The sequence below is a fragment of the Calypte anna genome, chromosome Z (genome assembly GCF_003957555.1).
Source record: "Calypte anna isolate BGI_N300 chromosome Z, bCalAnn1_v1.p, whole genome shotgun sequence".
In the NCBI taxonomy this organism is placed as follows: Eukaryota; Metazoa; Chordata; class Aves; order Apodiformes; family Trochilidae; genus Calypte; species Calypte anna.
This window is the reverse complement of record NC_044274.1, coordinates 16,230,433-16,374,611: the sequence shown is the minus strand read 5'-3', so window position 1 is coordinate 16,374,611 and position 144,179 is coordinate 16,230,433. Positions and strand designations below refer to the sequence as shown.

The 144,179-nt window shown below is 36.4% G+C and overlaps 1 protein-coding gene across 1 annotated transcript; it reads left to right on the top strand.

Annotated features, from left to right (window-relative positions):
• The first annotated feature begins 55,523 nt into the window (after positions 1-55,523).
• FGF10 (fibroblast growth factor 10) lies at positions 55,524-112,253 on the top strand. The gene is made up of 3 exons (XM_008502938.1): positions 55,524-56,098; positions 109,605-109,708; positions 111,985-112,253. Exons 1-3 carry the CDS (start codon positions 55,762-55,764, stop codon positions 112,180-112,182), a joined length of 639 nt encoding a protein of 212 aa, XP_008501160.1. The 5' UTR covers positions 55,524-55,761; the 3' UTR covers positions 112,183-112,253.
• Positions 112,254-144,179: the final 31,926 nt, after the last annotated feature.

Genomic DNA, 144,179 nt, shown 5'->3' with positions numbered 1-144,179 from the left:
CTACCCAAGCCAGCATAAATATATGTCTGTTTACTTAGTATCAAGAATTACATAACACAGCCATATCCTTTTTGCAAGGTAATAAGCCTTGCAAAAAAAAGCCCTGTGTAAGTTAGTGGACTTCATCAGTACTTTCATTAATTGAAATTAATATCAGTAATCTGGTGCAATGATATTGATGTAGAGTAGATAGCTAAATTAATGTTTTACTAATTCAACACAAAGTATTGGTTTCTGGACAATATTAGGTGGGGTACCAGGAAGGCTGGCTGAGAAAAGGTTTCATCAATCAGACCAGAATGAGTTCTGGGCATAGCCATATCTGTATTGCACAGATTTAATGGCATAAAATTAGTCCTGGCTCTGTAAAGACTTAGTCCATGTTTCTGAATCGCAGCTGGGGTCTAGTTATTGGTAGAATATTGGCATTTTGATGGGTAACCAGCTGGGCATAGCAGGGAGCCAAGCGCAGCTTGATTCCCTATACATTAACATCATCCCACATAGGATGTAATTTTGATTCCTCTTCCTCCTGTGTACATGTCTGAGCCAAATGCATTCAGAAAGAAAACTTTACAAATTAGAAAAATTGCACATCCATATGAAGGCCAACATTTGAAACAGAAGAGAATGTGACTGTAATTTACAGTAAATCCACTATGGAGCAAAGTAGTTAATGTCTTTTGCATTAACTTATACAAAAAACATTACCTTATGTTAAACCTGTCTCTCCTTATGTCTGTTCATTACATCTTCCAACAGAAATGAGAACCTCCTGTTCCATCATGAGTGCTGCAAACATATGCAATTACTTTTGCCATTCTAGACAGCTGACCATTTTTACAGATACTGCATCAGCTCCTGAGCATGTGAAAGAGTAAAAGATATCTTGGATTTTAAACCTCTGAAAGGAGCTTAGGGTAAATTAAGCAACAGATCCGATATCCCACAAGGCAAACCTAGAATTTCTAATTATTTTCCAATTACATTTATAATTTCCTTCTGGAATGTGAAATGGAATCAAGTGGAATAGGTCAACAGTCAAACTATTATTTCTTGAGAAAGACCAATTCCTTGTCATCCAACCCAGGCATTAGAGAGAGTAGTTGAATGTGGTTTTAAATTTATTTCAGTACCTTTCTGGTTAGATTTATTTCATTTTTCATTGCTTCATTTGTGAAACTGAGGCTCCTAGGACCTCAGTTTCCTCTTCTGTATTCCTTTAAAGCTCTGTGTGTTTCCAGAGTAATGCATACATCTGGCAGAAAACAGATGTAGTTATAACTTTCTACAAACAAGATTATAGAGCGAACCTTCTTACAGAAAGTCAGCTTGTGCTTGGAGAGATGTCTAATTACTAATAATAAATTCTTCAGTGAAACACTAAATACTTCACAGTCACTTCCTAAATTACTGCTTTACATTGTAAATTAATTATTAAGCTGAAACCTAGGGTCTTAGGTCACATAATTTCTGTATCTTGTATTAGTCAAAAAAATCTAGTGCCAAGAAACTTATATCCTCATTAAACTTTCCGTATTACTGAAGATGTAATGTGATTACAACACTGTAGAAAGTCTTGTGGATAATTTTTTTTTTAGTTTAATTCAAACTGAAAAAACTGAAAAAAATGAAAAAAAAAAGAAAAAAAAAAAAGAAAAATAAAAAAAGAAACCAAAACCAACCAACCAAACAAAGAAATTAATAAGCCATTCTTAAACCAAGCTATTCACAGAGGTTTGGATTTATACAAATTTGAGAGTAGAGAGGAAAAGCTGGGAAAAGTATTACATGTTCTCTTAGAATGCAATCCCTAAGAAACCTTTATTTATTTGGGTTATAACATATGGTACACAATTGCTCACTGTTTATATTACATGGAGGAGACAGCCACTTAATATGTTGCAACGTGTGAGTAGTGGAAACAATTAAGACTAGGAAATATTTAAAAGTAGGTTAAACAAAGGCTAGGTGGAAGAGAAGCAAGCTCCTCTGCTGGTCCCTCGTTTAGACTTTGTCATGAGTGATGTAGTGTCTCTGATGGATAGAATAGCTCCTTTTGAGACTCTTCACAGACTTTTTACTCCACTAGAAGTACTTTTGATATGAAGAGAACTGCAATTCTCGCTCATATATCTTTGGAAAAGCAATCAACAAATATTTAGATACCAAATCCTGTATCATTTTAGTGTGTATTTTATGTGTGTAAGCGTGTGTACACATACACAGACACACATATTTATATAGATTTAAGAGACATTATTAGTTACTAGGTCTAATCCAGTCCTGGTACACAGCCAAATAAATATTTTCAATCAGACATGGGCTTAGACCTCCAGGTTGACTAGATTTAATATTATAATCAGAGACTGTTCTAAGTTTAGAATTTCTTTGCTTGCCATGGCTACTGCATCGAAATAAGTGAGGACACTGTTGGAAACAGGAGGAGAATGCTCTTTGCAGCCTTGCTAACCTAGGCCTGTGGGCAAGTTTCTTTGGGAAGATGAACACAGTTAACTGTCATTGTCAACTTGATGTGAGTTAGCTTTTCCAGAAGATAAGTGCCAGAAGAATCATACGATATAAATCTTTGACTGCTTTCCTCTTTTTCCCACATAGTTTACAAGCAGGCACAACAAAGAATCAAGACATCACAGTACAGTGCAACAGTAGGTATTAGTTTAGTGAACAATTCAGAAGCCACACAAAACTTGAGGATCATTTTATTAGTAGTGATATATGAACTGGAAAACACAAAGCTATTGTCTAAAAAAGGACTCTTTAGAAATATAGGGTAAATCAATTAAATTTAGTAATTCAATGTGCAAGCTCTTTTTCCCTTTTCAGACTATAACAGTTAGGGGCACAGTTTTATTTCACTTTAACTTAATTGTATCCAAAAATAATGAAATCATCTTTATCTCTTAATTAAAAGGTTCATATCTCACAAGTGATGGATAAACATCTTTATATTTAGTGCATTAGCTTTGGTTGATTCCTCCCACCTTTCCCTGTATAAACTTTTCCTGCACAGCCAGAGCATAAGTTTCAGCCCCCTAATAAGGCATGTGATTGCTATGTTGATTTTCTGTAATACTTATAAGGTATGCAGGTTAGAATAGTCCCAGAAAAAAAGAGAAGTTTATAGGAATTCTGAGTATATAGAGCTGTCCTCCACAAGATCTCTTTTCCATTCCTACAACACTGGCATAAAATGTAACTATGTGAACTGTAGGGCGATACTGCTTAAAGTAACAACAAAATAGGTATTTGTCAGCAATATGTTTTGCATTACACTGGGCAGAACATAAAACCAGAAAAACAACATAAATCACTATATAAGAAGTATTGTAAGAGCACTATAATTCATGTCTGGTTTTCACAGTTATTTATTTTATTACTGTTAGCCTTCATTTTCTCTTCACTGTGGTCAATATTCTGGATTGGAATCAGCTTGCTAATTTTAATATCAGTTTAGCAATTAATGCCAAAAAGAGAAATGGCAGCTATATGCATAAGAGAGTAGATGAGGGATGGCAACAACAAGGTAAGAGAAGAAAAAACCAAATACTCATGGATACAGATAGGAAAGGTTTCTTTGTTTTTTTCTTTGTTTCTCCCCTGGTGAAGGAGAGAAAACAAGGAGAATGGTAGGGAAAGAAGCAGGAATAGAATTATGGAGAAGGCAAAACAAACAGATTTTCTTAAATCTGATTGTTAGAACAATGCTAAACTGGGTTTATCAAGAGAGTGAAGCACAAAAAGAAATTCTATCAAAACAAAACACCCAATCTAGGTTTAAAAGAAGGTAAGTTTTTTTCAGGGACGATTTTTCTTGTATCTTCTATCCCAGTTGTCTTTGAGTTTTCTGTTTGTCTCTTGTATTAGTGTCTTGAGATAGGAAGGCAATAGAATCATAAAATGGGAGATGTTATCTGATAAATAATAGGGCCTGTTGTTTTGGAGCTATACATGTAGCAGGAAAAATACAGGAATGAATTAATTAAATGACTAAATATTTAAAGCAGACATTTCACTTGCAGTTTAGTCACACAAAAGTCAATTCCAATAATTGACACTAAAGATATGATTCTTTTCTGACACTCTCCAAGATGCACTTCATAACTGCTAGCACTGCTAGTGCTTCTTTTAGTAACTGGAAATCAGTATTTCCCTACACATTGTAGTTTCCTTCTGACAGGTAACGTTTCACCCTTTATTTAAGTTTAACATGCAGCTAAATTTAAACTTTCCTTCTTTTTTTTTTTTTTTCTTTTTTTTTAAAGATGCAGCTTGATGTTACAACTGAATGAATCTAACCATAAACTACTGTCAGAAGATATTTTTCTTCCTCTATTCTGCCATCAGATGTTTCTTCCTGCTCTTCCACCCCTTGTTACACTAGAGACAAAGAATATTTTTTCTCTCCCTTCCCCTTCCTGTTCTTTTTCTTTCTCTTCTTTCCCATCTCTTCTCTTTCTCTTTATTCTTTTTTTTTAGGCATTTTTGTCCTTTGCTTCTTCTTCTGTTCCCCCTCTTCTCTTTCTTCCTCTTTCATTCTCCTTTTCTCCTTTCTGCCCAAGTCCCTTTAGCAGGGCTGGACAAAGAACCAGTGCTGGTGTTGGAAGAGAAGAGGGAGAAAAGTGGAAGGAAAGATGGGGGTCCCAATATGGTTGTGTCCCAATATGGTTGTTCCCCAGGTGGAGAAGAACTTCCCAAGCATGGCTGCCAGCAGAGTGTGCACACAGGTGGCATTGCTGGGAAGCCTGGCACTGAAACTTCCTTCTCCAAGTTCAGTGACAAAGTAATGTGTGTAGCAAGAGCAGGACTACACATAAAAATTCTTTCCTGTATATTACAACATCAAAATGGAGATATAAAGCAAGCATTGGCTTAGGCTGAGTAGAAGCTTTCCCCTTATCCTTATTTCAGGTTTCATACCAGTCACTTAGAATATTCACTGGTTATCTAACATTTGGTTGGAATCCAAATCTGAGATGTGCCATAAACACGCATGAAATCACTTCTAAAGAGTAAGGAGGTAATGGAGTAACTGCTCTGGGAGACCCAAAAATGGCCCTGCAGCCTTTATAGTTTCCATAAAGCAAGTAAATTTATGTAAGAAAATACTAGCTAGCTGACATGGATAATGCAACATGCACTCAAAAGTCAGGAAAGCCAAAACTAAGCTCTAACTTCCTCAGTTTTAACTCTTCACATTGTATATCCTGTAGTTTTTATGGTAGACCATAAATAACAAAATGATAAATTAAGGTTTCCATTTAATAAGGAAATCAGGAATAGAAAATAACACGTGTACAACTTGGCCAAGTAAACACCGTGGAAACAGTCTTAAATTTTAGTGTTTCCTGAATCTGGATCAAGGATGTTTTAGAAAAACATCTGGATCAAATGATGTGACTTGAGCCTTTCTCAGATATGAAACCATGGCATAAGATATATTCTTATACTAATTTATCTCACCTCCAGTGATTTTGGGCTTTTTTGGTTTGGTTTGGTTTGGTTTTCTTGCATTCAGATTTTACTGTATTTAGATTGAAAAGCAATTATAATTTTACCACCAAAGTAAAGCATTTGGAAAAGTTGAAATACACTAGAAATGGACTGTTGTTTTTTCTTAACAACCTATACTGAGAGAAATTTTGTTTCTTGAGAACTGACCCTTAAAAAAAAAAGAGAATGTGCTGTTAATTTCAGCTGATAATGATCCATTTTGCATGAAATTATACAGAACTACTACATCAGTTGCAAGTGAATTGTTCCTGATTTACACATTACAAGTGAAATTAAAAAAGGCTTTTGATTACATTTAAAATAAAAGATCATACTTTCAGGGAGTTTAACTTTTTGGCATAATTGCTTCCTCTGTCTTTTTGGTGCTTGTAGCAGAAAATTCCCATAGTGAAGTCCAGTTCTCTCTTTATTTGTATAAAATAACATAATCCTATTTAGGGCTCTGCTCAAGTGTCAGGAATGTGGTTGGTGTAGATCTCTAAATTTTAAAGTGGCTATAGTCAATTTAAAGAAAGGGCAATATCACAGCAGAAGAGCTAAGTACAGAATAGTAATTGTATATATTTTTGAGACCTATGATAACATAAGAAAAATCAGGATGCATCTGATGTACTGTAAATACACTGTAAAGTATCTTACACAGGTAGCAGTCCTCAGAAGCTTCAGAAAAAAACCCTTGAAACAAAGTCAGACTCAGTTTTGAACAGTGAGGCACTCAGTAGGCATGGTTATATTGATGGCCTTAGATGTGCTACCATACCAACCTTGGCACGTGATCTTTTAAAGATTAGGACTGAAGGGGATTAGAAAGTATTGTGTCTTTCAGCTTTCCAGTCCTTTTAGTCCTGAAGCCTAGATGGCCCTGCAGGTTTTTAAAGTTACACAAGCTTCACTTATAACACAAGTATATCACCAGTACATTATGTAGGGAACCAAGCATCCAGCTTCAGCCATTCCAGACATTAGTTGATTTTTCTCTAACACATTGGACAAACGAAAGGTGTCTTTCACAGCACCTGCAGGTCTTCTGTAGGTCTTCTAAAATATGGGGATCGATTCATGACAGCCTGAGAATTCTCCCAGTTCCAGAGTATGTATCTTTAATTTGTGGTATTTGCTCTAACATTCAGTTCTCAGACCTGTGCTGAGATGTTCTGCCTGAAAGCCCAGGGGCATTCCTAAATATACACAGACCACATTTGAAAACAAGTGCTTTACTCCTGCTAACACAGAACTGAAGAGGACTAGGCAGTTCCAGTTTTCTAATATACTGGGAGTTTGGATATGTTGATTCTACTGCCTCCGAGCGTCTTCAGTTAAAGACTTCTTCTGACTACTTACTTTTCTAAAATTAATTTCTTTGAGGTAGCTGTGAACATACAGAGTATGTATGAAGTTACAAAATATTCACCACTAAAGTTCTCTGGAAAATTTAGCCAGTTCATTGTTGGCGCTCAGAGAACCTAGAGACATGACAAGAAAAAGGATGGGACATGCCCAAAGGTACTTTTCTGAGAGGACCCCCTAGTACTCACAGCCTTTCCAGACCAAAAGCAGACAAGGTTACAAATACCAGGATGTCTTAATATAACTCAACATGTGCTCTGAAGATGGTCTGCTGAACACAGGACTAATGCACAGCAGAGTGTTCAGCATTGACATACATTCATCCAGCTGCCACAAGAAAAAAATCTACCCTCAAAATGTGCCTGCACAAGAACACAGCAATGCAACTGTGTACACAGGCACATGAGACACACAACAATTGCCCTGCTGCAGGAACGGGACCCTGAAGACCTTTCAGAAAATACTACATAAAAAACAGGAATATCTTACATTCTTACTCTTTTGCTACTCATTTCTGTTCTAAACTATATTCTCAGTAATGAGTTCATTCTCTGATCCCCACAAAAGACAGCAGGCTCCTGGAAAACCTTTCAGCATGGGGAGCTGAGATCTCTCTGCTCCTGCCAGGACTGCTTTCTCTGGCAGGAGGTGAGTCTCTACAGAGAGTTCCCAACAGACCTATTACTACCCAGCCCTGTTTCTCAGGTTATCCTAGTAGTTGTAGCATTAATTCTATTTTTATGATGTCTTTCCTATTATTTTTAGTATACACTTACAATGTATTCTGCAGTATTAGCACAGCAGGGGGAGCAATCTACATTAAATTGACATGCCCAACTCCATTGTCTCAACTATTTAGCTGTGGTAGGAGTCCTTGTCTAGCTGCTCGGTATGGCCTTACCGGCCTTGATTCTCCAGTGGGTTAAGGCTATTCAGAATAGATTGGTAGGAAGAATCTATATTTTATTGTCCATCGAAAACTGATTAGGAACCATTAACACCTACTTACAGTGACTTTTCTGTACAATATTAATAAGGCTGCATTTGTTGTAATGCTTTATGAGAAGTCTTGAAAATTTATAACTGTCTTGTTCAGCAAAACTGCAAGTGGAAGGAAGAAGGAAAGGCAGTATTTTAGATAGAATAATTGCTTCAGAGCTCCCTAGTGCCCATGTTTTGGAAACATATCTAGCATTAGTCTTGCTCTCCAATAAAAATTGGTGGGAGTTCAAAACTTCACTCTTTTGCTGGTGAAAAGTATGCCCTGTTAGACCATAAATATAATAAAAAGCTTATTCATTTATTAATAAATAAATTACTCTTTTTTATTATTTTTCTAAAATAAGATGGGATATTAAAGCCCCATTTTCACACTCAGTTTTTCATCTACGCTAGGAATAAAAATAATAATAGAAAGAGAAAAACATTACAGGAACAGACTCTTGCAGAGAACCTGCCAGGGAAAAAGAACAACTTTTGGTAGGCTTCAGATAGGACACAAATAACATACGTAGCATAACTAGAATACCAAACATGAAATGCAGGGCAATGTTCAGCCAGGAAATTAAAAGGATGCTTCCGGCAATCTGTGCTGCAGATACAGACTTACTGATGGTTTTGGAATTGGTTCATATATGTAAGGTAGAAGAAGGAATATGCAACAGGGGACAGAAAGAAAAGGAGGAAAGTGTTAAATTATTTCAACCACAGCATTAAAGTTCTGAATTTCAGGAGTCAGAGGACTGGGTAGGGTCTAAAACATAAAAAAGTCCTTTCTCTAAGGTCAGTCTAGCAAACTCTTACTGGCACTGCTGTAGATAGATGTCACAGTTAGGAAAAGACAGGTTAGTAAGACCCCCTTATAAGATTAGTGATGATGGTGTTTTTAATTTTCAGTTTTAACCTGCCTTGGATGTCCATGAGATTCACAATGATTTCTCCATGACTTGGAGCAGCCCAGAAGATTCAGAGATGCACAGCAGTGTCAAGAAAGGTGAGATGAAGGGGAAATTTTCCATTCCCGTAATCACACAGGAGCTAAGATCAGGTATTCAAACAGGTTAATAACCTTTCGGTTCTCCGTATTTCAGTTGGTCTAGCAAAGGATTAGTAACCCCACTAAAAGTACAATTTGTCTCCTCCCCTTTATATCTGAAAAGAAAAGTGATAAATGTCCTTTAGATTTTCTTTGGTTGAGATGCTAACATGGGATGTTTCATTGCATTTTAAGTGATGAACACGTGCAAACGAAGAAAGAGCAGTTCCTTGTTTGAATCACCAAGAAAACATGCTTTTTTCACTGAGCAAGATAAAATAATATAATATAAAGTAATGCAATTAGTTATCCTGGACATACTATGAGTATTCATAATACAATTTTCTCTGCAAGAATTCTTTCTCAAGTTGTTACTTTGACAAAAAAAATAACGTTTTTCCTTTAAATCTCCTTCTATAGCCTTCTATATGAGGCTCTTAGCATCATATCATAGTCCATTTTTAAAACAGAAATCTCTAGAGAAAGAAGAGGAAATTTCAAAAGCCTTTTATTTCAACAGAGTTGGCTCATCACAGGCAATTGTCTCAATTACAATTTTTTGACTTATCTGAAAACCAGAAAAAAGATTTAAAAAAAAACCCAAACAAAAAAAAACCCCAAAGCTTATATTAGAGTAACTTGTTTGAAGAATTATGTCGCATTGCTAAACTTGGCATATCTTTTAACTGCTGGATGATTACCAAAGAGAACTTGGTCATTAGCTTGAATTTTTCTGCACTCAGTTTTTTTAGTCACTTATACCAAAGACCTGAATCTGAATCTAAGTAAACAAGTAGGAATGCCTGTTGAGGAAAAGATGAATCCTTTTTAACTCCGTCTTAAGTGTCCTAACCTGTTATGAATGTGAAGGCAAAGAAAATTCCCAAATCAGTATCAGATTCACCGTAGGGTTCATCCTTCCTGTCCGGTGACCCAGAGTAGCTGTCAGCAAAATAGTCAGTCATTTGCCCAACCCCTTAATTAGACTGGAGTTCTCAGTCCATATTTTCCCATTATGTTTGGCTTGAAAGACAAAGACACATATTGCTGTGCTGGCAAGCCCTGACAGATGAGCAATATGAATTTAGATCAGGAGTCCTTGCTCTTTAGAGCAGAAACAGGACCAACAGCAATTAGGAAAGGTATCATTTAGCTTTTTCAGATTAGATTTTACAAATTAATTTTAAATGGAGTTGCAGGAGCACGCAATTTTTTCGACAAATGGCCTCTCCATGTGCAGCTCCTCAGGGACTGAATGCAGCCAGTGATGGATGAGCTGCAATTCCAGCATAAGCTGTTCTTCAGAAAAAGCTTCAGGAAGTCCTGCCCCCCTCAGAAAGTGTGGACAAGGACACCCATGCCATCTCCAGCATTCTGCTAGAAATTTTTGGCTAATCATTGCCAGTCACCACTTCAGTGGTCATGCTGCTGAAGAGGAGTCACTCTTCCTCTTTTCTTCATGAGGAAGCATCAGGTGAGCAATTGTAATCCTTCTTTTCTGATCTCTCTTGCCAAATCTGTGACCTACATGCTGGATGCAACCAATGCAGCTGAAGCTATCTGCCCAGTTTCAAAGACAAACTTAAGGAGATAGAAGTGGCAGCATGGTGTTTTTTATAAGAGGAAATCTTCACTGGCACTCCACATCCATGAGAAGTTTCTGAGGAAATGAAAACTAATATATAATGGTGTAGGCAAATCTTTTACATTTGGTCCATTCACTGATATATTTTGTGGCTTTTTTCTATATGTGTCTACAAGAACAGTATATTCACAGAATTATGGGAAATTAATATATTTCAATTTCACTGTTCCATATTATGTATTTTTAATATAATAATACTTTTAAAAGTACAATTGTGTTCATAAATATCTTATTTATTTATACCAAAATATATTTTTATGTGCTTGTTACATAAGCATATAATAAAATCTCAAATTTTAATTATGAAAACTATATGTAATATAAAATTATTCATTTGGTGATTATTTATTTAGAAGATTTACGAATTTATGCTATTTCATATGTAGATATTTACTTAATGTCCTTCCAATGCCACTAGAAATTCCTACTTATAATATAGTCCTTCCTGGAAAAGTTTGTTCTAATTTTTTATTCTTGGTTACATTTATTCAGTGTCATTAAAAGCACAGATGTTAAAAGATGTGTAATTTAATATATTAAAATAACATCTGTGAAAAAATATGTACACATTAAAATATGAATTAATTATATCTATTATAATTAAGAGGAGACATTGTTTTCCACGTTTTCTAACCAAAAATCCATCTAACTTTTTGACATTAAAAGCATTCTACTAATTTTTTTTCATCACAGTATTGTTTGGCAATTAAAGATAGGATCATAACATTGGGATATAGGTAAATATCATGGTAACATTTTAAGCTATTTTAATTGTATTTATTACAATGAATATTTTAATTATTGATATAATTTTAATTATGAAACTGCTATTAAACCACTTATGTGGCCTTTAAATCTCTAGAGAGATATTTCCAGTGTTCAGGATTTCACAGTCATTTTGTTAACAATAATAATTTTTTTGCACAGCTAGATAATGGTGATTCAGGTATTAGATGATCCAAGGAACTTAGCTTTATAGCAGCTGCAGTCGGTTGCATCTGTAAGTGAGTACCTCAAAGAGAGACTTTCCATCAAGGGGAAACACTTTCAGACCTTGTCACAGTTAAAGCTGTCAATGGATGCAAGTTGTATAGTCCTTATTTCCCAAGCTATGGCCCAAAGTGATAGTTTTCAACAGCCTCCAAACCCAGTGTAGGTTTAAGACTTCCAGTGGAAGAGGGATTTTTGTGTGGGGTATTTTTATTACAGCTGTTTTGGAAATTTCTCCTTCTTCTTCTTCTTCTTCTTCTTTTTTTTTTTTTTTTTTTTTTTTTTTTTTTTTTTTTTTTTTCCCTTAAGCAGACATTTTTATTTTCCTTTTTAAAAATCATGGTTATTATATATATAATAAATATAATAAAAATATAATAAAAATATAATAAATATAATAAAAATATTAGATTCTGGCCTTGGTCTAGAGAGGATGTAGGAAGTGCTCAGAAATCAAGATTTCTATCATTGTTATTCTGGGGAGCCTTGGAGGCTTCCAGCTTTAGAGCAAGGCAAGGTGCTTGAGATGTTCCTTCCTTAAGAGCAGAGCTTCATGGCTTTGCTTGCTGTTGCTGAGCTGAAATTTCCAGGAAGTAGAGCAGACAGAAAATATACACCAGTAATTATACTCAGCTTGTTAAAAAGATAACAGCATAATTTCAGTTTCAGACATAAGAAAAATTTTGGAAATTTTTTGTGACTTGGGACAAGAATTTGTTTCAAAACCCATCTTCAATTTGGTTATTGTTAAAAGGAATTATCCTGTTTTATTTCAATAAAAATGTTGATTAATACTTGAATTTTATTCCTACTTCAATCATTGTCATAGACCTGACTATATTCCTAAAATGTTATTTGATTTTTTGTTATGCTTGCTGAGCAAAAAATAAAAGCATATGCTCTGCTGGTATTTGGAGACAGGGACAGAAAACCTGTTTCTATTAAAAATTAAACTAGAAGCCAAGTCTGTGTACAACAAACGTGAATGGGATACTTGGTCTTAGAAAATTTTAGGCATGATTCATAAAACACAACTGAAGCCTTTACTGTATGAACACAAGGAACCTGGTAGAAAAATGGATGAAGAGCTGATAGTCCAGGATATGAAATCAGAGGAAGTAGAAGTGAAAAACAGGTACCATAACTGTAGCATAGGCACCTGATTTAGAGCAACTGACAAACATAAGGATGAGGCCACCAGACTGAACACTAGTGATGACAGGCACTATGAATAAGAACTAATGTAAGTGAAAATAAATCTAATTAAGTAAAAAAAAAAATAATTAATGAAGAACGATCATATTAGTTTAATTGTAGTAAGAACGATCATATTAGTTTAATTGTAGTAATGTTGGAATTCTGTATCCATAGATTTTAATATAAACAAATCTATTAGAGACAAATACTACTGCAAATTTATGCCATTTTGGGAGAATATAACATTGGATATTCAATCTATTAATAACTTAGGGATAGTTAGCCCTGGATTGGGCAGTTCTCACCTGACCACTTAAACCATAGAAGGTCAGAGTCTTTCAGGCTTTCTTTCAACAAATAATGAACCCTGTAATAAAATAGCTGGCCATGAGATGCTTTATTTAACTTTACTTTACTTTAAATAGCAGGACAAACAAAAGCGTATCTGCAATGCAAGCTATCAATTTCAGACAGGAGAACTAAGAAACTCTTGAAGTTTCTCAGCTCTAATGAGGGTACATGGACTAAAAAGATAAGGAGCTATATAGAAGACCCCAAATTTTTTAGAACAAAAATGCAAAGAATATTCATGGTTTGCATTACAAATCATTAGAATAATAAGCCTAAAGAAAGTGATGTTCTGATATGTATTCCAGTGAATAATATGCAATAAAGGGCATATGCTTATGGGGAAGAGAAGGGAAAAAAGGCTGTCTAAAAACAACCTCAAAATTCAAAAATTAATTATAAGGGTAAGCAAAGAAATATGGAAAGTCTACAGAAGACTGATACAAAGCATAGGAAGTTTTCTAGTCGATTCATTAAAATAGGCTGGAAGTTGGCGTTGTTCATCCTGGAGAAGAGAGGGCTCTGAGGTGACCTTATAGTGGCTTTCCAGGACCTGAAGGGGGCCTACAAGAAAGCTGGGGTAGGGCTTTTTGTACATGTGTATAGAGAGAGTACAAGGGGCAATGGTTTAAAACTTGAAGAGAGGAGACTTAGATTAGATATTAGGAGGAAATTCTTTACTTAGGAGGGTGACAAGATACTGGCACTGGTTGCCCAGGGAAGTAGTGGAAGCCCTGTCCCTGGCAGTATTCAAAGGCAGACTGGATGGGGTTCTAAGCAACCTGATCTGGTGGGAGGCGTCCTTGTCCATGGCAGGACGGCTTGATCTAGATGATATTTAAGGTCCTTTCCAGCCCTAACCATTTTATGATTCTCTGAAAAGGAAATAAAACCAGAGGGCTAGAACTGCTATGACACAATATAGAAAATTAGTAAAATAAAATAAAATATAAAATAAAATAAATTCTGCTCAAAACCTAAACATTTTGCTTCAGTTTCTAGTAAGAGTTTTGATGCTGAATTCCAGAAAAAATGCACAACCAAAACAGAAAGATGAGAATGAAAGGGATCACAAGCCAGATAAAGTCATGGGATTTCATTTGGTTTAATATCGCATTTAATGGAAACAGAATGCTCTACCTCACAGAATTATAAAACTAAGAAAACTAAAACTGTTTCAATTAAAAGGTCACTAAGGTATGATATGTACTCAGTCCTCCAGGCATTAAACTCTTTCCAAAATATGTAATACTTTGATTTATGTCCCTAATTTGTATGAGCAAATTTGAACTTGAATATGTGAGTTCATTAGATGGCATTCTCTGATCCCTGAATTATGAGGTACTTTGGCTTGGTGATAAAGGATAGTCCTAGTACCTAGCCCTTTGGAGTCAATAAGTGGCTTTGGAATGAATTTTGTTCTCAGTTTGGAGCACTTAGTAGAACTTGCTGAATGATGAACTTTTTAACAGTGAATGGTTGCAAGTGTAAGTGTTAAAACATCAAATACTGAATGCCTTTCCACTTTCACTTGGCTAACAATGTTGTACTTACAAAATTTGGATTAATATTGAAAATCTCTGTTAATCCTTTAGGTTTGATGAGAGGTACTTACAAAATTCATTTGTTAATCTACAAATACATAATCATCACATGACACTTGAGCATGTAATGGGCACTTGAAGGCACAGTTTTGGTTGCCATTGTATGATACAACAAAATTCAGTTTGAAGCCTCCTATTCTGACTGAAGACACTACAGTCATGAGTCACAAAGTGGTTTTGCATTATAAAAATCTCCCAGTACCACAGGTGCAATTCAAAAGTGACACTTAATTGGCTTGTTACCTATGAGACTTATGACAAACACTCTGTCCTTACACAGCTCAGAAAAACACAAGGCCAGCATATGTTCGCGCTCTGTGGTTTGCCTGATTTCACAGCAAATTCTTCTGCCTGATCCAGATCCTCTCTTTATGTCTAGGAATTGGACTGTAAAAGTCTAGTATGCCAAAAAGACACACACACAATGATCTGAACAAGACATGATATAGGCAATATAAAAAAAAATTAAAAAAAAAAAAAAAGCAAAACTCTGATAAAAAAATCTTTATGTTTATGGTTGTCAGCTCTAAGATACCACAGCCAAGCCTCACTTTCTCATTTTATCAGATTCAGAGACATTTGATGTTTATTCAGAATATGAAGATACAACAGTAGGTGTTTTGATTCTCATTATTTCTTTGCAGCACTTAGCTGACAAGGAACACAAGAGATGAGAAATGCAAATTGTTAAATATCCAGAAAAATCATGGACCTGGATAAAAAAGCTGCTGTAGTTATTAGTTCCATGTATTGCATTTACAGCTGAATTGGAAAGGCATTTCAGTGTTATGCATCTCTGAAAATGTGACTGGGAATTGAAACAGAACATTTTATAGGTTTCTAATTTTTGGAAAAGGAATTAAATCAGAACTGGCAGAATGAAATCCTTATTGGGATTTTAATTTAAACTCAAAGTTTATTTCTGTCAGATTTAAAGGACATCTGGCTCCTCAAGAAGTTCAAGGAACACTGATTGTAGAAAAATAAAATGCTTTTCTACCTCAAGTTTAAGAAAATGCTATATTTAGTTTTCTACTTTCTAATATTTCAGTTTATTTTATATCTGGAGCCTAGGGAGATGAATCAATAGTACCAAATCTTCTCTCTGTGGGAACCCAGAGAGAACATACAGTACCAGATGAACCAGCTGCAGAAGCAGGGAAAATGCCTAGTTTGTTATGATTCACTTGAGAAGAAGCTTTCAGCAGCTTATTTAACCTAGTAGGATTTGTCAAGCCATACTTCTCAAAGAGTTGCTTATGAGTAGCACCAAGTTGTTCATCTTAGTATTGTTAAACCAAGTTTGTATTAACATCAATCTGATGACTTAATGCAGGGAAGAACTGCTACCAATGGATAAAATGGCTTCACAGCTATCTCAATGCAATCACGTATATATGCTTTTATCTCCTACGCTCATCAGTCTGTCTATAAATACAAGTAAGATAGTTTTAAGCCTTAATATTTATTATTTATTTATTATTTATTATTTATTTAATATTTATTTAATATCTGGTTATTTAATTTAATATTTATTTTCCAGTTGGATTTAGTATCTCTGACCTTGGTGACAGCTTCTACTTAACAGAATAAGGTGAGGTCTGAACTGTCTTCTTATACCTATGTTAAGATCCGAGTTATTATTTATATTTTGATTGTGAGGAAAATTTAGCCACTACTTACATACCTCACCATATCACGTCAACCTGAAATAAAGTACTTCCACTACAATAAAGCAGATGTTAGAGGAAGAAGAGAAAAGTAGCTCCTGCAATAAGTCTGTAAAAAAATTTCATTTGCATCAAATATCTCTTGAGCAGATGACAGCAAATCCCTGTCCCCAACTCACATTCAAATGTTACAGTGCCTGTTATGAGAAATTCTGTTAGGAAAAATATTAATGAAATTAGATTTGTTGCTGCTTCTCATGGTATTCAAAATGGAACTGGAAAAACTGAGCTGCAAAAAGTTAAACTAGCTACTGCTCAGAGATTGTTTGTTCTGTTCTGCTTATTATCCGTGATGGCAGCAAACAAATTTGTCTCTACATTAATTCTGATGATGAGTTCTTGATGATGAGTTCTCTTATACTTATGGAATTCAAGAAATATTTTCACCGCACAATTGTTTAAGAAAGTGTAGTTACTTCTTAAAACAAAACAAAACAAAAAAACCCAAAAACTTTTCTTCAGCTAGCTGAACCATGGTTGCTTAAATCATCTTTTGCGATTTTTTTGTTGTTAGGACAATCATGAGCACATAAATGAGTGGACTTTTCACAATTTTAGGATTATCTCTAGAAAATCCTTATAGCCCTTATACACCTTTTAACTCCCAAAAAAGAGTGTTTACTACATTTAAATGTCTTATGTAATGGACTGCTTCCACATATTAAGATCACATGGCCAGCCATTTCAAATGTACATTTGAGAAATCCCTAATGTATTTGTTCTTAGTAGGACTTCAATGTCTTCCATCTCCTACCACCAAGGAATTTTCCTGGTCTTTGAGGCAATTTAAGTGAGATTTTCTTAATATGTCTGTGTAACAACACACTGGACATGTTACAACATTGTCTTGCAGGACTTAAGTTTTGTTCTAAATTTAATGCCTCCTCTCTTCACAGCCCCATCCAGAGCCTTCTAAAACCCCTCAAAGCCTTTGCTTATCTGTGTTTATTTCATCATTTGCAGCCTACAAATGCTGTTTCTTAGTGAATGACTTCATCCAGTGCAGACAACAAGAGGCTAATGGTGATGCTAGCTGACACCAACAAGAGGTGGTTGATAGATGTTTTACATCTTTATTAAAAGAAGAGTAGGAACAAAGATAACTCAGGTCCTATAGACCTTGCACCTATCAATAACTTTTTTTTTCCAAGAGTGTGTTAGAATCACCTTTATTATTGTTATGTGGAACCAGTGGCTCAGAAAAGGAGGAACCTAATGCTGAGCTTATGAGAGAGCTTTCTTAGTAAAACAAGAAAGGACTTCAGAGACACATGATTTTGTCAAGGATCCTGAGCTGAAAAATCCTCCTGGCAATGGGGACTAGGTGAAGACACAATTAATTCCTCATTTGGGAAAATAGAGTGGATAAATAAAAGGCAATTCATAACATAGGAAAAACAGATAAGATAAAGGAAAATAGATAAATCAAAATTACCCTTCTTAAATACTTATGACTTGGATTGATAAGATTCTTATTCCTGATGGGCAACTTGCAGACTAATAAGCTTTTAATTGTCTTTAAGGGTGATGGTCTCCTGCTAAATCCTGAGTTTCAGCCATAGTTTATGTAAGTCATTCACATTACTCAACCTATAATGATGTACTTGGATTCATTGTTTGTGGTCTGGTTTTCATTTATATGGCATTACATTCTAGGATTGCAATGACTCAGATTTCCTTTAGTTTTACAAATAAAAAAGCACTAGAATGTATTGTATGAAGCATCCTTTACTTATTCACTTGTTTTTTGTCTTCTTGTGTAGATTTCTGAAGCAGGTATATCCAGACACAAACCTCCGCATTCAGAAGATAAACAGGAATTACACACTGCAGTGTCACAGTAGTTACTCTTTCACTGTATAAAGACTGACTTGTATTTTCTATGTATTTTTTCATGGCTTTTATGAAATTTGAAAAAATTCAGTCTATGATGTTCTTGGAAACTGGTTTAAGCATAACCTTCTTAATAGAGATTGAGAATTGTGCCTTTTTTCTTAGAAGTTTCTTAGAAGGTGTGGAGGAGAAAGCTCTGTTCAAACTATACTAGGTGAGTGAAAACAAAAATTTCATGAGTGTATTTGGCAGTGCTTCTAGTAAACCTTTCTTAACCTTTATTCAGACAAAACATTTCTGAAGTTGATAAGTCTTTTACCTGGAGAAGGAAAGTAGGACTTGGCCATTTTGGTGTTACAATATGTTTTCATTTATAAAAAAAAGAACTACTATGTGTTTTAATTGGCTTTAAATCAATTAGTATTTTTGCTGTAAACAATAAAAAGGGCTATCCAAATGTTCATGCTGATAAAATGAAATGGATTCAAGAATTTTAATAGACTTTGGGATATGAGTTTTACGTACATTTAGACTGCAAAAACAATGGTATAAACTTCAGTACATGCTAACCAAAACATCTACTCAGATTCGTTTCACAGTCTACAACTGTTTCTGCATGTCCATGCCTTCATTGTTCCTGGGTCCAGCGTATACCACAGAACCACGGAATCACAGAATGTTAGGGACCTAAAAAATGTGAGTCCAACTCCACAATATTAATGTTAATATTAAAATTATTAAAATTGAATCAGAGAGTCCGAGTGTGATATTGTCTTACCTTCACTGTGTCATCCACGTACACATCCACAATACAATATGTCCAGTAAGAAAAAACCTAAAAAAAGAAAGAATTTACTATAGGCAGGTACAGAGATTTTGGAATAACATAACTATCAGTTCCTCTGCTGGGCCTGCAAATAAGATAGAATTCATAAGGAACATTGAATTTAATTCCTAGGCTCTAGATTACTATGGGTATTCCTCAGGGCAAATAATTTCAAATTGGTAGGTCTTGAGAAAGAAAGTGGAAGAGGACACTAAAAAGGCCTGGCAGAGACAGGTGATTTTTGAGAGGAGAAGGAATGTTCTGCTTTGGATGTATAATATTCTTCCTAGGACTTCAGTAATGAGTAGAACCTATCCAGTAGGCTGAATTCAGAGGCATGGTGTGATTACAGAGGACTCTGGATTTGATTGACACTGTGAGAAAGCAGCTCAGTGAACCCTGACAAGTCATTCTCTTTTATGTTTAGCTACAGCATCTAAATTTAAAAAAAAGAAAAAAAAAAAAAAAAGAAAAAAAAAAAGTACCTAAACAGCTTAAAATTAAAAAGTGAAATCTGGAGCTACAGGCTGCAGAAGCTGGATGCAGAGAGACAATATTTTGTGGTCAAGATCTGCAACAGCTACAAAAGTCTACTTTCCTAGCTTAAATGAGTAGGTTCACAAGAATAAATGAACCAAAAGAGGAATAATATTTTTTATTATTATTAATTTTATGCAGAACTTACAGAGAAGAGAAAAATCTCCTATGTATATAGTCATTCTTCTTCCATAGAGCAGACATAAAACCTACCATTCCAACAGCAATTATTTAGAATCCCACCTTAGCCTGCCTTCTTGAGCTGACTAATTTGCAATAGCAGCAGCCAAGAATAGAGGAAATTGAATGAAATGACTATCAGTCATCTCAAACAGGATTATGAAACTAAGTCATCTTCATTTTAGAAGATGGAGAGTGGCTAAAGGAGAGAAGTTTGTGCAAAAAAAATGTCCCAAAGGCAATGTCACTACATTGCCATAAAATCTGCAGCTCTTTATTTAACTACATGCAAAGTCAAGAATGAAAATGAACCAACACATTGCTGCTGGTTTACAGGTAATATTACACCCATGAGTGATTCAAGGTTCCAGGGAGTCTCTTCCTGATAATATAGGGTTTGCAGCATAAATACTTATACCAAAATATTCTGATGCCCGCAATCTTTCAGTAGGCATGCTGGTCTTCTTCCCCTTCATTTTTCTCAAGAGATGGAGATTCTTAGTGATAAAAAGCAGTGCATCATGAAAAATAAAACTAACTTGAGGTCTGACTAAAATAAAGTAACTGTACAAATCTAAGTAATCATAGGCATGAATGCTCAAAAGGCAGCTCAACCTTTCTGAAACTAACATATAAAAGCCTGACTTTAGAAAAAGAACACAACAACAAACAAAATCCAACAGAAAAGTAATGTAGAGCCCAAATCTCTAAGCTTTGGCCCAGAAGAGAGAACACTGCAGCACTTTGCTTCTACAGTCTGATCAGAGTTTAATTTGTAGGATCCAAACACAGCTCAGCAACATTTGATTATGATTATTTTATTTGATTTTCTGACTTTTTTAAACAATTTTTTGTTACTTTGAAGATACCTCATTTCAAGCTGTTCAGCTGTTATTCAACAAAGCCAAACACAGTTTCTTTCTTTTTATGAAATATTGTAAATATAGGAAGCTGTAAATTAAGTTGCTGTTGAACAGAGAAAACAATTGTAAGAAATGTCAAGTCATACATCTGGCTTTGAAATCACTCTCCAAGCCTGAAGGAGGGAAGACTACAGGGATGTTTTTAATGTTTCTAAATATCCACCGGGATGGTTTCAGGAGTATGGGGACAGACTCTTTGCAGTGGTGCCCAGTGACAGGACAAGAGTAATGGGCATGAATTTGAACACAGGAAGTTCTATCTGAAAAGGAGGACAAAATTCTTTACTGTGATGGTGACAGAGCACTGAAACAGGCTGCCCAGAGAAATTATGGTGTGTCTTTCCCTGAAGACATTCAAAACCTGCCTGGATGCAATATTGTGAAATCTGTTCTGGATGAATCTTCTCTGGAAGTGGGCTTAAGCTAGATGATCTCCAGGGTTCCCTTCCAACCTGTATTATTTTGTGATACTGTGTTTTTGTAGTATGCTTAACTACTCCTTTTACATAAAATAATCACAAGCTATACTATTAGTTACAAAGCACAGTGATTTTGGAACCTTCTTTAAAAATTAAGTAATTAAATAATTCAAAAAAGCAAGTATACTACAGTAGTGATATGAACTGGTCTTTTAATGATATGACTTATCCGTGCTCTTAAAATGTCTTCTATGCTCTAAACCTAACCATTTCACTCTAGACAGACATGAAAGGTATTATACTGTATAGGCTGGTAACTATTAAAACCTTACCACAAGCAAAGATTTTGGAGCAGACATTTCCAAAGCTGCTGGCTGAGCAGAGCTTGAAGAGTTCCCCAAAAAAGGGTGATGGGTTACCTGAGTTGAAGCCCTTCTACATAAGTGTGTTGCAGAGGTCACCTCTTGGTAGCCTGTGTGGTTTGCAGCTTTTGCTGCAAGAATGCAAGCAACACTAGAATGCAATCTTCCAGCACTACACAGAGAAGCAAGGAGGGAGTTGAGGCTTAAAGATCTCAGGCAGCTGAGTCTGAATGGGAACTCATTATGAGAAGGCATGAATTTTGGAGTGATGTCCTGGCTTTAGGGCTTTGCAGGGGAAGAAGAGAGATGACAGACTTTCATTTGACACACAACTTGCAAAAAACCAGAAACAACCAGACTTTTAAAAAGACATCTAGTAAAGAAATAACAAAAGATGAGTTTGCAGATATGTGTAAAACTTATTAGTTCAAACTAATACAGTCATAAGTCATAAGTCATAAACTAAAACAGTCACAAGAAGGTCATATAGTGTACTGGTCAAGGAAACTGCTGAAAGGTCAGAGCCCCAGAAAACCTCTAGTGTTATTCCTAAAAAAATTCCAAATAAAATTTTGTTCTAAGTTTGTCATTACAAGCTATGTAAGTGTAGGTACTTGCACAGCAATTTAGAAAAAATTCAGTAAGAAATTTTGCCCCAGAATTGAAACTGATTTCTTAAAATGCAACTCTACATGCCCTAATGTGTATAATTCTACCATCTACTTAGTGGAAAAGTTCCTGTTGGGTTACCCTCAGCTCCAGTTATCACCCGTATTCTTCACTGTGTTTTCAGTTCTTCTCAGATGGATTCTGGGGGGCAACATAAAAGTGCTAGTCCTGCTTTGTAGATTAATACCATATTTGAAAAATGTATACATATGCCTCCATTAAGCCAGTGCTTAAACCAGTATTGATGTTCAATTTAAACAGCTGTTTAGTGCCAATAAGTGGATAAAACTAGAATATTATGCTGCTCTAGAAGTATATATCTATAATCTCAGAAGTTGCTTCCTGATATGTTCATGGGTCCTGATGATCAAGAGATCTACATAATCACTCCTGAAACCTGTAACATCTCTACTATTACAGTACCATAAAATAGTGTTTACTTGTTGAGAAGAAAGTATTCATTAGGACACCACAAGTAATGTTTCAAAAGCATCAACAGATTTTAATTTCCTTCTACACAATCTGAACAGCAAAAAGACAGATTATGGAATGACAGCATGAAAACTAGTTAATTTTGAGACCATAACTTCTGATTACAGCCTATTTTCTACCACCCTTAGCTTTCATTTAAAGAAAAATATATACATAAGTTTTGTTTCTGTCCAAACTCCTGCAATCCAAACAGCATGTCTCCTGACTAGGTTCTATTAGCTCTCTGCTAAACTTCTGGCAGAGTGCTTTGCTCCTTCTTTGATTGAGATTATCAGCCAGATCTTTCAGCTGCAAAGAGATCTCTCAAGTTCTGAGCAATTTCTCCTCCACGAGTCATCTCCTGTTAGGCATAAAAGTTCCTGGGATAGATCCAAATTGCCTCTTCATCCATCTGGGATTCTTCTTAAATCTCTGCACCAGGTCTTCAACAAAGGACTGAGCTCTTGGTTTTGGAATCAACAAGAATAAACTGTTTAGTTTCTTAATTATTGGGCTAGGCTCTCTCCAAAAGGGACTAAGTTTGGAATTCTTTTCCTGGCTACTTTTTCTAATCAAGAGCCAAGCATTTTCTGCTCCCTGGATGGGCACATAATTCTTTTAATTTCTTTTGGACTTTTACTGTCTTTACTTGAAGCTCAGAATGGCCTTATATTTAGGAATACTGCACTGAAGAAAGAGAAATAACACTGTGATGACAGCTACCTAGAGAGGTTTCTGATAACTATCAGTACCTTTTTGTTAAGTCACAGGAGAGAAAAAGAGAAAAAATAAGCTCTGGGAAATAAATGGGTAATAGAACACTAGCAAAGACAACAAATGTTATTTTTATATTGTAGCATTTATAGTCTTCACCAAGAATTTAAATGCTTAATTTTCAGTCTCCAAACTCTACACCAACCAAGCTCAATTTATTCAAGTGCAAATCCCACAGCAACTTTTAACATTGCATGAAGGTAATTTCCAATGCAGAAGCTGCAAGTGACTAGGATCAATTTGGAGATTTAAATATAAACTAGTTCATAAAAATCTTCTCTTCACCAATTCAGATTCTTTTTGCTCTGTCTTCTGCCAAAAGTTATTAAATTATTTGGGATTACCAACTCAACCAAACTGTATATAAGTCTTCTGTACTTTCTGTACTGGTGATTTTCTTCCAGTCTTGAAGAAATTCCTGAGCCCTTTGTAATGGTTAGTTCTGTGACAGGATGTGCAGCTGAACAAATTACTTAAAACTTGCTTTCTCTTCCTGTGTGTTAAAGTGTGAGCAGTAAACTGGGAACATCCATTGGATAGCTTTAAAATCCTTACAGTTCTTACAAAATAGATCAACTTAATTCTGTATAAATTATCTAAGTCCTTGAGAAAATCTTCTATTCCCCAAAACTTTGGTTAGTTCATTTACTACTCATAAGCAAATCAAAATTATGTTCCACAGTGAGTTTTTCCTCATATTATTTATAGCCAGAAAAAAATATGTCACATATTTTGCTCCCAATGTTTTACTTTTTCTGCTACAGATGAAAGCTTTTTACTACCTTGAATTACCTGTGTATTAGAGACCAGGGTTTGCAAATGTTTCTTTCATATGTTTGAAATTATTACCATATAGGTCATCTAACCAGCTCATTAATTAGTTTCTTTTATCTTTAGGTGATAGGCCATAAAATCCTACAAACTGACATTTGCCAAAAACACACTCTGGTTTAAGCTTCTACTAAGTAATGCACTGATCTCCAAGTTTTCCGTTATTTTGAAAAATATAACAAAATATATTGAGAGCTCTGTTTAAAATTGCTGCTCCCTACTTTTTTGGTTATCTCTTCCAAGGCATCTTTTAGATCTCTGACTGATGACAGTTTCACAGCTCTTGTTCTCCTGCGACTGATTCTGCAGAGTAAGCTGCAATGAACTCAATGTCCTTCATCTGTTTTCTGAATTACTGATTATGGGTCAGCCTTAGTATTCTCAACTAAACCTCCCTCAAGGGTACAGATCTTTTCCACAGAACAAAGATTTTAACTTCCAAAATCCAGTGTATTCACTGTCAGAGTCCAGTGCCAGTTTTATGCACTTGCATTTCTACTTCCTTTGCTGATTTGAGAAACCTTTCATACAGAGCTCGCTTTTTTTATGTGTTGCAACATGGACCTTAGATAGTCATTTTGCATTGATTAAGCAGTAATCTGTATGTGTATTTGCTGGAATTTACCCCTGCCATGTTCAGCACATCCTTCCTTTCCACCTCATGTATTCTTCACACACCCTGTAAACTACAGAGCCACCAAACAGGGAAGAAAAAGCACAAGTATTTCACCTACACTTAGAGCTTCTAAAAGGCAAAAAAAATCATGAGGCTATCCCAAATGATAAGTAAGATCTATAGAAACTATTGATATAACTATACAACTTAGAACAGGACAGGACAGGCAGACTGCAAATGCATGAAAGCAACCTCTAGATAAATCTAAAGCTAAGTGCCTCAACTAGGTAATTTCACATAATTTATTTTATTTGGTTTAATCAAATCTGAAACAATAACAGCCAAGTGTGGGAAGAAAATAATAAACTTAGGTTCCATTCTTAAACCTAAAATTTTTGCTAATTTCTCTTCCAGAAGGGCTTCATGCTTAGAAAAATCTAATTCTTAGACATGGAAATAAAAATCTTGTTCCAAGATTCCATTGGTGTACTGTTTTCAAAAGATCTTGGAGAACAGCATGTCAAGTACTTGGTTTAGGTAGGCTAGAGCCATTGAGATTGTTCTCTGTCAACAATAGCCAATTAACCGTCAGAAATGAAAGTATTTCCAAAGTCCTAATAGATCTGCAGGAAGTCAATATTTTATGCCTAGAAAATTAAATACTTTTGCAAAAACATCCTGGTTTTGAAAGGCTCATTTTATACACACAAATATGACCAAAACCGGTTGATCACTTGTGGCTGGACACATGGCTTCTGACTTACATTGTTGCTCCCTTGATAATCAAAACTTTGCAGATATCCATTAGCTAATAAAACTCGGCAACATTTTAAAATACATTCCTTCTAAAAAAACATTTAAATATGTAGAAATATAAATGAGACAATACTGAATTTGTGAGCATGAAGAAAGAGACTTTTTACTAGGCATTGCCTTGCAAGAAGAAAAACCTCAAATATTCTCTAAAGCAATTAGTAGGATCATCAAAACTATACTCTCACTCTGGTTTATATATGAAGATACCACTTATTCAGAAACAGAAACAAAGTAACCCCATGTCAGCAAGTTTAATCTTTTGATAATTCACTATCACTGCCCATCTTTGAGGCACCAGAAGGTATTTTTTCACACTTACAAGATGTGTTACAGATGCACACAATACCACAACTGCAACTTAAGTTCTAGTGTGCTTGGTCCTGCAAAAACTTCAACAAAAATACAGTTCCCTTCACAGTCCTACGGCTTCATAATTTGGATAAGATCCTAAGAATACAATTCCCATTTAATTCAATGGTAAGCACATAACTAAAACCCTGTGCAAGGCATTGAACATTTAGCACAGTATTCACTAAGTAGATCCAGATGATGGGCCAAATCCAGCTCTGATGTAGGTGGGCAAAATGCCATTGAAATCATTTGAGTTGCAACACTAGAGTTGAATTTGACCTTATATTTTTTGAACATGATGCCAAATGACTGCAAAAAACAATGTAGTTTCTACTCAAGTGCAAATAAATGCGGTGGTTTCATCCTAGCCCCTGGAGGACATGTATTGAGAGCACAAAAGAATCACACAATTTGGCACTGCTTGTAACTGCTTTTCTGCAAAGATCCAGGACTAGAGTGTTCAGGGCGTTGCAGGTCACGAGCTGAGGAGACAAAGCAGGATAGCCACATGGACATGGCTGCACACTGCTTGCCTCTTGCTAACCTCTTGCCAGCACTCATTTCCACATTTTCATCATTCACTTTAATGTTTCAAGAAAAACAGCAGCAATGTGAATTATTTTGAAGCCTCAGTTGATGTGCATTGTTCCTCCCCAGGGCCTACTGAAAGGCAACTCTGTAACTTCATATTGATGCTGATAGAACTACAACCTGAACTTGTCTTTGTGTGGCTATTAACACTTGGCCTGTGTAATGTTTTACCTTCAAAGGGGTCTTTCTGAAAGTGAATTTAAAGAAGGCAATGATAAATGGGGCCAGAATTTATAACAGACTTATAATACTTATTAGGAATTCATAGTCTCATATTTAAAATTTATCATCCAGAATTGGGAAGCATAAGGAAATTTTATTAGCTTCCTTGAGAGCTGTATTCATCCTCTGTCTCCAGGAAACTCATTCAGGATATAAATTCAAGCTTTAATATACTTCTTCAAGTCAGTGGCAACATCTCTAATTAATACAAATAAATGCGATAACAACCGAAAAAAAAATTAAAATTTAGATAGCCTGCAAAAAGCCTGCATAGACCGTGAGATGTGTCCTGGTTTGGACCAGGATAATAACTGAATAATAACTGAATAATAGGTATGCAGTCAATAAAGGCAGAAATTCTGATTTGTCATAACTTTATGAGAATGTTGAGTAAACTTAACACCAATGTTCCCTGCCTACTGCTTTTGTTATTTACCTTTTCTGTCATGAGGTTAATAAGAAAATGTAGAAAATTTTCTACCAAAAAACAAAAATAAAAAAACCTAACTAAAACCAAACACATCAAAAAAAAAAAAAACAAAAAAACACAAAACCAAACAAAACAAAAACAACAAAAAAAAAAAAACAAAAAACACCACAAAAAACCAAAAACATAGAAGGGCATAAAAATAAAAATATAGTCCAGGGAGAAATTCTTCATTTTTAATGTAAGAAGGAGATTGCTGTCTAACAAGTTCAGCATTCAACAGAGGAAGAAGACTCAAGACTCCTGTTTTTGATGGTATTTCTTAACAAAAACTGTTATTCCCCTCTTTGTTAAGCTTATTTGTACTCTTCCAAACTGTACTGTCACCGAAGAAACTTCCCTGAAAAAAATCGCCAGGATCACATGGTCACAGAATAGCTGAAGAAACAATCTATAGTAGATTTGCTCTCTTCTCACATAGAAAATATGAAAGATAATAAATTCCTCACAACCTTCTTCTCCACTTTCTTAGCAGTTTTACCACCAATTTAATTTTTCACTACAGCATACTCTGATCTGTCCAAATAAGCTACTATAGTAGTGTTTGGTCTGCAGCTGCTTGAATCCAATACTACCTCAACCTGAATATGAAGTCTACAAAGCAATTTAAAAAACTAAAATAAATCCAAGGGAGGTGATACCAATGTAAAGAGAGCAGAAGGAACCTTTTGGTTTTCTATCAAGTATTACGAAGCAGTTGTGAAAAACAAAAGCAGAGACTCAAGATTTAATAGGAACTTTCCCAAAACAAGTAAAATTAAAAGTCATTAACCCAGTTTTGTCCATCTTGACTTACTGCTCTTCAAGATTCTGATTTTGGTTATTTTTAATTTTGAGTACATGCCATTCAATGTTTTCCAAGATATTCTACAAGACAGAGGTTCAGCTCTCTCAATTATTTACACATCATTCAAAGAATCCACTCACCAAAAAGCAAATAATGTTGTTATATTTACATAAACTTGTTTAATCTGATTACAATGACATCATAATTAGATTCTCCACAAAAACTTTTAAACTGCTGCTGAAAAAATGTTTTAGATTTATCTTGTGGTAGGTGGTAGAAATTTTTTTTGCCCTTTTCACTCCAGCAGGTATAAGGAAACAAAAACCAAAAAACAAACAAAAAATACCAACCCCATAATGGTATTACTCTGTAATACGCTAAAAAAGCATAGTAGTATTACTGTATAATTACTCAAAAACTAGACTTTCAAAATAAAAATATGTATAACACAATCCTTTGCAATCTTTTTTTCTTCTGTCTAACTAATTTTTCTTACAGCTGGGATGTCTGGAAAACTGTAGTAAACTGGCTTCTAATTCCAGTAAGCCCCCCTAGGAAAGTAGATTTCAGTTCCAGGAGAAAATTTAGTGGCTAAAAGACTTCCAAATTCATGATCCAGAACAGGCCAAGAACACTTAAAAGTCAACAACCTCATAAATTAAGTAAAAATAAAGTACTGAAGTATCTGAAGTTGATTTTGGGGATATCAAATCAGAACTTAACTGAGACTTCCAAACCTATTGAAATTTCTTACAGAAATTCTGTCTCAAAAACTGTATATACCAAAATACTACATCCCCCACACAAAACCCACCGCTGAAACCTTGAACAAGCTGTTGCATTACAAAAGCCAATGTTTTTTTCTCATTGACCATCCTTTTGCTAAATCAGACCTCAAATACAGGGCTTTTCTGGGAGGAATTAAAAAACACTCACGAACTAGCCCCAGTTTAGATTGACTTTGACATTTCATAAGGATGTTAGACCTAAGTCTAGCCAGCTCTTGGGTGGAAGACTTCCAACCCACATTTTGCAGCATGTAGGGCTGGTGGATAGGCCACATTCTTTCCTCCAGCCATATAAATTGATGTCCTAATATGGTGCTAGGAAGAACTATTCTGTAAACACACTCTTTTTCAAATGAAATGTAACTCTTCATCACTAAATACCACTGTACTGTTTGACAACAGTGTGGTGTTAACCCATTCTTTGACAAATCCAGATGATTATCTGCCCTAGTCCCACAGCCATTTCCACCAGCTTGTTTTGATTCAGTTCATTCATCAAACATCATGTACTACTGCTGCTAGAGAGGATATAGGTCTTCATGTGTATTTTATGGATGCTTTTGTTTTCTAAATAGGAATCCATTAAAGTTAAGGGAAACTTTGTAAACATTCAATAAAGTATTCACTTGTAAGAGCGATCCTTGAGAAGAAAGGCTACAGATACATATGAAAAACTATTTAATAAGATGAAGTTTAAAATCTTTGCTCTCTGCTGTAGTAAATTCAGAGTCCTGCTGTTTTGCTTCCTAACCTGCTGATTGTTGAATGAACATCTAAATGAGTCTTTCATTATAGTGTACCCTTCACACCCTTCATCCTGCCATGCAAGGAACCATGAACAGGAACAAGACATCTAGAGAGCATGGGAAGCTATCAAGCTGGACTGCAGTATACCAAATGCAGCAATAACAACATGTGATAGTTTCAATCTGTTAAACTCAGTTCCACCTGGAGGAAAATATATGGCAACATGTTTCCCTGTTTAAGACACGCCTTAACACAACTAAACTGTGTCATCCAAGTGTTTCTTATTATCCTTTCAATATTTCACAAAGAGTGTGTATACAGTCAAGCAGATTTGCTTTCCAAAAAATATAATGCAGTGATGAGAGGAAAAAGAATGCCACCTCCTTGCCTTGTGATGTTCCAAATTGTGTCTTGGTGTTACAGTCACTTAATATAGTATCGTTTTCAGATGACACTTCCATCTGTAGTCACTTGCAAGTCCTCTGTCTCCCCAGAATACCCTTGGGGTTACCAATCTCTTGTATTTAGCTCAACTTCTTGTTATAGTCCAATTTAAAAAAAAAACAAAAAACAACAGCGCTGGGGACCTCTAATAAAAAAGGAGCTATTTCACATTTATTACTTTCCATCCATTCCTACTGGCAATTTGATGATATTCTGAAAACATCTGACATTAGGCAAGTGATGTGAATGGTCTACGTAGCAATGATGTTCTTTAATACATTATTGAAAAAATTCTCTAATAGACACCGAATACATAGCACTCTGTAGGTTTTAAAGCTATGTTTTCCCAAGCATTTCAGGTTCAGTTTATTATAATAGGATATCTATTGAAACTGCATTCCCAGGTTAGGCTGTCTTTATAAATAGAATAATACACTACAATAGAAAGGTATCAGATTTATGGAGAACACACCTAATGGAAACGAATGCTCTCTTCATAAAGCACCAAATGAAACAGAAAAATAATTCCAAATCCCAGGGAGGGGACAGGAAGAGAATGAGTTTTGTTTTGACATTTTCTCACCTCCTGTCTTTCTTGCTTGGATGTTTCCTTATATATTCTCTTCTGTGGAAGCACATTTTTCATTCCTCTTACCTGGTCCCCGATTTGTGCATCTTACAAGAAAGATAACAAGAATAGGCCAGGAAGCAAAGGCAGAATGTTCTATGTGTAAGACAGAAGAAGAATTAGCAGGCAGTCAAGAGCAGAGCTATGCCTCTGTTCCATAGCAGTATTGCCTGCATGATTTCACCTCTCTTTCAGAGGGGTATGTTATGAGTGGGAGGAGGGGCAGCTTCCAAGGGATATACTTTCACATTCCACTTAATTTGCAGACATCAAGCATCTCCATGGGGTTTTTATGCTAACACTGTCCCATTTGTTGTCATCCTAGGCTCTGGAGAAAAGTTCTGACTAATATTGAGTTTACTTAGCTGCAAAAAGTTTGTGAATTTCAGTTCATTCCAAGGCCTGTTAGCAGCAGAAAAAGCCCAGCCTACAGCTACAGAAGATTCACTTCTTGATGACATTATTATGATCCAGATCCAAGAGGTAGAGACAGCTGCAATCTCCCATATCCTCTGCCTTGAAGGGTGAGTATGCTATTTCATCCCCTTTCCAGTGTTTCCTCTCCACACTCAAGTGGTCAGGGTGAGGAGAAAACTGGATAAATTAGTGCCCTAATTTTGCACTAGCTGGCATTTGTAAACCTCTGCTGAACAGATAATGAGTAAAGAGAATGTTGTAAAAGTACTCCCACTAACCATATTTTGAAATGTATACACACATTAAGACCAGAGAATCAGAATCTTTTTACAAATACCAAAAACAGAAGATAAACATATCCATGAAGTGGCTTATACAAGGGTTTCTTTGAGAAAGTCAAGATTCTTGAAATATAAACCACAGCAAAAAAGCTGAGGATGCATTTAGCTCTGAATATACTTCATAGAAGTGTTTGCTACATTGTGTATTACATTAAAAATGTGTTTCTCATGGACAGACACAGATATTACCATGATGTTTAATAAAATACTTTTGTATTTTTACATAATATTAGCATCACAACTGAAAAATATAACAAAAATATCTGAGGTAGCAGATATGCTTTTTTAGCTTTCTCTTTTCAAAATATTCTTCCTTTTCTAATAAAAGCAATTACATTAGGGGCAACAGTTTTCTTAGTGTCAAGTATCATTTACATATGAATTATATACAAAGCAACTGCATGCCACAAGCTATTCAGACTAAACAATTTCTCTATTCAGAAAACAGAGACAGTCCTATTCTGAAATCTGTGGTTTGTGGGTAGCCACTGATCACTGGTGCTATTTCTTTGAGCAGAAGTTAGCACGCATAAATCCTAATCTGTGTACCTGACATCAAACCAGCAAGCAAAATCCACACAATTAGTAGATGTTTATCCTAAAGTTTGACAGTGACACACACACCACATAAGAGAAAAGACGACATTGCTATGGTTAAAAGCAATATCAACAGAGGTGCAAAAGCCAATATTTTAAAAATTTTAAGAGACTGAAATCTACATTTGTTACAGCTTTAGACCTGATGTTTCCAGCAAAATGCTTCTTTGTTTACTGGCAGATGAAAAACTATTGTCACTGTGACCTCTCTTGTCACAGATTGTTTTACTATCCTTACAAACATGATTAATTATCATCAATAATCAATCATGATTAATTATGATTAATTTTGTGGAATAAACCGATTATACTGTGTAAAACTTAAGTTCAAAAGGAACCATTATCTCTAAATCAGAATACGGTCTGTGTGATGTTTGTCTCTCTTCTGCAGTACTTGCATTTCACAACTGCATATGACCAACAAGGAACTTTAGTAATTGTTTAATTTAAAGTTGCTATCCATGCTTGGCCTTGACTTCAGTCGTATGAGTTGTGTTTTGTATCATGCAGTAGAGCTGGAATTTCATTTGCTTGTCAGATTGTTAAGACTGGTAAAAAAAGTATTGCTTTTGCTCATTAATTTGAATAAGCCTGAAGTTCAAATGTTGCAGATGGTTTCTATCAAAAGACTGGTATCTAGATATAGCTTTATTGGAAAACTATATATTTATAAAATAATTTGGGCTTGGATTTAAAGGTCCTCTAATTAAACAGATAAATAATATTAAATTAGTTACAAGTGTTCTTAAAATATTATTTTTTGCCATTTACAATTAGCCAGTAGAAAGCTGGTTCATACTTCCCACATCTGAAAAAAGTATTACTTGTGATTTTTAAAGTAATAAAAAGTTTAAGCTTTATCAGGTTAATATTTAAATGGGAACTGAGAACGGGGCTTGAGACATATTTGGCAAGATCTCTTACTTTTCCTTCTGGCAGTAAAAATTATTGCTAAATTTCACATTAACTTTCACAGCAATATTCTTTGCATACAACTAAACAAATTTTACCCAGATTTACACTCAGAATTGCAAGCAGAGCCAGTAGGGATGCAAACTGCAGCCCAGCAGCTATCTGCCAAAGGTGACATGCTGTGATGTGTCTGTTTGCCATCAGGATACTGCTGTGGTAAAAACTAATATTACAGTTATCCCAAACACCTTTTCAAAGCCACTGCTCTTACTTTGAACATTGAGACAGTGTTTACTTCAGAGAAACACTAATCTGAATGTATGGAGAGTTAATTAGGTCCCTGAAATTTAGCACCTTTGTAGTATAAGATTTGTAAAAGAAGAGAAAACAAAGTGGTTTCAGAGGAAGGATTTTAATTAGACAGTGAGTAAATTATAATTTAATAATATTAAAAGCATGGCACCAGTTTTATCTAATCATTGTGGTATCCACTATTCTTCTGGTGGTGCTGACAAAGGCTGTTTCAGCCTTCTTAAATACCTTCTTAACTCTTGCTACAAGAGGGGTGATTACACACCATCATGTAATAAAATGTTTGGCTGTTGACCAAATTATGTGAAATTAATTAAAAATATATACCAACGAAGTGTTCCTTTCATTATAACAAAGCCAACAAGGTATAAGAAATTCTTAGCCCTGTACAGCAACCTTTCACAACGCACTGGTAGCATTGCCATGGAAGGATCTTAAACACCAGTTTCACTTGCTATAGAATTACTTTCACTTTAAGTTTATACCCAGAGCACATTTCTTTTGAGTCTCCAATGCTCAGATCTACAATATACAATAGGTTTTGTTTTGATCTAAACTGGCTTCAGTTTCGTGGGCATTTTGTTAGCATAAAACAGAATCAATGAATTCTCAGTTTTCCGTGTCCTTTTTTCCATTTTGGATATGGCTCTGTTCCTTGGAGGGAAAAAACCAAACCAAACCAAACCACACACATAAAAAAAAAAAACAAGCCATAAAAAAACAACAAAAAACCAAAAAACAAACAAACAAGAAAAAAAGCAAAAAAACAGAAAAACCCAAAAAACCCCACAAAAAGCAAAAACAAAAAAACCCAACCAACCAAACAAAAAAAACCCAACAACAAGCCCCACCCATGGGATTACCAACATATGCCCAAAACTTTTTCTGTAATGTGAGCCAAATACATGGGTTCCAGTTACTGCTTCAGTGGTACTCTGTAACAGAATTCCCATGGGTACAAAACTACATGGTACAGTATGTCCTTGACACAATATATAACAATATCCAGCAAGCTTAATGCTCTAGGTAACATAATTCAACATCAGAACCACAATTATTTTTAAATATCCAATTCTCTAAGCTTTTCTATATTATTTTAAGGTTCTTTGGTCATCACATTTGCTCTCTATTCCTCCAAAGATGGAATAGTATCTGTCAAGACCTCACAACTTGCTGCAGATCAGACTGGAAGATTGCCAGCAGCTCCAACAGAGTTCCTCCCACTAGTGTGGAATGTCACATGGTTTAGATTTGTATTAAATAGGTGAATTACAATAGCATTATTTGCTGTCATGAGACAGCAAATACACGTCTATTAATGTCATGTCCTTCTTTCAAGGACTTCAGTTCTCCCCTAACCAAAGGAAAACATATAACTCCTACCAATTTCACTAGGAAAAGAATCATATCCCTTCACATCTTTACTTTGGACTACACCGTATGTATATTTTTACATAAGAATCATCCATATCCAGAAGTATTTTTTTACTGGGAATTAACACAGAAAATGCAGTCTGTAGCACAAAATCCAGAGTACTGATTTCTCAACTTCTAGCATTTGGCTGTCTAATTTAGTCCCAACAGGCTAGTTACAGGCCATTTCACAGGCTTCAGGCTGTAGAAATGATCCACCAGTCAACAACATTTAGATGAAAAAATAATAAATGTGCAAGTGAAACAGGAGTCCCACTTGTTTCATTAACAAGCCTTAAGCATACACATGCTCAACTGAGTGTCATGTTTAATCACACTGTAGGACATCATAGTAACCAAAGCAGCTCTCAGTGCATCTGCTTTGTGCCCTTATCAGGCTGTGCTGTTCCTTCTTCTCAGTAAAAATGGTCAAATTCTCCACTTGGGCACACCTTACAAATAACTAAAGACTTGGTGTACAACCTTTTTTAACACTTCCATAATTAGCTCAAGCTCCAGCTTGAAGGAGGTTGGGGAAGGAGCAAGGGAAGAGAAAAAATCTGTGTTAAATATTGTAAGACTTCTGCTGTTTTATATGTAACATCAGAAAGAGAGAACTTCTGCATAAGGTCATTTTCATGGTTTTCATTATCGCATATAGTTAATCAGAAACACTTCAACCCCAGGCAACCAACACATTGCAAAGAGAATATTAAGAGGTTATAATAGCATCCTACTTCTTGGAAACTAATTAACTTGGTTAAAAATGAAACATTTTTTTTAAAAGTACTGTAGTGGAAGGGCTTGTTGATACCTCAGATTTACTATGTGTGCACAAAAATGAAAGCCAGTTCTGCTTCTGTTGAAGGTAGTGGCAAAAGCCCCATCTCCACTGCAGACAGATCACACCTTCAGCATTTTACTGAAATAAATAGGATAGCTATGGAGTTTGCTTTGTTTTTTAAAAGTTCTTAGGTGTCTGACGCTAGTTTAAGTGTAATGTCGGCACTTAACTCCAACATACTAGCCCTTAAAATCTTTCTTCAACAAATTCCTAAACTTTGCAGTGCCTCTGTTGTTGTCAATATCTATTTCCAGTTTGGGGCAGACTAAACAGCTTCTTTCTTTAGTGTTATACTGCTTCCTACTTAGCTTATCTCTTACCTATAAGCAAATATATGTCCAGCACTCTGAGGCCAAGACATTTTTATTTAACTGCAGGAGTTTACAGTGTTAGTACCCTATTCTGACATTGTCAGCAGAATTTTTCTATGATCAAGGGAGTCTGGGACACAACTCACCTTTTCCCAAGATTTGCTCAGAAGATCTATGGTATAGAACTCCCTCACTCTATATTCAATAGGAGCAGTTCCTCAGACACTAATACTGAGAAGTAGGTAAGATGAGCTCTGCATTTAGGGCCACTTATTCTATTTCTCTTAGCAAGCACTCATTCTCTGAATATTCTACTGAACACCAGCTGGAGAAGGATCTGTGTAAAAGGCAGCAACCCCTCCTTTAATTTAGAAGTTGACTGGATTGAGCTGCTTTCCCTTTTACACCAAAAGATGAGAGCACAGATGCAGATTGTCAAGGAATGATTGCCTATCTGAGGACATTTCAATTCATGCTCCCAGATGTGTCAAAGCCCTGCTGATCCTGGCTTGTCTGATGACTATGTCAGATAAGGATTTGATGGATTCAGACTCTCTTAATGAAGATGTTTCATTAAAAAACAAAGCAAAACAAAAATCAACAACAAAAGAACAAAACAAAAAAAACAAAAACAAAACAAAGGGGAAGCAAAGAAGTTCTCAGTCAGTGCCTTAATATGTTAGGGGAGTTTCTGAAGAATGGAGGACCTAACTTGAAATTCTCCCTTGATGATATGGATTAAAAAAAGAATAGGCAAAATTAGTAATTATTTAATTAAAAAGAAAAATCACATCACAATTACAATACATTCTTTTTAGACACAGAATCACAGCAATTTAAACAAGGATCTTGAAAACTCAGTACAGAATAGAACACTAGTCTTTAAAATTTTTTCAATGCCTACTGTGTATTTTAAGAGTTATTTCATTGCACTGGTTAATAATAGATTAAGTGTATTAGAGTGGTTTTATTTACTCACCTTTCTCTCACATGAAACTAATCCATGAATACATTATTGATAAATAATGCACACCTCTCCAGTTCACAGCATTTTAAATTATGCAGAATTAGGAACAGCTGACAAACTACTACACACACTTGTTGATCTGAGTAGAAAGAACTGCAGTTTTGAGTAAAACCTCCATTTTCCAAGATAGATGGAGTTTTTTCCATAGATGCCACAACGTTTGGCATTCAGATAGGTATCACTCTCATTTCTCTGTAGCTCAGATATAATCTATTAGTATAAATTTAAACATATATAGAAGCACCACTTGAAAGCAGAAATACATCCTTATAGCTATAAAGAAGTTTTGCAACATTTTAGACTATAAATATTTGCAAATGTTTCAGTATTGCATTGCAGTATAATTTGTCCATAAGCAACAAATAACTCCCTATCAATACACACTCCTGCCTTGTTTTTGCAAAGCAGTGGTTATTTTAATCTAGGAATTAAGTACAATATTATCCAGCAACATCACTCAGCAGTCATGAAGTATTTAGTACAATATTCATCTGAGAGCATTACCTAGCACAAATTTTCAAAACAATAATCTTAGGTTACATTTGCATTGGGTTGCCAAGAGGAAATATGAATTTTCCAGTGCAGATATACAAGGCCAAATTCACCTCACCAGCTCACTTAATTCATGCCTGGAATGAATTTGGGCTATTCTCTATTCAACTATATTGAATTAGGCTTTGCATCTTCAGCTCTGTTTAAATGGAAGTAATTACCTGAGAAAAGCCCCACAGAATATGTATTGTTTAGTATTAAAGTATTACAGAAAAACATGGAAAAATTTTCATAAAGTTCATTATATACTATATGTTCTGCAAATTATGACTATACAACTTAGGTGAAAAATTCATAGGGAAAATGACACATATTTTGGGGTTCCAGCCCTTTTTTTTTTTTTTTTTTTTTTTTTTTTTTGATCTCTCGGGCAATACAAGTATGAGAGGAAAGCTTCAAATCCTAAAAGCAAGCCATTCTTCAAAAACTGAAATCTAAATCCCATTTTATTATGCTGTCAATGAACTGTCGAGATTCTCCTTTGCTTTTTAACATGATAGCAGAGAGATGAGAAGAAATAAAAAGTACTGGGCTGTGAAAGACAAACCAAAAGGGGAGATTGAAGGGATTTCTCGAGTTACTCAGGTGAGTCTTTACACCCCAGCCAATGACCCAGCCAGTGGTCAGAACTGTGCAGGTTCCATTTGGTTGCTCTGAACACTTAGACATGGTATCCAACTGTCTGCTCAAAAGGCTGAGAATTTGCAGTTTCTTTGTAAGCTTACTGCACAATAAACAAAAGAAGGGAATTTGATACTAACTAAACAGAGAATGAATAGTCAATAACATTGTATAAACTTTTTCAAGCCACAAATCTTTATGCACCAGGAGAAGCTCTGGATGTTACTGGAGTCTTTTACAGAATAGATTGCTTTTTTTTGTTCTGCCCCTCTCATTTTTTATCTGCAAAATGTATTTTTTCTAAAATGAAGCCTTCACCTGTTGACAGATAATGACATCAAGTCCCTAACTTCCATAAAAGAAAGTAATTTATAGATTAAATAGCAGTTGAAATTAATAAAGAAAATGGAGAGCACTGTGGTCATGGAGGCAACTAAATTCTCTGTAGCACTACAAAATAATTATTTTATTACTTTAAACAGGGGTGGCATAATGTTTATGAAATATATTATTACAGGAAAAAAATGCATACTTTTCCTACTGTTGGTTCTTTAATTCCTAAATTTCAAAAAGCATTTAAACCATACAACTAACATTTTGAACAAAACAGAAATTAAAACATACAGCAAATTCCATGTTGGCATAACTCAACCTCAAATGAGGTCACACATGAAGAAGAAACACAGTGGACATATGAAGGATATTTGTACCACGGTTTCAAGCACAGCTAACTGGAGGTTATAGACCTGAAGGTGAATACTCTTACAGTGGAAACATTAATTTATGCATCATGGTGTATATCTCTCAGAATGCATTAACTGTTAAGTTTGAGTAATACCTTACATGCCCTTTTTGTAACTTGCAGAATTAGTTTTATGAAACCCAGCTGTTAAAAAAAGTCTGGGCTAGCAGTGCCATCTAGCATCTTTTAAAAAAAAACAACCAACAACAAAATCTCTATGCACTTAAAGAATTGGTAGGTTAGCATTTATTAAGACTATCAATCTTTGTAATAGATCTATGCATCAAGTTGTAACCATCCAGTGAGCAACAGGAAATGTTTTGGTAATCGATGTATTACCGAACATAACATCTGTACACATCACAAACCATCTGGACAATAAAAGTGTCAGACAAAACTCTTCAGGCATTGAGAGATCTGAAATGACACTGGGGAGAAGAGGGTTGCATTTCCTCATTAAATGTTGGGTTATAATACAGGGAGAGTATGAATATGTGATAAAAATGGGAAAACAGCAAGAGGTTTTCTTCTTGTCAGCAATATAAAATAAATAGAATGCTTTAGATGACCAAAGAAAATATTTGCTTATGCCAGTAAAGAGAAACATCTGCTTTGAATGGCTTAATAGATTAATACCCCTTTCTGATTTGCACAGGTATTTATTGTTGTGTAACAATGCATACAAACTATATTCTTTTGCTCCTTTCTATATGGAGTTAAAAGGCTTAAGATTTGCGGAAGTGTAACAGTGAGCAAAATTTCACCCACTTTTGTTGTTTGTTGAACAGAATGAATTGCTTGGCATTGCATAAGACAAACCATGAAAACAAATAGTGCCTCTCAGAGCCTACAGTATAGAAGACAGGCTCTGAAATGACAGGATGTACTGGGAAGCCTTGAAACACAGTCATTAATTATCGTCATTGTTAAAAGCAGCCCTTTAGAAAGAACTTGAGTGCAAACAAGGATGGGAAGACACTGTAGCACAAGGACCCCAGAGGAAGAGAAGCAAGAGGAGTTATTACAAGCTCAGACACAGCAGACCCTGGGCAAAAACAACGTATAGTTGCAGATATGGGAACACATTTGCCCCATAGCTAAGAATTATTTCTATGTTGCATAAAATAGAGGAATTAATTATATAACAAGCATGATAATTACATTATGAATCTTTCAGTTGAAAGCTTCCAAAGAACCATTACATTGTAAAAATATTGTTAATGCCTTAATGACTTCTAGATAGATTTAATCTCCACTTTTTTTCCGTTTCTGTGCATTTTTAGATGGACATTCCTTGAGAAAAAAGTCTTTGATTTAGAACTCTAAACTTAAGATACAGCTTACAATACCCTAGATTATGCTCTTGAAGCAAAATCCTTCCTTCATCGCAGCTAAATTTTCTTGGGATAGAAACACAGAGTGCAAAGATTTAGACAAATACCTCTGGAGCAAAACTAATGCCACAGAGTCTAGATGCCCAGTTACCCAGCTCAGATTACCAGTGTACCCAGTCTGTGACACACCACGAGTGAACTTTATTTCCACAGAAACATATATAAACCAAAGAAATCAAGATACATTTTAATATAACATCCTGCATCTGGTTTTCATGTTAAAATTAATTATCTCAATGTGACTGTTAGGCAGTCACTATAAAGTCATCTGTAACTATCTCTTAGAAGCCCCAGTAGAGAGGTGCTATATCCAGGTATTTATTTTGGTAATTCTCTTTCAGAGAACAAGTGCCTTTTATCAGTGAAAAGCCTCACATTTTTTCTACTTACTACAGCTGGTTGTACATAAGACTTTGTGAGCTTTCGCTATCGCAGTGCATGCAGTTGAGTTAGAGACAAACACTGAATACATATTCACAATATTCTCATTTTCCACGGGAATGTTTGAACTCTTTAATTGTTTGTATTTCAACAACAACTTTTCTTTTTTCTTTTTTTTCTTTTCATTCCAGAGAGAAATGCACTCTGTAAGAAGAGATATTTTTAAAATATAGCATGCCTACAGTACTTTCAAAAACCCCAGCATATTTTACATGGAGAAGTGCAAAAGCAAATTTTCAACACTATAGACTGATAAAATATATTTATTTAAAAAAAAAAAAAAGCTATGCAAATAATATTTTCCCATACAACCATCCTAACTTTAGACATACCAACAGAAATGACAACATGCCCTTTGAAGGACAGTCTAAAGGAAACATGGGAATGGACACATGGCAGATATTTTACAGAACTCCTTTTTGCCCTCAGTTTCTTGTTTCAGGCTTTCTAGAAAGGAAATGTTACGAGGTGGTAAACCAGAGAATGTTTACTTTCACACTCTTTTCATTTTGTCTAAATGCAAGCTAGCATGTTACTTTTTGCTGTGTTCTAATTAGCAAACTTTTCTTCTCCTTTCTTATTTTATTTCCGTTACAGCAGGCTGGTGTGATTGGGCATTCATCCCCATGGGGAGAGTCTGCTCAATAGGGAAGGAAGGTGACTGTTGTGGATCAAGCCCAGCTGACAAATGAGCAGCACATTCGCTCTTATCATTCAGCTCAACATTCTATCATCCATTCCCCTGATGGGATGAGGGAGAGAATCAGAAGTGTAAAAATGAGAAAACTCACGGCTTAAGGTAGAGACAGTTTAATGAGTAAAGTAAAAACTTTTTATGCAGATCACATTGGTTTATTTAGAAGATACATCATGTCCCTGTAGAGCTCAAGACTTCTTATGAGAACTCTCCCATTTGGTAGGCATCATGCCTTTAATGCTTAAAAAGTAAGAAAGCTTCCAAAGGAAATCAGCAGCAGAGAATAAAATACAGAGAGTGGGGGAGAAGTACATTCAAACTAGGCACACACACAACTAACAGACTGCCGCAAAACTGATTAGCTGCCTAAGGCCACTGAGAGCATAGGCACAGGATGTTTTCCTAAAGGGACGAGGGGCTAGCTTGACCTTTTAATTTATAAGGGGAAAGCACACACCCAGGTGTTGCAGCTCTGCTCAGAAGGAGCAATTAGGACATAATCTGGGTTGTTTATTTTGTTGGGTTCAGAGGCACATGCTGAAAGATCAAAAAAGTCTTACAGTCACTCAGAATGCTCCATGCATGTGATGTTTTTCAACTGGCTTTTCTGTTGGTGCAGCCTGGCTATTTGTTTAGAAATAAAAAAGACTCTTTGAATAGGAAATCCCACTTGGGCTATGATAAGGTAAATTGCCACTTCATGCTAAAGCTGAGTTTTAAAGGAAAAGCAACTTGAAAGGAAATCTGTGCCTATACAGTGAGCAGCTGCCATTCAGTTAAAGGTATATTCTTAAAACTGATATAAACAAACCTTTCTAGACAAATCCACTTTTACTGAAAACTTTGTGAGTTAAAATACATTGTTATAAAAAAAAATAGTAAAGAAATTGATTTAGTATATTGTAAATGAGTAACAGGCTTCAGAGGCTAAAACAATTCTGCTTGTTATCTGTAAAGATGTATAAAGAAAAACATACAGACCTTAATTACAAGAGATCTATAAGGGACTCTTGTGGGTAACAGCGACAACAATGTCACAACCAAAGTTGCATAACTACCTCTCTGAACTTCCTAGAATGAAAAAATTAAGTTTGCACAGATTTTCTGATTCAAAATGTGCCAGCATGGTAAAGTATGGTTGGGTAGTAATTCAAACTATTAGTGAAAAATAGATGTTTCTCAGGCTGTCATTTCAGAATCAATAGTGAGAAATACTATATGCTGTTTCGTTTCCAACATCTGTTATCTTAAATATCTCCAAAGTTTTATAGGTGCTGTCCCAAAAGTGTTGCCCATTAGTGCATTCTCAAGTTTCTTTAAAAAATTCCTTCATCAAAGATGTGCACAGTAGACTGTTTGGCTGTGTTAATTGGCTCAAGGATAAATCTGACTGCAGAAGTTTAACTCATGCAGTGAGTTAATGAAGGTCGCCCTATGGGACAAGATCTGTCATTTATTGATATGCATTTATGGATATGCAACTTCAGGCATACTTGGACAATCATCAAGCAACAAAGACATTCTTCCCTTCCACTGAAGTGCTTGGTAGTTGTTCTGTCATCAGCTACCCACAAGAAAGAAGCAGGGTAAAAATATTACCATTCTTCACAACAAATTCTTTTCCAAATCTTTCAGATTCACTGTCAATGCCTTTTCAGTGACTACTGTACTTGCAGCTACAGGGGACTTTAACCAATAGGATGGCAGGCCAGCCATACAGTGGAAACTCTCTGAAATCTTGAGATTGACACAGAAATGTGTCAAAACTTGCCAACAGAATTATATTACTGCGATGACTAACAACAGGCTGGGACACCACAATCTGGTCGCTACTCTTGTAAAGTCTTGAACACAACCTCAAACTAACACATTGTAAGCATGATCCAAAAAACATTTATATTAACAGAGACCTTTTCCAGCTGATGTGACAGACCTTTGTATCAGGAATTGTAAGCAGCTCTGTTTCTGTCCATAGGGTTTCTTTCAGTGTGTAAACTTAAAACATGAAGGTTATGACAGCAGCACCTACCTGGTACATGCTGGGATATGGCAGCCAAAAATATTGGAAAGTAATTAATACAGGGTGCTATTTTTCTAAAAATATTCTGTTTATTTCTAGTGTTTGCTGACAATTAATCTTACATCAACAAGAAACCTCAAATAAAGACAAACTTTTGGTGTTGCCCTCACTATCTAGGTCTTTTCTATCCAAGGTTTTAATGGAAAGAAAATAAAGATCTAACATTTCAAACTTCCAGAACAACTCAGAAGCCTAGACATGTCCCCCATTTTTTTCTTTTTTTCTCTCCTTTTCTTTTCTTTTTTTTCTCTTTTCTTTCTTTTTCCCCATGAAAATGAAGCAAGCATGTTTTTCTAAAAGAAAGGGTACATGAAAAATTTAGTAGTGTTAGGGCTGATTCACTGCAACATTTTCTTCTACGACTGCATTCTGAGTAACATAAAAACTGGTGATGTAAGAATGTCAGCCCTCATTTTATATGATATTAATATTTTCCACAGCTTTGACAGTGTAAGAAAATCACAACAGAATCAGTTCTGCTATCCTAAGCATCAATGAGGAAAAACTACAGCGTTCTATAAGATTCACAAAACTCATTTTTCTTTCATCAGAGCTAAAAGCCAATTTGTCATGGAACAAACAGGAAAGAGGTGAAATCTATTTCTGAAAGCATCTGCTGCTTACAAGCAAAAATTAAGCTGATTTTTTTTTTTTGGGGGGGGAGGGGGATTTAACGGATGTGAAAGTTTAAAAATCTCAAAAATACAAGAAGAGAAGAAAATAAAATGTAAAATTTTCAACATCCCATCTGAAAAGAAATGTCATGAACACAGGCATTAATTTTGCTTCACTTGTATGTAAATGAAACATATTTTCACTGGTTTTATTTTTATTTTGTTATGGTCAAGACTATTGTAAAAATTTGAGAATTTCTAGTCCATAAACCAGTGGATATCATACTCAGAACTTGCTCCTCCTCACAGTGTTACTGGAATCCACCACTGGAGGCTTCTCCAAAGTTACTTTTAACCACAAGTGACTGTACTAGCCACAGGAATTGTGTGGAACATAAATACAGGAAAGGGGAACTTTCTGTAGCATATGTAGCAATGTAAGTTGGACCTGGTAGACATAATAGATATTTCTGTCTCTAATGTTTATGAAAAAATATAATCCTTATTAATAATTGGTGTAAATTTCCTTCCACATCTTAAAGAAAGCCTGACGTGTACAAAGCTACAGAACGACAAAGATGGAAGTAATTTAAAAACAAAAGCAAGATGTAAATGAGAAATAGAGAAGCAAATTCAGTGGTTTATTTCTTACATTTTTAAACTAGATCTGATGAGCAAAATAGTAAATGAACGAATATGCAGATAAGCAAAATCTTATTTTGCAAGCTATTTTACTATCCAAAGTAAGTTTACAGTACATGGGAAGAAAGAATTTGATGCACACAGGGAGCAGACTTGGATTCTGGAAATTTGGCTCTTTCCTCTGCTACTAGCCTTCAGGGTTGCCTTCAGGAAGTCACTTCCATAGCTTACACCTCAATTTCATAGTACCTAAGATGAATTTTCTTTGAAAAACATTTTGAGACCTCTTAGTAATGTTGTGATATTTAAATTGAATTTCTTTCATATTTTACTGCGATCTTATCCTTTTTGAAGAAAAATACGGTTTGGCCATGTGGGATATGATTTATCCCAGATAACTACCCTTAGATAAATAATGTTAACCCAGGGCTATTTGCAGTACTGAAAATGGGATTTGAGGCAGACTTATGTATCTAATCCACTGAACTTTTGAAGATCTTTGTTTAGACATTGTTTTGAGTCCACTGGGGCCTTAGGCTTCAAAGAAGGTGCACTGGCACCTACAGGTCAACTTCGAGTATATAAAAAAGCATCTAAGGACCTAAAACTGGACAAAACCAAGAGACTTAGTATACTGGTGCATATATTTTATCATGGTGTAAGCACATGCTGCGATCAAGTGTACTCTGATGATGTTTGCATATGATACCAAGTTGAGTAGGGAATTATATGCTCCAAAAGAGAGACCACCTTCCAAGAAGACCTAGACAGGCTGGAAGAATGGGCTAACAAGAACCTCATGAGGTTCAATGTGGATAAGTGAAAGGTCTTGCATTTGGGGAAACACAATCTAGGAGAGCAGCACAGACTGCAATCCAGCTCACTCTATGGAAAGACACCTCAGAATCCTGGCATTCAACAAACCCAACATAAGTGAAGACTGTGCTGCTGTGGCAAAAAGAGCCAACAGGATGCTGGGATGTATTAAGAAGGGCATCATCAGTAGAGATAATGACGCCATTATACCATTCTACACAGTGCTTGTCAAGCCACACCTGAAACACTGTGTTCACTTCTGGTTTCCACTATATAAAAAAGATGTGGGCAGGCTGGAGAGGGTCCAGAGAAGGGTCAAAAATATGACCAGAGGTCTAGAAAACCTGCAGAATAAGAAAAGGCTGAGAGAGTAGGGTTTCATTCTCAAGAAAAGATAGCTTACATGTTTTGGTATTAAAAGGTGGCTACCAAGAAGATGGAGACCCCCTCTTTATAAAGAATCACATGGAAAAGACCAAGGGTAAGGGATGAAAATTACTGGGGAGATCCTGGTTTGATTTAAAAAGAAAAATTTTCACTAAGGGAATAATAGATCATTGGAATATTGTGCCCAGAGAACTGATGGATTCCTCAACACTAGGCTCTTTCAAGATTCAGCTTGACAAGGTGCTGAGCTGTCTAGCCCATGTTTGTACCTGGGAAGTCTGGACCAGGTGGTCCTTGAGTTCCCTTCTAACCTGTCATTCTATGATTCTGTTTCTTTCTGGAATTCTGAAACTAAATCTGCTTATTTCCATTGGGATTCAATCCAGTGAGTGACAGCAACTATACCTGTGAGAAGAGAGACACGAATTTCAGTGCCCACTTTATGTTAGGAGAAAGTTTTAACTGTTAAGGCACAGTTGTTGTTTTTTCTGGACAAAAGTGTAAACAGTGGAAAAACAACATTAGAAAATACTGAGAAGAGAGATTATTTCATCTGCAAATTGGTTTCAGACCATTCACAGTACCTAGGTTATTAATATGGCCTTGAGTAAGAGTGATGAAGTTTGATTATATCACCAGCAAAGCATTCCTTCTTCTAAGTCAGGACCAGGACAATAAAAGAAACTAATTCTACTTGTTCTCTGTTACCTCAACCCCCAGCTAAATATCTTGGTGCACCAACCACATGCACACATAGTTTCTACTTAACACTCTCATAAAAGACCAATGGTCAAGACAGCACTACAATGGCAGCTGAAGAGGTCCTCATTTTCTCATCTGTAAGGATGAGACTTCAGACTAATTGGTTACAAATGTTCACTTAACAAGCAAAGTTATTCATATGTTATAGTAATGCAATTGTGTGTCTTGAATACTTTAAATGTTGTTCACTTGTCTTTCTAAATCAAAATCACCCAGCAATTATTATGGAAAAAAGAACCAGTACTTAAAGCAGACGTCATTTTTAATCTAGGGAAAAATTGTAACCTAGAATGTAACAGATTGTTAGCATTCATTCTGGGTTTGTTTTGTTTTGTTTTGTTTTTATCAGAAAGCGAACCCTCTATATGAATGCATAGCATAGCTAGAAAAAACGTGATCAAGTACTTACAACGTCTGACAAGTATTCAGCACACTGTGTAAAACGTGCTGCTAAATCAAACTCTAGTGGATATGCACACATAAAACAAATATACTACACTGGAGAAAATATAGGGAGAATAAAAACTGAATGCATATTAGCTACTGTCTTCCTTAGTCCACACTGGGAATTTCCAGGAAGTTTCTAAAACTGCCACACCCTGATGTATTTTCTGCAATTCAGTCAGGAAGGGAAAACCACATAGTATCTGTTGAAGTTAGCTACCAAGGAGCAACTGAAATTCTCTAAGTTTTGCAGAGTTAGTGTTTGGGAGAGAGAGCATCCTCATAAAGAGAAATGAAAAATAAATTATTGTGAAAGGATGGAAGAGCTTGTTTGTTCTTGCTTATGCTGTAATTTCATGGGAGATTTCCCTTAGTGATGTGATGCCTTTTTGCATCTGCCTGACATAAGCAGCAATGATGGAAGCTGACTTGGGACAGGCTGAAGCAAGGGTCACCATTTTGTACCAAATGATTCAGTTAAATCATTTGTACAACAGACTCACACAAGTTTAGAAGACATGGAAAACACTGATGTTAAATGTCTCAGAAATTAAGCTACTATTTTTGCCCCTGCATCCTCTGTGGCTATTGTAGGTTGGCCCATCTATTCAGCTCTTCTATTTGTTCTCCTCTGATTAGACAGCATTTTGTATTAAATAGTGCTTTTCCACAGACAGCAGTCAACATTTGCTGCAAGTAACTTCCTCTTTGTTTTTTATATTTCTATCATTCCGATACACAAAAAAGGTTCTTTGTTTTTTATATTTCTATCATTCAGATACACAAAAAAGGTTCCAAGATTATATTCTTTTCCCGGTGATAACGTAGATGAGATAACTTGGTGATCCAGGGCTGGAAGGAGTACCAGAGACAAGATATCATTACAAGAACAGTAGAAGAGAAAGGAATTGAGGAGTCCTTCCTTCTTCAGCTTCCTCCCTCCATTTTCAAGGTGCAAAGAGCCTTTGTATGCTTCTGAGAAGTGCTCAGAATGAATGTGTATTATAAACACTGGCTTCTACTTGTTGTCATGATCAGTAATGTCTCTGGTTCAGCAAATTCCAGCCTGGCTTAGAGGGTACAGATCTCTGAGATGCAGTGAGAAAAAGTGAAGCAGGTTTTCTTCGTTTAGTTTGCTTTTGGGGCTTTTTTGTTTCGTTTTGTTTGTTTGTTAGTTTTAATTTGTTTTATTTAGAAATATCCAAGGAAGGTATTTAACCAACTATTAGCATTCAAAAACCAGTGAGTGTCATTTTCAAAGTTCTTTCCTTCTGATTGTATATAGAATAGTTGAAATGTGAGGTCAGGTTTACTGAATCTGGAATTTAGGAGCCAATCATTATCATCAGTAACTAGCAACAAGATTAAAATCTGCAGCAATTTGGATCTGTGTGGCCAGCTTACCCATATGCTGAAAAGAAAAATAATCTCTTTAAGCCTCACAGAATGGATGACTGCTCTTCAGAGAGTTGCTTAAATCTTTAACATGCTGTAAACATTTTAAATAACGCTGGAAAGAAGATACCATATTTTTATCCTTTGTCTCTGTGTTTTGATCTTCATAAAAAGCTAAGTAGTTTGCTAATAAATACAGAACTAATTAAGCTGCGTTTCCAAAACCATAATCAGCATCTGGAAAGAACCCTATAAGAGAAGAAAATTCTATTTTAAAAGAACACAACTCAGCAACCATCTGACTATGAGAGACTTGTTCTTTGATAAAGAGCACAACAGCAGAAATTCAGGACTAAATAATATGAAGGGTCTCTTGAGGTGGGCAATTATATCAGTCATAGGGTTCTTACGAATAACATTAAGAGTACTGAATCCCATATACTCGATCTGGCTCAACATTTTTTTTTATCTTCACAGTTGCTTCAAGGAAACATGTTTGGCACATCTATGTGAAAAGTTATAGTCTTAAAAAATGTGGTGTGCAACCCTGCACAACACTCCCATGGAAACACAGGTGGAATGCATCCTGTAAGATGTACTGTGCTACGTATCTCCTGGGTGATGCCACACTTAGGAAGGCTGACAAGTGCCCAACCTGGATTGCAGCAGCTTCAGTACTGGCCACCAAGTGGGAGCCATGAGGGGCTGTCTCTCCCTTCCAAGTCCTGCCCCATACTGCTCTGCTTGCAAAGGGTTCACTTCCATTTCCCTTCCTCACTCTGAGAGGTGCTTGCTCACGGAAGTAATTCCGGTGACTGCTACAAATTAACTGACAAAGAAGAGGCAATGTGTGAGCTATTAACTAGCTCAGAGGAAGCCCAGCTGGCTACCCTGGTTGCCTGTGGTGAGGCAAGCATGTTCAGCTGTTCAGCTGATGTTCCTGGCTGTCAGCTCTCTTTCAAATAGCTCTACAAGCAATGCCTACACTGACTTCTTTGCTCCCTCCCAGAAGCACTCAAGAAGGATGCAGCCTTGCAGAGATGCAAAGATTTTCGATTTTAGCTTTTTTGCTCTTCTAAAAGAGATCTTGGTTGGTTCCAAGTAGAATATTAGATAATTATCACCTTTCATGGTAACACAACCGTCCATAAAAAAAAGGCTTGTAAAACTTTTTTGGTTTTGTCTCAGTTTCATGCCACACAAAGACCTTTTCCAGTAAATTGACAGGGACAATTCAAAGACTCTATGATGACATTTATGTACCAAACTAACCCTCTTTCTTGAAATTTCCTCCAAAACACTGGATCCTTAGTGTCATAAGCCCACACCTTTTTTCAGCTGAAGATTTGGAACCTGGAAATTATTAATGGAAATGTTTATAGTGTCTCTTCCGAAGAAGTTGTATTAGGAGTTTGAGTAGCCAATATAGGAAAAAAAAAAAAAAAAAAAAAAAAAAAAAAAAAAAAAGAACTACCTCAGCATTATTAAACACAAGGAAAACTCAGGGATGTATTGTTTATGTGGTGGGAGTCTATATCAGAATGCACAGAATTCCTCAGAATTCCTCAGAAATCTGGTAGGCTTTCCCATGGAAAATGTAGGCCTAGATAAGACTGAGTGGTTGAAAAAATAAAGATTCTGCAAAGACCTGATTGATATTTGCTTCTTCATGGCAGTTTCTGACAGTTTTGTTCTCAATGACCTATAGTTATAGGTGTATTTAAGAGTCTTGCATTCATGGTGGTTCTATATGAAATGAGAAAGAAAAACAAATCCAGCAAGATTAAAGCAACTCTTTGAAAATATTGCTATTTTAATTGTTTGTGCTGCAGAGTATGCAAAACCAGCTGCCAGCAGACCATTACTAAACACGGTCAGTGTCCAACCCACAGACATAGCTATTTATGGTACTGTAGCTCAGTTTCTAAGGGTCTGTATTCTCCTCTAATTGACCTCTACATAATGCATTTTTTTACTTATTTTTTAACAGCTTGATTTATAAAAAAAAAAAAAATCCCATGCACTATACATACATTTTCAAATATTATACAGCTTTTTGTAATTTCTTTGTCAGATACAGCATAACTGAAAACACATTCTAAGACAATAGACATAATTAGTATTTCAAGAAGAATAAACAATTTTCTTAATTGTCTGCTTGAAGCACAGCAGACTGTTTTGGCAATGCATCCATGTGGGAGAAACACATACAACTAATTTAAGCAATGGAGTAAAGCCTGATCCCACAATTCATATGTCTGGTTACAAGATGACCTGTGTGGTCCTAATATATTTTGATCTTGTTTCTTAAAAGAAGGTATATTCCAGATAATAATTTGTTATGCCAGTCTCAGTCATAGCTCAGCCAGCTCTCCATCCTTCCACCAAATCTCACAGAGTTCTATACCACTCCTCCTGAGTTCTAGCCTCAGCCTGGGCAGGTCATTCTCATCACCAACCCTGCAGACTGGAACCAGGTCTGGCTGAACACATTTCAGTGGCCTCAGACTCACGTTAAGTTTGATGTAGAAATGAAAGTCCTTTTGAAATAAAAAAGAAATGCTGAAACAAGCATTTTATTAACTTCAACTGAACTTCACTTCAGTTCTCCCATGTGTATACTTAGTTGGAATTAAGTGTTCACAGGGGAGCCAAGGAGCTTGCCCCACACACTACCAAATCCCACTACAGGCATCTAAAATAGTACTGATGGTATGTCGTATTCCAGCTTCATAAACACAAATGAGTTACACCACCTTCAGTCTTGACATTTGACAACTTAAGGAATTATTTTACACCTTGTTCTATATACAAAATTAGAAAAACATTAATATTTTGACACTTTTTAAATTGTATGGAGGTGAGCGAAATGGTTAAAAAATAGAGATAAATATAATGATGGTCATTTTGCAGATTTCTTAGAAGAAAATAGTTGCAAGTAGCTCTGCATGTCAAATCAAACAACCTGGCTCATCATTGGTTGTAGATTGTGGACACTGGATGCCGTTGCTTTCTCTTTCTATCTGAGAGTAGAGTTTTACAACACTGTCAAGTTCTGCAGTTAGGAACTGACTGGTAGATGGAGACATCTGAGTTGTCACTGGCATTTGGCGTTCCTCACCTCATGTCTGACATTCCTGGCCTAAATTTCTCTCAGTGAAATCAAAGGCATGTTTCCCATATTTTGAATATGAACAAAATTGGGTACCATGACCAGAAGGTGCATAAGCATCTCATACTGTAAGCAGGAAATATTCATGATTGCTATCTAGCAATCAAGACTGAGGGACTAGTGACATCTTAAGAATGAGATGGTTATATCAGCACTCAAAGGCATGGACAGAACTTATTTACAACCGAGAAAACCTAATGTCCTATTTTCCTAATGGAAATTGTGCAAGGCAAAATGTATTCCAACTACCTTAAAATATTCCTCAAAACATCTCTCCTTGCTGATCAAAAGTCAAAAACATGACATTTGCTACATTGGGTATTGCTACAAGTATCAAAAATATACTTTGTTTAGACTATTTTTCATTAAAATTAATCTGTACAATTCCTTTCCCTGAACATTCTTTGGAAAGGAAAGAGATTGAAAAGAAAATTCTTAAAATACACTTTACACTATTTGCACTTTCTAGAAAGGATTTTCTTCATTTCATTCTGCATGGGCCAAAGTAATTCAGCATTTATAAAACTGCAGATGAGAAAACTTCACTGAATCTTAGAGCAGTTAAAGGCATAACAGAAGCACTGCTTTAGAAGCAGCAGGTACCATTTCTAGTCTAAGAACCATACTGAAGGTAGCTGCTTTTCAAGCTTAGCAATAGAACAATTAATAAAGGAACCCATTAAGGTCTGATTGTTGCTGCTAAAAAGGAGGGTTGAATTTCAGCCCTTTGAAGTAACTGAGAATGATTCAGGCCTCATTACAGAGATATAATCTACATTCATACATTTATGTTAGTGATTCAAATCTATTGGGACAGATTGAATTCCGTTAAATAGCGCATCTTTCCTGTGGAACTTTTCTCAGGCTTTCTCAGGCTAACCTAAGAGGTGACCTAACAATACAAAGTAGTGAGGTATTTAGGGATTCAGCTGTGCTATAAAAGAAATGCTATACAGAGAGCAGAAAAAAAGAATGAGATACAATCTAAAAAGCTATGTCAGCTTTTCATTTGGACTCTGTTTTGTAAATGCCCCCCCTGTCATCACACAGGATAGAAAAGGATTCTAGGCGTTGTAGGATTTAAGTACTGCACTCAATATTGCACCTGCCAGAAGCAGATTTAAAATGAAATGCAGAGTATGTGGTTTTTGTTTTTAACCACAAGATCGTACAGCAAATCACATGCTAGGAACAGGTCTAAGCAGAACTCTCCTGGAGTAAATTCAAGTAGGCATTAAATATAACTGTTCAACCCTCAAATTATTATTTTCTCCTGCCACCAGACATCCTAAAAAGTTGATTAATTGTACTTTCTGGCATATGGCAGGAAAAAGAGAAAAAAATAAATGTTTCTTCAAATGTATAATTTTATGACATTATAGTAATTATATATGACATAAGTCACTGGAACAAAAAATAACTTCAATTTTAGAAATAATGTATTGTACCTTCTCTGATCCAGACAGCAAGCAAACACTGACATCAGCTTTGTAGATGTGCATGTAAAGGAAAGCCTAAATCAGATTCACAAAAACAAACAAACAAAAAATATTAAATGTTTTGCACAGTCTAAATACAAGTAGAATAAATACTCTGAAGTACCATAAACAACATCATAAATCATACTTACTCTAACATTAAATTGTTTCTGAACACATAATTTAGGAGGCAACTCTCTCCAGAATAAACACTATAATTGGAGAAAATAATTACTAATTTCTCTTTTGAAGTTAGCAATATATTTAACATTCTAATCAATTGGTTTTATTTTAGAACTATTTGTTCTTTTCTGCATTTTCTGTTGCTTAATTTTTTACTCCAAATACCAAATCTAATTGCACAGGCAGTTTTCCACTGCATTCCACTGATTTGCATTATTAAGTTGCCCTATTTCAAAAAAGGGCTGGGCTTACATATTTAGCTACTCACTGTTTCTGTACAGCTTCACAGCTCTGCTACTCACTTCTCTTATGTTCCACCCACTTGTGTTGCAAAACAGTTATTTTACAATACTAGATACTGAACAAAAAAAATTAATGTCTTGCATGCTGCCCATACCCTTTCAGTCCCCAACCCCTTATTCTGGTAGTAAAAGCACATTATGTGGAAGATACCTGTTAATCACTGGGGAAGTTGGAAGTGGGGGAAGAAAAACATCTGTCATAACATTCAGTATGTGAAATGACAAATCCATTTAGAGATTGAATCAAAGGAAAAGCATTATTTGACTTTCCAGGAAAATAATAGCTTGAAAAAGATCTTTAAAATAGCCTTGAAAATGGAAAATTTGTTTCTCTCTGGGAATGAAAAATGCATTAGTTAAGAAAAAAAATTTTTAAAATACTCAGTTTTTATGAGGAAACCTTTGCAGTCCCAATAAAGACCCTTTTACTTTGAAGTCAGATGTGTGATTCAGTAAATGACTCATGTTAGCAATTAGAAAATGGTCAGTTAGGGCCCTGATTTCTTTAGAGACAAGGAGGGTGAGGGTGGAGAAAGAGACACAATAAATCTTGAGAGGCTTAAAAGGAAGAGAAGGCTAAAGTGTGAACTTTTTATTTCAGCAACGGAAGCGAGAAATCAGTGATTCATTAGAGAAGGGAGAAAGACCTCCATGGAAGCTGGCAAAGACGAAGGAAAAGGAGCTAATTATGTCTCTTCCCTTTTCACTCTCTCTGACCAGCATATAATCTGCTTTTCCAGGGTCTGCCTGTAGTATATACTTCTTTCCAACCCTTCCACCCAACCCCTCCTCCAGCGGGGGGAGGGGGACTTCTAGCAGGCAACAAGCTCCAGGTGGCTTTCTCAAGCACTTCTCTGCCAAAAGAATAAAATAAAATCCTCCGCTTACAAAACAAGTTTCTTTGGGGGTAGTGTGAGTGTGAGTGTGAGAGTGTGTGTGAGTGAGTGAGTGAGTGAGTGAGTGAGAGTGTGTGAGTGTGTGGAGGATGAGGGGGGGGAGGAGGGGGCTAAGGAGGAGGAAAGCCTCCCAAGAGGGGATTGGTTCAGCCTGGAAGACAGGGAAATTAGTAAAGCATGAGTCTCTAAGCCATGCTGGTGGCCCGCACTCCAAGGAGAGGAACGCTTTAGGGGCAATTAGCAGCGAGCCGAAGGCGGCGGCTGCTGCTGCCGCTGCATCCCGGGAGGAAGCGAGAGCAGCTCCCGGGGCTCCCTCCGCAGCAGGCGCCGCTCCCTCCGACTGCCAAAGGGTTTCAGATGTCCCACCGCTGCTTGACCCCCTGCAAATAAGGGTTGACCACCAGAGGCACATCCCATCTCTGACTTGTAATCGCTGACATTTAGGCTACAGCTTCCAACCTGTTTACAGCTAATGGGGGAGGAAAAGAAAGGCAACGGGTGGGAGACAAGTTAGGATCTTTTCCCTCTCTCTTTCTTTCTTTCTGGATTTTTTTTTTTTTTTTTTTTTTTTTTTTTTAAATTCTGTTCAGGAGAATTCAAAGCAAAACAAAGAAACTGCCTCCTCTGGGGTTGTCAGTGAGAAAGGACGAGTTGTGCAACTGGTTTGGGATTTGCAGAAGGCAAAGGGGTGGGGATCAGAAGAAGGTGCAAAGCCACAAAGTGTGAGTGTGTGTGAGTAAAGGGGTATGTGTGAAAAATCCCTTCCAGCACCCCTTTCTGCTGGTTATTATTTTTTGTTGTTGTTGCTGTTGTTCACTTTACTGTCATCTATTTTTCAGACCTTTCTGCATCTAAGATGGTGAAGAAAGGAGTGAGGAAGAGAACAAAATAACTACTGGGAAGTCTCAAACCAGGTTGGGGAGTGTGTTTGTATGTGGGGGAGGGTGGGGTTGGGCAGAGGAAAATGAAAGAGGATTAACCACAGCAACCCCCCCAAAAAACCCAACAGCTCTTTTTTCTGAGGGAGGACTCGAAGGATTAAAAGGCAGCAACTTCTGAGGTGATTTGTCCCCTGAGTTATGGATGTTGGTGCATTTACTTCAGGCCAGATCACAGCTCAGAGGGATCTAACTAGAAGCAGCAACCACCGGCTCTCCACTTGCCTTTTACCAGGTTTTACCCTTCCAGTATGTTTCATTTGATAAGACATTTTCCAGCGCCCAGAGTTTCAGTACAATGTGCAAATGGATACTGACAAATGGTGGCTCAGCCTTTTCCCACCTGCCTTGTTGCTGCTTGCTGCTGCTCTTCTTGGTGTCTTCTGTGCCTGTCACCTGCCATGACCTCGGCCAGGACATGCTGTCCCCGGAGGCCACCAACTCTTCTTCTTCATCATCATCGTCCTTCCCCTCGTCCTTCTCCTCTCCTTCCAGTGCTGGGAGACACGTGCGGAGCTACAATCACCTCCAAGGAGACGTGCGCAAGAGGAAGCTCTACTCTTACAACAAATACTTTCTCAAGATCGAGAAGAACGGCAAGGTCAGCGGCACCAAGAAGGAGAATTGCCCCTTCAGTAAGTACAGCTCTGCCGTCGGGATGCCGGGCAGCGGGCCACCGTCGCCCGAGCGCCCCGGCTGCGGCAGCCCCGCGGCTCCCGGTCCCCTGCCTGGGGAGGGAAGGGGAAGGTGACGCCTGGGCGGGGAAGGGGCAAGGGGCAAAGGTAGAGTGAGCTCCTCCGGGACGCCTCTCCCCGCCGGTCCTTATCTACACACCTCTCCCTTTACGTTTGTTTTGCAAATGGCTTCGCTGAGCACATTTTGGGGTTTTTTCCTGGCAGAAGGGCAAATAAGAAAGATTTATAAGGATGTGGCGCGGAGAATGTGTGTGGGGCCGGGGGGCATTGTCTCCTGAATCTGAAAATCATTATCCCCTATCGTTAAAGTGCCTTGACGAGAACGCTATATTGAAACAATGCATCCATTTCCCCCGCGCTCTCACAGACTCCGCTCCCCGATCCGCTAAACAGCTGTCTGCTCCTCGCTTTTTCTTCCCCGAGCCCAGCACAAGGGTTTGCTTTGTTTTGATTGGGGTTGGTTTGTTTGTTTGTTTGTTTTGTTGTTTGATTGTGTTTGTTGCCTTTTCCTTCGTGCTGGGGTTTTGCCTAAGTTTGCTTTCCGCTGCGGGGGGTGTCCGGCGGGCGCTGGGAACCGGTGCGCGGCCGCGCAGCCTCCCGCGGTGGGGCCATGCTCTGTCCTGCGCCCCGCCGCTCCCGGGCGGCCGCGCCGCGCACCGCTACTCTCCCCATTGTAAACATCTGGGGCTGGGTACGCACAGACCTCACACGCGTTTCATTGTCTTTTTTTTTTTTTTTTTTTTTTTTTTAGAAATTATTTCAAAGTAAAAGTCATATGGCTGTTTCCATAGCTGTAGTTTAAAGCCTTTTTTTTTTTTTTTTTTTTTGGTACTTATTAAGCTTTTGGTAAGATGGTAACAGTTTGCTTCTGGTAACATATTTTTGTCTGACAGTGATAGAAATGTAACCTGTGCAGTCTCAAATTGAAGCTAACCGTAGTAAATCACAAATATTCAATTGTAACTCTTAAGTGACCGTGTCCTGCTACAGTAACATGTTGAGAAAGTAAGCTCTGTTACGCAAGTGTTAGAGGAAACAGTCTGAACAGTCTGACTTGCTTCACTGGTGGAGAACACATTTTGGTTGTTGTTTTCTTTACATAAATCCAGATAAACCTGGAGATAAATCTTCTGTTAAATTGAAACAACCTAAAATGACTAAATTATATCCTTTGCTAGCTAATGTGCAAAGTACTGAGTACTTCAGCAGGTTGCCATGCTATATGATAGCACTGTTAATTCAACTGTATTTCTGTTAAATACTTGTAGTATAGACTTACAGGCAGAAGAGGGCTGTTATCATATGTCACTACTACACTTGTTCCACCTTCCAATTTCATACTCTATCATGCATTCAAAATTTGTAAAAGCTTTGGATGCCATCATATTACCACCTCTATATTTCTATAGAAAATATATTTCATAGAAAGCCTTTCTATATTTCATAGCCAAATTCTTGAAAAACAGAGCTATGATGAAGCTTGAAGCTTTCATTCTGATGCATTTGTGTGAAATTGGGTGTAGCAATGTATTTCTTAGAATACTTTTGTTTGTAGAGGAAGACAGTGTCATTCCCCCAAAACAGGAATCAGAAAGCTTTCTGTGCATTCCTGAGAACACCATCCATTCTATGTCAAACATTGCTGCAGAAAAGGCTATAAGGGTTAAACCCAGAGATAGTGTACTTGGAGAAGTAACCACTCACCTGAGCAGACCCCCTTAGCCAGGAGAGCTGTTCAGTGAGTGAAGCTGCACACACGCATGTGCTTTTGCAAGATCTTCCCAAGAGAAGGTAGAATACACTGAAATGCATGTATCCATCTTTTTATTCTTTCCATCTACATGAAAGAACAACCCCATGCAGCAATAGGGTGTGACTCTTTTTCCTAGTTTTCCAGTCATCGCATCAGAAAGAGAACTAGCATTCTTAGTGATGCCATTGTTATTGTCACATTTGCAGAGTATCTACTGAGAGAGGAGAATGTGATTTTTTTTCCTATAAATAGCAAACTGTATTTTTATTATACATAGTTGTATCCTCTCCCTCAAAGTTAAGAGCAGTGGAATCCCATCATCTTAAAACTTGTAACTTGTTAACCACACTTATGCCACAAAGTCAGACCTGTGTACAACATCTTTAGATACAAAACAATTAGGATCTTGTTAACAGAAGATAAATCAAGCTGGTTTGCATTATTCTATGTATTCATTAATATTTGAAGTGTGAAATTGTGTTTTCTACGAAAGTACAATGTTGGAGACTATTTAGGAGTCAGTACATTAACAATGTATTTAATGTTCTTTTATTTCAAGGGTAGACAAATGTTGCAAGTGATTCACAAAAATCTGTGCTGTGTGTAACTTCCTGTATAGCTGTACCATCATAATGCTGACATAATCCCCGGCTGGGCTGATTCCATGCAAATATGTGGTATCTTTAAGATAGTCTAAAATATTTAATCACACATGAATAGATTTCTGCCATGCACAGGGTTAGCCAGCCAGCCCACTGAATTGTAGCCTGTTTAGCATTAAAGGTTATTTAATGTAAATTCCTCTTTCAAAACCATTCTTGGATAAATAAGTGACTATTGACACATAAGATTTTGAAATATGCTAATTTGTAGGCTAATTTTCTTTTTCTCATATGCTGATGTTTAAAATCCATTTATGCTGTAGTAAAGCCTTATCTGTAGGGCTGTAAGATCGTTATATGTTCTGTAATTAGGCAACAGTTTTCATGGCTGGCTGCCAATTAAGCACTATCAAGTCAGAAGAGCACTTGGACAAAGTCAGAATAAACATTCAGAAAATTCAATTTCCAGCCTTTAAATGGCTCAAGCAGCATCCATAAATTTGCTCTATTAATATTGTGTAGAGTTTGCTAAATTAAATTTTACTCTGGCAGATGCTTTTCAACCTGATTGCTTGGAACTGTTCCATCAGCCTTTCCCTACTTATAAAGTAATGGGAGCAGAGGTAGCTTCTGAATGTTCTGTCAAGATTCTGGAGGAACTTGCAGAGTTTGGCATATCTAGAGCATGTCTCTGGGTAGGTAAAAAGAAGACATTTTTCAGTTTTTTTTTTTTTTTATTGTTCCTTACATTTAGTAGTTTATCCTGAGAATGCAACCACAGCTCTTAAGTTCCTTGACCATGGTCTTGACAGATGTCTATGTATGTGTACACAGAGCTGTATTGCTTTCCGGTGACTTAAGTACGTGTTTGGGGAAAAGTAAAATGAAAAAGCCTCCAAAGAGCAATTACAAAAGCTTCCACTATAATTTCAGGTCTAGGATGACCAAGAGAAACTTGAGCCATACATTAAAATGGAGAGAGGATGACACGTGCAGATTCTGACTTCATTTGCACCCAGAAAGCTTTCTTGAAGATAGTGAAACTCTTTGGGTATTCTTTCATTATGTGGTCAGCTGGTTCAGGAAAATTTGAACATATTTTTGAGTGTTATGCTGCTTTCAATTGACTTTTAAGGCAACTGTTAATAGCACTATGAAACACACAGACTTCAGATTTACAGGACAGAACTTAGTAGGTGAAGAACAGTGACACAACTTGTGTTTCTTAATTCGCAGCAGCTGACCTACAGGCTGTTGAGGAGGACTGAAAGATCAGGCCGCTATTTAGGTACGTGTTTAGGGAGAGGAGTTTGTGTCGTTTAGCTTGGGTATTAGTAGGAGGAATTGCTGGAGTGATTCTTGTGGGCTCCTGACCAAGCAGCGCTATGCAGAACCTACGGTAGATGGCGGCACAGCCACTGTCTGGTGACACTTCTCGAATTAGGTGGACAGGAAGAGGCTGGCTACAAAGCTGTATCAGCCAGTTTACTTGAAGCAAAGCTAAAAGGGCTCACGCCATTTAAGGGGCTATGAGTTTGCCTTCTGAGCATCCAGTCAATTAATCCAAACAGTTCAAAGGCACAACAATTGCCAAGTAAAAGTGTTCACTGGGGGAGCTAGCACAGCATAATTAGCTACTACTCACTAGTTAATCTATTCCAGGCTTTCCCCCTGAGTATGGTATGATCTTTTACACATAGCTTCAGGGTCCCTGATATTCTTTCTTTTAGCCTTAGTTATTGTGGGATCAGATTAGTGCCCTAGTGACTAATAGCAAGAAAGTCTGCAGTATCAATCTGCAGATCAAGATTCTAAAAAACCACTGTACTGGAGATGCTGAACATGAGTGTTCTCAGAGTGTGCATGTATACATGCATATATACAGATTTGTGCTATATGCTGAGTTATATACACAAAGCCAGTGTTAAATATGTTTTGATTAAGTATACTTTGATACTCAGCTTTTTGATTGCATGTTATCTGTGGTAAAATTACAAAGCTTGGTAGGTACCTTAATCTCAGCTCTAAAGCTCAGACCAGATTAGAATATGGTTTCTTTTTTTACTGAACATTAAAAAGCTGTTTAGGGTTGTTGACTCCTTATGAGCTGTTGTTTGTAAATTAATGTGAGAACCTTTCTCTGTTTTTCTGAAGATTGATTAGTAAGCATATGTGTTTTGTTTACTTTTCATATAAATCTGTATTAATATTTTTATCAGTTGAAATGACTTAAAATAGGAAATAATACTGTTTTAGTGAAGTAATTTGAAACTTATGTTCTTTAATCTGAAAAGCATAAACTCTTAGGGAGAAGATTTCTCACTTTACATCTTTTTTCTTCTTTTTTTTTTTTTTTTTTTTTCCACTGCAGAACTCAGTTACATAATTTATAACTAGCAATATACAACCTCAGGCACTTAGGATTCATGAATGTGGAAAGAATTGTACTATTTAAGATCTACATGACACTCTCCTGTTACTGCATTCCTGCCTTGGGGACCCTCCATGCTTATACTGTAGTCCGGTCATAAATCTGTTCAAAATATACAGTTGTAAGAGGTCTCTTTGTCTTCATAAATCTAACTTATAGCCAACTGGGGGGAAAAAAGAAAAAAGAATTGGAAGTTTATTCTTCTTAAAACCTCAGAAAAAAAGAAGAAGGAAGGGTTATGTAGGCTTATAGGTACATGTTGATGATTTAGTGAGAGGGTTCTCCATTAGTGGCTAGGTCAAAGCTTCCTTTTTAGATGGCATTAGCTGAGTGAGCACTATAGAATGTGCTTACACTTCTGAAACATCTTGGATGCATTCACTCATAGGATAAGATACTCTGTTTTGAAATAAGGCATTTTAAGATGACTTTCAGATGTCTTTGAGCTGTGTGTGAATAGGGGCCTTTTCACTTCAAATGGGAGTAGTATCAGATCCTGCAATAGGGGAGTTTTCATTTATTCCACAGATCCTTTCATTTTGAAAAATGCAAAACCCTTCTGTGAGTAAATCTTGTTAACTTGTGAGGTGTAGGTTAAAAATAGCAGGTACCTGTCTGAATATAGGCTAACATCTCCTGTCATGGTAGATTTCTGACTTTACCTCTAAGTAAGATCCTAAATAAAAAAAGGGTAGTTCTAAAGAGGAAAACATAATCTTTGTAAACAATACTGTATTTCTATACCTAAGTTAATATTATGATAGATGATAGATATAATGTGGGCAAAGCAAAGAAATTATTTCATCAGCTTGGGATTTGTTATAGTACAATGATTTGGTTTTATTTCTTTGTTTTCTTAATTTTCTGAAGAGTTTTCTGAGTCTAGCCCTTAACCTTTTCTTCTCTAAAATAACACTGTGTTGAGTTTTAGTTTCCACATTTTGTACACCCACTACCATTTCTTGTAGTTGCCATAAGGCACTGCATTATTTTATCATAATATTCTGGAATTAATCCTCTAATAATCTAATCTTTGCCACTTTGAACAGCACAGAGAGTTTGAATTTTTACAAGGATTTACAACCAACATCAGCTGGATGAGACTACATGGAAAAGTGACCTTTGCTTGCTTTGGGCTGTGAAAACCAAATTATCAGGTCAGAAATAGAGGCTGCATTTAGTTAAAGTTAGTACACATGCCTTTCTCAGTTAGTAGGTATGCAAGTGTCACTAGTCCTATTGTAGGTACTTACCAAAAAAATTCTCTTACTTTTGCTTCAATCATTTATTTTGATGCAGTATTTATAGTATCTTGCACCCTTCCATTGCTCAGATGCTTTGAACACAACAACAACAAAAAAGACACTGGTACTTGCACCAATTAGTTCTGCTAAATAGGAAGATACTTTCCTGGCTATATTATTTGCTTCTTTTCCTAGTGACAACTTGTTGTAAAACAGAGATGTTAGTTACAACATAGTAAAAAAGAGACAGGAAACACCATTGTATGAAGTTTTGAAAAGTCAGTCTGGGAAAACTCTGAGTTTATGAAGAAAATTAAATCTTCGAGGGTAAGAGGGAGGAGGAAGTGGCTTAATCTTTAATCACTGAATGGATATTAAAACGGAATTCATTAGCTGAGTGGATTAGTAAAACTGATTATGCTACTTCATGAGTACAGTGCAACAAATGGAGGTTGCAAAGGCAAGAAATAGTTATAAGTGAGCCAGGTCACATGCAAAATAAGGCCTATAAAGGCACTCTTTGCTTTTAAATTAGGTCACTTGTGTTCCGTCTTTGAACATTCAGTTCTAATTGCAGCAGTAAATCAAATAATACATTCAAAGTAGATTCCCATGTAAGGTGGACAACTGGACAGTGCATTTTTACTGCTTCTAACACGTGCATCCAATTACTGGGTTGATATACTCAAAGTGTCAGCTGTAAAACATTCACCTATTTTATAGTTAGCCTAGAGAATTATTAGCCTGTCCCCTTTCACATTTACCTCTAAATAATCTGTCAGTACTGTATATCTTCTACAGTTAAACAGGAATTTTCACACACATTGTAGCTAACTTTGGAAAAAAATATATTAAAAAGGAAATGTTAAAACTATACCAAAATGTTTCATTCTTTTTCTCTCTCCCTCCCTTCCATAATTTCTGGTGTTGTGCAAGAGATGGAAAGGCTATGGATACAAAGAACATTAAAACTCATTAATTTTATATAAAAACAAAGATCATATCTTTTATAAACTTTGGTTTAGCAAAGTAATATGATGCCTACCCCTTTCATGGTGGAAAACATGTGAAGGACAATAAACTTAGTTGTTTCTTACAGTTCCTGACTCATCCTACATGGGAGCAGAGATGAAAATGTGGGGCCTGAGGAGTCTAGTTGCTCTCCCTTTTCCTGCCACTGATATTAGAGGATCAAACACTGCATGGAAATAAAGGAAAGCTAAGTTCTCCTTCAGATTCCTAATGCACATCTGTGAAACTGTATTCAGTGTGTGTGGGAGTTGTGGAGGGAACACTGAAGCATTTTGGAAGCATTCAGGATGTTGTTTAATTGGAATTAAGGCATGGTGCTAAGCAAAGGCTGAGTATAAATCAATGATATTGTGCCCGCATTAGAGGAAGGGGATGGGAAGTGTGATGAGTGCCAGAGCAACAGTAGAAAGAACGACAAGAAAGAAATAGAGGCAGCATGTGTTGTAAGTGGGAGAGAAGCAGGGAGCGGGGAAGCATGGCTTACTTTTCTTGGCAGCTGCAAACCACCAGTGATGTTTAATTGTCCTGTCTCATAGCACAGCATCACCCGTCTGCTCACAGCTGGAACCTATGAAGCCCTTAAGGTACCTCCTGAATTTGTCTGAAAGCACGTAATCAGTGTGGGGATATAAACTCTTCCTATACCCGATTTCATTGTGTCTGACCCTATTCTATAGATACTACATAGTATCCAGTAAATGCTCAGGGATTCTCTTCTTCAGGTTAGCCTCTTAAAGAGGATAATTAATGACCTCCTTTATTCCTAATGTCAGAGTCAGCGTGAACTACTTGCACGCAGAGAAGTGGACAAATATGCCCTTGAAAGTAATAAGCCATTTAAAGGAGCCACAAGCAAACCTGTGTTAAAGAAGAAGTTGACATTTTGGTTGGTTGTTTTATCTTTCATTTATCACTATGCAAGTGTTATCCACTCTATTTGTTATGAGAAACATGTACCTGAAGGATATCAAGATATCCTAAACTTCCAAGCGTTCTAATCTTTTGACAGTGGAATAGGGTATTTTTATGACTGATATGTTAATGTCATCAGGTCATATATTCTAAGTCTATCTTTAAGATTTGAGACAGTTTCAGAGTTAAAAATTCACATACTGCATGCCTGTTCCTTCAGTGAGCTTTAAGGTCAAGTATGGGGTGACTATTTAATATGAATTGGATTTTATAAGAGAGGTTTTAGTGCTTTCTTTTTCTATATTTTTATTTTTTTTTAGGAGATATTTAAAACTCCTGATGTTCACTGAAAGAGTCTTTTGTCTTCAGCAGAACGAAGTTCTGTCTTAGTGGTTTTGCCAGGTACTTATTTTTTCATTCTCATTTTCCTGGAGTAAAACATTAAAAGTGTTAGCTACGTCAGTCTGGAAATACCTCTTTCATCCACGTGAAGTATCTTAGTACCTGTGGCACCTGTCCTTGGCAAGCAGGGAAGCTAATGAAAATCCAAACCTGAACTGTGACCTTAGCTGAATTCACTGTGTCCTCCTCAGAGCAGAGGAAGCAGAGAAATGCACATGGCCCATGTTCTCATAAGAAGCCACCTTTCCTGTGTCTAAACACTAGTGCTAATAACTGCAATACAGAAACTGTGTGCTTGCTGAGTGTCTGCAACTGCAAAACTAATGGTGACATGAAAAGAAGCAGCAGAAAATCTTTAGAACTTACTTCATGAGCTAAGCTGTGGTCATTTTTTTTGTGGTCTGCTTAAAAGTGCAGGTGTGGTTACTCATCTGGCTCTTTAGGTGCTAAAAAGATAAACTCCTTCCATGAATGATACATACATGGTTTTGGTGCCACAGTTAACTGGGTAGATGAGTCAGCAATAGGAAGTTAGGCCAAAGGGATAAGGCACCACCATCTGTAAACTGGAGCAGAAAGTTAAGGCCAGCTGACTTTCACCAAGTGGTGCAAGGTACTGCCAGACATCCAAATCATTGCAAGCTCTTTAAGTTACCATTTTATGTGATTCTGACAGAAATAGCTTGGATATTGAGTATCATGTAAGAAAGGGAAGGAAACTATGACTGTTTCAGATTCTTGTAGGTAAAGATGTAAAGGTACAAATGCAGGCACAAAGTACTGATATTTTTTACAAACAGTAGCATTTACTGTCATATCTGTTAGCTTTTATTCACAGGCTAGAATCACCCCTGCTTTCAGACACCCATGAGCCTACCCAAGCAATAACTTACTTCTCAGGGCAACGCCTAGTTTAAACCAAGTAAGCAGCTAGCAGAATTTACTGGGTTTGGCACTGGGAGATGCCCCTTTCAGAGGCCCAGAACTGGGTACAATTCAAGCAGTTTTTCTACTTTCCTTGAGTTTTGTGTTGTGGGCCACCGTAGTCCGATGCAAAGAAGGATGGAGGGTGATGCTGAGATCATGCAGACTAAGAGTTGCCAGCATATGGTGGGACATACTATAGGATGGGTGTGAGGTGGGGTGGTGGTGGTGGTACAATACTGACAAAAATCTCTTCTCAAAGTACTATGTAGAAAAATCAGCTATTTCTCTAACAGCTTCAACATGCCTAAATAACCTGAGAGTGATAAATGGAACCCAGCCTTTGCATGCCGTTGCATTTATACTATATAACTGCTATATATTTCTTAGTTATTCCTTGGTGTTTCCTTTTCTCATATGGTGTAAGTCAGTCAAGAACAGTGACTATCAATTGCTGCAAATATCGTGATAATTGTATATTAAACAGCTACAAGACTGAACCCATAGACATTGATAAAAACGTTTTAAAAATACTGTTTGGAATGCATAGGATTGTTCTTACTAAATGCAGTGTGTAAAATACCTTGCTATAGAGCTTTGGATGAGGAAATGTTTTTTAGCTGGATGGTATACCTCACAGAACAGCTACTCCATCAAGGTTGTAACTAAATTGATTGGGAAAGAAAAGCTCCTACACCAGCTTCCTTTTTAGAGGAGTTTGTGGGTTTTCTTGAACTTTAGGATTCTTAATGACAATGCTGGATTTTTTTATTCAAGACAAGACTGAAACACATAAAAGCTGGAAGGATTGTGGGAAAATAAAGACTAACCATAAAATGTTAGGCATTATGAAAGATCAGGTCCCTGTATTTGTTTGTTATCCAAAATTTATAAATGTATTAAACCTCAATCTTTCTTAGTGTCTTTGCTGCTTATAAAGTGAGGACATTAACACTTCCTACATGAGAAAGGGTGTTACTAAAACAAATTATTTGTGAAACACAATGGTAACATTGTGCCAGGAAAAAAAGCCTACAGAATGGGTAAACATTCTCTTTTTACAGAAAGATCTTGATACAAGGAATAGCTGTGGCTGCCCATGCACATACCTTTTTTCTGCTGTTAGAATATGAAAGAGTAGCCTCTTGGAACTCCAACAGACTTAGGTGTTTGAGATCTGACTGGAAAAAAGTTAAGATTTCTCAGAAAAGAAAATTATTCTTCTCTTCCAAGCACTCTCTCAAGATTACTCAGTAAATTTGTTGAGTAACATAACGCAACAATTAATGGAAAAATAACTCCTAACCAAACAACATGAGCATAGGCACAAATTGACTCTGTCCTTTCAAGCTCAACTTGCTTGTTCCACATGAACAGTATAGTCAAAAGTGATGTAAAAAATTATTTTGCTTTAAAGGAATTAACATTAGTATGTTTCAGCTCAAGGCTCTATATAGTTTCTGTGACTGAAAAGTTAAAATATGTGTCCCATTTCACTTTTTTTTTTTATTTTTTTTAATGTCAGGCCTGTCATGCAAAGAAATTTGGGCATTAACTTCTAGTATTTATTTGATTTGGCCATATTATATATGTTTTTTCAGCTGCTTTGAATTCCTTGAAATGCTATCTATGTGTTGGAGTTAAGATACTGGAATTACTTTTTCGTGTTTTATTTCTTTTTCTACCTTTTTTTTTATTATTGATACTTCCCCTTTTAGTGTCACAGACATTATTCTTTCAGCTTAATTTATTACAGTTGCTTTTACATGTCACAACTTCTGTTTGAAATGACAACCATCCAAGTTAAAGTCTTTTCAACTTTAGTGAAAACACATATAATGAGGCTGACACTTGGCTCATGTGGTATTAATCTGGTCTCTTGGTCATTTCTGCTGTGTCTCCTGCAGCAGTCTGCTCTCAAAAAGACATATCTGCAGCTGGGGAGTACATAAGATTAACTTCCGCCTCTCTGTGGCTTCTTGCCTCAGACCACACACCAAATAATTCCTCAAAGCATTATCCAGATTCGCATCAAAATTCAGCATGCTTGCTTTATTCATTTCTGCCACACATGCATTTGTGGGGACTCTGCTTGCAGCTGATTCTGCTTATGAAACAGGAAATATTTTGCAAAGATGAGGATTTGGAGACAAACACTATTGTAACATATCTATAATATTTTTTCAGTTGAACTCTTCCCTTTTTGTTTTTGCTGATTTTATAAATGTACACAGTAGACCATAAATGTCAGCAAAATGTAACCTTTTTGTTTTCAGCTGTACTTAGGATATAACAAAGACTGATGGAGCTTTTCCGTACAGACTGAGCTATAATAACTCCTGAGTCCAAAATGAAATTTTAAAAAAGGAAAACCGCAGTGTTTATATTCAGGAAGGTCTTCAGTGCTGTCCAAGCTATTAAATTCAATAATGCTACAAAAAGATTGCTGCTGTGTAAATGGAGAGTGTCAGTCAGCTCTCTTACTCAGGGACTTCCAAACCTTAACCACATGTTAAAATCCTTAAAAAGGGGGAGCCGCAGATGTAACAGGAGTACAAGTACCTGTACTCATACCAATGCAGACTCAAGAAGTGTCTGTAATGATAAGCAGGAAAAGCAATGCTTAAAAACATAACTACTTTCTGTTACTTGTGCTTATCACAAGAAGTTGTACCTGAAATTACCAGACACTCCTCATTAAGTCCATGACTGGCATGTGAATATAATTTTGGTGTTAGAGTGAACTGTGGGCTGGAATTTTCTAGTATTTATACTTTTGTTTTCTCAACTAATTTGTTTTCTCATAGCAGTTTCAGAATATTTTGACTTTTCACACTAGCCAGTCATAAATATATATATAAACTATTCATTTATAGATGTGCGCTGTGCACCAAGTTCAGCATGCATGTCTGTGTTACACACAGACATACTGATAATGCAAAAGAGGATTGCATGATGATGCAACTAAAGTACTACATATGATGAAGTTTCAAAGAATATGAAAGGACCCTAACTGAAGAGCACACTTACACTTTTAGGTATAATCCTTGTGCAGCTACTGCTGCAAGCACCTCTGAGAACTCTATTGTTTAGGATGTAAAAGTTCTCATTATATGAAATATCTTGATAGTAAGTAGAAGTCTGTGTAGTAATTTCAATATTTGGACACATTAGATAAATGTCTTCAAAAGTACCATAGCATATGCTTTGCTTAGCAAAGGGTGACATACATATGCTAGAGACTTCTAGACAACTGATGTTGGAGAGTGTAGGCAGTTAAAGAGGTTATTTACATCTCTTGTTACAGTAAAAATTTTGCTAGTGAATCCTAGTTAACATGATCCTGTGGCAGTTTCTTCAGTTGTTTTTGTTTGGTCTTGTTTGGGTTAGGTTGTTGTTTTTTTATTTTGGGTTTTTTTTTGCATTCCTTATCCAAGTGGTAGATGTGTTTTCTGATTTTGAAGGCAAACTGATACTCACAAGCCATATGTCACAAGCCACTAAAAGTGTCAAAATCTTACAGGAGGCCCTTGGTGGCTTGTTAATCTCTCATTCCCCTCCCCCTTTCCTTGTCAAGGAAACTTGACACTTAAATATAATGAGAGCCATACTTGTCATAGCCTACTTTTTAAACAGTGTCAGCCCAAGTTAGACCTGTCTTATTTCTTCATCTCCTTTTCTTGGCTCCAACAATTAAACACAAAGCTGAAAAATATAGGTTTATTGTGGTAGAGCTGTTTCAGATGTCAAATGAGAAATGGAGACTGCAGTTTTTTTAACAGAAAAATATACAAGTGTTAGAGCAGGGAAGCTTTCCTTTCTCCCTGTTCACCCTCCCCATCATCTCCCCCCCAAGTTATCATCAGCAACATGTAAAAGATAAACTTCTATGTTAAATAGGGAGACCAGATGTATGTTTAACCTCTTGCCCTCATTTTTCTAGTTGGCTTCCATTAGGAACAAAAAGTTAAAATATCTCTAAACAAAAATAACTGATATTGTAAGATGAACTTTTGAACTGGATAACAGCTCTTTAGAAAAAGAGTATTACAGAGTCCTGTATTAGACCAACAGACTATTTTACTGTAGTGATACCTTTATACTCAGAACAGTAACTGGGTTTATTTTTGGTAAGTAGTGGTAGATAGCTTGTGGAGTTGCAACAAAATGAGAGTAATAAGTGCTTAAAGTTCTCATGTGCTAAAGAATATCTAGAAATATGCTACAGATCTTAGGTTCGCTATTCACTGGTAGATGTTTTGATCTCTGCAGACATTAGCTAATCAGTTCTTGAAACATGACTATGTTACTTTCACCTTCTTCAGAGTCTGTGGCACTGAGACAGGGAGCTTAAGGACCAGTATTTTCTCTTTTTTATCTTTTTTCAAGCTTTTTGCAGCATAAATCCCTAGACTGATAATTCTACTCTGTACCTTATTTTGTGTTTACAGTGCAAAGCTTGATATTCATGTTCTTCATATTCATCAGGAATAATAACTGAAGGGTAATTGTAATCTTGTTTATTTTGTATAGCAGAGTACATCTCCAACATAGATGACAGATGAAATGACTACTTAAACACTAGCTAAAGATACAGAAAGTTGAAGAAATGTACAGAAGTGATTGAAAAGAGGCAATAGGCAATTCTATCATAAAACAAAGGTATTGGAAAGTGTTTTCTCTTGGTAAAAGTGCTCATCAGCCAGTGGAGTCACAAAAATTGTTGATGTTCGAAAATAAAGTGTTCTTAAGGAATAAACCAAGGAGCTGCTGGCAACACAGAAGCTATCAATTGAAAGAGTTTGGGAACTGAGTTTATTTTATCATGTATGTATTCACTACAGATAACAGCTGGAGAGTCTGTTCTTTTGGAAGTGCAGTCTGAAAACCAGCAGATTTTGCATATGGATTCAAAATTCATAATTTTAATTGATTGCTTTTCATATTGTTAAGATTTTTTGCATGACAGTGTCTAGGAAAGATTTAGATGAAGAAAAGGTATTCACCCAGAACAATGGAAAGTTTCTTACAAAAAGGCAGAAGAAACAGGTTTGACACTGAAAAAATTATGGGGCAATTGCAATCAAGGAATCACTACCAGAAGTGATTGAAGCAAGAAAAAACTCTTCAGCAACTTGTTCTGACTACTCTGCTGGAGATTAATAAACCTCACCAACTCGTAAGCATTTCATAATTTTGTCCATGAAAAATGGCACATCTTAGCTGTTCTGTCTTAAACAACATATTTTAGCAATCCAAAGCAAGTGTACACTGTAGTTTATGAAGAGCAGCTAAGTTCTGTCTGAGGAAACCATGTAAGACTGGCTGCTAGAGATTTTTTTCCTTTAGACATGACTCACGGGTTGCAGGATGTTTCAGAGGGGGAAAAAAGTAAAGGAAGTGTTAAAAGGGGTGACATTTAGTATAAAAATCATCAAGATAATTTAGACTTTGAACAAAGATGATGGAATTTTAACCTTGTACCTCAGTGCAGCAGTCCAGGATCTCAGTTATATTCTCCTCATGTTTTTCTGAAATTGGCAAAGGTACACAGTTTATTCACACTCTGATACCAATTTTTATCAAGAATATCATTTCAGCACCTTATAAAAGTAGTAATGCCACCTTAGAACGTAGTCGAGGAGAAAATATCATTTGATTTCATGGGTTGTGCCAATCCTGGAAGAAGTAGCAGATGTCAGCTTTACAAAACACTGAAATAGCCAAAGGATAAGATCAGTTGTGGTATAAAAAGGAAAAGGAAATTTAAAAAGAATTCTTTGTGCTGCAATGTGCACTGGGGTGACATTCAGCATTCTGAATCTACACAAAAAGCTCAACTTCTGTGCCCTGCAACTACCTTAGAAAATTTGTCTTCTCCTAGGCTGCATAAATTTCAAAGTTAAAACACCAATACAAGAACCAATCCTACTGGAAAGCTTGAGCAATTTGTACATGGTGTCGACAACCTATTTACTATACTTGCAGAGTGCTTCCTCATCTGCAAGATGGTCACTTCTAAATGGCTTCTCCCTTCCACAAACAACTTGCCTGTGGCAATCTGGGAGCTGTATGTAGGTAGGTAGGTATTTGTTTTGTGCCTCTTGGCTTAGAACAAGGATGATATGCAAAGACATGTAATATGTAACCAGTGAATTGTGGTACCAAAAAATACCTCTACATGCCTTTCTCTGGCTTGTTCTTTTAAAACCATCTTTTTGTAGGTCACTTAGAAGTTGTCATGCAGACCTTGTGTCCCAGAAACAGGAAGCAGCTGCTGGCATTTGTGTGTTTTACAATGACTGGGGAGCTCTGTGCAAGCACAGCTGCCACATGGGCATTGGTTACACTTGGTCAGTGTGTGTCCATTAATTAAAAATGTTTCTAGTCACAGGAAAGCAGGACAAAAGAAAACTTTGTGAGAACCCTAAAATAGCCCCTGTTATGACCAGTGCTTGTCATATATGTTTGTTCAGAGTTTATTAAGTTCAATTGAAACCAGATAGGTTTGCTCACTATATTCCTTAGCTGAAGGCAGTTACATTGACTACTTAGAAGTATATCATGAAAACTGTCCACATTGAACTTGTTTTAACTGTAGTATGCTTAAACAAGATGTTTGTTTTTCTTTTAAAAGTATAAACAAAACTTGTCATTTTTACAAAGCTGAATTGAAAATTTGGTTGAAGCCCATGATTTTTATGGGAAAGTGAAATTAATTTACTGATATTTTTAAATTAAATAATATTTGTCATAAAGGTTTTATGTTTAGTTTACTAATTTCAGATTAAGAAAAGAGTTGGAGAGTGAGCAAAGAAATGCTCAGAAGAGAGTTGTAGTATTCTTTGCCAAAATAATCAGGCTCTTCACTGGCATAATATTAAACACTGAGAATTACTATGTTGTGTTTTGCACAGGCCTGTGTCCAAGTTCTTGACCCAGGCAAGCAGTTTGACCATGTGTAAAGTGTCTTGAGGCTCACACTGATGTCAGTATGAAGGAGCAGTTCCAGATAGTCCATAGGTAGCCTCAGTCATTAAGAGTTACTGTTAGAAATACTAGATAATTAGCATGCATGCCCTCAATGGCTTAATGCTGTGCACAGCACTGTTGCATTCCATGCAGAAATCTGGTCATGGGTCAATATCTCTCTGTCCCACATGGAGAAGGTAACAGGCAGAGCTGTATCTTTAGTTTCCTGGGTTCATTCCCATGTTACTTCCCCTGCCTTTTTCCAGGAGTATCAAGACAACTGCCACTTGTTCTGGACAGAGCAACCTGAGCAGCAAGAACTTTTTAAAAAAGTTGTACCTTTTTATGCTAAACACACATTTCTATTTACAAAAACATTTTGGGAAACAGTATGGTTTATGTGTCTGTATTTACATTTGATGTAATTCATATGGGTCTTTTGACCTGTAATTCAACAGGTCTCTTAAATCTGTGTTGGGGAGGGGTGAGAAGAATGTGTTGACAGTTTTTTTTCATATTGTGACAGATCTTTTCAATATAGTGTTTTCTGAAGTCTGTAGGTATAATTCCACTTGTTCCTGCCATTTAAAGATAGATATATCAACCAAAACTATTCTTAGTGTTCCCCTGATGCATCAAGATCTCATAGAAGTGTGGACTGTTGCAGCTGATGTATGGAGATAATGGGCACCACATGACAGTCTTTTTTCCTGTTTTTCCTTTTCTTTTACTGTCTGTGCATCTGGCTTTAATCAGTGACTACTCTGTGAAATGGTGCAATTGGACCTGAACAAACTCTTTGCTCTTCTTTGATACAGAGCTGTGGATTATACGTGAAACTGCATTAAGAGGCTACAGAGGTTAATTATGCCTGAAAGTTTCCAGTACTATCCACATCAGTTGACACTCTCAGCACATTATATAAACAACCTAGGAGAAGAGTTACACTTGTCCAGCCCCTGCACTATCTGCTTGCATTTTGGAGCCTTCAGACACATTTGTATATTTTGCACAAGTCATTTATGAATTAAAATAATTTTTTTTTGTAAGCTACACATTCTGTGTGTAGCATTTCTGTCATATATAGAGGGGAAAAGATTCCTAACCATGGCAAATTTTAATACTTGAATTGTCCTTTCTAAAAAACTTTCTTATTATTTAAAGTACCTAATCTTTTTATTTTTCTCCTTTTTTATTAAAAAAAAAAAAAGCTTGAAATAATTTTTGTAGAACACCTGCATATATTGTACTTGTCAAGAACTTTTGAGGTTCTGTGATCATATTTTCTAGTTCAAAAAAAAAAAACAAAAAACCTAAAAAATTTGTGCTGTCCTGTGAAAATTCTATATTGAGCCAGAAGCCAACTTTCAGTAGGAAAATGGTAAATGGTAAAACCAATGAAGAAGTTTGTCAAGAGTGCAGTGTAAACATACTGATAAATCATTGCTGCCTTCTAAATAGAATCCTTGTTAAGTTAAAAACAGAAAGCATGAGGTTTTCAAACAATAGCAATTCTCAGGACAATCATGTCTCATTTAAGATTAATTTATTTCAAACTAAACCTGAATGAAATTGGTTATCTCCAATACAAAACAAAGAAATGAAAGTGCAAGTACCTGCTTCCTGCTATCTCTTGTTATGATGCTTTCGTACATTCCAACACCATTTGCTTTACTCTTCTTTGAAAAGAAGAGGTAGCTTTATGCTTTGGAGTGTGCAGGAACAAGTTGAGGAAGGGTTGGAAGGTCAGCCAGTGTGCTCAAAGTGTGGCAATTCACTTCTGTCTCACCTCATTCCTGCTTCTTCAGAGCAGCAGCACAATAATCTTTTAAATCTATTTGATATGACTCATATGCTTGAAGCAACCTGGACCCTGGTCACATAGGAGCTGTCTTGAATTTCCTTATATGAGACCGCAGTAAAAAAAAATCATAAGACACTCAAGAAATTCTCCAGGTTACTAGATTTAATTATCAGAATTTCTAAGGAATTCTTTTGTGCTGAAAATAATTGGATCATCATTTTTTTAAGTGGATTAGATACAAAAATATAATGTAAAACAGCCATTACATTGAGATATGATGTGGGACATTTTTAGCTGTCAAAATGTGCTTAGAAATGTATAACAAATGCCAGCACGATACCGTGAATTGTGAAAAGGAAAAGATACAAGTTCTGCTGCTTGCTGTTGCCAGTAAATGTCTACTTTTGTTTAGACATTATTACTACAAAGGCCAAGATAAGATTGTGATTTGCCAAATCCTGCATTGTGCTGTCCAACTCAGATTTTGAATTAACATACACATGTGCCAAAAATTATGTTTATTTAATCTTGTATATTGTGTAATAAAAGAGTTAGGTAGTCCAGTTATTTAAATTATTAAATTTTGGCACAATGTTATTAAATTCAGTTTATATTTAATATTGTTTTCAGAGAGCTTAGGTGGAAGAAGACTTGAATTCTACTTCATTTTAATTGGAACAGCCTAAGCTGTTGGTATAATAATGCCTGTAAATAGCAATTAACAGTTAGGTGATTGTAGATTTTTCTAAGAAAAAAGAGTTGCTTTAGAATACTCTAAAGTGGCACTTTAATTCTCTGGAAGCAAGTCTGTGTTACTTACTCCTTTTTTCAGTTGTTTCTGATCCCAGGAGAAGGGGGAAAAAGTATTTTAATTCATAGTGCAAGTCAAAAAAGGAGAGTTAAATATTCAGTGGTAGAATCTGGCCCATGAGACTCAGCAGACCTTATTATCTTATGTCAAATGAGAACTTAGTTCTCAAAATGAGACCAACTATTTCCTTCTTTTGTAAATTAGGGTATAGGTAGAAGTACATATGCAGTTTAAAGGATCTCAGTCTTCATATCCGCACCCACTTACAATTACCCACAGCACTTGGATAATTTTCTTCAGGTTAAGTGTTACTTGGATGGAGGACCTTGCAGGATCAGCTTTGGTTTCCTTGTAAATTTCTCATGCATTTTCATGTGGACAAAATCTGCACACCCCAGCTTTTACAAGTTATGTTTGTTTTTATTTACTTTTCCATTATCAAGATGACCAGTTACATGTTTCATAAGTAGTTTTCTGAGTGTGGCAAACAAGCTCTATTTGTCCCTTGTTTGGTTTGACACCCTTCCTGGATGGTAACAGTTAATTAGTCATTGTCCAATCTGAGGAATTTGAGTAGCTTGTTGGTTTTGTTTGTTTATTTCACTCCGCCAGTGAGCAGAGTAGTGTGAGACGTATCTTGAAACAGAAAATGATGTGAAATGTCCATGTTGAAGAATTGTTCATTATGGGTAACCAGAAGTTAAACCATTGCACCATTCTTCAATTGATGTTGATTGTGCAGTGAGAAGAGGATAATCTTCTGCAATACATATCAGAAAAAGAGAAGAACAAATGAAATTGTATCTGGGAAATTCTCTGTAATTTGAAGGTGAAAGTAAAACATTTTTGAGGAAAAAAGAAAGTAAGTCAACATTTTAAAATACATGCATTTAAGCCAGTAATTTCAGTTGTATTTGAAATAAAGCAGTCTGAAAATTAATAATGGCAGTTCTGAAGGACTTGTGCTGTCAGTCCAAATGTGTACTACTTTTTGTAAGCATTAGCTTTCTAGTTTGGGTTTTACTGGATAAAAATGTTAAAATAAGATTCCATTTTTAGAGTTATTTTCACATAGACAAAGTATCAGTCCTGTTCCTTTTCTAATTACTTGTATAATCATGTGCAACAGTTTCAACCCATAATGTTAATTAAAATCAGTGTCTGCTAATCTTTACAGTTTCTGGTTTTACTGCGACTATTCCCAATTGTTAAAAAGTAGATAATTGCTTGGGGTTCTTTCCCTTCTACTTCCTGTATTTGGCTGTAACAGTAAACAAAGCGGCAGGTAAATTTCTTTTAAAGTATTATTTTGTTTAGATTGGTTCAAGTCTGGGCATCTCATATTTGTATGCGTTTTCCCTTCATATTTATTTTAAATTAAAGGAACGTCAAATTTTTTGGTGTGGGAAGCCTTTGGGTATCCCCTGAGAGTGTCCAAATTTGTGTATTTTTTTGCACATTCAAGCATTTATAGCTGCCATGGAAAGATATGCCAAATAATTTACCTCTGCTCACATACATTGCAAAGAAATAGTAAAGAGTAGGTAAGAAAGAAGAGAAATAAATATTAGAGTTCTGGTTATTTAGAATCATGAACAAAAACACAATCATTGACAAAGTTCTCATAAGGATTTGCTTAGCAGAAATACTTTTATAAGATAATTAGGTCTGACTGCTCAGCTGCAGGGTCTCTTGTAGTGAGAAACCATAACAATTCAAGAGCAGAGTTGTGCCTGTGTAAGTATGTGTATGTATAAAGAATAGATTAAATACCTTAGTCAAAGTGATTTTCTGCAAAATATCTTCTTTTTACAGTTTTTTTTATTAATTTATAATGTGACTTGTTATATAAGTTTCTGGGTTTGTTCTCATGGCTGCAGTTGTTTTGCCTGGATACACACATGTATTAATATACATTGCATAGGATTTGGAGGAAGTATTTATAGTAATTTACATAAGTTAGCCACGTGAAATAAAAGCAAGGGCATTCCTGTTAGAATGCTAGCTTCAGCCTGTGTTTACCTAACCACTGTGGATCTAATGAATAGCAATGGAGATTGGTAATACAAAGTGCAGGGAGTCATCAAAGGTACTAAAATTGAGATCAGACCAAAGCAGCATCTGGGAGTGAAGTTTTAAGTAGCAGACAGGAATGTGTACTAATTATTGCATTGTTAATATATTGCATGTGTTGGTTGAGTTGTTAGTGTGACTAAAGGCAGGCAGTAGCACCGCCAGTAGCCCTGGATTTTATCCATCACAGATTCTGAATTAAATCTCCAGCTGCTTTATAACTTTCCTAATACGACATATTCCCATGCAAAACCTGTCTGTCTGACTGAGCACACTACTTCTTTCAGATGTCACCAAATTTATGTAACAGCCTAGGACCATTTGGCTTCCGGCTAAACTGTATTGAAAGTTTAGAAGAGACAGCTGGCCAGTGTTTCACTGCTACTAAAATATTTGCATTTTATATACATCAGACACTCAAGTTCATTGATGTTCTTTGATAGTTTCCTTTCTCTATATACCGGGAGAACATTTAGTTGAGATGATGTTGCAGCATTGCCTTTAAGGCATTCCAAGGTGTATTTTACCCTTAGAGAACTCTGTTCTTCAGTCTGTTTTCCTTTTTACAGATTAGGAGTCTTTGAAGAAAGTACTGGGGGTTTTTTCTTTACAAGGAGTGCCAAAGTAACTACATTTCACAAAAAGAAAATCTCTTCATCCTGAATTTTACATGTTTATTATTTGAAGTATCAAAGCTTTGAAATTAATTGTAATACTAATCAAGCTGTTGAACAGAATATTTAGCATTAGGACTTCAAATTTGCAAAGCTATACCAACATAAGCTAATTAATGTTCTGAAGGCACAGGAAGCAATAAAAGTCCTGTGGTATTTTGAATGTGATGTAGCACGATAACACTGTCAGCTTACATCTCTACATTAGAAACAGTCTTGATTATTTAACTAGAGTAATCATGTGATAGGTGAAGCCATTGTTTTTATCTGTGAAGTTTTCCAAATTACAGGTTTTTGCCATCAATGTCTGGTTAAAATGCAGAAAATCACCTGTTACCATCACTGCTTTTGGAATAATTACCAGTATATTTCCTGTTCTGCTCCAAGACTCCCTAAGCTATCTGATAAAGAAAAATCAAAATATATTATTAGAGAATTTACCTCTCACACCTAGTACCCTTGTGAAACTCTTATGGAAAATTTTTGTTTCTCATGTCAGTCTGAATGTTGTCTTTATGTTAGGGAAATATTCTAAATTTTGATATAATATATAAAAAAAACAGAATTTGTTTATTTCTGTCATTTGTAGGACTTGGCATTGAATACTTCCTTTACAGAGAGTCTGCTAATGCTGTTGTCAATCCATGATGGAAACTTTTGGTTAGTGAAAAGTAGAGAGGTGCCAAAAAATCTCACATTGCTATCCCTTTGACATGGGAATGGAGTTTCATTTATGATTTGATCAAAAACATATATCCAGAACAGTCAGATTTTATTTGGGCCCCTGTCAGAGGTCCATCAGGAAAGAAGGCAGCAAGGTACAGACAACCAGCTAGATTACGGTGCTTTGGATCTGTCCTATGATAATCAGAATTTTTTCAGCCCAGTCTTAAACAATCCAATGGTTAGATGCTATCACAATGAGGAATTTACATTTTCAATGAGAAAGGAGAAGTGTACTATAGCTCTTCTGGGCTTCCCTTCTCCAGCACATTATTTTGGTCAGGCTACTAAGAATCAAATTAAGTTTTTCCTAATCTAATTTTGCTCTCAGATTCTGGTGGTAAGAAAGTATGATAATTACCTTTTTTCTAACTATGTAGATTTTTATCTTGTCACTACCTGATTTGCTTTCTAACATATTTAACTTTGTACTCAAATACCTACCTGATTCCTGTAGTGGCAGTGGCTCAGTCAGCCTCCTTAGTGCAGAATGGGAACAGTTTCAAAATCATGAAATAGTTCCTGGGCCATAGAGATGCTTTCCCACCCAGCTGTCTCTAACATTCATGTATTTATCCATGGAATCCACATATGGCTTTGTGGATAGCAATGTTTAGAGGGCAGCTTTCTCACCATAGTGGTTTTCCTCATATATTTATTTCTCTTTTGTTCTGCACAACTTTCTGTCTTAATCATGCTAAACTTAAGCCTGGTGTGTGTAGACCAGTATTAAGTGTATAAGGAAATAGTCCATACTGAACCTTACAGCTCCTTGGATGTCAACGTGTTGCTTTTTGTCTTTAAAACTGGAAAACTATTCTGAAAATTTCCTCATCCTGAATAGAGGCAGAATAGAATGTACAAAATCCCGGCACCAGGATTTTCATTACAAACTCCAGCCTGAAGGCATATTGGTGACTCTCTGAGGGTTGAAAACCTCAACCATGCAGAAAGCAAAGAACCAACAAAAGCAGAGTCCTCTGGCTGACTCCTGTAGAGGATAGTGTTGCTCTGTGTATAGATAGCACAAGGCAGACAGCAGTCAGCTTTTGGCATATTTGGCCAGTCTGGAGTCAGCACTCCTCAGAAATTCATAGCAAAAAATTGTGAGAGCAGTAGTGTCAGCCTGGATTTGATAAATAACAGTTTGAAACTGTATTCCGTTACGTAAAGATTGACCAGAACCAGACTAAATGTTACATACCTTGCCCTGTTAACTTGAGAGCTGAATCCAGGAATTCGAGATGTGTACCTGCCTTTTGTTATTGATAAGATTCAAGGGGCTGAGAAATCTTTTGGTTTCAGTCCTGTAGATAAAGATCTTAGCTCAGTTAGAAGATGCCTTTCTGGCAAATATTGCTTATTCCTACTTTAAGGAAATGCTGTTATTTCCTCACTTGAGATCTATGCACACTGTGTGTTTCCATTGCTGCCTGGTCCAAAGGCACATCTTGTACATGGATAAAGAAGACAATCTTGTCTCTTGTAAGGTCCATGGAGTACCAGAGTTTTTCTTCATTCCAGGAACCTTACTGGAGATTTCATACCCACAGGCCAATTCACAGGTTATTTGTTTATAATAAATATCAGTTTATTTTAATAAAATTAGCTTTTAATGATATTATATGTTATCATGTGATGATTATACTATACATATGTTATATATATGATATGATGATCCCCCATGAATATAAAAACTAGTAGAGGTGTGGAAGAGGCTGCACAGAAGCCTAACAATTAGCACACTGATATGTATCCTCTGGCTGAAGTCTGAATTTTTGTTTTTAATTTTAAGACTGCTTTCAAATTTTCCTTCTCCTTTAACTACATAATGTTACATGATCATCATAATCTCACCGTACTTTGCTATTTCATGAATGCTACTGCCTAACATATTCAAAGTACAAACAGAACAGGAGTAAAGAGTGGTTGAGCCTAAACTCTGCTTGGAAGTGCTAAACACTGCCATTCACATGTTGATATTTAGCTGCTGCTGGTGGGTACTTTTTAAGAAAAAAAAGGAAAAAAAGAAAGTAAAAAATAAAAAAGTAAGTAAATTGGAACAGTTAATAAAGTACACCAAAGCAAATAAGTCACTAGCAGTTGATAATTAATTTAATTTTGGTTCACAGTAAATTCTCCATGGGTCAATAATGTGCCCTCGTGGCCAAGAGGGCCAATGGTATCCTAGGGAGTATCAGGAAAAGTGTGTCCAGCAGATCCTTCCCCTTAAGTCTGACCTGGTGAGACCACACCTGGAATATTGTTTCCAGTAACAGAGTAACAAAATACACTGCTTTCATTTTCTTTCCTAAATTGGCATGACTAAGTCATTATCCCATCCTCAGCAGATTTCATGCATCTGTTCATTGAATTCCACCATAGTAAGATTGTAGCAGCTAGAGTTGCAGGACCTGGTGCAAACCAGCAGTAGTTTTGCCATTGACTTCACTGGGAGTAGAGTTGATTTACATTTCACTAGAAAGTAAATCATGGTTTTCTGAAGAAGAACGACACTTATAAAGTGACCCTAACCCTACCTTTCACAATTTTCTAGTGTTAAGAGTGTCTTGCAGATTTTATCTCATACAAAACAATCTATCGAAAACATCATGCCCTAGATAGAAGTCACTGGTAAAGGCATTCCCAAAGGTTGTATTGGTGCATAGCACATCTTAGAGAGAAAGTACTCTTGCTGCTAATAAGCAGCAAGAAAAACCTTTGCATTTAATTCTTACAGTGCCATTTTATTTTACTCAGTCATATCAATAGCATTACAGTGTGCAAACTGGCAATTTAAGACAGATTTCTTGGTGCCTTAGGTCTAGGCTTATTTGTTTATGTTTAAATTGCTGAGGTCTTTTTTGTGGTTTTAAGTATCTTCTTAATTTGGTGTTGCACAGAGAAATAAAGAAGAAAAATATTTTCTGTGAATTAGCTCTTTGTAGGCTAACAGCTATGTCCAGTGGGTGATAAAAACTCAGAACATGCCCATTTGAAAGTTCCTAAATCCCTGAAATTCCAAAAACAAAAACTTCATTTGGCTGTTACATACCAGCAGTGCCTTTATATATCATAGAATCATAGAATCATAGAATCATAGAATAGGCTGGGTTGGAAGGGACCTCAGAGATCATCGAGTCCAACCCTTGATCAGCTACCGCCACAGTCACTAGACCATGGCACTGAGTGCCATATCGAGTCGCTTTTTAAATGTCTCCAGGGACGAAGAGTCCACCACCTCCCCAGGCAGTCCGTTCCAATGTCTGATCACCCTTTCCGTGAAAAAATTCTTTCTAATATCCAATCTGAACTTCCCCCGGCACAATTTAAGACCATGCCCTCTTGTCTTATTGAGAGTTGCCTGGGAAAAGAGACCAACCCCTGCCTGGCTCCATCCTCCTTTCAGGTAGTTGTAGAGAGCAATGAGGTCTCCCCTGAGCCTCCTCTTCCTCAGGCTGAACAGCCCCAGCTCCCTCAGCCTCTCCTCATAGGATCTGTGTTCGAGTCCCTTCACCAGCTTGGTTGCCCTCCTTTGGACCTGTTCAAGGACCTCAATATCCTTCTTGAACTGAGGGGCCCAAAACTGAACACAGTACTCAAGGTGTGGCCTTACCAGGGCTGAGTATAGGGGCAGAATCACCTCCTTGGACCTGCTGGTGACGCTGTTTCTGATACATGCCAGGATGCCATTGGCCTTCTTGGCCACCTGGGCACACTGCTGGCTCATGTTCAGCTTCCTGTCAATCCAGACTCCCAGGTCCCTTTCTGCCTGGCTGCTCTCCAACCACTCTGTCCCCAGCTTGTAGCGCTGCATAGGGTTGTTGTGGCCAAAGTGGAGGACCCGGCACTTGGCCTTGTTGAAGCTCATCCCATTGGAGTCAGCCCATCTCTCCAGTCTGTCCAGGTCCCTCTGCAGAGCCCTCCTGCCTTCCAGCTGATCAACACTTCTCCCCAGCTTGGTGTCATCGGCAAACTTGCTGATGATGGACTCAATCCCCTCATCCAAGTCATCAATGAAGATATTGAACAGGACTGGGCCCAGCACTGATCCCTGGGGGACACCGCTGGTGACCGGCCGCCAACTGGAAGCAGCCCCATTCAGCACCACTCTCTGGGCCCGGCCCTCCAGCCAGTTCCTAACCCAGTGCAGAGTACGCTTGTCCAAGCTGTGGGCAGCCAGCTTTCTCAGGAGGATGCTGTGGGAGACGGTGTCGAAGGCCTTGCTGAAGTCCAGATAGACCACATCCACAGCCTTCCCCTCATCCACCAGGCGGGTCACCTGATCATAAAAGGAGATCAGGTTGGTCAGACAGGACCTGCCCTTCCTAAACCCATGCTGGCTGGGTCTGATCCCCTGTCCATCCTGCAGGTGTATCATCCCACTCATAAAGTTCGAACAACCCCATGTCCAAGAAACTAATTAAAAGGGGTTTTATACTACCAAAATAATACCAACAAAGAAGGGTAAGACTTCACTGAGGTATAAAAGAGATTACTATATGGATTTGAGAGGAGTAGCTTTGACATTAAGTAAATGAGAGTCAGACTGTGTCTTTCCAGGGACTCCAGTGAACTTTAAATCTGGTTTCTAATGACAGTCAAATTAAAGATGCCTTCTTTTCTTAGATTACTCTAACATCTGTCCTGCACTTTTGGTTCACAACTGGAGGATTCAACAACTGGTTGAAAATTAGTTTCAACACAAGAATTTTGGTGTGTAAATCATAGAATGGTTTGGGTTGAAATGGACCTATGTGAGAGAGGTAGATCCTTACATTGTTAAAATGTCATCTTAAAAAGCAGGAACTCAGTTGTGAGGGGAGAAGGAATATCTTTCAAATATAGGGTTGACTTTTGTTTTATTTTTGAGCCTCTTCTTTTCAATACCTACTCTTTGCCTTAATGGAAGTTTTTAAGTCAGGTTTCAGATAAATCAACTTCTAAGATGGCTGTCTTGGCAGAATATTTGTTTTAAGAAGAGCTAAAAACTAAAATGTGTTTTAACTTAGATAAAAAGTTTGAAAAGCCAGAGACTGTTATATTACTGTTTCTCAAAGTAGCACAGAGAATTCCCATTCTATGTTTCCAAGCTTTAATGATCCATACAAATTATTGTATGCTTGGGATGTTTGACAAAGTATCAAATTTCTTGCTTTGCCTTAGAGACAAGCATGCATCCTCATGAAAAATGATGCTGGATAGCAGTTTCAACATGACTTTGAACTCATCCTTGACAGCATCTTATTCTGAACAAAGTTTTGTCTCAAAGGGCACTACTGGACTCGTGACTGTCCTCAAAGATTCAGGAATCTGGCATCTGGAGATAATCTCACTGTGCTCACTCTCTCTCATCTACTAATGTTCCTCAATCAACTTCCAAATCCTTTTTCTAAGGAAGGCATTATTATTCCCAGAATTCATATTTGGAGTATTTTTAAGTGCATTAAGAAATGGTAACAAAGCTATGACTCAATTAGTGAAGCCTGTCATGAGTCCTGGAAACTGTTACCTTTGGAAATATTTCGTTGGCCTCTGCCAGCCCTGTTAGTCTTTATCACCCATTTACTCCAGCTTTTAATATTGCTGTTACTGTTTCTTGTCCTTCTCACCTTTCTCACACTTTCAAAAAGTCTGGAAAACCCATTATACCATCCTTGTCAGTCTCTGCTTCCAAGTCACATATCAAACATACCAAGAAAATAATTGCTGATTGGCCTCACCACACTGTCATAATGTTAACTTGTACTCACTTATCCTACTTGTTGCATCTTATCAATATTTTTTTATTTTTTGGAACCACTTGGAACTTGGGTCATGTCAAGAATGAGTGTGAATCTAGAACTCTGTTGGTTCGGAGGAGTCCTAAAGAGAAGGACTTGGGGGTGTTGACAGATGAGAAGCTCAACATGAGCTGGCAGTGCTCTCATGCAGCTCAGAAGGCCAACTGTATCCTAGGATGCATCAAGAGGAGCATGGCCATCAGAACAAGAGAGGTGACTCTCCCCCTCTACTCTGCACTTGTGAGACCCCACCTCTAATGCTGCATCTGGTTCTGGTGTCCCCACCTTAGGAAGGAGATAGATCTGTTGGAACAAATCCAGAGGAGGGCCACAAAGATGATCCAGGAACTGAAGCACCTCTGCTACAAGGAAAGGCTGAAGGAGCTGCTATTGTTCAGCCTGGAGAAAAGGAGACCCCAAGGGAACCTACAGGAAGCCTGGGGAGACACTTGTCATAAGAGTGGCCAGTGACAGGACAAGGGGGAAATGGTTTTAAACTGAAGGAGAATAGCTTTGGCCTGGAAATTAGGAAGAAATTCTTTAGTATGAGGGCAGTGAAGCTCTGAGATGGAGAAGTTGTGAATTCGTCCTTCTTGGAGGTGTTCAAGACCAGGTCAGATGAGGCCTTGAGCAACCTTATATAGATGAGCCATCCCTGCCCATGTCAGGGAGTCTGGAGTAGATAATCTGCAAGGTCCCTTCCAACCTAAGCCATTCTATGATTCTATAAAAACAGAGTGATATATCCTACATGAGATCTCCAAGCTCCATTACAGCTGAACAAAAATACTTTTTTTTTTTGCATGCACATACATACATAGCCCACACATTCCATGTTAGGAAAAAAATTCTTGTAATTTTAAAGAAGCCAGGCACATGCCTTTAGATGGTTTGGGCCGGGTGACACAGAAGTATGGTTACGGGCAAAGGTCTGGTGCAATTCACTTCTATGCACAAAGCTTTGTGTACTTTAAATTCAGCCTAAGCTTTCTTAGAAGATAAAAGAAATCATTTTGGCTTGTTTTTCTGTTAGTATATTCATCCTCTACTTCCATATGCATTCTCCAGTCAGTTGCATGAAGAGAGTAAATTTGCAATTTTACTTCCATCTGTTGATAAACAAGGACAGTGATTATTTATAGTGCCCCCCTACTTGCATAGAATAGAAACTTTTTTTTCCCATAAAACAGATTAACACCACTTGGTGAGATAGGATCTTAAAACTAGCTTATCTTGTGACCTCTTTGCTGTGGTAGCTGTCCACACCAGTGCATTACATATTCTTGATTGATTGGCACCAAAACAAAAAAGTGGAATATTTTGCCACTGCCTGTTATCAGGTAAAAAAATTCAACAGTGTTAGGATCTACAGATGAGTCAGGAGAAGGAAGACTGCTCTTAGTGATTTTGACTGCTTTTAGATCCTTCTACTCATTCCATTCATATTTTTCCTTTTTGACTTGTCCACAGACCTAAAACCAGAAAATCTAAAATCATGGGCTATGATTACTCTTTTCATCAATATTCACTTTAAATGCATAGAAATTCAATGAAAATGGGATAAAATGTAAAATAGTTTTTCCAAAAGGGCATAAGGTCAGGTAATGTGATACTTTCTTTAAAGGATTTTTAAATTTTTTTTTTTTACAAAGAAAATAAATGAGATCCTATCTAGTTTGCTGTACTTCAGGGCAGTTGATACATTTTCAGTGCTCGCAGTAGTAATTTGAACAGTAAACCAAATAAAATTTGGTGATACGACATTGAGAAATCCTAAAAATAAAATGGGACTAGATGGGATTGTATGAGGTTGGTGATTAGAGAAGTTGAAGGAAATTCAATAGTTTAAAAAGCAAGACATGCCACTATAGGCTACTAAGAAGAACATATATTGCAGGCAAATATGGATTAATCTAAAAACAAGATTTAAGCATCCAGCTTGATCAGAGAATGAATAAGAATTTCTAATGTAATGCAGACATACAAAATATAAAGAAAGCCTCTAGTGTTCTGCAATAGAGAGTTCCTGTAGAGGTGGAATAATCATGATTCTGCTCTGGTACTGATAAAAGTACTCATCTGAAACAACGTGTATAATTCTTGTCAAAAAAAAATGGAAATGGAAGCTGAGTCAGACACTTAGATAGCTCTGCAGTGGAGAGGCATAGTTTTACCAGGGAGTCTGAAAAAAATCTTGCTTAACTAAGCAAAAAAAAAGCTAAAAGAGCATGGAAGACTCCTCTGTTAGTATATCTAAGGAAGAAGATAAAAAGAAGTAACTTTACAGATATGGAAAGAGACAAGAGGACCACTTATACTAAAAGAGACTAATGATACAGAACAGAATGGGTAACAATGGAAACCAGAAAAATTTCTGGGATTTATGGTTTTTACTGTACAATACAAGAGATGCTTGTAAAGCACTTTCAACAAAAACCCAAGTAGGAGTTAAGCTTCACCAGTTTATGAAAATTCTCTGTGTTTATTTCATGTAACAAGTAACTCGGCTTAACTACTCTACTTAATACTGGCATGATTTAAAGCATGCAACAGGAATATTTAATTAAGCAATAGCCTTTTTGCATGTGGTAGTTTTAGTAATTTTGTTGGTTCTAGCTGTTTGGTACTGTTTAACACTCATCTTTGTTAACCACATAGTAGCTGCAAATTTTTATGTGGATAGTTATATGGTTTAATGAATAGTTATTCATATTTCTAATTTTTCTTTTTTAATTTTGCTATAAAACAGTGGACAATAAGTTAATTACTTACAAGACAATCACTCACATATGGCTTTTGTGAAGCCACAATTGAAAAGAAATAATCATGTAACTAAAATTTTAAAAATAACAATTTAACATTGCTTTCTTAATTAAATTACATTAAATGACATCCAATAAAAAGAATATTTGTCAAAACATGCTTTGCATTTAGTATGAACTAATTTATTAAGCAAAAGATATGTATGTGGTTAAGTATAGTAAAGTGGCTGTTTGTGTTTACTGTATCCTTTCGATTTCTAAAAGTAGTGGAACTCACTTTGTGATACGTTATTTTTAATCACTGATTTCTTTTCTGTTACATATTTCACCATCTTTCAAAATCCCAAACACTTTGTAACTTTGAATGAATGATTTACTGACATTAATAAGTTTAATAAATCATAGAGACAGAGTTATTTTCTCTGCTGAAACTGATGAAAAGTGTCTCATCGGTGTTATTTATTACTTAAATATTGGACATCTACCTTTGTTAGCAAGTCAACCGCTTTGTTTAATATCAGAATTTTACTGTCAGTCTAAATATGTTGTCATATAGCTGAACTTCCTAATTAAGTAGTACCTATTAATCAAAAAATAAACCAGGAAAGTAGGTATAATGTTAAAATATGTTAGCATTGAGTCTTTTAAAATTAAATCTAATAGTACAGATTACTATATTTCCAGTTATACACAAGAGAAACCTAGCTAACAGTTTAATAATGGGGAGAGCTGTAACATTGCCTGTGGTAATTATTTAAGTAACTTCTGTGACTGAAAATGAGCATGGTTTAACCTGAGTAAGCAGCTAAGCTCCACAGAGCACTTGCTCAGTGTCCCACCCAGTGGGATGGTAGATGGAACTGGAAGGGCAAAAGTGACAAAATTAATGGGTTCAGATCAAGAATGTTTAGTAATTTAAAAAAATATATATAAACACAAAACCCCAAACAAATCAAAACCAAACAAAGAAAAAAAAAAAAGAAAAATACAAAAAAACTAAAAACAAAACAAAATACAAAACAAAAAAACTTTACCAATCTAAAAATTTTTTAAAAACCACAAAAACAAACAAACAAACAAACAAAAAGCAAGTGATGAAGAGAACGCAATAAACAACTGTTCACCATCAACCAAGTGATGCCTAGCCAGTCCCTGAGCAATGAGCATCGGCAGCCCCAGCAAAACACCCTCCCCAACCCAGTTTGTCTGCTGAGCATGATGTCATATAGTGTGGCATATGTATATATATATATATGTATGTATGTATGTATGTATTCATATATATATCCAGTGTTAGATGTCCAAGCTGTGTTTCCTCACACCTTCTTGTGCACCTAAGCCCACTAGGCAGAGCAGCATAAGTAGCAGAAAAGGCCCTGATGCTGTCTTAAGCACTGCTCATCAATAACTAAAATGTCTTGTATTGTTAAAACTGTTTTCATCACATATCCAAAATACACCTCTAAGCAAGCTACTGTGGAGAAATTTAACTCTGTTCCAGACAAAATCAATACAAAAAACAATATTCTGTTCAGACTTTTATATACTACACTGCAATCAAAGTGGTATCTGTTTATGTATCTAAGAACCAAATGCTCAATCAAGAGATACTGAGGATGCGTTATATTATAAAGGGCTACGGGGATGCAGACTTGAAAGAAATTCAACATTGATTTTAGTGGAAACATGAACCATGCAAATTTAGGACAGTCTTAAGTGTCACTGTGCATTTATCTTATTTGCCAACTCAGCTGGCACAAATAAAATATTACTGCACTAAACAAAGCAAAATCACATTCTTATGAAAGCTGCATGATGAACTGTAAATGTTCTTGTGTACCTGGGTTGGGGAGGGTGTTTTGCTGGGGCTGCCGATGCTCATTGTTCAGGGACTGGCTGGGCATCCATTGTTTGATGGTGAATTGATTTTTGTTATTCACTGTGTTTTCAGGGGCCTGAGACTTTTTTCAAGAAATAGGTTGTTTCTAGACTTGGCAAGATTTACAGACTGTAAAGTGAAAGTGTTTTATGTGAAGTCAGAGAGCAAACTTGAGATCTAGCTATAGCTGATACATCTCTGCTAAACCTGCTGTCACTACTGTATTTGCCAATCCTGCTCATGGCTCACAGGGAGAAAAACTGAAACTCCAGCCATTTTGTGCACCCATTTTCAGACCCTGATTTCATAATTACATTTCACAATTTCTTTCCAGTAAAGCTAGCCAAATGTTTCATTGCCATCTCTTCTGTATTAATGAAGTGTGCCTGTACAGACAAATTTTTTTCATGATGCATTTGTGATGTGTTTGCAGTTAGTCTGTGAGCATGCTTTGGGAATACACAAAGCCCAGCACTGAAGTGTACACTGAAATGTAGTCCATTAGTTTCAGTCTTCATTATTTATTCTCTTCTATGTCACTTGATCATGTTCCTGTTTACTTATTATATATTGAAAAATCATATATTAGCATATAAGGCAGCCAGGCTCTGTAGTATGGAGAGAGAAGCAAATACTTGCATTATAATGATATTAATAGTTATCAACTGGATTCTTACCAGTAGATGTTCTATCTTTAGGGATAAGAGGCCTGTTATCTAATGTCAGCAAAACAAATCATATTTTTCATAGATATTTCTAAAAGTTGGCTAAACATAGCTGAGCTGAAAAGATACTCATAATTAGTGAAAAGCTTGGAATACTGTCTGAAAGACATTGTTCTCTAGTTCTCTTTGTTAATTCTTTTGGTTTGCCTGCCTCCAGATGGGAAATAGCTTAGATGAGACCTATCCATTAGAAAACATTGACATCTGTCTAGTGGGTAGAAATATGAGAAGGGAAGATGAATGGTGTCTCATGCCTGTGCTGAAATATATCAGATTTTAAGAGAAGAAAATTAACCCTGTGCCCTTGGATTATATGAAGTATTTACAGCAGGTCACTATCATTTTTCCTGCAAGAAAAATACTGTAACTTTTCTTTTTCTACATATTTTTCTGTATTAGGAGTATTTATTACTAACTAGTGCTCTTTATAAATCTTTAGCGTAATATGAGAGCATGGTAAGTTGATAGCTATGCAGCAGACTCTGATAGGAAGTTTACCAGGGATTTCATATCCACTTAGATCTACTTCAGAGTTTAAGAGTACATTTCTATATTGCACGTGAAATGCTCAATATAGAAAAAAAGCTTTTATAAACAGTATATCAGTAGCTAACATTCATAGGGTTGGATCTATATTTTAACATCAGAGACATACTGAGGTGCATATATATATACAATGATACATGCTTTTAGTACATATGCAGATGTATGTGAAAAAAAACATTCTCCTACATGCAGTTTGACATTACAAACAATATACTTCCAGGTCCATAAAGATCTGATCTCTATCAGTATAGTTTTGCAGCTGAACTTTGTTTTCAGTTGCCTTTTAAGTAAAGGGGCATGTGAACCTGTTTACAGCAACTTAGCCTTTACAACCAGATGCCAGTTTTTAAATACTGTCTGAAGGCACAGTGCAATAGCAATTACAGTGGAAACATCACTGGTCAACCGGACCAATGGCCTGCAAAAATGTAGAATCTAATGCAGGAGAATGGCTAAGCACAGAGAATCAAAATGTGTCTAACAGAAAGGGTGAGGTTTATTTTGTAGAGAAGACAATGCATTTCTTCAACATGGTATTACAGAACTGTTCATACTGTCTTTAAACTAGCTAAAGAATTGCAGCAGCAGTCAAGCCACAGGGCTGAATCAGTCTACAGAGCTAACACCTTGCATGCTGAGCACCTAGAAAACCACAGTGTTAATCAAAAAGTTCAAGTACAAAATAGGAGACAGTTCCTGTGAAAATTGTGATGGCCTCTGGTATTTTATTTGCTTCTCTCTCTCTCTCTTTTTATTTTTTTTTTAATTTTTTGGTTTTTTTTTAATATAATGATACCTTTGTTTAAAGCGAATTATTTAAATAAATCAATACAGGCTCCTGGTCTGTGTGGGAGTTCATTACACAAGTAAGGCTGCTTTCCTAGAGGCTGAGATGTCAACAAGCCAACAAATCACATTTCCTTTTAAAACGTAATCTGTACTGTAACTGTTGCAAAAACTCTCTTGTTTTTTTTTTAATTGTTCTGGTAAGTGCTATTACCCAAGTCTTCGAGTCACAAAAACTAATGAATTCCAAGGATTTCAGAAGAACTCTTTTCAGTTTGCACTGCGGTATTTTCATTTCTCAAAAAATCTTCAGCACCTATACGACCACTTACGCATGTTGTTTCTGCACATATAATATATTTGTATTACTCAGAATTTTATTGCCACAGATGTTCAAAAACTCTGTTTGAACTTGGTGCTTGTTTGAAGGAAATTAATGCCAAAGTTACTTTAGTTAAATCTTTATTCACTGTTTTAGCTTTGGGTGTCTACAAATATTTGTAGAAGTGCTGTTTTGGTCACAATACTGATTTATCCTATGTTTTCAGGCAAAGCAACAAAGGCAGAAAGAAGAATGTAAAGGAGTAAAGATGGCAGATTTAGACATCCTTCTATTTATGTCAAAGGACCAAACACTGTTATATTAAAATTAAAGAACATACTGACCAGATAAATCTATTGAGTTCTTTATTAACTTAATTAACTTTAAAAATATATACACTTGTGGAAGAAGAATGTGGAAACATCTTGCCTCTTGAATTTTGCACATTGTATTCTCTTGATCCCATTCCGCCCCTTTTTGTGGGGTGATAGTGAAGAGTGCATTCAAATTTTTGCATCTATTTCTAACTTTCCTAGCATGTTACCTACTCGAGATACATTTATTGTTTCCTGAGGAGCCATGATATCCAAATGCAGTTGGGTTTTGCAAGCTTTGGATTTTCTTCTTTCTCCTGGATAAATGTGTTACATTTGATTTATAGAATTAAATTTTTTACAATACATTTTATAAGTGCCATACAGGTTACATATTCCTGATATCCACAAACATCTATAGTTGGTTTCCATAATCCTCATTTATTTTTCCTGTGATAAATAGTCATCTATCTATCCGAAGAAAAAAATCTTGGAAATTATAGCACTTCTCATACTTGCTAAGACTGTACGTGGTAGTTCAAAGCTTCTAGGAATTCAGTCTTTTTATAATTTTTTCTTTGAACTTGCACTGCAATGGGGAAGATGAAGAAAAAACTCTACTGATACTTAAAACACATCAAAGGCTTAAATAACTAAACATGCAAGACAGATGCTTTTGTTAATATGTGCTCTATCTCATTTCATCATCTTTAGCAGCATATATAGCTTCATGATTTGATGAAATTCCTTTTTTTTTTTTTTTTTTTTTTAGTGATTTGAAAATTTGATATACTCTTGTTTCTGGATAGAAATCTCACTTTTTATAATTATTCTAAGCAAAAAATACAACTTTGAAGAGAAATCTAAAATAATCAAGTAGACAATAAATTGTTTATTATGTTACTATGTTTATGGAAATATCCATAGCATCTAGTCTGATCGCTAATGTCTTGCAGCCTATTATACTTCTTACTGTAACATTGCAAAGAGAATATTGATTTCAATGTTGGGCATAACTTGTTTTAGCTTAATCATATATCTCAAATAGGCATTAGTCTTTTTTAAGACATAGCAATATGTCTTATTATATGTCTAATTGCTCACTTTTCCTGTGTTACCTGGTACCAAAGTCCAATCAAAAGTTTCATTAAAGTTTCATTAAAAGTTTCATTTTCACCCTCAATTCATTTTGCTGGCTTCAGTTTCTACAGTTTGATCTCTGCTGAAACTGAGTATTTTGCTTTAGCAGTCATGGTTGTTGCTGTTGGTTTCTAAATGAGTAGAAATGTCAGCACAGAAATAATCCTAGAAGTGAAAAATATCTGTCAGTTTAATTAAGTAGGAGCAAATCCTTCCTAACATGAGCCCAACTTCAGACTTGATTTTTGAAATTTGAGTAAGAAGCAGTAGGGGAAAAGGAGTTTGGATCTCACTGTTCCTATATGTGAATAGCCCCAGCTTCTCTTCCTCTTCAATTCGTGTATCATCAGCTTCTGATTTCTGATACTTTGTCTTGAAGCAAAACAAAAACTGTGCTGATGATATTCTAATAAATTTGCTAATGAGTATTAAATAACTTTTCTAATGAATGCTGCCCTCTACTGCACTGACTTTAGGGCATACATAGGTCTAACCTGTTTACAATTAAAGACAATTCTCTCTAAGTTCAAGTGGTAGGGAGGTCTGCTACAGCAGGAAGAACCTATTCCCACTTCTGCTTCGTAACCACAAATTTGTTACAGTACTTTACACATACTGCTTTCCATTTGTAGACCTCATTGAAAATACTCATCTCTAAATATTCCCAGCTTTCCCCCTCATTCAAAATATGACATACCACTGGGATTTCCTTATCTTGTTTAAATTGAAAATGGGCATGGACTAAGTCTGTCAGTTTTGGTTTATTCCATTTTAGTTAAAGTAGCAGCCTTTAATCATTACCAGCAGTATTAGTGCCACAACTGTGTTTACATCTCAAATATGCTTCTAATTTTCCCAGTCAAAGGCAAATTGTTGGTGATATCTTAATGTTTTTTTAGGTAGCTAAAGTCAAAATGTAAGGTTATGATCTTGATCTGAATATTTCCCAGATGTGTGGTAAGGTGAAAGGTGGAACAGCTAACAGAACTTGACTTCCTATCTGTGTTAGTCTAAGTTAAGTCAATTGTAAGTCAGGCATAATTAGAGAATGAGACTCCCAGAAGCTTTCACCTTCACAACTGTTTGAGATGAAAGCTTAGTGCTTGGGTGGATGTAACATAATCCACATGTTGGAAGAAAAATCAGATTCAGCTGTCACTGTCTTCTTGTATATGTTTTACAATGTCCCATTAGCCACCTTCTTGTCAAAAGTCAGTGATCTTCTCTGTGCTTAATGTTTCTAATTCATTTACTGTGGAATCAGGATCAGATTCTGAACCCAACATTCTAACCCAATGACTTTCACTGAGGCTTTTGTCTGCACCTGGAAGATCCAGTTTTGGAGGAGATAGTTTATTGGCATGCATGCAAGGACCCAGGTTTAGAAGTCACCTTTTTTCCAGAACATCTGCATCAGAGATAACTTAAATACCAGAAGAAGACACAACAGAATTTTTAATTTGGCCCTTGGAGTTTGGACCAGATTATCTCCAAAGGCTTTTTCCAACCTAAATTTTTGTATGAATTGAAAAAGCATCTAAAATCTATTTCAGACCCACAACACTGCAATTGTTAAGCTGGGAATCACAGACTGATATGCATATACTTCAAGGTAATGAGGGAAGTTTTCTCAAGTTAAATATTGTAGCCTTAATGAATAAAACACTGAAATAGAACTCACACAGCAGAGTTCTGTTTCAAGGTTTGCTGTTACTCTGTTAGGTCACGGCTGCAAAGCTATAAGTCTTCTGAATCAACAGTGTGTACTGCCTTCTCCAGCTGATGGTACTTTTTTTACTTACATGTAAAAAAATATATAGCCCTTAGGAGATAATAGGCTAGCAATCAGCGAAGTGACAAATTACTTGTTCTGCTCGAAGAAAAATGCTAGATTTAATTAACCATGGACCACAGATCTGCAAGAACTTTTTTTTTTTTTTTTTAGTTTTAAGAGCTTTGAATATTTTGCAGCATAGAAATAAGGTGTTGCTGATAATTGCAGTAGATTCCAGGACGCTGGCTCTACATGTTATACACTTTCTACAAAAAAAGATAAAGCCTCATATATTAGAGCATACTGCTCATTCAAATTTTCTGGTTTCTGAGCACCGGATTTAGGATGTTTTTCAGCAAATAACAATGAACCAGATGAGAAATGTGCCAGTCCAGTCACTTGCCAATTTATCTGACATCTCCTGTTGAAATGGAATTCAAGGAGGAAATACAGAGCTGGCATAAATTTAAGACAGCATTTGGAAACTGCCAGCATTTTTCACTGTGGTTAGTCTGCCTCAACTTGGGATTGTGACCACAAGTCTCCTTTTCATATGCTATACAACACTGGAATAATTGCACTGGAATCATTACACTAGAAATAAGAGACTGGTATTCAAAGATTTAAGATCAGTTAGAAAGGTCTGCATGATTGCTGAGGTCTGTGGAAACTGAGTCTTTTCTCACACTCGGGACACTGACAGCTTGGAGATGCTTCAGGCAACATGCTAGATCTCCTTGCAGACCAACTGTTCCACTTTGATACTACACAACTGAGAAGCTAACTTGCAGACAAGTGCTTTGTCATGTCTGCCTTATTAAAGATTTTACAGAGCACTAGCTGTTGTTTAGTATGTGAAACATAGGGGACATGGACATTAAAAAATTCCAGGCAAATAATGTTACCAATATATTGATGCTACACTATCATCATAGCAAAGAAAACATTTGTAATACCTGTTTCTGTCAGTTTCTATCCTGATACAGAAATTTCTTCCATCTCTCCTACTGGAAACTGGTTTGTTTATCTTCTGCATTCTCTGAGGGCTTTCATTTTTAATTAGGTAGCTGGCATTGCAACTGGTTGGACTGAGTGAGGTCAGGCAATCCAATTGCTTTGTAGTTGCATGGAAGTGAATTTTGATTGTGTAGATTCATGAAAACAGATTTAGCAGTGTATCACACTGTGATTCTTAGTTGTATGTTTCAACTTACTCTTTTTTTTATCAAGTTGTTGTATTACTGGATAATGCAAGGATAAAGAAAGGGATTACGGTGCAGGTTTGAAGAGAAAATGGGGCAGGAGTTCTGTAGTTCTGTATTCGATTGACTTGTTTTTGTATGAAACAGTTTTATAATTTCGAAGATACCTCAAAAGATCATGCGGTGCCTCCCTTGTCCCCAAATGTACTTATGGATGATACCAGTTATGAACTCTCCTGGAAACTTATCACCTGCTCTTAAAGACCGCACACACTTCAAAACATTTTTAAATAATACAGAGAGTTTTTACCACTCTTCTTACAAACCTGTTATTCTTAATATGCTCTCTTACTCTCCTGTGCTGTTAAGCCCGTTATTTCTGTTGCCTCTTGCATGGAACATTACATTCCTCTTTCCATATATGTCTTAAGTAAAGTTACTGGTAACACTTTCTCTTTCCAAATCTTCTGTTCTTTAGATAAACAGGATTAATTTGTTTACTTTTTCTTTGTAAATAATATTTTCTAGACATATGGCTATGCTGGTTGCTTTTCTTAGACATACATTGAAATGAGCACAGAGCTTACATGAAGCCTTCCAAATGCTCAATGTGGAAAGATTTTTTTTATTATTTCACACATTATATTCATGTTTAGATGTGTTAGGGAGACATTTGCTTTCCATTTTACTCACTCAAACACAGGTTGTATACTACCAGCCACTCAGACACTTTTGTGCAAAATGGATATTTCATTCTTCTTCATGTGTTGGCATTTTATCAATAATTCATTCTTTTTTTTTCCAGTCAATCATTGAAAATTATTCTCTAAATGTAGTTTGCTACAGATTTTTTCATCCATCTTAAATTACAGCTTTATATTAAAATACAGTATTTATTATAAGATAGTTTCAAGAGTCTATGTAGCTCTTTTCATGACATGACATGTTATGTTACCATGAAATGAAATTAGATTTAGCAGAATTTGCTCTTGACAGATATTTGTTGGCTGTTTCTCTGCTTTCTAACATTTCTCTATATGTGGAGATATATACAAAAATGTAAAGGTCAACTCCAATGTTTCAGGTCAGTCTGGTTTTCCATCTATGACAGTAGCATTACCAGAAGGCTGCAGAGAATAGGCCTGTAGTGATAACTGGCTATTTCCTGGTGTCTATCAGTATGCTATCCTGTCACTAAGTATGGTACCTATTTACTTGTACTAGGAATACATTTTTTGAACTAATTAATCTGATTGCTTTTCAATTAATGTAAAATTACATCCCAACAATGACTGCTGTAATTTAACAACGGTGAAAAAATACCCTCTTTTGTTTTAAACATCAGGTAAATAATTTAATGTAAGAATTCACTGGACACTTGTTCATTCTTCACTTTTTCAAGGTTGCCTACAATTTTATAGACTCTCCTCCTCAAGCTATTTAGCTTACATCCTGCAAATTTTTTGTTATTTCTTAAACAATAGTTAATCTTTATATTATGAGGGTACATCTGCCTTTTCCTGTAGCTTTTCCAGTCCTACTCCATCTTTACAAGAGACTAAAGTTTGACTGTTCAAAATCTGAGCACAGATAAACTTTTTTAATGTTATTTTCCATTTCTTTAACCTTCCTTACTCCTATACTGTCCAATCTTTTTGTTTTCTTTGCTATTAGTTCAGCCATAAGACCACATGCCATTTTTTTGACCTCTAAACCTTTAGAACTCCCTCTAAATGCACCACTTTTTACAAAATTCACCTACATTATCAGTTATTTCAATGTTTTGTCATCTTGGATCTTAAGATTCTTATGCAGTTGCTCTGAGTTCCTTCAAATTTACCACCTTGATTAGTTTAGTAAAATCAGTAAGGTTTGTCATTTATTGTTACTGTGGATCGGTAATGAATATGCTGAGCACAGACAATGACAGGACTTTGCCGATTTTTTTCCTGAGAAAATTGATTACATTTCTTCCGAATTTTAAACCAATACTTATGAACTTATTTATTTTTATCTCTACATCAGATACACATTATACTTATAGAAAAGTGTTGATGTCTGCTGTAATATAACTGTAGAGTTCATTCAAGCAATAAAACATTACCTTAATATCCCAGTTGGCTTTTGGATCCAGCATTCCTGACTCTTCTAAGTTAATTCGCACTTAGCTGTTTCTGGCATGAACTATTTCACCCTGATACAGACCTCCCCAAAATTCTCAGCATGATTCGCTGCAGGGACCTCTCCTAAGAGGCAGTATGGACAAGACCAAGTCAGTCTTTGTTCCTTTGGTTTTTATACACTATTACACCAGGCCATGAAGCAGGATGTCTTATATGACCTTGGCATCAGACTGCATAGACAGCAAGGTGGTGAACTGCCACAGTCTTTACTGGATGTGAAACACTCAGTAAAGAAATACCACAGACATATCTGAAGGCTTTGGGTAAATTCTATATTGTTAACAGTCTTAGGCAGAGCAATCTTAGGGATGCAACAGACCACTCTAGAAGGTGCAAATATTATTGTCAGCCAGTTTTTACCAAATGGCCTGGGGTCCAGGTGTTCTTGCTATGTTAGACAGTAGGATAAGCAGAGGTATCTCTAAGCCTGACATAAAAGTACATAGGGAAGATGAGAAATTTTTTGCCTGCCTTCAACACATCCCCTAAAAAAGATTCTACTGCGATCACAGCAGAAATCAGAGTCACTGTTACTTGAGTGATTGATTTGGATTGGTTGGCTGAGTGGTGTTCATGTTGCTAGACTCCAATGACTAGAAACCCCAATTTGAACACGGAAGATTGAACAGAAGAGCTGGATAGGATGTATCAAACCTCCTGAACCATGTTATCTCTTAATTGTCCCAAGCAGTTTTGCAAGTATTTGTGCAAGACTGTTATATAGTTCAAGGAAAGGCAAAATTAAAAACATTTCATCAACCCAGGCTAGGGAACCAGAATTTTTATAAAAAGACAAGACATGAGGTACAAGTACATGCAATTAGATCACATTATCCTGTGTGTAAAACATGCTAGTTAGCTGCTATCTCGGGATGTCAGCAGGGAAGATGGGAAACAATATAGAAGGAGACTTGGAGATAATGAAAGCAGAAGGGTGTGAAGTGATCATGCTGTGCAGATCAGCCTTTTATGTTTCTGTGCAAGATTGATGATTTTGTCATCCTGCTTTTGATGAGGTGTTGAATGAATGTTTAAGAAGACAGCACTTATCACTGTTCATCAGAGTTTAAAAAAAATGTTTGTACTAGAAGACTGAAGATACCAGGTCCAGCCACGTTAGGAGACAGTCAAGTATTAAAGATAAAAACACTGTGAAAGACATATATCAGGTGCTTGCACTACAGCAGGCAATAGTTTACATCTGTATGCAAGAGTACAGACCTTGTTACTTGCTTCAGTGTTTCAACATAACTTTGATGATGAAAGAGTACAGAATATGTAAGGCAAATTAAAATCTAGAGTTCAAAAACGAGAAGACGATCATGTAACAATATAAAAATAATACTGCCTTATTGAGCAGTGTCTTTTGGCTGGTTGTAATTTAGGATTAGTTAAATACACAGAATTTTTTATGCCAGAGAAAACAGAAAAGGACAAAGCAATGAACTGGGTATTAGACATCACTGAGTTCTTTTCAGCTATTAAACTGTTAGCATTCACATCTTCTCATATAGTAAAAATTTGCAATTTATTTACTCCAAGACTGTCCCATAACAATTATATTAAGAACTGTGTCTTTCAGTAAGATTTTATCTGGAAAATTTTAGACAGTAGTTTGTCTGCAAGGTATGCACTGGTCTTATAAGTTACTCACAGACAGATGACTGATCATCTTTAATCATACACTACATTGACCCAAACAATGTAAATACAGGCATTAGGGTCACAGACCTGCATTTTATCTGGTCACATCCAGGTTGGTTAGAAAAAGAATCTGTGGAGACAAAAAAAACTACAAGGGGCAAACAACATTCAGGAATTTTAAGGTATACTGAAATGCGGTTTGCAGATGTTTTCTTCATACTGATCACCCTTACCATAAAGCTGCCCTAACCTATGCTTCTCAGTTGTTCATTCTGTTGCCACAGTTGTTATAGTTTCCTTTTAAAAAGTTATTGTGACCAAGCAATATTAGGAGCATTTGTAGCATTGCAAACTTCTGAAAGTCTTGATGAGTCATTGCCACCACAGATATTTTCGTGAAAAAGAGTGATCAGTATAGCTGTGCAGGGGTAATCTTGCATTATAAACATGTGGATCCCATATTTTAAAATACCATGGATTGCTTTTTCCTGTGTGAGGCGGAGGCAAACATAAACCATTACAACCAACAGCTAATAGATGTGGTGAATTAGTGTGTTTGGTAGCTTTCTGATTTGCAGGGAAAAGAGTAAAACATCCTTTTTTTCAGAGAAGCATAGCAATAGAAGTGTACTGTTTGGTACTGTATCTACGTAGGATTCCTTAAAGAGGAGCCTGTAGAAATTTGTGTTTTTTTCATTTTACCAATATGTCCATGCAGCTTTAGGAAAGGATCTTTACCTATCACAGACTGTGCCTTGCACATTACAAAGTTTTTAAGTGGCCTTTTGTTTCCTACCTGCCACAAGAAGATAAGTATTTGAGACTGGCAAATGAGAGACCACATTTTTTCAGTTGTGTTGTCTCACACAATGGGGAGTCGAGATCCACCATAAGAACAAATAGAGACTCAAAGTTAAATATAACTGTTGAAAGAAACTGCTGTCTCATTGTGATGTGCAGCTGAGCAGTCTTAGCTAGAACAACAGCTACCCTATGTGTCAGAGAGTCTCAGGAGGAGGCAACAAACCTGTCTTTTGGATAACATTTGTTGACAGACAAGTAGCCGAAACCATCTGCAGAACACTGAATTTTCAAAGTCTTGTAACTTCCATACAGCATCTCACAGAGGTACCTTTTTTTCATCTGTTTGTACATACTCTAGTGGCATTAGAACCTAAGCTCACTTTCATCTGTTTATATCTGTCAGTGCATAAATAGTGATTGGCTCCATTTAATTAAAATTTGTGCCCCATTTGCAAATGTTGTTCTGTATCTGCAAGAAGCTCGTGACTGAGCAGCAGCTTTCTGCCTGAACAGTGAAAATCTGCCTTTCCTGAGATTGCAGGTGATGGACAGCTACTTCTGGCAGCCATCATATATTTTGACTGTTTCTTCTGCAGTGCTATTGCCTATATATTATCCCTTCCTTGTGTGTTAGGAAGGTTGAGAAATAGAACAGCCTTAACTACATCCAGCTTCTTTCAATTTTCAGTTATTCACATTGAAACTTACACAAACAGTAAAATACAGAAGGTGAATTAAATTATCATAAATGTGAAAGAAAGCTCAAGATTCTACTCATTGAAAAATGCAGCTCTGCACAACCCTGAGAAAATTAACTGAGCTGTACTAGTCTCTTATAAGCTTTCCATTCTCCTGTGTGTTTCTGTGGAGTCCTAGAAATCTAAGATTTGGCAGAAATCCTGAGTGCCTGGTGCTGTCTACTAAATGGAAACATATCTGGACTGCCAAGTTTCGATTAGGATTTGGAATGGGATCTGAGTTTCCTTATAAACAAATGAAGTAATCTTTCTACTCAATTCAGGTACCCATCAGGCCTTAGTTAGAACATTGGTCCAGCCTGGGGCACCTCACTTCAAAAAAATTATCCAAATGGAAAGAGACCAGAAAAAGAGCAAAAGGACGTCTAGAAAACATATACTACTAGAAATTACTGCAAAAATTTGGATTGTTTTGTCCTTAGGGTTTTAGACTGATTTGTTTCCTATTGAGAGTTATTTCCAAGCCAGATCATTCCAATGATTTTGTTTATAGTGGTACTCCACAAGCAGTTACATTGGGAGGGCTGGTGTACTTCAGCACAGAAGCAGGGAAAAGAATCTAGAGCAGGGGAGGGTTAAAACTCTTCACCTTACGTCTGCCACTCTTCTGTTCATTTGGTCTATGGAGGGTGGTTTCCCAGGTTTTTTTTCTCTTTTACTCCACCATCTTCCTCTTTCTCTTATCAATAATTCTTACTCAAAACAAGAATAACAGACTAACTTTTCATTTGAGATGTTTTAAACTTGCTTTGCATGGGTGTAAATGGTAAAACAGAGTGGAAACAGAGTCAGTAGCCTACAATTTCATTGTTTCAAGACTACATCAAACCAGTCTTCTCATTTCTTCAAACCACCCTTCTTCAAGCCACCTACTAATCCCACATTTTTGAACCATCAAATCTTTAGTGTTATGTCTTATCACAAACTTTTCTTGATCCAAGTCAATGCCAGGCAAAGGTATCCCTTCAGAGAAGCTCCCTGAAAGGTGCACAAAGCAAATTTCTGAAAAGTCAGTTCAGAGAAAAGTTATCAAGTTCCTCTCTCTCCAGTTACCCATCAAGAGAAACAGCTGCCTTCACAAGCCCAGCAGCTTCTTGTCACCAGTTGGGAAAATGGAAAATTTTTAGAAACTCTCAGTTACCATCACATTTCCTTCAGGGGAATTCACTCTTCATATGCGATACTTCTGCAGACAGAAGGCAAGGAAAGGAGGCGTGACGTGTTCATGAAGTAATCTCTGAAAGAGGGAAGATGCAAGTTAGTTCCTTTACAGAGTTGCAGGACTGCAACTATGATTACAGACTTTTAAATACATTTTAAAAACATATTACATAAGTGACACAGCTCCAGAAAAGTGATGATGGCCTCACACTGCAAACAAGTTGAATTTTGTTCCTGAATCCTGTGATTGTTATTGCAGGGAGTATTTGAATAAACTGCAGTTGAAAATACATGTTGAGAATACATCTGATGCTTGGTCAAAATGTCTTTCCTAACAAATTGTTTGACATAACTTCATTCAAGTTCTAGGATATTTTTTAAATTTTTGTTTCATATTATTTACTAGCATTTTTATTAAAACATGACATTTAGAATTAGTGTACTAAATTATGTAAGTACAATTTTTCACTTGCATTTTTTACACTCCTTCTGTGCGGAGCAAAACATCTTTCTGCTGCCTTGTCCTTTATGTAATGACCACCTCTAAAATGATAAAAATATAGTTATGTAAGTTAAAAATATTTAGTTTCTATTGTTAATATGCCATGAAGACAGCACATGCATAGCCACAGGGCACGTATCAAGTTGATATTCAACATGTTTCTAACTGAAATTAGTGTTTCTAACTGAAATTAGTTGAAAATAGTTTGGGTATTGAAAACTATGCTTTTACAGTGGAACTGGTCAAAGGGGATTAGTTGTAATTGTTTAAGTTTACAGAGATATATCTGTAAAATCATAGTGTGCTATCCACTTTAAAACCATGCTGGAGGTCACAGGAAATTTTTAAAATTTTATTGTTTTATTTTCTCTGCAAGTTCCTAAAAATTGTGGAACTAGAGACGAGTAATTACTAATGAGAATTCCCACAAAAAAATTTTTTTTTTTTTAGTGATTATTATCAAGCCTAATTACAAGTCACATTATAATGTGGTAATTATTTACTTTACATATTACCTTAGAGTGAAATGTTTTAAGGGACAGAAATGTCTGAGTCCAAGAAATGGTACAAAATTAGATACAAGAAACATAACAAAAATTATGTTGAAATGCCTTTTTTTTTCAATCTTCACAGGAAAAAAACCATTAGCTCCAAAGAGAAGCTATCATTGGTTGGAATAGAGAAAGAACAAGATGAAAACAAGTTGTAGGTTTTGTCTGGGTTGTTTTTTGTTGTATGTTTTGGGGGTTTTTTATATAATTTACTTGCTATATTGCATAGGTTGGCCAAGCCTTTACAGACTCATTCTGCATCTGAATAGATCACCCAACCAGGGTGAGGAGGTTGATTAAGTGTTCTATAAGCAGCTGCGTAAGGGTTCAGATTTGCTTCCTCTTGTTTTTTTGTGACACTTCAACTTATAAAATGTCTGCTGGAAATATAATACTGAAGACAGGAAGCAGTCCCAGAGATTCTTGGAGTGTGTGTAATACAACTTTCTAACACAGCTGGTGATGGAGAGAGCTAGGAAAAGCTCATTGCTAGATCTACTCTTTGTGAACAGAGAGGGACTAGTGGGAGATGTAAAGGTTGGTGTTCATCTTGGATAAAGTGACCATGAGATGATTGAGTTTTCAATTCTTGGTGAAGTTAGGAGGGAGGTCAATAGAACTTCCTCCTTGGACTTCTGAAGGGCAGACTTTGGTAAGTTTAGGAGATTGCTCGGTGGCATTCCCTGGGATAACATCCTCAAGGACAAAGGAGTTGAGGAAGGCTGGACAATCATCAAGAGGGAAATCCCTAAGGCACAGGAACAAACTGTACCTGCGCATCTTAAAACAAGCCAGTGTGGTACAAGACCAGCCAGACTAAACAAGGAGTTTTGGGGAGAACTCAGAAAAAAACAGGAAAGTCTATTGGCTATGGGAGAAAGGGCAGGCAACCTGGCAAGGGTAAAAAGTTGCTACGAAGATATGTAGGAAGAAAATTAGATGCCAAAACTTAGTTTGAATTAAATCTGGCTAGTGTCATTAAAGATAATAGAGTTTCTATAAATACATAAATAACAAAAAGAAAGAGCTAGGGAGCTCCCTCTACTTGACGTGGAAGGGAAACTTGTGACCATGGACAAGGAAAAAGCTGAACTGCTGAGTGCTCATTTAATCTCAATCTTTGTCAATGCCAATTGCTCCCTAAGGGTACAGCTCCCTGAATTGGAAGACCAAGATGGGGAGCAGAATGAAGCCCCCATAGTCTAGGAGGAAATGATCAGTACCCTGTTGTGCCACAGAGATGTGCACAAGTCTATGCAACCAGAAGGGATCCAACCAAGTGTACTAAAGTAGCTGGCAGAAGTGCTCACCAAGCCACGCTCCATTTATTTATCAACAGTCCTGGACAACTGAGGAGGTCCTGGTGGACCGGATACTAGCAAATGTAATGCCCATCACAAGAAGGGCTGAAAGGAAGATCCAGGGAATTACAGACTTGTCAGTTGAAAGGTTATGGAGCTTGTCATCTTGAGTATCATCACATGGTACATACAAGACAAACAGGTGATCAGGCCCTGTCAGCTTGGTTTCACAAAAGGTAGGTCCTGTCTTACTAACCTGATCTCTTTCTACAACAAGATGACTCACCTAGTGGATGAGGGAAGAGCTGTGAACATTGTCTATCTGGACTTTAGTAAAGCTTTTGACACTGTCTCTCACAGAATTCTTCTTCAGAACCTTCTGGCACTTGGCTTGGATAAGTATACTCTGCACTGGATAAAAAAGTTGGCTGGATGGTTGGGCTGAAAGAGTGGATGGAACTAAATCTGGCTGGTGACTGGTCATGAGTGGTGTGCCCCAGGGCTCAGTGCTGGGGCCTCTTTTCCTTAATATGTTCATTAATGATTTGGATGAGGGGATTGAGTGCATCCTCAGTAAATTTGCAGATGACAGCAAACGAAGTGGTTGTGTCGATCTGCTGGAGGGTAGGGAAGCCTTACAGTGGGACCTGGAAAGATTGAACCAATAGGCTAAGGTTAATTGTATGAGGTTTAACAAGGCCAAATGCCAGGTCTTGCATCTGGGTCACAACAACCCCATGGTAAGTTACAGACTTGGGGAAGTATGGTTAGAGAGCTGTAAGCTGGAAAGGGACATGGGTGTATCAGTTGACAGTCAACTTAATATGAGCCAGCAGTTTGCAGAGATGGCCAAGAAGGCCAATGGCATCCTGGCTTGCATTAGGAACACTGTGGCCTTCATGTATCCACATTTCAATATATTTCAGTAATAGTATTATATCCATGCTGTGGGCACAAGAAACAGTAGTGTTCAAAGGTCTAGAACACATGAAGGCTTTAAGGATAGTGTTGGAAAACTGAGCTTGTTTAGGGAGAAAAATTCAGTATCACATAGGTAGGTATGATAACTCCTGCATATGTAAAAGGTTTCTGCAAAGAAAAAAACAAATCAAAACAAAAAAACCAAAAAACTTTGTAATTTTAATATACCTTTTAAACAGATATTAATGGGGTCAAATTAAAGGAATGCCATTTCAATTGGATACTAGAAGATCTTTATAACATTGTACATAGTGGAACAGGCTACCTGGAAGGTCATAGAATTTCATTTTTTAATGTGTCAGAGCACAGTCATCTGTCAAGACTACCTTTCCTAACCAAGGCCAATGGAGTACCCACAGTAGTCTAGTTACCTTTCAGACATATTGCCTATGGCTACACACAGGCTTTACCTCCTAGCTTGCAGCATTTGAAGAATACCAAATTTTACAGAGTTAATCTTGAGACCCATAGAAGTTCAACTATGTCTTATGACTCTTCTATATAATCCTCCTGGAAAAAAAAATTTAAACGTGCCCTTGAAAAGGTCAGTTCCATTAGGTAGTGAAAACAGTACATTTTTAAGCTTCATGTTGTATGTCTCAATTTCTTTTTTTTTTCTTATATACATTCCTGCTTAATTTAATAATGACTCAAAAATAATCAAATACATATTTTTGCCCTTACATCAGATTAATTTGATTTAAATCTAGTCTGTTTCAAAGTTCTGAAAATCATACATATCTGCTTTTAGATCCCTGAGTTGGTGTTCTCTTGATGAAATTTGTGACTACATCACTGACACCTATGAAAGATTCTAATTTCTATCAGTATTTTTTCTATCAAACTCATGAGAGAATCTTTTCCTGTGAAAATCTGTGAATAATACTGAATAGTTTGCTATCTAGTAAAAATCTAGTTCTGTTCTTGTAACTCATGTAACTTCAGTGAAGTCTCCAGGGTGTAGTGGTGTACAGAGAGTAGTGGTGTTTTAGCAAAATTAAGTCCCTTTAAGGAAAATTCCTTTTGAAAGAATAAACATCATTAAAATGTTCCTCCCTCAAAAATACTGCAGAGATCAGAATATGTAAAATTGTCTCTGAACATTTTTTCTCTCTGAAAACCATATATTTTCCAATTTCCAAATACACAAAACACACCCACTGTGAATAAATCCAGCATCATTAATAATGAGATCAAACTGATAAACATCTGGCTTCAGTCAAATAGCATAACTAGGTATAATCTACCTAGTTACTGTGGATGTGATATAAATGCAGTTGCATTTCTCCTTGTGACCACCTTTCAGCTGCACCACTAGGAATATAGTGGAGTGAGAAATTGCAAAAAAAACTTTACCAGGGAAAAAAATAACAACTATATTTTCATTATGATATGAATACTTCTGTTACTTTAATGTTGATATTTCACTAAAGAGAAGTGTACCTTCATCACTCAAGAGTAAAACACTTTAAAATGGGCTAATTCAATAATAATTGAAATAGTTTAATGTGGTGTTATTGTTATAACATGACAAAATATGTCTCAGTTTGCTCCATGTCAATATAAATATCAATACTTGTTATTTTTTGTTGTTCCTGCTGTTAGAAATGGAATCTGCCATGTGTTACTGGTGCCACAGTTCAGGCTCCAGCAAGTAATTTCGGTAACAAGGATTAATTAAATTCTTCTTACCACCTTTTCACATAGAAAATCCAAAAAAACATGTGACTCCTGCAATAAGCAGTGTTTCCACCATATTCTTACCATGTAATAGCTTGTCGTCTACACAACCTAAAGGCACACCACTTAAGTCTGTGTGATTTTGAGCACAAATTATTAAGGATATACCCCATGGAAGCAAAATATTAAAAAATACTGCTCTGTATTAATATGTTCACAGAAAATCAAGAAAGCTACTTTGATTTTTCCTTGATATGCAAATGGAGTGTTCCAGGCAGGCTGGATGGGGCTTTGAGCAACTTGATCTAGTGGAAGTTGTCCCTGCTGATGCAGGAAGGTTGGAACTAGATGACTTTTAATGTCCCTTGCAACCCAAACTTTCCTAAGATTCTACGATTTTTGTTTATCAACTTCTATATTTGTATTCTGATAGCAGTATTTAAACAAAAGACCACTCCACTTTCATCTCTCATTAGGATATAACTTTTTTTTTTTTTTTTTTTTTTTTCTAGTTTAGTATGGTCCATTTTCTGAAGGATTTTACTAGATCCTGGACCTACTGTGGTTTATATTGCAGCTCGCACTGAAGTCTTTCTTATAAAAAGACTATACACCTTGTAGCTGTTACCAAACCAGTGTTTCTTTCCAAGTAGACACAAAAAGTCTGGTAATTGCACTAGAATTTATAAATCTTCATATAAAATTTATGTAGTCTATATAAGTATAGAATTTGATGTATGTTAAAAATCATTCAGGGAAGGTCAGCTCTCTGTTCCTGACAACCAAAGGAAGTATTTAATGTTAAATTGTCTAGTTTGATATTCGCTCTTCTTCATATCTGTAAACATTTTGCTTTCTGATAAAAATCAGCTACTACTTTTTTCATGCTTGATTCACAATCACTGCTCAGATAGCATCAAAGCCTCTACTTCTAGTCATGGATCAAGTAACACCCTCACTCCTGAGCTGCATAGACCTGTTCAATGGCCATATAGAGTGGCCTTTGCATTATATATAAAGCAATTATTTTCATTAAAAATACAGTAAAGGAACTTCCTTCTTACTTTTTTTGCACACAGAATTCCACACAGTTCCATGCTCTAAAAAGACTGCGTTCTGTTTTCAAGGATAGCAAATCATCATTTCTAGAAAAAAAAAAAAGTTACATTATTGGCTTCAGTTGATGTGCAGTTGCCATAAGGAATCTTTAAATGAAAAACCATGGTTTTTCCAGTCCTACCATGATCAAATGAAACTCATAAAAAATACTTAGGAACAATATTATAGCAGATTCCCTTTTTCTTTTTTTTTTTTCATTTAAGCAGGCAGTAACACATCAATGCATTCTCAGATGATCTATTCATCACATTATGTGTTGGCTTAGTCTAGGGATGACCTTTACAGTTTCTCAACACATTGACCCCTCCTGTAGATTCCCTATTTGTGACCACTGAGTTAGGTGGGCTATTGTTCTGCCTTCGTTAATGTCCATTAATGAAATTTGCACATACTATTTAGACATACTATCTAGATAAATAAATTAGAAGTTATTTATTAGAGTCCTATTTACTCTGTATTAAGAAATTATGTCCATAAAACATAGTTACACTAGAATAGCTGAAAAGCAATCTCTAAAGTAACTATAAATGTTTTAGTAACTTTTACAAATCAGTATGATCTTGGGCAGGAAACACAGATGAAATGTTCTGCCTCCCATTATTGGTCCTTTGAGACATTCAGTATAGCATCAAGTTTATTTTTAGCAAAAAAATTAATTGTATTTATTACAAACAGAGCAAAATGTTTCTGATATCCGAAAATGTGTCTCTTAAGATTAGTCTTACTATATCCCAAAATGTCAACACACTTGCCAAGAGTGAATTTATCAGCTTGATGCAGCCAAGAGATATAGTTTATCTAAATGTCCTACAAGGAATAAATAGTTTACCACTTGTTTTGAAGACTGGAGTAAATCTAACATTCTATTGACATGTGCAACAGATTTAATTTAATGCTTTGGTTCACATGTCTCTTCCAATAAATTTTTGTAAAATCTATCATAAGAAGAATGTAGATGTTTCAGTATTTATGGTGTTTAAAATGTGGGGTTAGCAAAGGAAACATTAATTGAAACAATGTTCATGTATATTTTTGCAATGGTTTAGAAAAATTTTGCTCAAGTTCATTGGTCAGATTGTTCTGAATGTTAGAATTTTATTAATATTCAGGTTTATTGTCTTTTCTATTGTCCTCTAATGAAATTATTAAATAGCTCAATTTTTATTTTTTAGGTATATTGGAGATAACATCTGTAGAAATTGGAGTTGTGGCAGTTAAGTCTGTTAAGAGCAACTATTATTTAGCCATGAACAAGAAAGGAAAAGTCTACGGCTCTGTAAGTATTTTTTACCTTCTAAAAGGATTGGAGTAGTTACAGTAGTTTACTGTCTAAACAACTGAAAATGTCATTTGTCTGTGTATTACTACTAGTTAGAGCTGAAATGACCTGTTCACCAAAATTTCATCCCCTGGTAAAAAAAAGGTCCCTTCTCCACAAGTTCCCTGTTGTTTGCTAAGGTCATATTATACTGTAGCAGCTCCTCAGATTTATCGTGTTTATTGCTGCAGTCATGTGTCTTATTAGATAGTGGCCAGTGGAGAGGGTCCTACAAAATTTAGTCTTCAAGGCTCTTTTCCCCTCATTTTTTGCAGTACAGTCACATTTAGAAGTAATTCTGGGAGGGGATGAAATGTACCTCAAGTCTTGGAAACTTCAGCTGATAGAACAGATACATCAAGTTATCAAACTAGAACTTCCACGAAGATTTCTAGAGTAGCCATCTTTAAATTAACCATATTAGTTAAAACACAATAAATGTGGGGAGTACAGAGAAGTATAGCCTCATATATCAGCAGATAGATAAGCCTTGACTGAAAAGAATTTGAGTGTCACTTGAAAATTATGTATACTCCATTTGTATTTGTGAAAGTTTGGGGTTACTGGGGGGAGAAAGTGAAACAAACAAACAAAAAAATCCCCAGTAACTATCCGAACATTTTTAATATGAAGTAATACGATCTATCAATCTGAATAATTATTCCAAGGGTTCCCCATATATCCACATTTTTACACAAACACCAGATTGTTCTGGTTTTACACCTGATGTGGTTTGCAATTTTGCAACCTTTTGCCAATTCAAATGAGTCTGAGCTGACAGAAAAAGTAAACTTAATCAAATAATCTAGAAAGATTATGAGCCAATATTCAGATTGGTCATTATGTTGATCATCCTTAGGCTTCAACGAGAACAGGTCACAAGAAGGTACTGAGGCTGGGTTTATCCTTGGGCAACATAACGAAGTGTCCTACCTCTGCTGAGATTAAAATAATGCCAGTCTCAACTAAGACTTAAGGGGCTTGGAGTCATTTAGCCCTGTTTTTAAAGCATTTTTTGGAGTGGGTTTAGTCCTCTTTCATCTGCATTGTGGCTAGCCACTGCTGGATCAAAAGGTTACCTCAGACGTTTTAAAATCCTGGGCAGTGTTGAAGAATCACAGTGAGGAAAGATCAGAACAGATAAATGGTTTTTGAACCCTTGTAAATGTGGATTTTTACTTCTAGGGTTACACTGGTCAGAAATAGAGGACCATCAGTGTTCAGTCCTGCACCATGGAGAGGTGTAAGAGTATACTGACTCGCTGACAGTGTTACCATTTGTCAGTTAAACTGTACCCACAGATCATTGGAAAGTTTCTCTACATATATGAAGATGTTAGCTTAAATCACACATCTCAGTTTACTGTGTTTAACTGTCATTTTTGATGGGTCATCCCAAAGCCTGAGATAAGTTTTTCTATCCAAGCTGTTAGCCGTGACTGGAATGATGAGAGTCCACCCCATTCCCACAGACGCAGTAGTTGTTGAAGAAGCTTTTGTGTGCCATAGGTGGAAAATGCTACCATAGGATTCAGTAATTCATAGTGTATTAGACACAGTGTTGACAGGAGAATATGAATCTTGAAAGCCTTTTTTCTTGATTCCAGCTGAGATAATGTTTCAGTATTCACATCATAAAATCACAACTTAATGACTTATCAGAACATACTCATAATACTTCAGAGATTTCAAGAATGTTTCTGTTATTATTTTTCCCATCCTCCAAAGACTCACAGATTTGTATTATTGCTGCATGAAAGCTTGTAGATAGATACAAAAACCAGAATCAATAAAAATTGTAAAAACACCCTTAATCATGTGCGGAATAGATGTGGGTGCAGGGTTAGACTGCTCATTTTCAAATGAGTGAAGTAATCTTGGAATAACATTCAGAATGTCTCCAGTATCCAAACATCATATCATCTACTATTCTCTATATTATCTAAGAATGGAGATAAAAGTTTGGATTCAAGTGCAATTCTGTAACTGGGAAATGGGTCGAAACTATTTCTCTGTTTATCGAAGGTTTTTCCATATGACTGATATGGTTAGAATGAGAGAGCAAACTCCTTATTCAATAGTAAGACTCATGTGATTTCTTTAACGAAATAAGATTTTGGCAGATAGGAGAAATTATCCAAAACATTTTTAGAAAATGTTTACCTGCGGTATGCTGGAACTCTGAAAGATTATGTTTATTCTGAATTTGTGTAATTTTTTTCTTCTTTTAACAGAAGGAGTTTAATAGTGATTGCAAACTGAAGGAAAGAATAGAAGAAAATGGGTATAACACATATGCGTCCTTGAATTGGAAGCACAATGGAAGGCAGATGTTTGTGGCCCTGAATGGAAGGGGGGCCACAAAGAGAGGACAGAAAACAAGGAGGAAAAACACTTCAGCTCACTTTCTTCCAATGGTAGTAATGGCATAGATGAAGGAACTATTTTATTGATGCAGCTGAACCAAAGGCTGTTATGTCAAGAATATTTGGTAATCCCCTTGAAGAGTAAATGCAAAGAAATAGTGCAGACATCTGCTTGTTTGAAAAGAGAGCAGGGGAAGCCTTTGAAGGTTTTGTACTCATTGCTGGCACATGACATACTTTATTTAGTTCCATGTCATATCTTATAATCAAGATATAAGCTGGATCAAAGGGGATGAAAGTTATTGCCAGTGTGAACAATTTTTTTTAATCTCTGCAACTGAACTTAAGGGACATGAGACAATCTGTTGAATTATCTTCATGGGGAAAGTTATTTATGGAATACTAACTCATATCAAATACCTTAATTGCTTGTTCAAACTTCATGATCCAATGAACAGTTAGACACACAAGCATTTACTGGAAGCACTTGGGTCATATGCACAAATAATGACATTTCTGGAGAAGCCTTGTGGAAGAATGAATAGCGTTAAGGAATATAAGCAAAGTAGTGTAAAACTGTTCTAACATACAAATAGTATGGTTTGCTTGTATGTTCTAACTGCATTTCATTTTATTTCTCTCTAAGTTATTTATTTAATAGGATGTTAAATATCTTTGATTTGAAATGTTTTCCTCATTTGCTTCGTTGTTATTTTTCCTTTTTTCTCAGTACTTCATACAGAGATTGATAGGTTAAAATGTCAAAACCTCAGAAGTACTCTGAGAATAGGTATTAGACAAGGCTTTAAAGGCAGAATTTAATGTGTATAATCCATTTTTTTTCCTAAACTGTCTTGCACTTAAGCAAAAAGACCAAACAAGCAGATCTTGGATTTACAGTATTGAGTGTTTTTATGTTGGGAGAAATTTTTTTTACATATGAACACTCAAGAACAAATATCAAGACATACTTTGTTCAAAAGGTCTTTCTGCTATTTTGAAATGGAGGAATGGGGACACACCTGTACTTGGGTGTCAATGCATCTGTGCATATTCATCTGACTTTGGTTTCAGTTTGGAACTTACATATAATGCATTGCAATCTGTGATATCCTGCAGAAAGCTTTGGGCTGGAACCTAGATGTGGGTAGCCCTGTTAAAGTCACTGAGATTGCAAATGTTGAAATTCCCAAGTGTAAAATTTGGCCTCTGAAAGGTAACTAAGAGGGCAACACAGTCCTGCACTCCTTATTCAGTTAATGTGCCCACTCAGCACATTTGTCCTTGTTACCAGCTGGTAGAACCATGGCAACAAGTAGGAGTGATAGGTAAGCAACAGGAGATCCAAAACCATGCTCATGCATTTATCACAGATTATTATTCACATGTATATTATATATGAGAGCCAACAAAAAAGCTGTGCTGGTATCCAGCTTTAGCATGCCTTTCATATCCATCATAGTGACTGAAGGCTCAAAATAGATAATATCCAGCACATTTTTATGAAGTGTTACTAGTCCCATGGCTTAACTTAAGCAACTGCAGTATAAGAAAGTTAAGCATGATATGAAGTCTGTTCAATTAAAGGTACATAAGATTTGTTTTATGTTTTGCTTTACTCTGTAATTTTAGAGAGCTCTGGATAGCTCACCAATGTAACCATACTGAGATTCATTTTGTTAGAGCAGATAAATAGAAAACAGTACATCAATTTGTACCACTGTCTTCACATTATATTCCACTAAATAAATAAATAAGCCTTTGCAGTGTCTTTAGTAGGAAACAAAAGTAGTATAATATTATTTTGTTCTAAATACTTTAAGTGATAACTATGAGATTATATTGATGCTGCAGTTTTATCTTCAATATTTCTTGTTGTTGAAAAGTTGGTTTTATTTTTATTGTTTGGAAACTGTATTTTGGTACAAAGGGGAGCCTTGCTTAATGTGTCTTTTTGAAAATGTTTAACCTCTATAAAGGCTGGTGTTGTTGGAATCTTCTATAACTTATTTAAGTCAATGTTTAACCAGCACTTGAATCTTAATCCATTATTTAAATATTAGTTGGGCTTTTTAAAGAAAAACAAAAAATAATAGCTTTCCCATAAAATACAAAATGGTTAGATTTTATTTTCTGTTCTTCAATAAATTCAACTATTTTAAAACCAAGAATTAATTGAGAGACAGCATTTTAGCTGACAGCTGATATTGTATTTCATGGTACTTTATCTCCAGCATTCTTCTTCACGAAAGAGATTTTTCTAGAAAGGGAAATAAGAATTTCAGATTTTAAGTGTAATTGCAGGTCACAGCAAAATTCACTTACAATGATAAAAATTAGTTTCTGTTGTTTAAAATTTGTAATCTGTAATTAAAAATGATATGACATAGTCAACCACTTGCATTAAACATTCAATGTGATTTTGGGTGAATGCAGTATTGATGACCCCATAAAGAACATTTAGCATACAAATTATCTTTTGACAGAATTATCTAGATTATTTGGTCAGGGGAAGAATTTAGGCATAAATACTATCATAGTACTCAAAACACCATATTGCTCTGAGGCCAAAACAGGGAAATAACACCTTTCTGATTTGAGTCAGGAGCCATTTGTGACACAAATAATCATTTCTGAAAGTTGTCCAAAATAAAAAACCTTGAAGGAATCAATGATTCTTGTGTGTTTGATATGCCATAATACAAACTGTAGTGGGAGGAAAATGCAGACATTTACCTAGAGTACCACAGATCCTCAACCATAAGCTCATTTTCCATCACACTCAGTATAACAGACTGCTGAGCAAAAGGGAAGGGGAAGGGATTTTAAAAAAAAAATGGAAACAAAAGTCACTGAGCAATGATGTATAGTATGCTATATTTAAATAAAAATAATAAATTGTGAAGAATATGAAATAAGACTATTGTTTGTTTGGGTTTTTTTAGTAGTCTGAAATGATACTTCACAACAAAAATGAAAAGAGAAAACATCCACTGTACTACAGAATGTGGTTTGGTACTGTGTAGTACCAAAACAAAAATCACTTTAACATTTCTAAGTTTCTTTAATTTTTTGCATGTGTGAGTCAGCTATCTCCACACTAATAAAAACCAAATGTTTTAGATTCTTCCTGTAAGTATTCAAATACACCTACTTTATACAGTGGAAAAAGCACTGAATTTCAAAGCGAGCACAGTTGATGAAAAAAACAAAGGGGGTTAGGGAGAAGAACATGTACTAACAATTTTAAAGTAAACTTTATATACGGAAAAATAGTTACATTTTATACATGACTTCATTTAAGACATTTCAGGTTATAAAACTGATGAAAGATTAGTGAACTTTAAGAGTACACGAATACTAGTGTATGAGTACAACTTTGTAATTCATGCCCCTGAGGAAACAGATTGTCTCTATATGCAAAGTCATAACTGCTTCAAAAGGTAATCTTGGAAGTAATGCATGAAGACAGCTCTATTTTGTTGTATTAAGTATCATTAATTATTTATTAATTTACATCGTGGGGCAGAATTCATTCTCCTAATTCTATACTAAATTGGTGAAAGAAAAGCACAACACAAGACATACATTTTTTGCTTCAGTTAGGTAATGTGTGATCACTGATGCTACTTTTTGGGAACCAATCATTGACTGAAAAAATTTCAGTGCGATTGCAAATAATAAACACATGAACAATAAATAGAATACAAAAAATTAATTCAGATTTCTCAGATTCTAGTTTATAGTTATGTCTCTACCTGCTCAGATATTTGAACCTCATGTTTAACAATACATAGAAGCTTTCTTGGAATAAGTTTTGAAATTTTCTAATGAAGCATGAGTCTCAGATACCTGGTCATTGTCTTTTCTCTCACTAATCCCAGAAAACAAATGAAGCATGTCCTTTGCAAGGCTAAAAAACTAAATAAAATATGCTTCCATGAAATGCAAAAAAAAAGAACCATGACCAAGCTTCAAGTAACTAATATAGGAGCAGTCTTGCTAGTAGTTTCTGCTAGCCCACTTCTCCAGTCTAAGTCATCCAGACTGGATGACTATTCAAAATATTCTGTGGCTTAATCTAATTTTGGTTTGTTTGTTTGTTTGCTATAAAACTTTTTTACTAATTGCTTATTAAGATTTTAACCCTTTAATTATCTAAGTCTTAACAGAAGTCTGGGAAAGGCCATACTCTGGTCTAAACTTGACTGCACTTTATTTTTTAGCTGTAAAGAGCCTAAAAAAACATATTACATTCAACGTTGTACATGCAGGGACTTACCTTATTCAATGTATTTAAGTGATGAAAAATCAATCTCTCAGACCCATTATTTTCTCTATATATTTCACATATTATGTTATAGGTTATTTTAATAAAATTTATATTAAATATTCTATATATCTTATATAGTTTCTTGCATTGGAAATATTCTTGCAGTCTCAATTCCCCATGTTTCCTAAATGAGCACCACAAAATTATGTATGGAACTTAGCTTTCTATCTGTCTCTCTCTCTTTTTTTTTTTCTTTTTTTTTCTTTTTTTTTTTTTAACAAACTCAGAAAAGGAATTTAATTGTCAGGACCCTGCACACTATTTAACACTCTATCCAGATTGTAACTAAATAATTCATGCAGGACAATCAAAGTGTTTTGAATTTATTCTTCTTGTATACATATCTGTAGGCTTCAAATACAATTAACAGCTTGAAAAAAATATTTTATTTATACTCAATTGCAGAAAAATTAGTTCAGAAACAGTAGAGTCTTGTAAAATAACTCAGTAAAGACCTTCTAGATGTCAGGGCCAACAGGCTAGGATCTTTCAGGCAAATCTACTAACAAATCACAATGAAAAAATGAAGGTATTGAGTGCACACAAAAATCATAAGTCAAGCACAGTATTTCAAATTTTAAAAGTTTCGCTGAAATTTGAGCTCAAAAAACACATTGTTTACTTACGCTTATACACACAGCGTATTTCTCACCCAGTTGTGGCAAATTCCTATGATGGTATTCTGCTGGGGGTTCAGCCTTGCATATATGAGATTTTCTCCCAAGTGTGTCATTTATTTGTCATAAAGGACTTAAGTGAGCTTTTGACGGTTGTCTCAGCTTGTCCACTGAGGAGTATTAATAGAGGACACTGGTTTTATCTCCCTTCTCAGAGCTGGACTGTGGAAGTGTACATTAATGAAATACTTTCAAATTCCTCCATTTTTCTGCTCATTCCTCTTGCTGCACTTTTCAGTTCACTATTGGAAGAATAGAGGATAGTTTTTAGTGTGGCCCAATATAGCTGTTCTTGTACTTTACCTGGTATGTATTTATTTTGGCTTCTGGATTTACAAAAAATGCCTCTCCAGGCACAGGTCTCACATAGATCAGTGCATAAGCAGTACTGCTGTAGCTGGGCACACTCAACTCCATTCAGACTGCACATACCCAAGTCATTTGTGAAACATAAACACAGTACACACAACATATCCCAGAGAGCCAAACCCTCAGCTTCTGCTCTACAAGTTTAGGAAGGATACTGAGGTCCTGGAGCAGGTCCAAAGGAGGGCAACTAGGCTGGTGAAAGGATTCGAGCACAGATCCTTTGAGGAGAGGCTGAGGGAGCTAGGGCTGTTCGGTCTGGAGAAGAGGAGGCTCAGAGGAGACCTCATCACTCTCTACAACTCCCTGAAAGGAGGGTGTAGCCAGGTGTGGGATGGCCTCTTTTCCCAAGCAACTCTCAGCAAGACAAGAGGGCACGGTCCTAAATTGTGCCGGGGGAGGTTTAGGTTGGACATTAGAAAGAATTTCTTTATGGAGAGGGTGATCAAGCATTGGAATGGGCTGCCCCGGGAAGTAGTGGATTCTCCGTCCCTGGAGATATTTAAAAAGAGACTGGATGTGGCACTCAGTGCCATAGTCTAATAACTGCAGCAGTAGTGGACCAAGGGTTGGACTTGATGATCTCTGAGGTCCCTTCCAACCCAGCCAATTCTATGATTCTATGACAAGTGATATCTGTGTGCAAGAAAATCAAGATAGTGTGGTACTACAAAATGAAGCACTTAAGTATTTCTCTCCAAACCTTGTATAATAGATTACTAACTCAAACTGCAATGAAGGAAGTATCCAATAAAAAATTCTGCAAGATAACCCTAGATTGATAATCCTGGAGTCTGGGCTCTTCTTAAAAAGCACAATGCTTCCGACCATAGTAGGACATAGTTTCCACATCACCCTGTACATCTAGACTCACCTTACTTTGAGCTAGAACTGCTACTACTGAGGAAGCTGTTCTATTTTGAGAACAATTAGATTAGATTATGTCTTCAAAACTGTTGAAACCAGTGAAAACTGATCCTGTTGATTTTTTTCACACATGTCCAGTTGGGCTCTTCTGTTATACTGATCAATAAAATATCCCTATTTTCACCACAGTTTCAAAACAAAATTATAAAACTGAAACAAAGGAAATATTGGTTTAAGTATTTGGAAAAACCTCCTTTACACTCCGTTAATACCCACAGGCTCAAACTCAAGCCAGAAATATGCAGATATCTGATAAAAAATATCCAGAGCAATCCGGTTTACCCCCACTTCTCTGCCCCAGTTACTTTACTCAAGTGTGTTGCAGTGTTGAGACAGAAAGAAATCTAACTAAATCTAGCTAAAGTCAGATTTCTGACTGAAAGAACTTAAAAAGACTAAAAGCCGCTCAAGGGTAATTTCTTTTCAGCAGAGCACAAACTCTTCCAGGACACGTGACCAAGATGGTATTTCATCCCTTTTTGCTACCATTATAGGGAGAAGCGATCTGGCCTGGACTCAAGCTTCCACTGCACACTTGTTGCAGAAAACAAGACTGGCCCATGCAGTTACAATATCCAAGGTCAGTATCCACCTCCTTTTGACATTTAGCAACTTGCACAAAATGCAACAGATAATTTCCATATATAATTGCTGTATTGATCAGAGGTCCTTGCAAAAATAACATCAGAGTGAATAAAACTCCCTGTTAACCCACCCTTTCTTCAAATGGTCTAGATCCTAATATTGGCTGACTTATGGATACTTTCCAAGAACCTTTACTTATTTCAGCAGTGAATAACAGCATTATAAATTAACTTGTAAATCAATTTGTTACATTTAATTAATTTTTTTCTCTCTGGTGGCAGCTTGATAATTTGTAGTGCTCATATTACGTTTACTTCCTTTTACTCATTCTTAAAGTGTGGTAGTTAATCAAATGTCAGACTGACTGCATTGTATAGAGCCCTCTACTTATACTGAGGACAGGTCAGCCACTCACAATTTCTTCTTCTCACACTCTGTATCAGCACTTTATTTCAGCACTGAAGAGAAGAGTTGTTCATAGGTAACAAGGAAATGTACAATGTTTGTGATTATTCTGCTATTGCTTGGGCTCTGTGAGTGTGGCAAGGATTTAGCATAACTAAAATGCAGGGAGAAGATGGTAAAATTATTCTACCAATTAATTGCAACACTAACAATATATGGATATCTCAAAAAATATATAGTATGCTATGCATCCTAAACTCCGTTTTCTTAAATTAAATCTATTTTAATTTATGGTAGTCATAAATACCAGACCTATATACCAGACGGTTTCCCGCCAAACTCATCATGTTATTCTTTTTTCATCCCATAGGAGTACCAATGCTACTCCCTGCTATTGCTTTTATAACTCAGTTAGGAAGTTAACTTAATCAGCATCCTTCAAAGATAATGCCCATCTGTGATGTTCACAGCTCTTACAAATGTATATGACAAAACTTTGTACCTCAAAGTCACCAAGGCATATACTCTTATTCTTCTGTATGTTTAGCAGCTAATTATTTATCATTCATAGCAAAAGTAAAACTCAGCTTCTGCTGTTATCAAAACTTCATTTTGGGGGGAGGCAAACAATAAAAGGTAAGAAAAGATATTACAGGTCCAGTATGATTACACCTCTCTTGTCTGATGTGGAACATGATTAATGCCAATCAACAGATGAGTCTTATCATTAAAGTGTCATTATACATACTAGGGGACAATGGCGTTATGGTCCTTACTGAGGAGATAGAACTCAAGGATTTGTGAGAAAATTAAAACCATACTATAAAAACTATACAGATTATTAGCTGGGTGATTCTTTTTTTCTCAGTCCAATAGAATGAACATGAAAAAAGCTCTTCAGACTGTTCTCAATCCATTCTTGCCCACACTGTATTTTTGCTTGGGATTGCCTCTACCCAGGTGCACAACTTTGAACTTGACCTTGTCAAACTTCATGAGGTTGAATAGGCCCACTTCTCAAGCATGCATCTCAGTGGATAACATCTTTTGCTTTAAGAGTATCAACCATGCTACACAGCTTGGTATCATCAGCAAACTTGATGTCACAGTTTAACTCTGACCTGCCAATTAAACCAAATGACAGATGCTCTCTATTAATCCCCCTCCCTTCATTGATAAAGAAAGGAGAAAGAATAAGGGAGAGAGACTTATGGGTTGGAAACTAAATTACGCAGCTTTAATGAAGCAGTAATGATAAAAAGAAAAAAAAATACTAAATATATACAAATGTAGAGGAAAATTGATAGCACGTTCCTCTCCCATTTCCCCCAGTCTCTCACATCACCACGGAGGCTGCAGGGCAGCCCTGGGAAAGTCCAGGCTGGACTCCTGGAGTCAGCAGCAGCTGGGAGCTGGAGGCAGGAACACAGAGATATAGGCTGGGATGACTCAGGACCACAGGCAGGTGAATGGATGGAATCCTTCCAGGATGCCAAAGCAAACAGGGACAGGTGAAGAAGGGGAAGCAGGAAGGGGTCTGACCCTTGTGATCCCTCAAATTTATACTGAGTATGATGTGTATGGGACGGAATACTCTATTTGGTCAATTCATCTATCTTGTCCATTCCTCCCTAAGGGAGGGTTTGCAGGTGTGACCTTTTTACTGCTTTTCTCCTTTTTACTGCTTTTCTCCTTTCGGAGGGCAAAATGTTCCTCAGAATTGATCAGTGACCTTGGTTCTGCATACCAGTCTCTAGCTGTAACTGTAAACACTGAGTGTTATGAGTCCCAGAAGCAGACACTGAGAAACTTGCTGCTAGTTTCAGCAAGTGCAGCTACTCACAAGAGACTTAGCTGAAAGCAAAAGTACAAGACAGAAAATTACCTTTATCCTGGCCCAAACCAGGACACTTCCCTAGGGTGCATTCAATTCCACTGTCCATATTGCTGACAAAGATGTCAAGCAGCAGCAGTTTCAGTCGAGGAATGCTGCTTGTCAATGGTCTCTTTTAATGTAGAGAACAAAGTTACAGATGAAAACATAGTAATCGAACAAATATAGTTGTACTTTGTAATAAAATACTATATGTATTTCAGAAAAGCATAAAATGAACCTTGACAACAGAAAATTCAGTGTTCAGAAGTGGCAGGATTAACTGATACATTCAAGAGCTGCAGGAAGGGGAGAGTGGGTAGTTCTAGAGCCACACATGAAGCTTTCATTCAAATGTTTTACCTTTAGTTTTTTTCTCTTTAAAAAATAGTTAGCTCAGAGCTATATTACCTGAGAATAAAAAGTTTCATATCAGTATCATAAAGAAAAATAAGAGACTGAATCTTTACATTGAAGGCATGTCTTAAGTGAAACAAGGTGCACAAGATTTTTATGCAAGAAACTGCTGGGCAAGGAAAGGCATCACATTACAAAGTCATCAGAAGAATTTAAACGAAGCTAGATTAAGAAGGAGAACAGTGGAAATAAGAAGTATGGGGAAGAATGAGTTAAACCAATTTTGCAGAACTGAACAGAAAATGTTTGGTTTAAGTTTTGGGTAGTGCCTAAGCCTGAGGGAGTAGATCAAGTTTTTTTCAAATGTGGTCCTAGAAGAAAGCTGCTATTTGGTTCTGATATTAAATTAAATGTGATTTTTACTTGTTTCAGCCCCTCCCAGATTGTCCATGTTCTAAACATTTTACTGGTAACATTATTTCATTTTATGTAAATACAGAGAATTTTCTTAACTTGAGCCAGATCACATTTAAAACAAGCACCATGTAATAAGGACAGCCCTAATTAAACAGAGGACAGCTGGCAGTACTATTGCAAAATAGTCCTGTGCTGTTTCCTATCTTCTTTTATTGAGCATGAAATCCACAACAGATTTCTTGCCACTTAGGTAGAACTTAACAAGACACACTCTTGCTCTTATTCTTCCCTGCGAACACATATTGTTGGTTCTGTATGGACCATTGACAGAGTACTGTGCAGCAGTTTGTGTTCACTCAGGCACATGATTTGGAGCCCATGCCAACCCAGGCACTTCTGCAGAGAATACTGAGAGAGTTTAGTATCATTAAACATACTTTAGAAAAGCTATTATGGAAGAAGTTCTTCACATTGGCAGGTGTTCTCAGTTGCCACAAAATATCATACTTCACTCTTTGGAAGAATGGCCATGTAAAGCAAGAATGGTAGTTTACACAATGGAAAAAGGGCAAATTGACATGGTGTAGTAAGTGTTTTACATGACATGTTCTGTTAAGGACTCCACCCTTATTCACATACTTCTTTCTACAAAGACCAAGATAAGCAGGAGAAAATACCAGAAAAAATTAATGAAGTTACACAGAATTTTCAGAGCTGGGAGGGACCTCTGTAGATCACCTAGTCCAAATCTCCCCATAAAGCAGGATCACCTGGAGCACATTACACAGGACTGCATCCAGGGAAGTTTTTATATCTCCAGAGAAGGGGACACCACAACTTCCCTGGGCAGCCTGTTCCAGTGCCTTGTTACCCTCACAGTAAAAACGAATTTGTTATGTTTAAATGGAACTTCCAATGTTCCATCTTGTGCCTGTTGCCCCTCCTCCTGTCATCAGGAACTACGGAGAAGAGTCCAGCTCCATCTTCCTTGCACCCACCCTTCAGATACTTGTAGACAAAGGTTCCCCTCAACCTTCTCCAGGCTAAAGAGTGCCAGTTCCCTCAGCCTTTCCTCATAAGAGAGATGTTCCAATCTCCCAATCACTGTTTCCTGTCTTTCTTGAACTGGGAAGCCCAGTACTGGATGCAGTATTCCACCTGTGGTTTCGCCAGGACAAGGTAGAGGGTGAGAATGACCTCCCTCAACCTACTGGCCACACTCTACCTTACGCAACCCAGGATTACATCAGCCTTCTTGGACACAAGGGCACACTGCTTGCTCATGGATAATTTACTATTTACCAGGAATTCCAGATCCTTCTTCTCAGAACTGCTTTCCAACAGGTCCACCCAAAACCTATATTGGTGTAGGTCTTTCTTCCTACCCAGGTACAGGACCTTACACTTGCCTCAGATTCTTCTGTGATGTTCAGCCCAGATCCAGGTTGCACAGCCCTCCAGAGTGTCCGTCATCCCTCCCAGCTTTGTATCATCAGTGAACTTGCTGAGGATACTCTCTGTCCCCTCACCCAGGTCATTGATGAACATGTTGAACAAAACCAGACCAAGTATTGACCCCTGGGGGACACTGATGGTTACAGGCTTCCAATTCAACCCAGCTCCACTAATCACCACCTTCTGAGTTCAGTCACAGTTCTGTCAATCCATTTTGCTGTCCCCTCATCTAGCCCAAAAATGTTGTTGAGTTTCCTAATGAACATGTTATAAGGCATTGTACCAAAAGCCTCAGTAATGTCAAGATAGTTAACATTCACTGTTCTCCCCTCATTTAGCCAGCCAGTAATGATGTCATAGAAGGGAATCAGACTGGTGAAGCATGATTTCCCTTGGTTGAATCCATGTTTTCTTCCAGTGACATTCTTTGTTTTCACATGCTTTGTGATGACATCCAGAAGTTTTTTCCAGCTAACCAACCTTTAATTCCCTGTTTCAGCCTTCTTTCCTTTTTTGAAGACTAGACTGGTATTATCCCTCTTCCAGTCCTCAGATATCTCTCCTGTTCTCCATGACTTGTCAAAATGATGGAAAGTGGCCTAGCAATAATATCTGCCAGCTCTCTCAGAACTTGTGGATGCATCCCATCAGGGGCCACAGATATTTGGATATGCAGTTTGGCTAAGTCATCTCTAACCTGGTCCATCTCTACCCAGGGAAAGTCTTCCTCTCTTCAGAACTTCTCTCTTACCTCTAGGGTCCAGGGTTCTAGAGGGTTGACACTCTAGACTGAAAATTTTACACTGAAGACTGAAGCAAAGAAGATATTAAATAACTCTGCCTTCTCTGTTTCATTGGCAATTAGGACACCTGCTTCATTCATCAGTTGGCCTTCATTTCCCCTATTCTTATTTTTTTTGTTGATGTACTGGAAATAGCCCTTCTTGTTGTCCTTGATATCCCTCACCAGCCTTAGTTCCAGGTGGTTTTTAGCTTTCCTTGTTGCATCTCTACATTCTATGACTAAGTTCCTATATTCCTCACAAGTGGCTAGTCCTATTTTCCACATTCTGTAAGTTTCCTTACTCCCTTTAATTTTTTTCCAGGATTATTCTTACCCACCCATGCCGGAGAAAGACACTAAAGAAAAAAGATGAAGTAGAAAATTTAGGAAGCTGGCTGCACAGTGAGTGGGCAGGTAGGCCTGGAATGGTGCAATTCTCTCTACTTTAACATGCTGTCTGCAGTGACAAAAAGAACTCCATCAATACAAGAAACTATCTAATCTCTGCAAACACTTAGTACTGTTTAATGAACCAATCCCATGACCATTGTTCCTTCAGTCATGAGCATTTATTTGACCAATAGTTTATATACATATTCAGATACAAGAATCTTCAGGAATTCCTCTTGCAAGAAGATGGTTATCTTGTTCATCTTTCTATCATGTACCCACAGAGCATGGAACTAGAGGGGAATATTACTTCATCTTCAGAATTTTCTCTGTTGTATATATGTGTAGATCAACCACTTTTTAACTGACTACATCCTTACTTCTGTCTGACTGAAATATATCCTCTTGAAAATGATCTTATCTTAACAGGAGTATCTGAAGACAGAGTGAGTCCAGGTTTGTCACAGATACATACTTTATTTAAAATTTATGTTCATCTGGCTTTAATGCAAAGCTTAGTTTCTATTCCACCCCTTTCCAGTGAAGCCAAACAGCAGTGATATCTTGCTAACACTAAGCATAAGGCACAGCACTCCTCTGGTAATTTTTAAGACTCCTTTTTTGTGGCAGCATCTATAGTTTTTATAGTATGCAGTGTTTACCATGCAGTAGTATCTACTTTTCAATGTGAGGATGACACCAGTTCAACTTCTGCAACAGACTGCATTTTTATTAACTTAGTTTGAACAGAAATTGAAGAAGTTTATGTTTATGTCCAAGTCACTGATTAAAATCCTGAGTGACGTCTGGCCTATTATGTACACTTCTGAAACTACTGTCTAAACCCTTTATTCATTTATTTTTCTTGCTTGCTATTTTTCTTGCCAATTGGAATATCATTTAACATGTGTTTTACTGCTATTTCATAATATTGATTTTTGTAACCGCAATATGATATGATGTTAAATGCAAAAGTTTATAAAACACACTATACCTACAGAATTATTTTTATCTATCAAACTTCTTATCGTATTAAAAAAAATCTAATTTATTTCATAAGGTCTACATTTCCTTTGAGGTCTATTAGCTCTTACTATGCTTTCCTTCTCTTCTTCACACAGCCTGTAGAAAAAATTATATAATGCTAGCTGGCTGGCTTACATACCCTTGAGCATACATGCCTTTCTGATGATAATTAAAGTTCTGTATGTTACATTTAAGGAATCTGATTTTATTCAATAATTTTGAATGTACTTTGTGCGTAGTTCCCAAAGAATCAAAAAGTTTAAGAAAAACAAACCTATATGACTAAACTGCTGAACTTAATTTCATATTTTTATTTCCACATAATCTACTAATAGGCTGAAAATTGTCCACCTAATCATTAAGACAATGGTTTGCTGTAGGAGCCAGCACTTCTTACATTTCTCTGTGTGCTGGAGATATAAAGACCTAGACCCTCTGTGACAGGACTTTCAATGTATCTGTTTATGGACATTCTGCTTCTTCTTCAAGTGGTCTAGTTGGGTGTAGATCTGATATTCTGATGTGAAAATTTTTCCTAATATCTAATGTGATTGTTGCTACAAATTTAACTAATTAATGTTCTGTATTTTGCAGAATGAACACACTTGACCACCAGCTTCTTCTCAATCCGATTGTAGGCATTTGAAGCTTGTTATATTCCTTCTTCATTCTTTTCTTTTCCAGACTAAACACATTAGGTTCCTTAATACGTGCTTTGGAGGTCATGTTTTCTAAACTTCATATCATTCATATTATTGTAAGTTATCCCAAACTTCTCTGTCTTTCGGAATAACCCCTCCCCAAAAGATATTCACCAGTAACAGGTAGCATGAAATAAACACATTCTAAATCTAACAATACCATGCTTTTAATAACTTTTTTGAATTACATTTGCCTTTTCTATAAACCAATGTTCATTTGAGTCTGTGTCCCCAGCTTTAATTCCCTATACATGTTAATTTAGTTTCTGAACAGGTAAAATTGTTTTCAACTACCTGTGACCTCACTTTGTATTTGTTTCCCTGAGGTGACATGTCTTTAGTTTACTAGATCATGGAACAGAAGACTGCATGGAAAGCATCCAATCAGTACAGATAAATATTAACTCAGACTCTCATTTCCATCTAGAGCCAAAATTCATGTAAATTAAGAGTCTTCTCTCTCCACCCTCCACCCTCTCTACAGACTCCTATCTGCTGCTTTAGTTAACAGGTTTGCTTTTTGAGATCTGGAAAGTAAGAGTCAGGCTAAATTGGCTGGCTTTTTTTAAAAACCTCATATAGACAAGTGTTTACTTTAGTTAGTTTATTCTAATGTGTAACACGTGTAACACGTTTACTTTATTCTAACACTTGCCAAGCCCGAGTGTCTAACATACAACTGTCGGCATCTATAATAATCTAAAGCAATCCTACATATCCCAGGTATCATATTTAAGTATCTGGAAATAATTAGTTAGCTTGTCTGCTGTAACAGGCCACTTTCTGAACATTACGTCCAATATTACATAATACAGAAAAAAAACAGGAACATCTGTTATGGTTATGAGCAGCTAATTAATTGAGGTCAGCACTAGAAAGCCTTTTAGATTTTTGTTTTTCTGGCTCAGAATAGGAGTGGTCAGGATGCAGTACATCCATTAAAACCACCCTACACAGCTTGTGAGCATGCCCATGGTTGTTCAAGTACTTAATAAGACAGCATAAATCAAAAGGCTCAAAATTGTTGTAATAATTCCATATTGATCTCATGAAAGAAAGGAAAATTTCAATATGAAATAAAGTTACACAAAAGCAAAGAAAAATCTGTTATATAGTCAGACCAAGAAATCCTTTTTTTTTTTTTTTTTTTTGGAAACACAGGTACATTGTACCACACAGATACTGTGTATTAACTAAAATACATTATTCATAGGTTTTTCCCAAAGGCACTTCTTTCCCTCTAAAGTAGCTATGTTATTCTCCTCCATTCTTACTCTACTATTTTATATCTACTCTTTCTATTTGCCAGCAGAGTTGTATCAATTTTCCTTGTTTGGTTCTTCTTTCATGTGTCATATACAGAATAGAAAGCAGATTAGGCACAGTGAGCATGAGTTTAGGAAAGGTAAGTCCTTCTGGACTAACCTGACCTGCATTAATGACCCTCTTAGTGGATGGGGGAAAAGTTGCAATATTGTTTATCTGGACTCTAGTGAAGTCTTTGATAACATGTTCTTCTGGAGAAAGTGACAGCTTGAACAGGCATAGTCTTCACTGAGCAAAATAATGTCTGATTGGCTGAGCCCAGAGAGTTGTGGTCAATGAAGTTAAATCCCATTCATGGCCAGTCACAGGCAGTGCTCCCTATGGCTCAGTTTTGGGGTCACTTGCCTTTAATATTCTTATCAATGACTTGCATGAGGTGATCCAGTGCACCCTCGGTTTGCAGGAGACACCAAGTTCAGTGGTACTGTTGCTCTGCTGCAGATAACACGACCAAGTGCTGAGTCTTGCATTTTGATCAAAACAGTGAAATACCACAGTGTTGGGAAAGAGTGCCTGGAAAGCTACCCAGCAGAAAAGGACTTGGGGTTACTGGTTGGCAGCCTTCTGAATATACACCAGCACTATGCCCAGGTAGACGAGAAGACCAATAGTATGCTGGTTTGTATCAGAGAGTGTGGCCATCAGGTCTAGGGGAGTCATTGCCTCCCAGTGCTCAGTACTTGTGAGGCTGCACCTAGAATATTGTGTTCAGTTTTGGACCATGACTACAAGAAAAACATTGAGGTGCTGGAGTATGTCCAAAGAATGGCAACAAAGGTGATGAAGGGTCTAGAGTACAGTTTTTATGCAGAGCAGCAGAGGTAACTGGGGTTGTTCAGTCTGGAGAAAAGGCGACACTGAGAGAACTTCTTTCTGTCTACTACTACATGAAAGGAGATTGTAGTGAGTCAGAGGTTTGTCTCTTTTCCCAGGAAACAAGTTATAGGACAAGCTTCTTAGATTCATATTGCAACCAGAAAGGTTTAGATAGGAAAAATTTCTTCACCAAAAGTGTTGTCAAGCATTGGAACAGGCTGCCCAGGGAAGTGGTTGAATCACCAGCCTTAGAGGTTATTTAAAACACATGTAGACATGTTGCTTAGGGACATGGTTTAGTGATGGACTTGGCAGTGTTAAGTTAAATTTTGGACATGATGGTCTTAGAGGCCTTTTCCATCCTAAATGTTTCAATGGTACTCTGATTCTGGAAGCTTTTTATAGAAAATTAGTATCCCATTTCAAGATACTTATCTTGAACTCAGCTGGGGAGACAAATACAAAGAATTTTCATCATTGCATGCTGCCTCAGGTTTTGTTTATGAACATCTTTTTCTGTTTTTTGGTTTTTGCTTTTGGTTGTTTTTTTTCTTTTTAACAAAATGCAAATTATGTTTTATTAGACTTAGCAAACAAGAAGCCCAGTGTCAGAAGTTAAAAAGATTGCTGTTCAAAGAACATTCCTAAAACTAAACCAGAAACATGTTCTCTGTAAAAGGCATTACAGCAGCTTACTCTGAGCAACACTAGCACTGTTATGTTTTGAAAATTTGAAGGTTGTCATTCAAAAAAGTCATTCTCCCTGCATTAATACATCCAACATAAGCAAATTTATAGTAGCTATTATGCCTACATCAAGCTGCTTTTTAATGTAAATTGTGTCCTGGAACCAAGGAGAAGAATCTAGGACTCTTTTTGTCCCTAAACAAATCCTCATTTTGAAATTGATTTTGCCTTCGCTTTTAGCCACACTACTTGGTCTCTTGGCTCTACAGCAGCAATGGTCACAGTTAGAGACAGAAAAATGGCCACCTCCTACACACCTTCTAAACTGAAGTTGTGTCTCTTTCTTATGAGCTAGAAGGTGGCTGGCAAGTGTCCCTGGATTATTATATGAAATGTAGCTAGTGAGGCTCTTTTACTCCCCATCTGTGTTTTAGAAGCAGACATAGTCAATGACATTTGAGCCTCCAGCCAAGCTCCTACACTGGTTTTGCACAGAGAACCCTTCTCTCAGACACACATTGGAAACAAAAGAGATGTATGTATGGCCAGGAGACCAATGGGTTGTGGAACAACTCTTCCTTGAATCAGCTGAGCTTCACCACATTGATCTGCAAGCCATCAGGAAACCCAGTGCAGCTCAAAATCTTCATTTTTAAAGAATCTTTCATTCAGGTTTTGAATTCTACTTACAAGGACAAGTACCAAAAAAACCTCTTGTTTATCCATTCCCTAGAACTGGTAATTAGGTAGTTACTAGGTGAGTTTTGTAAGTAATTTCTTATTCAGATTTCTTTTCTCTAAGCCTTCATGATTTCATGCACCCTACAGTGTCAGACCTCCACACTCAAAGTCAAAGCATCATTATCTGTTCATAGTTTTCATGGAAATAAAGAAATTAATACTATTTCTGACCAAAAAATAATATTTTCTGGGGTTTAGTAATAGGCTATTCTTATTTACTCTGAAAAGATTCTTAAGTTAAAGTTAACCTATTGAATAAAAGCAGCAAGTCATCAGCTGTGAGTTCATTTAAGCTTCAGTAAAATTGAATAGATAAAAAAATTGTAGCCTCCAGTTTTGCAAGACATACTTAAAAATATTTGTATATATACCTGCTAACATTTCCACTATGCATAGTCTCTGATATTTTCTATGCCACTGTTCCAGTAAAACAAAAGATGATATAGGAAGGACTGGAAGTGAGACAGATCTTTAAAACATATGGGATTATGTTTGAGTGATAAATGAGGAGTATGAAGATTAGTTTATCTTTGAGACTAGGAATCTACAGAGTCTCTGGTATTGTGGTCCATGCTGAAAGCAGGTTGCTGAATATAAATACTGCCTTACTGAAACCTGCTGGATGCTGAAACCAAAATTCCAAGCCTGGTGTCCTGATGTGATTTAAATGTGTGTCTTTAATTATAAAATGACTATTTAGCTTTACGATTATTTAATGTTGAACTTAGGGTATCAAATAATCATGTTTTTCTTCAGGTTTTCAGCATGTTCTTAGAGTCATATGAGCACTAAAGCATTAAGGAACCTCAAATGAGGAAAGTAGGTTAAACAATATGCAACTTCTATTTTATTTGGCTTTGGTAAAATGAAATTCTAAGTTGGGGTGAACAGGAGAAAAAACATATTAAATGTATTATTACAGCCTTATGCTCCACTTCTGAGGGGCAACTGCTGAGTGTTAGATCCTCATGTCACCCCAAACCAAAAGCTAGCCCTCTTTGAAAAGTTTTCTGTTGAAGACAGGAAATCTGTTTGCAATCTTAACCACAGACCAAACTTTTCAAAAGATGTCTCTAGTGTCTAAGCATAAAGATAATCTTGCGGGTAAGGCACTGGACTGGAATTCAGACCTCAGATCTCAGTTGCCAGCCCTTGGCAAGCCATGCAGAGCAATATATACATAAAAATGCCTAAAATAAAGATGTAAAAGTATGTTTCTGGCAGGTGATAGTTGCTTCTACCAGAGTTTTTAATCTGACATCTTCATCTGGTTGCTGCTTAAATTCTATAAGTATTTTTCTCTTTTGGTTAATATTCTCTACGTTATACATGTTGTATCTCTTATTGTGGTCCACAATCTCTGTTTCAAGCTCTCTCCTGAGTGTTTTTCTTTTGTGTGAGGTACACATGGGATCTGAGGGTTTGGCCACTTATCTTACATCAGCAAAGCCAAATCAACAAAAAAATACAACTGCTGTCTTTCATGACATAATGCCTTCATCCACCCTTGCAGGACAAGCCCCGTCTCCCTGTTCAACACACTGCAGTTGCAATTACTAAGGAAATAACTAAATACTTTCCATTTATCTGGCTAAATTAAAAGAGTAACAACTATCTTCAAATTTTTGCTGCTGGTAATTTACAATAGCTAGTTGCCCCTGGCTAGTATAAAAATTCTTCACTGTTCTTGACGTACCTTCATCCCGTTAGATGATTACCTTGCTACTTAGACTGAACTACAGACTAGATTATCTGCCAAAGAAGCAGAAAATATGTGTTCAAGTCTCTTGACAGCTTTATTTACCTGCACATGGGAAAACAAAATTACACTTCTTATGGAATTAAATGCTGAATTGTGAAGATTTCTCCTGAAACTACAGATCTGGGCACTGCTCTGAAAAGCTTAAGTTTTGGTATCTTGTTCTTCCTATGTTGCAGTCTTTTCCTCTTGCTACAGACAGAATCATGAGCAGCAGAGATGTTTAGAGGGGTCCCAAGGATAAACTCCAAGGAGATTATCTCTATACAGATTCACACGAAGCTCTGAAGAAAATTCTGTCAAACTGAACTGCATGTCCTGAGAAGTCAGACATTTCTACGTTAGCTACAAGAGCAGCCTAGGACCCAGCTTAGACTAGATACTAACTTTTATAACACTAAAAGCAGATCAAAACATCTTATGACTTTAATATCTTGAGCAAATGTGCTCTCTTTTTTATGTTCCAATTCCCTCCACAAAGTGTTCTTCATCTTGATAGAAGCTCTGAGGGCAAAAATTGGCAATTAAGATCTTGTTATTTAAAATATTACTTTTCCAATTTAATGCATTATTTTAAGCAATGTGTTTTAACAGCAAAAAAAGGCACTAATGGATATTTGCTACTTTTTGTCCTCACAGAAAGAAAGTAAATGCTTCTTTTTTATTTCTTTTGTCCAAACGGTTCCACTAGAGTGAACCAAATGCTCAGATCAGGATGCAATTAGTTTAATTAAACACAGTTAAGCATAATTCATGAATCTCATACTGAAGCACAGCCCCTCCTTTTGGACCCCAAGGAGGTCTGTGTGGGGTTTATAAGCTCCTGTTTTTACAAGCCTTTCTTCAAATGCTGTGTTTTACACAGTTGTTCAATGCCTAGGAACAGTACACTGTTACTGGTTGTTCATCACAATTCAAAATACCACGACGCTAAACATTTTCAGGCTAACATAATGTCTAGAGAATGTTCCACATGTCTGGCCCACAGAGAAGAGGTTATAACACTGTTGCAATTGCATCCTGTACAGATGGCACATACTGTATAGATTAGTGTTTCTTGTTCTGTTGCTGTGGACTTGGTTTGAATTGTCTGTGAAACACTGGAACTATAAATCAATTCTTCTCCCTCTCAAAGAAAAGTAGAAATATTTGGAAGAGAACTTCATTCAAAATGGCAAGGGTCAGGGAGGGTAGGATGATCTTCCACTTTGTGTCAAGGAGACCTTTTGAATAAAATAGAAGAAGCCACATGAATAAACCAACTTTTTTTCCTGATCTCATACAGAAAATCTTCACTGGAACAAATTGTAATGGAAGGTAGACTCTTTTCAGCCATGTCTAGTATAGATCTCCAGGAATTGCCATTGTTCTCAACAGGTTTACCAACATCAGTAGAAAATGGAGCCCAACTCCATGTTTAAAACATACTCTTTAAAATCAAATGGATCATGACCAGAAGGATTCTAAAATATTATTTAAAACTTGCTTTCAAGCTGAGTGTTGAACCAGCTGACACAGTAACAGCATGGCTTGATTTAGGCTTATTTTGATGTGTGGCAACATTAAATGTCAGTTACTCATACTAACATTTATACATGAACGGACCATTAGAATTACTGTATTTAGAGAAACAAAATAAAAAATTGAAATAAGTTTTTCAAAATTCTATCTCTTGTGTTGTGTTGCAATTTTTGTGTTGCAATTTTTCTCAGACCTTACTATGGTTTCCAGCACAAAATTATATCCTTAAGCATACTAGTGCAACATCTAATACAGACACAGGACGATAAAAAGTCAGCAGCAGGAGACAATATGTTTTATATGTGCAGTTAACTTTACACAGTGCTGGGAAATATTGGCAAGTGTCACTTAATTATGATACCCCTGGATTCTTATATCACAAAGAACGCAAACATACAAAGATCTTATTCATTGCACTTACTTTTAGGAACAACTTTTCAGAATTACAGGGTTTGAATCTTACTATCTCAAGATGTTCTGACTTGGTTAATAAAATTATTCTTTTTTGCATTCATTATTTCCTTTTAATTTCCAGTTAATTGTATCTAAAGGAGCTTCATTAGAGATAACTGGGCAATAACTCCAAACAATCTAATGTGTTTTTTTTTTACCATGAGGCTGGGTCTGTAAGTTTCAGACACCACAGGTAGAGGATTTTTTGTTCCACAGCACAATACTTGGATTTGAAAATTGGATCACTGATTGAAAGAATCCTATCAAATGAAAGGCAGGGTACAGAGAAAACCAACAGTAGAAGATTTAAATTTGTAGCTCAATGAAACTACATCCTATCGTGAAACTGCTGGAAATTCTGGGCTGAAAGATCGCTGGAAAAAAAAAAAAAAAAAAAAAAATGAGGAGATTATCTCATGAACAAACCTTCCTATTTTCTACTTAGATCTGTAATTGTATGGCTATGATTTATTCCCATCTAGCTAATATTGAGCAAAGTTATATACAGAAGCCATATCCCATTTATTTTGCATCCTGTTTAAATGTTCTAACAAGAAATGCAACTAGCCTAGCAAAATCTATCTCTAACTAAATGCAACGAGAGCAAAACCTTACCAGATGACAGTAAGCTGCTGCTTTTATTAACTTATGCAGGAGTAATTTTCTATATCAAAATAAAGAAAAATATTTGAAACAAAAAACACCTTCTAAAAATCATAACTACTACCTATATTTGATGCTAGTATACAGTGTACTCCCTCACTACCCAAAAAAGCGTAGTTCAATATCTGATTCAAAGGCCCCTCTAACTGCTAAAGAAAACTCTGGAAAATATTTGGTCAGAAATTTTCAGCTAAACTGAAAATGACAAAAAGGGATATCTGTAAAATACATTATTTCCTTTAATTAAAAAATCTTTGCCACCTAGAAAAAAAATCCCCTAGATGAGTCTACTTTTTTTTTTTTTTTTTTTTTTTTATTGCTGTCTGGTAGTTTTCTTAGTATTATGATTGAATTTTACTAGGAAAGTAAAGCCATTATATGATAATCTCACATGGATCCTGCAAAACTTGATTATTCTGTATTATCAATACTATGAATGTATGGTAATAATGCCTTTACTTTCAATGAGTGTTACAGAAAACATTACAGCTCAAATACCGTCTTTAATAAATAACTGGTTTTGCTGCTACTCTGGGAGAAGTGCACCAGTGAGTTATAATTAGACTAAATAATGCTAACTCTTGAGTCACATCTGGAGGAAGAAGCCAAGATTTTTTCTTTTCTGGCTCCATAATTTGACTTTATTGACAACATTTTAGTTCTGCCAGCTTGATTTAAAAATACTAACATTTGTCTCATTGCAAAAACTTCAGAAAAACATCCATTCCTGCCATTCTCTTTTTGATTTTCTTATTACTACCAGAACTACATGTAGCCACAAAAGTGATGTTGGCAACTCAGAAGCACAACTTCTGACACCACCTGGAGATGTGGAGGATACATGACACAACCAGACCTTTTTCTGACAAGAAATACTGTTCCATTCTTTCTAGTGGCATCTTTCCTAAATACCAACTCAGAATCAGTTTCAAAATATCTGTGTTAACTCCAGGGAAGGATCTGAATCTATGGTGAGCAATCCTGCACAGTGAAAGCTGCGAAATTAATGTATGTCACATCACCATGTGAGAGACCTGTATCTGTTTTGTCTTTTAGCTTTACTCAGAGAAAAATTATAATCTTTGAACTCAAAAAGGTGCTTGCAAGGGTCAAAATTCATAGAACATGAATTCAACACAGATTTAAAGTTTAATAAACAAAAAAAGTCTCTAAAGATTTTGGCTCCTTGTCAGAAAAAGTAATGAAAAGTTCTTTGTGACAAGTTTGCACTAAAAACTTGGAGGAAAAGAAAGGAGTTCTGCCCTGTATCAGCCTCCTACGGGTCTCCCAGTGTCTACCTGCACTGGAAGAAGTGAATGGAAGAAGAACTCATCCTCTTACATTCTCACTCTCCTTCATAATCTCAAAAGAGAAAAAAAATTATGCCACTGGGAAAACCCTGCCCTCAAAAATGAAATAATACATCCTGAGCCAGGTATTTTACAAAGAATTTCAGTTAGTCTGGAAGCCTGGAAGATTAATCCAGACACTAGTTTAGCAGATTGTGGCACACTGAAATGGATTCTTTATTTTATTTATTTTGTTAAGAATTAATTAACATTTGAGAACACATGCATGCTTTCTTCAGCCATTGAGGAGAACCACTGCAATATAAACAGAGTAATTTCACACTACTGGAAAAGCAGGAAAAAAATATTGATCGTTACCATATGAACACATATTAGCCAATCTAGCATTTGCTGATAACATCTGGAAGAATGGTACCTTCCTTTTTAGGAATGATACTGTAATGCTGTGGTTTTATCTTGCTTTAATTACAAAGGACAGTCTGTCAAACCACAGAGATGTAAATAGTTAAACTTTAGTTTGATCCTTTAACATGGATGTGCCTCATTAAGCAGATACATTTGCAGTTTCCACTTCCTTTACAGAGACAATTTTTTTTTTACTATTTACTTAAAGAAAAAGAGTGCTAGATAAATTTTTAAAACCACTAGTTCAGATTATATAAATTGATGTATAGATACATCCGATTCATTCATCTTCTTTATTTTTTGCCATCTAGATGGCAGCTAGGACCTATCTTTGTTCAGTGTACAAAGTTACACCTCAAGGTAGTATGAGTAAGTCTCCAGAGGTGGCAATGTCCTTCCATTGACCATCAGAGAAAATAATTCAGACTTTGAGAATAGGTAAGAAAACAGCCTTAATTTTCCAGCTAAATCAAATAGGTACTTTAAGGTATAGTGTCAGGCATTAATTGGAACTTATGTTCAAGTGATGCATAATTTCACCACTCAATAGAATCTGCGGGAAGCATTTTGTGGAAATAATATACTCAACGTCACAAAATTTACAGCTCTTCCACTGAGCATAAACAGCATGAATAAGGGAGACTATCAAATATCTCTGACATGTCTACTATTGGGACACCACTGTGGGAGTTACTTCTAAGCATATATCTATTATATGATGAAACTGAAATCTTCTTTTTACTGCTTATGTGCAGTCTCAAGAACAAGAAAACCAAGAGGATTTCTGTTCTACCCATGAAGAGGCACACAACATTTTAGTAAGCTATGCCTTTTAAGCATGTTAAACTACCTGAAGCATTTGCAGAGCATTAAGTGTAAAGCAGCTTTAGTCTCTAACATGGAAATAACACTGAAATGTAACAGTGGGCCCATAATATAGTAGACAGTTAAATTTACTCAAGCAAAAGTTGAAGCAGATTTGTTCACTATGCCAAATTGTCTGTTGTTTTTTTGGGTTTTTTGTTGGGGTTTTTTTTTTATAATAAAACTCTTACATCTTAAATTACTACTGAAAGAACAGGCAGCAAAAAGAATTAATAAAAAATGGACTGAACAAGTCACAAAAGCTGAGAAAAAAAATTTAACAGGAGAGATTATATGGAAAATGACAGCTATTTTTTCTCTTAGTCTTTTATTAGTCTTCATTTTTCCTAGAGAACAGATATTGTATTTGAAATTCTAAAGAGCTGATTGAAACATGTTAGCAGCAAGTTCCATTTAAGACTAATTAATCATATCAAAATGTGTAGTAATGTGCTATTAACCCAATTCTGAACATTCGGAAGTTTCTCAGCCTTTGGTCTCCAGGCTCATCCTAGAACTCTACCAGCAATCTGCTATTGTTCATCCTTGTTGTGGTTTATTATTATTATATGTCTCAGTGCCATTTCCACATGTTCCAGCTTTAAAACTATCTACCATTTTTGTTTGAGAGGTTAAACATTTGTACTAAAAATTATGCATTTAGTAATTTTAAAATGTTTAAGTCTCTGAGTAGCGAAAAGTACTGGTCCACAAAACACTACAGGCTGGACGGCTTGCAAAATTACATTTCAATGTTTAAGTTAGAGAAGGGTGGAAGAACATCTGAAAACTGTAATTTTTTTTTAAAAATATATGTTTTCTTTGTGTTTTTTTTTTTAATTTCCACTACTCTAATTTGAAAAACAACCATACAGGTTTCTCAAATATTATGAAAACTAATGACAAACGTGCTGCTGGACTGAATACTCAAATGTCAGACTGGGGAAACATTTTTACATGCATTTTATAAATGTATGCATTCTGCCTTGCATTGCTGCATGCATTCATGCCTAGACGTTTGGCACTGCCTGAGTGAACAAAAGGGCAAATGTATTTGGATCCCATTATAATTTGTGGAACTCTTGAGAGATGAATGAAAAAGAGCCTTTGACTTTTCTGGCAATTTTCTTTCATTCTCCTATTATGTTTAAGGCAGTTTGGTTCAGCACTTTGAGAATAAAACATTCTAATAAGGGGGGTTCTTCGTATTTCATTCTTTTCTTATATTTTCCATTATTTTCTATTTCTTTTTTTACATGCAAAGACCCACACACAAGCTGCTGCATCCTGAAACCAGCTTTCCACATATACTGTACAACATTTCAATTGATTTCCTGAAGCTAAGCAGATTCAAGAAGAAAAGTATTCATAGGATAGAACGCTGTGAACAGTTTTGACATCTGTGCATGCAAATATGTTTATATGTACTATTTATGACTCAATACCTGGAGACACAGCTGGAGACAAATTTTTCACTATTTTTATAAAAGCCTACAGGTACTGTCCAAAAGGGATGATGACAAATTCTGTGTTCCTGCCTAAATCAGAATCAGGTCTTCCCTTTATCATTACTGAAAGATGCCTTTGGACCCAATTTTTAAAGTATTCAGTACTGGAGATCCCTAAATTATCTCCAAAAAAAAATCCCTATTAGTATTTCTCTCTTTAGAAACTTGTTTTTCCTTACATTTAAAAATCTTTCACATTTTAAAAGGATATAATCATGTATTTCTCCCATGCCAGAAGTGTAATCTTCCATAAAACTCCGTGGAAGCTGTGCTAAAAATTGTAGAGCTCAGTACAAAATAGAACCCTATTTAACAGCATTCAGTTGTTCCTGTGTGTCCTGGTTTATACAACTAAATGATGTTAAGATTACAAACCTTCCATGGTGCTCTATACAGAATAATTTAAAAAAGATGTTTTGAGATTTTTTAATAAAAGCATAAAATCAACATACATTTGTTTTTCAAAATGTAGGAGACTGCAAAAACAAGTTTAACAGAAAGATATATAGATATGGTCTGTAACACATTACATTAAAATCTAGTACTTATTTCCCATGCCCTTGTCTTTTAAAATTGCTTTGGCGAATTCTTTTATCTGCATCATTGTATAAGCAGTAAAACATGTTGACCAAACTTATAGTTCACAGCTAATGTACAACAGACACTCCATACAGGTTCCTGAAAATTATTTGATGAAAATCTCAAACATATCGATAAAAATTATTTCCTAATTGCCAAACTTTTTGTTTGTTTGTTTGTTTTAAAGAGGACTATACGAAATTGTAATGAGATAAATCTTGCAGGCTAGTATGATGTAGGTCCACCAAAAATGCACCTAAGATAGTTTGCAAAATGTCTAAACAAGACTGAAACTATTGAAGCAAGGGTTGATACTATTGCTCTTAGAATGACAAGGCAATTTTTTTCTCAAATTAGACTGCTAGATGTCTTGTTGCTGGTCTTATATTAAGCGTAATAATGGAATCACTCCAGTTTGGCAAAATTAAAATCTTCATATCAGAAAGTGGCTTTAGTTTGTCTTCCACTTTGACAGAAATTTAACATTAAAGCTAGATATTTATTTCAGTTTCATAAGAATCAATACACTCTATTGACTAAGACTTTTAGCTAATACAAACTACTAACTGGGTAATATATGAAAATGAAAGCCCATTATTTCTATGAGTCTTTGTCTTGTACTGAAAGAAAACTAGCTTTAATCTCTAACTAAACACTTACTTCTTCCCTTCATATCTAACCTCCTCTGGAGATGGAGAAAAACACAGACCATGAATTAAATAAAAAATATTTTTTAAATGTTTAAAGATTAAAAAAAAAACATGGAAAAACATTTTTGAACCCTAAAATAAAGCCAGCCTGGGTGGAATGGAAAAGGTTAAGTCATAGACATATTAAGTTGGTAACCATTACTGAATCTGCAGACAGGCAGTGTTTAGTACTCACTGTCAAGTCTTGATGTTACAGACAGCATAACCAACATCAGTGAGTCCCAGTACTTTGTGTTTTGTGAAAGGATGAAGGACTCTTTATTTAATTGTGAGCCCACTCAAACATGTGGTTATCATGTTTTTCTTTCTCAGACAATAAGACAGGGACACAATCCCACTATAAAAGTGAATTAAAAATGACTCACTGAAAATAGGCAGAACAACAAAACAAACACAAAAAGACAGCACAAAAATGACAAAGAATGTTAAAATGGAAAACAAACAGGTGGAAGAAAAACAGCTGGAGGAAGTGTCTGGTTTTGCTACATCTGTGTTGTCCCTCATACCTGATTAAAAGTCCAGGATTATTTTTATTTTAGCTTTAAGATTCTTCTCTACTTTTAGCAATAAGTTTATGCACTTTCTAAAGTGAGTAAGTTTTCAGTTCTTGCGACCTCAACTGTTCTAAGATACAAGCAGTGCAAGAGTAGCTCTTCCTTCATCTGCCAGTTTTATACAAGTGATGTCACTTTGCACCTTCATTTGGATATCTTTTCTTGGTAGTGGTGTGTGACTAAGAGTGAAGCTACATATGCCCATCTAAAGTCGTGCCTCAGCCACCTGCTTCCCTCTGGAGTTTTATAAAAAAGAAAAATGTGATTTCAGAATCACAGAGAACTACATTGCACAATAGCCTTTAAAATTATTCAAGATTACTTTTGCCAGTATGGATGTTATTGTAATACACAAAAATCCCAAAGTTGCTTAGTTTGAAATGAGCTCTCTTACTACCATTGTCTTAAATTAATAAGAGCTGCCAAAAACCCATTCTGTATATCTCACAAGTTCAAAAAGGGCATAACCTCTGATATAATACACCTGATAAATACCAGAAGCTGACTCCCTCAAACCTATCAGTACTTTATGTGAGCATCTTCAAGCCACACATTAAGAACCAGGATAAATGGTGTCATGCCTATTCTCCTGTCTTCTCCTATCTGCACTGTAGATAGAGTGCATTGTTTGAGTTTGGAATTATTTTTGTGTTATCCTGTATTACACATCTATATGATCAGATCTAGAAAAGTCAAGGTCAAAGAAAGATGCTTTACATTTAAATTAGAACCCAGTGAGTTTTGTGATGGTTGTTAGAATACACCACAGCTATGGTCTGTTACACACACACTTCCTGCCAAAAAGAGAACTGTCACAAAGGAACTACTTAATTAAGTTAAAATATGACTATCACAGAATCAGAGAGTGGTTTGGGTATCAAGACACCTTAAAGATCTAGTTCCACTCCCCCTGCCATGAGCAGGGACACCTTCCACAAAAACAGGTTTCTTGAAGCTCCATCCAAGCAGGCCTTGGACACTTCTGGTGATGACATATCTACAGCCTCCCTGGGCAGCCTCTTCTGGTGCCTCACCACCTCCATAGGAAAGAATTTCTTCCTAATGTCTAACCTAAATCTTCCCTCTCCCATTTTAAAGCCATAACCCATGGCCTATCTCTGCATGCCCTTGTATATAGTCCCTCCCATCTTTCTTGTAGGCTGTTTCAGGTACAGGGAGGCTGCCATAATGTCTCCTGAGAGCCTTCTCTTCTTCAACTGAACAACCTCAATTCTCTCAGCTTTTCTTCATGGGAGAGGTGTTCTGGCATTTTGATCACTATTGCATCCCTCTTCTGGACTCACTCCAAGAACTTTATGTCCTTCTTGTGTTGAGGACTCCAGAAATCAACAAAATGCTCCAATCACAATGTTCATCCTGGAGCTTCTAGAGCCCATGAACTGCCTTAGCACAGAGAACCATAATCTGACAATATTTGAGTATTCAGCAACCACTCACTAAAGTCACCTTGCAGGTCACTGCCCTGTATTTAGGGTTAAGACAGGTCTAGTGTAAATAGAGGATGGAAACAAAAGGACAGGAACAGACAATGATACAATGGTATGACCAATAATTAGCTGCCATGTCACCATGCAAAATGCCCTTGATCTTTAAGGTGTCTTGATACCCAAACCACTCTCTGATTCTGTGATAGTCATATTTTAACTTAATTATAAGAAGTTCCTTTGTGACAGTTCACCAGTCACTGGAAAAAATGGTATTTTTTTAGGATATCGAATTCAAGGAATACAGCACTCCAGAGTGCATTCATCATTTAAGAAGGAAATACCTTTTCTTAATTGTAAAAGGCAACCTTTTTTCAACTGTAAATGAAACAAAGGAAGTTCCACTACTGAAAAAGAGGTATAATCAGCTTTCCATGTACAGCAGCTGACTTTGACAATATGAAAGCCAAAACCAGATCAGAAGCTATAAAAATATTTCACTGATACAACATACTGGAAAATCATTGCTGATTTTTACAGTTTATTTCACATACTGTCAGTAAGGTTGAGTATAAGCATAGTGTCAGGAATAGAGATGAACTGATAATAGTTCACTTTTATTTGGTGGTCATTAGGCACACTAAAGCAAAATTAATTCAAATACAAAAATTAGAGATCGAAGATAAAGTAGAAAGAAAATAAATACAAGCTTATTTCTATGGAGACCATTGGAGATCATCTAGTCCAGCCCCCTTGTCAAAATAAGTTCATCTAGAGAAGGTTGCAAAGGATGGTGTCCAGGTGAGTTTTTAACATCTCCAGAGAAAGACTCTACTACCTCTCTTTACAGCATGTGCCAGTGCTCTACCACCCTCAAAGTAAAGTTCCTCTACGTGTTTAGATGGAACTTGCTATGTTCAAATTTGTGCCCATTACTTCTTGTTTTATCATTGGGCACCACTGAAAAAAGATTGGCCTCACCCTCCAGACATCTACCCTTTAGGTATTTATAAACAATGATATGATTCCCACTAAATATTCTTGTCTCCAGACTAAAAAGACCCATCTTTGTAAACTTTTACTGTACCCTCTCCAGCAGTCACCTGAACTTCTTGAACCAGGGAGCTCAGAACTGAACACAGTACCACAGATGTTGCCTTGCTAGGGCAGAGTAGAGGGTAAGGAGAACCTCCTCAACCTGCCAGCCACACTGTTCCTGATACAATCTGGTATACCATTGGCTGTCTTGGCCACAAAGGCACATCTAAAAACCTTTTTTCTCTTCCACTTCTTTTTGCATAGCTCTGCAAAATCATGCAGAAACAGAAAAAGTATAAACATTCAGATGACAAGATTGCTATTTTTTTATTATTCTTGTACATTTCTAAAATTTCTTTCCTTCTTAAGTCTCATTTCAAAAATCACATGAAGACAGGCATTCTCCAAAGGTTTTACATGTATTTGATTCTGGACAGACAGACAAAAAATAATTTCTTTAGAATAGAAAAAATAAAATTTAGAATAAAAATTTAGAATAGAAAAAATAATTTTTCTATTAAGACATATGATTTTAATATTTTTCCAGTATGATTTTAGATCAAATTAGAAAATACAAATATATAAGAATGCACAAGCACTATTTTTGTTGTAGGCATTCATTTTCTGCTAATCACTATGCTACTGTAGGTGCTTTTAACACTAAATATATCTGTTAAGTATTCCAAACATGAGCTTCTCTGTCTTTTGCCCTCTACAGAGAAAAACAGAATAAAAATGTTTACAGTTCATGAGAGGTAAGGTAAAATGCAAGTGCACATAGTGCTTTTGTTCTCTGTCAAGTTAGTCCTACAATAGCTACCTGCACTATTGTAGGTGTTGGTTTAATTCTGTCATAAGTGTGGCCAATACTCTGAGAAGTCCTGACTCCCAGCCCAACGCTATAATCAGGCTTGTAAGAAATTACTCTCAGGTAGTATGTACACGTGAGGTCTTTCTGCATACAATGTACACATCCATCACAAAAGCCATTGGTATGCCACTTGAAGCTCACCCATCAGATACTGAAAAACTAGTAGTTCATAAAACAGGATTTACATTTTAATGAGCATAGTGCTCAACTCAGCATATCTTTAAACCAGAGTTTCACGAATTCACACTGGCCAAAATCTACTCTGTACAAAATCCAGTCCCTTTTATATCAGTTCTGGCTGGCAGAAGAGCTTGCCAAGCCTCTCTCTATCATCTACCAACAGTCCTGGCTCACTGGGGACATCCCAGATGATTGGAAGTTGGCGAATGTCACGCCAATCCACAAAAAGGGCCGGAAAGAAGACCCAGGAAACTACAGGCCTGTCAGCCTGACCTCAGTGCCTGGCAGGGTCATGGAACAGATCATCCTCAGTGTAATCACACAGCACCTGCAGGAT

What these genes read in the sequence shown, in the direction of transcription:
- FGF10 (XM_008502938.1), top strand. Translation starts at nt 55,762, where the DNA reads ATGTGCAAATGGATACTGACAAATGGTGGCTCAGCCTTTTCCCACCTG. An exon ending in GAAGGAGAATTGCCCCTTCA is followed by an intron (nt 56,099 to 109,604) that starts GTAAGTACAGCT and finishes TTTATTTTTTAG; the next exon opens with GTATATTGGAGATAACATCT. An exon ending in AAGGAAAAGTCTACGGCTCT is followed by an intron (nt 109,709 to 111,984) that starts GTAAGTATTTTT and finishes TTCTTTTAACAG; the next exon opens with AAGGAGTTTAATAGTGATTG.